General features: G+C 44.9%; 4 protein-coding genes across 8 annotated transcripts in view; 1 reads left to right on the plus strand and 3 right to left on the minus strand.

Annotated features, from left to right (window-relative positions):
- Nucleotides 1-2006: 2006 nt before the first annotated feature.
- On the minus strand, nucleotides 2007-19014 carry Rtcb (RNA 2',3'-cyclic phosphate and 5'-OH ligase). Its single transcript, XM_090328581.1, has 12 exons — nucleotides 18828-19014; nucleotides 16455-16533; nucleotides 15379-15446; nucleotides 13581-13680; nucleotides 11185-11341; nucleotides 8299-8455; nucleotides 7045-7204; nucleotides 6180-6355; nucleotides 5191-5379; nucleotides 4462-4572; nucleotides 4065-4184; nucleotides 2007-2382 (listed from the first exon to the last, which is right to left on the minus strand). The coding sequence occupies exons 1-12, from the start codon at nucleotides 18918-18920 to the stop codon at nucleotides 2275-2277; spliced, it is 1518 nt and encodes a 505-aa protein (XP_090184707.1). The 5' UTR covers nucleotides 18921-19014; the 3' UTR covers nucleotides 2007-2274.
- Nucleotides 19015-22264: 3250 nt separating this feature from the next.
- Nucleotides 22265-57197, minus strand: Bpifc (BPI fold containing family C). Its single transcript, XM_090357847.1, has 16 exons — nucleotides 56976-57197; nucleotides 46688-46811; nucleotides 43675-43795; nucleotides 41932-42060; nucleotides 40476-40631; nucleotides 40289-40352; nucleotides 37921-37981; nucleotides 36296-36387; nucleotides 35310-35486; nucleotides 32395-32448; nucleotides 31916-32086; nucleotides 31052-31119; nucleotides 27154-27196; nucleotides 25268-25331; nucleotides 23571-23647; nucleotides 22265-22534 (listed from the first exon to the last, which is right to left on the minus strand). The coding sequence occupies exons 2-16, from the start codon at nucleotides 46809-46811 to the stop codon at nucleotides 22412-22414; spliced, it is 1524 nt and encodes a 507-aa protein (XP_090213973.1). The 5' UTR covers nucleotides 56976-57197; the 3' UTR covers nucleotides 22265-22411.
- A 562-nt stretch (nucleotides 57198-57759) lies between these two features.
- Nucleotides 57760-78992, plus strand: Fbxo7 (F-box protein 7). 4 transcript variants are annotated; one of them, XM_090328582.1, is made up of 9 exons: nucleotides 57760-58099; nucleotides 61298-61592; nucleotides 65938-66165; nucleotides 67958-68099; nucleotides 70767-70850; nucleotides 72068-72163; nucleotides 74580-74756; nucleotides 77024-77061; nucleotides 78310-78992. In XM_090328582.1, exons 1-9 carry the CDS (start codon nucleotides 57978-57980, stop codon nucleotides 78697-78699), a joined length of 1572 nt encoding a protein of 523 aa, XP_090184708.1. In that variant the 5' UTR covers nucleotides 57760-57977; the 3' UTR covers nucleotides 78700-78992. The 4 variants fall into 4 exon arrangements, with proteins under 4 accessions (XP_090184708.1, XP_090184710.1, XP_090184709.1 ...); XM_090328584.1 differs by lacking the exon at nucleotides 57760-58099 and adding an exon at nucleotides 58227-58329; XM_090328583.1 differs by lacking the exon at nucleotides 57760-58099 and adding an exon at nucleotides 58232-58329 and having other exon boundaries at nucleotides 61450-61592.
- Nucleotides 78993-85070: 6078 nt separating this feature from the next.
- The window catches only part of Syn3 (synapsin III), a 358286-nt gene continuing 300637 nt past the window's right edge, over nucleotides 85071-142719 (minus strand). For both annotated transcript variants that reach the window (XM_090328587.1, XM_090328588.1), the window contains exons 7-14: nucleotides 133412-133474; nucleotides 100852-100994; nucleotides 97266-97340; nucleotides 94550-94652; nucleotides 90686-90820; nucleotides 90300-90387; nucleotides 86579-86870; nucleotides 85071-85255 (exon numbers count right to left, since the gene is read on the minus strand). In XM_090328587.1, coding sequence (XP_090184713.1) covers nucleotides 85123-85255; nucleotides 86579-86870; nucleotides 90300-90387; nucleotides 90686-90820; nucleotides 94550-94652; nucleotides 97266-97340; nucleotides 100852-100994; nucleotides 133412-133474 — 1032 coding nt within the window. In that variant the 3' untranslated portion in view covers nucleotides 85071-85122. The remainder of the gene's footprint in view (nucleotides 85256-86578; nucleotides 86871-90299; nucleotides 90388-90685; nucleotides 90821-94549; nucleotides 94653-97265; nucleotides 97341-100851; nucleotides 100995-133411; nucleotides 133475-142719) is intronic.

The raw sequence follows: 142719 nt of genomic DNA on the forward strand, positions 1-142719 counted from the left end.
GTTGATTCTGTTTATATCCCAGTATTTTCTCAACCATATTCTGATAACAAGAGCAAAAGCGACAATTGCCAGTGTGTAAATGTCAGTGAGTTGGGAAATATTACCTGTGTAAGTTGACTGACTGTAGAGGTCTTTTAAGAAGGATCAGAGCTGGAGTTATGGCCAGTATTAGGTTTGCCTAGCATTTATAAAGCTGAGTTTCAGCCCCAGCTGAAAAAAAAAAAGAAAATGAAGCAAAGGACCAAGATGTGCAGGGCAATGAGACTCAGCCTTCCAGGTGGGAGGAGTCAGACACAGTGCCCTCACAGGACATGCGAGCCGTGCCTGCCTGAGCAGCTCTGAGGATTTTCATCCCTCAGGGCAGTAACAACCGCTGATTACATCAGTCATCTGAAGACTTTTTTTTTTTTTTTTAAAAAGTGGTTTTTATTTTTTCAAACAGGAAAAGATCTTTAGTATAAGAAACACATCTTTTTCACCTCAAAGTATCTGCCATTATTCTAGATGGCCGTGAGTAGGCTGTTCACTAGGGAGGGCCACGCAGAGGCAAGGTTTATGAACAGAAATCCCTGGCAGAAACCCTTCTTTCCCTTCCTGTACTCAACAAGAGACGTTTTCAGAGCATCTAATAAAACTCAACTGACGTATTTAGGGTGATGTACAGCACTTATGGCACTGACATCAGTTCGTGTTGGGTGGAGACGTGGCTTTGAATGAGTTTCAAATGCCATGTCATCGGGCAAGCCTAGTAACTGTACACCTGCACAGACACCCCAATGTTGCCTCATCTTTGGAGAAGCTCCACCCTGCTCGGACGCCTGGCTCTCATCTCTAAGTGCCCTCAGGTGTATTCTGGTAAATGTACACCCTTGAGTCATGTGTTCAACAGCAGCCATTCCAGTCCTATGGCTTGAATGAGTAAGCCATACTGATTACACTGAAGGCTCTTAACTTTTAGTCTTTGAAAGTCTATCATCACAAAGACTGAAGTTCCTGAGTTTTCAGATTGAGGAAGGGCCATTACTGGTCTGCATCTCACACTTTTCAGAAAAAGTCTACTCCAGCCTTTGGAGAAATAGGATAAGGAAAATGCTTCCGTGGGGGAATCACTCACTCTACATGGAGGTCTCCAAAGGCCACCTGGAAGGAAATCAGGAAATGGCAGTGCTGTCCAAAGTCAATCAGTACAAATGCTGAATTTCTGAAGTGATGATACCAAGCACAGACATACACAACAGATTGTGCAGCTTTGATTTTTATATGCTACTCATGGTCTGGATTGAGTCAAGGCCTGAGTAACAAGGCTCTTTTCACTTGAGGCTATACAAAATATGAAGTCTGACCAAGTGGCCCAAGACTAAGATGTCTCCTCTAAGAAAGTCTCAGGATTAGGAAAGTAGAGAGCACACTGAGGAACTGTTACTCCTGCAGTGGTCAATGCCTGACTAACCGCACAACTGACACGAAAACATACCCAGTTTCAAGCAAGGGTGCTTTGCTGCTGCTGTGGAAAGCATTACAAAAAACAAAACAGGGCTGGGAGTTTGGCCTAGTGGTAGAGTGCTTGCCTAGCATGCACGAAGACCCGGGTTCAATTTCTTGGTACCACATACATAGAAAAAAGCCAGAAGTGGTGCTGAGGCTCAAGTGGTAGAGCTCTGCCCTTGAGAAAGTCCAAGGACAGTGCTTAGGCCCTGAGCTCAAGTCCAGGACTGGCAAAAACAAAACAAAACAAACAAAAATAAACAGAAAAATAAAAGCTTGCCAAGGCAGGCTGAATTAATGACAGACACTAGCATGGTCCACGCTGCAGTGATGTGTATTAGAATGAGAAAGGCAGCAAGGCGAAGGGACATTACTTTCCTCTGTCCTATCCCTCTCCCAGTGTGCCATCTTTAACATACTCTACCCCTACTCAATCTGTGTCCTCCACATCACTGGCTCTCTAGCTCAGAAAGAGGACTAAAGATTCTGAGGGGATAAAATCAGCAACATGACAAAGGGAGGAAGAAAGGCCATAGTCCCAAGCCTTCATGTTTAATAGTATGATTGTTTTTGACACCTATGGCAGGTAAGACCAGGTGTGGTATGAAGGAAGCAGTCCATTCCTGTCTCGGGGAGCAGTGTGGTCCCTGGGTCTGGCAGCCTCCTGGAAGCCATTGTGGCATGGCAGCAGAGCCTCACTGGAATCTGTCAGCTCTCCTGTCTGAAGAGGGTCTCAGTCTACTTCACCTTACTAAGGTTAGTGATGCCAGAAAGCTCCAGGGAAGTAGTCTATCCTTTGATCACAGCAATGGGTCTCAGTTTAATGGCCTTCTTACTGATTCCAGCGTCATGGCAGGTATTTACCACATCCGTGACATTCTTATAGGACTCAGGAGCCTACAGGGGAGGGAGGGAGGAAGCACTGTGAGTCTATCACAAAAGATTTTCAAACCCCTAAAGCTGTGAGAAACATACATTGAGGAAATATTGAGGGTTTCTCTTGTTTATCATACTAGCAAAAATTAAAAAGCTCAGTGTTATAAGGAGATAAGCCCCCACACACCGTTACACATTTTCTTCCCTGTATTTCTAAAAACTCCAACTACAAGCTTGAAAACCTATAAAAAGTAATGAATAAAATCAAATAAACAAACACACCGAAACCTTCTTAAAAGGAACTGTCTCACACCTGTGTTGGTGATATTATTTCTGAACAGGAAAATTGGCAACTTTAATTTTTCAATGTATTGGAATGAGCATGTATTCGTAACTTTCTTACTGAAGCTGAATACTAAACTCTTAAACATAAAACAAAAGCTATGTGTGGATGTATGTATGAGTTCCAGCTAGACCCGCCCATCCCTCCTGCCCGGGTGTGCTTTCTTGCTGCTATCAGGACCCATCTCCCTGCTTCTACCCCACAGGTCCTAATCCAGGCAGCTGATCTGTAGGGCTCTGTCCACTGTGCTCAACGGCACCTATGTGGTTATGAACCTCCTACACATTTTACTCTAAGTTTCATCAGGAAGGTAATTATGTAGTTTTGCTTATTATACTATCTCTAGCACCTACAACATATCTGAAAGTATGAACTGAGTATGTTAAAAAAACAAAACAAAAAAACAAAAAACATGTGATCTAAATGGACCACCACCAAACATCAACAGTGGCTAATTCCAGATGGCTACATTTGAAATGCTCGTTTTGTATTTTCCATATCTTTAGAATTAAAAATGTATTATCCTAAAAACAGGAAAAATAGTTATTAAGAAGGCACTGTTACAATCTAATTCAGAAATTCTACTTTTAAGACTACATTCGAATTTGAATGTAAAAGATCTGAAAAAGAGCTATAAGGATGAAGATACTGATTACAACTTAATCTACAGCAGCAAAAACCTGAAAAATACATGATGTCTATTATGGGCACAGACAAAAGCACTCAGATGGTAGAGTTTTCAGCAATGACTTAAAAGTAACACATTTTATAATGTGTTAAATGTAAGTTCTAGGATACTTTGTTTCTGGATGACTAGTTTCCTTTTCTCTCTCTCTCTTTTTTTTTTGTCAGTCATGGGGCTTGAACTCTGGGCCCTGGCACTGTCCTGGGCTCTTCAGCTCAAGGCTACTACCTTACCCCTGTGATTAATTGGATGTAAGAGTCTCAGATTCTTTAGTGCCTGGGCTGGCTTTGAACCGTGATCCTCAGATCTCAGCCTCCTGAGTAGCTAGGATTACAGATGTGAGCCACTGCACCCGGCTCTTTTCTCTTAAAAATTTAAGAAGGAAGTATGTACTTTTAACTTATATGTGTAAGTATAGATCATTTAAACAAAAGTTTTTCTCTAGGTGAATCAAACAGAACTTTCTAAACATTGGATACTTTTCCAAACTTGCTTCTCAACTGAAACTCAGGTATGCAAGTGTACAAAGCAAGGTGAAAAGGTTCAGATTAAATGATCACAAATCTTATACATATACAAGAATTATGCAGGAATAATACAGACCATATTAGAACTGTCAAAGTCAAGTTTATATGTACTTGGCTTATGGTAAATGCTTATCAAAATTTCACTCACCTCTTCCATAACCAGTTTGGGTGAAGCAACACGGATTGCAATTCCCATATCTGCCAATTTGTCTAAGACATCCTGGAAATCTAAATTACGTCGAGACTTTGCTCGTGATAATGCACGGCCCTAGAAGGGGGATATATAGGAATGAACTTCACTTTATACATTCAAAGCTAAATTTAATGTACCAGCAGGCATCTAAACTGATTTGCAAATGAGCAGGTTTTAATGAAGCACTACAGGGCACTAGGTGGCTAAACAATATATATTATAAGGAATTATTTCCAAGAAGTGGTCACAATAGATGTAAACCTTAACTCTATTGATGCTCAACCAGGACCACTTCTACAGAACAATAGCTAAACAGGAGAGAGCACTTCTAAGAGGCTCCTGTGTTCCTTACCGCTCCATGACAGGTTGTCCCAAAGGTCTCGGTCATGCCCTGTTCGGTTCCCGTAAGAACGTAACTGCAGGTTCCCATGGTGCCACCAATGAGCACCGGCTGTCCAGTGAGCTGAGGACACACAAAACCAACACAAGCTGCCACTGAGAACAACACTGCTTCCCATGCCTGAAACCTAACTTTGCTCTTGTTCTGTGAAACTGTGGGAGAAACCTGGGCCTCCAGACCTATCATCCTTAAAACAACATTGACAGTAGTACTCTGGATTCTTTGGTAACTGGGAGAATAGGGAAAAGGAATGGAATGGGGATGTGAGGATCAGAAAGAGCAGACTGCAATGTAAGAGCCAAGAAAAATCCAAGGAAGTGGAAGGCAGTGTTCTTAGAACAACCATCTTGACTAAGGCCCTGACTTTGCTGGCTGAAGTTTTCTTATTAGTGAAGAGAGTAGCCAAGGGATCTTTCCCATTCTACCACAGCCAGACACCAAAAGGTTAAGAGCAATGAAACAGACTGTGCTTATCTTTATCTTGACTTCCCTAATTTTGTTAGTAGAGTAAGCTATAGCCAATGCAGCATGTTTTAGATGGCACATGATGCTGAGGAAGCATTGCTCTCCTGGGTGACAGAATCTCTTCTGTACGCAAGTGCTGCATAAATGCATGCATGGCATTTAGAATGACCTAAGTTATAATCCCATCGCTTAAAATGCAGACACAGGGCGACGTACTTGGTAGTCAACAGCAATGAGCGGGTGGTGGGGAGGGAAAGCACGGGTGGAGCCCTTCCTGTGCACCAACAGTGTCCGCTCCTTTCCGTCCACCACATGCTGTTCCACTTTGGCAATGTTGTGAGAAACGTCATAGATCACATGCAGGTCCAGGTCATCAGGCGTTGTGTTGAAGACCTTGGCAAATGCCTGGGAGAAAAGCTTGAGTTAAAAGCTGCCAGTGCCAAGTGCTGGCCGCTCAGGTCTGCAATCCGAGCTACTCAGGAGGCTGAGATCTGAGGATCAAGTTTCCGGGTCAGCTGGAGCAGAAAAGTCCCTGAGACTCTTATCTCTAATTAGCCACCAGAAAACCAGATATGGCACTGTGGTTCAAAGTGGTAGACCATTAGTTTTGAGTGAAAAAAGCTCAGGGACAGGACTGAGGCCCTGAGTTCAAGTATCACAACTGGGGGGGTAAAAAAAGTCCCTAGAACCAGCTCTTCAGCACTTACCTCACTGGCTTCATCTAGTCTGTCCTACAAGGTGTGAGGGAATTCAGAGTTGGACATTGGTGGCATCACTAATCTCCATATGAAGGAGAGATGGCAGCCTTTTGGTCCATACTCCCATCCCTCCACTATGGCTCTGGATGCAAGGCTGCCTGGCAGCCCGCAACCTTCCCCCGCACTTCCCAACCTCAGCAAATTTGAGAATCACGTTGCTTCTTTCACTCATTTCTCAGGCAGTCTGATACTTTCCTGATTCAGTTGACCTTCAAACCCCACATATCTGTACAATCCTTTTGTATGTGTGTGGTACTGAGGTTTGAACTCAAACCTGTGCCTAAGTTACATGGTAGACAAATGCACTATCACTTGAGCTACACCTCTAGCCTTAGCATTCTGAATATCCTATCAATTTGTAAAAACAAACCCCACACTTTCACTGACTACTGTTTGAATGCACGTGACTTCATGATTAACTTGGAAGAGGAGAGCAAATGCCTGTACCTGACGGGTTAAGAAGGTCATGGAAGAGCGGTTGACCCAGGCATAGTTCCCAGCCGCTGCCATTCCCTTCAGGTAGTCCTGTCCTTCAGGGGAAGAGATGCGAGCACAAGCCAGTTGGCGGTCATTGACTATGATCTTGTCTCGCTTCATGGCCTTTTCCATGGCTACCAGTGCATCTGGAACCAGAGAGCAACAAGTCCGAACCAGTTAGTTGAAGGTTTCCCTTCAATCATTCAGATTTACTGCAGAAAGGCAGGCTAAGGGCAAATGCATCCTACAAAGAGAAAACAAAGGAGAAATACAACTTCCCCTTTAATATGTCTGAGTTCATCTATTTGTTTGGTCAAGAGGTTAAGACATAAAGCCTCAGACTTTCCTGCCAGGGTTGGCTTCAAACCACGATCCTCACATCTCCAATTTCCATCTTTTGAGCAGCTAAACACCACTCCTCCTTCACGAGACAATGATTCCATCACAGCCCTAATCTTGCAGAGCAGGAATCTGAAACTTCCTGAACGAATGCCTACTTTATCAGTTCCAGTTTGAAGGTTTTCTTGGCAAGACAGTTAACAGTAACCCCTAAGTAATTGTAAAGGTAAATAGAGCAGAAGCTCACTGAATGCTTCTTAAGTACTGGGCACTACTGGTGCTTCACATGTATTCATTCACTAGCCTTCCATGACAGTACCATGTGAAATGATGGATACACTTGTTTCAGTTGACAAAGACCCAATGACGTTACTTAGGTTGTCACAAGTTGGAAGAACAGTATAAAAACCCACGAGATATAATTTGAGCCTTCTTAGCTGGTTCCTCATAAAAAGCACATTTTAGCATCAAGTAAAAGATTAGTTGTAGAATGTACCTGTGGCTACCTGGTGGCCCAAGCCTCTGCTTCCGCTGTGTATCATCACACACACTTGCCCTTTATGGTCAATGCCCATTTTCTTAGCAGCATACTCATTGAAAATCTCATCCACAACCTGAATTTCTGCGTAGTGGTTGCCTGCTCCCAGGGTCCCCAGCTGCAAATGTAAGAATGTCTGATTAAGTAACTTCCATCTGGTTTAAAGAAGACCCAATTAAAAACGAAGTAAAAGCAAACCATTACCAATCACTAAAATAACCATACAAAACATGTTTTATGTCACGGCAAAAGTCTAACCTGACAAATGCTTTTAATTATTGGAATAATATTCCCCACTAGCTTCTGAGGTTTACTATTATGTTTGAAGTATACACATGTATATAGCTTCATAAACCAAAAGGCCTTGTCATTAAATGATACATGGGACATTATAAGCATCTTTAAGAGAAGGGTCATGTTCTAGGCAAAATGCTTGGTTCTGCAGCTCCTTAGATAAAGACCAGGTTCAAATGCACTGACTGCCAAAATGAACATGCTCTTAGCTAAGCTGACAACTGATCTAAAGAACCAGAGAAGAGTGCTGGAAGAATCTTCAGAGATTGCCAAGTTTTAACTAGTCAATCCCCCACTCCCTATCCTGGGGCTTTAACTCAGGCCTTGGGCAGGCTTTAAATAGTGATCCTCGAATCTTAGCCTCCTGGGTAGCTAGGATTAGGGTGTGAGGCACCTAGCTGGCACAAACTTTTTTCCATAAAGACAAACCCCAGAGTTTTGCCCAATGCCATAGTGAAGTGGCAGCAAAGCTTCATGATGAGCTGAGAATTTTGTACCTGGGGAACTCTTAATCTCTAGGACACTATGAACTGATGAAGTAAGCTACTTTTTTTTTTTTTTTTTTTTAAATTTTGCCAGTCCTGGGGTTTGAACTCAAGGCCTGGGCACTATCCCTGAGCTTCTTTTGTTCAAGGTTAGCACTCTACCACCTAAGCCACAGTGCCACTTCAGGCCCTTTCTGTTTATATGGTACTGAGGAACTGAACCCAGGGCTTCATGCATGTTAGGCAACACTACCTCTAAGCCACCTTCTCAGCCCATTTAGAAGATTGGTACATAAACAGATTTGCAGTCTTTTGATAAAAAGAGAAAATCCCTGAGGACATATGTTTCTTTTGCTAAATGGAAGATACAGATTTTTCCCTTAATTAAAAAAATAAATATAGGAATGGCATATATCCCCGCAAGATGAGTTACCTGAGGAAGGCCTCTTTTCTTGGCCCTAGCGGAGACCTTATTGGGGTCAGCCTGTAGCATCCTTCCATACTCCTCACAGTGCTCCTTGTCTTCAGCCCAGGCATAGCCTTCCCGTAGGGACCAATCCACACCCATCTCTAAGGCCTCCTCCAAGTCTCTGGGTGGACAATAAAAAAGGCCGGTCATTTCAAAGCAATGGGAACAAAGCCCAAGAAAGACATCTCAAAGAGCAGATGAACACATTACAATTACTACCTCCTATGTACCAGACTTTGTGCTAGTTAGCAGATGCTACAGAAACTCTACACGTTTTTTTTGGCCAGTCCCAGGGCTCGAACACTGTCCCTGGGCTTTCTCAAGGCTAGAGCTCTACCACTTGAGCCATAGCACCACTTCCAGCTTTTTCTATGTATGTGGTACCAAGCAATCGAACCTGGGTATTCATACATGCTAGGCAAGCACTCTTATCACTAGGCCAAACTCCCGGCTCATCTATAGGGTTTTTTTTTTTTTTGAGGAAAGCAGTCATATAAATTATTACAATATTCGCAAGGTGCTCTTGGCTCACACCTATAATCCTATCTACTGACAAGGCTAAGATTTGAGGATTGCAGTTCGAAACCAACTCAGACAGTTCTTGAGATTCTTCTCTCCAATTAACCATCAAAAAAGCAGGAAATAGAGCTGTGGCTCCAGTGGTACAGTATTAGCTTTGCACACAAAAGCCCAGGGGCAGTGACCAATGATAAGCTTCTTTCAACCAAAAATAAATAAATTATACTATAAACCAGTGATAATCACATCTGAAATGATGGTTCTACTTGACATTTATATCGTTCATTGTACTTTGGAATTTTTTAATACATTATATTTCCCTATAATCCTGAATTCTATATGACTATAACAGCCACAATGATCAGATATCACTATCTACTAATTAGAAAACCTTCAAAAATCATAAATAATAAAGATATCTAAACTTCTTTAGAAAATACATATTCTTTTCTTTTTTTTTTTTTTGTGCCAGTACTGGGGCTTAACTCAGGGTCTGGGGACTGTCCCTTAGCTTTTATTGCTCAAGGATAGTGCTATACCACTTAAGCCATAGCTCCACTTTGGCTGGTTAATTGTAGAGCAGAGTTTCTCATTTATCAGACTGGCTTCACGCAAATAAGATCCTCAGATCACAGCCTCGTGTAACTAGGATTATACATGAACCAATGGCACTGAACTTGCAATACAGGTTCAATTTTGAGGTATATTCTCACCTTCACCAAAGTATTATGTGGCTTCATGGCAGCTGTAACATTAGGCTGAGAGACCCACACATTAAATGCTTAGAATGGAAAAGCTTTATTTTTACCCATGGTTCAACCTCTTCTAAAGCATGATTGGAGAGACTATAGCTTTCATTATTCCCTTCCTCATGACCCTAGTGATAGCCTAGGATAAAATTCCTGTCTAAAACATTTGTCAAGATACTTAAGATTTACATTTATACTTTAAATGCTTTAAAGTAGAACTGTATGAGGATCATGTGAAATCAGAAAAATCATCAGAAGAATCATCTTCCAAATACATCTTTATAACAAATGTTATTCTACTTTGGTGAGTTTATTTATTTATTTATTTATTTCGGGTCCGTTGTGGGGCATGGACTCTGGGCCTGGGTGTTGTCCCTGAGCTCTTCAGCTCAAGGCTATTGCCCTAACCCTTGAGCCACAGTGGAAAGGCACTTTTGGTTTTTTCGTGGTTAATTGGAGGTAAGAATCTCACAGTCTTTAGTGTCCAGGCTGGCTTTGAACTGAGATCCTCAGATCTCAGCCTCCTGAGTAGCCAGGATTACAAGTGTGAGCCACTGCACCCGGCTTGGTGGAAGTTTTGTAACACATAAAAGCTTCAATATTTCTTTGTTTTTTTAAATTGCTTTTTGTGCTCTTTTCTTTTTTGGTAATGGGGACTAAATCCAGGACATTGCATTTGCTAGACAAACACTTTGCCAGAGCTACAACCCAGTCCACAATATTGTTCTGCAGAATTTAAGGAGCACTGTTTCATACAAGCACAACAGTAAAGTCAGAACCTCTGAGAAGCAGTCATACTAGAGTCTGGCATTTAACTTACTAGATAGCTAAAGTACATCTTTGCTGTCGTCATTCAAAAGGAAGGTTGTGGAAAACTAAGTTCAAAGAACTTTTGAAACTGAACATCACTTACCAAGTTATTTAGAAAACCTTTGTTAACTCCAATTCTCCTATAAATCAGATATAATGGGGCTACTCTCTAAATTAAATGACATGATACCCAGTACACAGTGCCTTACATTAGGGAAGTGCTAAATAGAATAGTGTGGGCTAATATTTATCATAAATACTACTCTATGGCAAGGACTTTTCTCTTTTTTTCCCCATATATTTTTTATTGTAATTAATAGAAGAGTTACATTATATTCAGCAGATAGAAGATGCATTACTTCACATACATTGATACCATTTCTCATGTCATGGTCCCCATTCCTCCCCCCCCCCACCGCCGCTCATGTTGTTTTTCCCCCTTCCCTATCCAATTTACATAACCAATAAAGCACATATACAATATATCAGATAACCAGGTGAAATACTGTTTTCTGGCTTAGTTTGTTTGGTTTGTGGCACTAGGGAATGCACATACCCTGTTGTTTCATCTTCAAATTTTAGTATATTGCTCAGGCTGACCATTGCTGTACATCACCACACTCTGCTCAAGGGCTGATCTAATGAAGACTTGGTGACTGTCACCTAGACCTCCTGTTTATCAAAGAAGTGACTGGGAAACCCAATCCCTGAGGTGTCTACATTAGAAAGGAAGGTGAGGGTCATGTGGTTTTCTTCTCCCATTTGCTCTTACTTGGCATTCATCGGGATGACTCCTTTTGATCCCACCCCAACAGGAATGTGGTCAAACATAGCCTGGGCAAGTTGCTCCTTCACAGGTTGGACGTCACTTTCATCTAAATTGGTTCTTAGCAAGCGGACACCACAGTTGATGTCAAACCCCACACCACCTACAAAATGCAGAAGAGTCAGTTGAGTGTTAGCACAACCAGGTGGCCAGCTGTTACCTGAAGTTTCTGACTGTCAATACCAGGGTTAAAAATAAAGTCATTTTCAGTTGGGCGTGGTGGCTCATCCTGGAATCCCAGCTACTCAGGAAGCTGAGATCTGAGGATTGCAGTTCAAAGCCAGCCCAGGCACTGAGGTACATGAAACTCTTTATCTCTAATTAACCACTAGAAAACTGGAAGTAGTGCTGTGCCTCAAGGGTAGGGTAGTAGCATTGCGCTGAAGAGCTCAGGGATAATACCCAGGTCCAGAGTTCAAGCCCCACAACTGACCAAAAAAAAGAAGCCATTTTTGGCAGTTCTGGGATTCTGAACTCATCACGGTGTGGTTGCTAGGCAGGGTATCTACCCTGACACATCTCCAATCCAGGAAACCAGTCTCTTAGAAAATAACTATGTCATAAGACAGCCATAAAAGATTCTCTGGTAATGTAATCTGGTATTATTGAAATAATCCACAGTAACTCACACAATAAAGGTCCAGCAGGGCAATAATGAACAAAGAATAACATGTAGTTATATGAGTAATGTTCTTTTTGATCAGCTGTCATATTTTCATGAGTTATTTCCAAATAACTAACTTTTAGCTGTTACACATCTTTTCATTTTATTACTATTTGCTCTTAACTTTCGATCTGTCTACTTTTGGAGATCTAACTTTTTCTTCTAACTTGAGATAGTACAGTTCTTCTTTCTTAATTTGTACAGTATATAATGACACCCAGGAATGGCAATTACCAAAACTATTTTTTTTTTTTTTTGCCAGTCCTGGGCTTGAGCTGAGGGCCTGAGCACTGCCCTTGGACTTTCTCAAGGCTAGAGCTCTACCACTTGAGATTCAACACCACTTCTGGCTTTTTTTTTCTACGTATGTGGTGCTGAGGAATCGAACCCGGGTCTTCGTGCATGCTAGGCAAGCACTCTACTACTAGGCCAAACTCCCGGCCCCCAAAACTAAAATTTTTTGAGACCTAAATATTTTGTTTGTTTTGTTTTGAGACAGGACCTCATGTCACCCAGACCAGTCTCAAACTCTGGGGCATAAGTGATCCTCTCATTCCAGCCTCCTGAGTAGCTGGGGTTTCAGGAATATATCACTGCACCTAGTTTGAAGACTTAATTTTATTTATTTTTATTTATTTAGTGGGTCAGGGGCTTGTGCTTGGCCTGGACGCTGTCCCTGAGCTCTTCAGCTACCACTCTACTCCTGGGCCTGGGCACTGTCCCTGAGCTCTTCAGTTCAAGGCTATCACCTACCCTTGAGCCAAGCCCTACTTCCCAGTTTTCTAGAGGTTAATTGGAGATAAAAGTCTCAGGTCCTTTTGTGCCCAGCCTGGCTTTGAACCTTGATTGTCAGATTTCAGCCTCCTAAGTAGCTACGATTACAGGTGTGAGCCACTGCTCTCGGGCTTTCTTTTTGTTCTTTTAAAGCAGGTTCTAAGAGAATCAGACATGATTTGGTATAGCTGTGACTTTGAAAAGATTCCTTCAAGATCCCTTTGGTTCTTCCTCCTAGCGAGGCAGTCAGGCAGCCGGCTAGTCACAGTCAGCGTCTCTAGGATGAATGGGAAATATCATGCATGACTGGCACAAAAGTCCTTGGCTGCTATCTACCTCCACTAGGGGATGGGGCTAGGCTATAGATAGATCAGACCAGGAAAGGATGCCCTGGGATCTGGCTCGCTGTTCTCCCCTCCCCTCAAGGATGGGGTCGGGATTGTGGACAGAATCAGTGCAGGGAAAGGAGAATCTAGGAACGGGCCTGGGACTCTCCACTATAGGCTCTTCAGCAACATAGCCATCAGCAACCAACCTCAGCATTATATGTATGTATACTGGTCTTGGGGCTTGAACTCAGTCTGGATGCTGTCCTTGTGCTCAAGACTAGTACTCTACTACTTGAGCAACATCATGAAAGCCTGTGCAGGCACCTAGGAGGTCTTAGGATCTGCTTCCTTCCACTTATGAACTCCATTTCCACGAGTGAACTCATTTAATCCTCACAATAATGTTATGCAACACATAACATTATTAGAACTATGAGGTAACTGTCACAGAGACACAGATGTTTGTTTCTATAAAGCCAGTGTCAGGACAATGCTTGGCACTGATGGAACATGGTGAAAAGGAAAGACAGAGAAAGAAGCAACATGTATAATAGCAGATGTATACAGGGCCTTACCCGGGGAAACCACAGCTTCCGGATCATCCATGTCAAAGGCTGCCATGTTCCCAATGGCAAACCCATAGCCCGAATGGACATCAGGAAGACCAATGGACCTCTGGAAAAGAACCCCAGAATGAAGCAGGCTGCCCGACTCTCAAATAAGGCTAAGCTGTTTCAAGAATAAGATTATCGTAATTATCCCCACAGTCTTCCCAAATGAGAAAAAAATATTTTCATGAAGGGTAACTTTTTTTTTGTTTTTTTTGCCAGTCCTGGGCTTGAGCTCAGGGCCTGAGCACTGTTCTTGGACTTTCTGAAGGCTAGAACTCTACCACTTGAGCCTCAGCACCACTTTCAGCTTTATTCTATGTATGTAGTACTGAGGAATTGAACCTGGGTCTTCGTGCATGCTAGGCAAGCACTCTACCACTAGGGCAAACTCCTGGCCCCATGAAGGGTAACTTTTAACCAAGGAACCCCCAAACAGAAAAGCCTCCAGAAGGCAAGATGTGTGTGTGTGTGTGTGTGTGTGTGTGTGTGTGTGTGTGTGTGTCCGTCCCTCTCTCTTTCTTTCTCCATATATGTATGTGTATGTGTGTGTGTCCCTCTCTCTCTTCCTCTATATATATGTATGTGTGTGCCTGTGTGTGTATTTCTTTTTTGGTGGGTCATGGGGCTTGAACCCGGCCTGGGCACTGTCCCTGAGCTCTTCAGTTCAAGGCTACTGCCCTACCCTTGGACCAAGCCCCACTTTCCATTTTCTAGAGGTTAATTGGAGTAAGAGTCTCGGGTCCTTTTATGCCCAGGCTGGCTTTGAACCTTGATCCTCAGATATCAGGCCTCCAGAGTAGCTAGGATTATAGGCGTGAGCCACTATGCTCAGCAAAAAAGCAAGATTTTTGAGGAGACTACATACTAACTTTAAGGGACTGTTATCTTTCAAACGTAAGTAAACTCATTGGCAATAAGAATACTGTTTCTAGAAACAGTATTCTGTCCCACAAAGAAAGAGGGTCAATACATGGGTGGGGGGGAGGGAAATGGGGACCAAGACATGTGAAAGAGTATCAATGTATGGGAATTAATGCACCATCTATCTGGCAAATATCATGTAATCCTTCTATTAATTACAATAAAAAATATATGAAAAAAAAGAAACTGACAAAAAAAGGGGTCAATACAATAAGAAACCAGACATGTAAAAATTCTTAAATGCCAAGTCTTTTTACTCCTCATCTCTCCTGTCCAGCACACAGCAGAAAAGCACATTAAAGGTAGCTATAAAAATGTCTTGTCCAGTGGGTCTATTTTCTTGTCAGTTGTGAGGCTTGAATTCTGGGCCTGGGCACTGTCCCTAAGCTCTTCAGCTCAAGGCTACTGCTCTACTACTTGAACCACAGCCAGTTCCTTGCCTATAACAAACTTCCTTTTCCAACCATGTCTGTAAGAGCTGTGTTGTCTTTCCTTCCTCTACACAATCCCGACCCCTAACACTTCTTTCTTCCCATTTCTTCTTCAACTCTATTTGTGAACAGAGCTGCACTGAAGCCTATAGAAGTGGTGCACGGACTGAGGAATCATGATGTTATTATGACAATGAAGTGGGAACCAGAAAAACCACCCCAAAGTTCTTTGGTGCTTATAGATTCTTGCAAAGGCAACCCCAAGTAGAGAAGCTATCCAGATTTCATCACTGCCCAGGTCTCAGATTATTGCTAAATGTTCAAAAGCCACTATCTGTTACGCATAGTCATCCATTTCTTTACCAAAGCTCAGACAACAAATACAAATGATTAAAAGTTCTGTGACTCACGTGAATAATCCCAGGCAGGGCTGCCACATTGCCTATCTGTTTCATGGCTGGTAGGAAGCCACCAACACCTGAAGACAAAAACTCAGCCTTAGAAAGAAGGTCACATTTGATTTCCATCATTAATTATACTCATGTTTCTAGACTACAATACACAATGGGATAGTGGTTAGAGCTATTAAAACAACAAGGAAGATTCGAAATTAAGTGGGAAGGTAACTTACGTTGATAGGAAACTAGACTAAATACCAAAACGTGCTGCCACTGTTCTGTACATACTATGAGAAGTTTGCTTGCAATTATTATTCAAGAAATATAAAGCCTCACTATTAACCTTTAGGTTGTCAGTATAAAAATGTTTTCTGGGGCTGGGAGCATAGCCTAGTGGTAGAGTGCTTGCCAAGCATACATGAAGCCCTAGGTTCGATTCCCCAGTACCACATACACAGAAAAAGCCAGAAGTGGCGCTATGGCTCAAGTGGCAGAATGCCAGCCTTGAGCAAAATATGTCCAAGGATGGTGCCCAGGCCCTCAGGTCAAACCCAGGAAAGGAAAAAATAAAATAAAAAATAAAAATGTATTCTATCAATAGATAAAGAAATCAATGAAGAAGGGCAATGGAAAGAATTCAGAAAGTTCTTCAGAGTTGGGGGATGGGTATGCCAGTCCAACCCTGCTGCCTTCTACAAGACAAAGTGGTCAAGTGCTTTGGTTCACTTCAAGACTTGGTCATTCTTTTTTTTGTTTTGTGGGTCATGGGTCTTGAACTCTGTCCCTGAGCTCTTCAGCTCCAGACTACAGCCTTACCCCTGAGCCCAAGCACCACTTCTGGTTTTCTAGTCGTTAATTGGAGATAAGAGTCTCAGGGTCTTTAGTGCCCAGGCTGGCTTTGAACCTCAATCCTCAGATCTCAGCCTCCTAAGTAGCTAGGATTCCAAGCGTGAGCCACAGGCACCGGGCAAGTCTTGGTCATTCTTCAACAACATTTTAAACTATAATAACTCAAGATACTATTTAGTCACACCATAGTGGGGAGAGGGGTAGACACCTTTAACAAAGTACAGTTCTAATATACTCACCACCACCGCGACAGGCATTCCTTAATTCCTCGAACATCAATTTCTCCAGAGCATCATTTACATAGAAAACTCCTTCAACCTGGTACCAAAGTAAAGGACAGACATCTGGGCATATGGTTGTGAAATACAGGTACCTGCATATAGTGTATGCAGCATTTGTGTTGCTTTACTTGGTATCAAACTTTTAAATCACCTTAAGCAAGAAGAAAACTTCCTAACAAAGACTAAATATGGTTTTGGAGCAGTTAGAATTTGGCATTGGAAGAGAAACGCGACTAGTAATATCTATGCAAATACTTCAGAACCAGAAAAACTCAGAAATTTCGAATCCTTCTCATCCCAAGAATTCTGAAAAAGGATACTTGTGTTTTGCAATGTTCACCAACTTGAAGATGCTTAAGATGCATTACTTATATATCAATAAGAAATAATAATAATAAATAAATCACACTGCTACAAAACCAAAGGGAAATGAGAACACACTGTTTCATCACTGTGGGCCTTTGTTCTTAGTGGTGACCAAGATGATATGCTGATAGGCGACCCTGAATATTAAGTGAAGTGGAATGGGTTTTCCTCCTTTCCTTTCTTTTCTCCTTCCTTTCCTTTCCTCTTCCTTTTTCCTTCCTTTTCTTCTCCCTCCCTTGTTGTTGATACTGAGGCTTGAACTCAGACCCCTCAGGCATCTTGGTTTTATGCTTAGTCTGGTGCTCCACTTTTAGCCTTTTGTTGGTTAGAGTAAAATGTCTCTTGGTTTTCTCTGCTCAGGCTGACTTCAAACCATGATCCTCAAATCTCAGCCTCCTGAGTAGCTAGGATTGTAGGCATGGGTCATTGGAACTCCCTTCCTCCCCCTTTAAAAAAAAAAAGAGAGCGAGACTAATCCCTGTTGGTCCCTGATGCGATTGGGAAGATTTTTTTCTTTCATACAGAGACATAGGACTGCAAAACTTTAGTGTACTTTTGGGTCACCTTAAGTCATCTCAAGAGCTTCATAACACAGGGACACCCAAATTTCACAGGGACAAGCCTGAGAGACATAGTAAGCTCAGTTTTCCAGTCAGTGGTCTTGGCTTTCCCAGTCTCTATCTGAGATGCAACATCAGAGCAGAGAAGAAAGAAGTGAGCTGAACGCAAAGGCCTGGCTTAGCATCCCCAGAGTTCTTCCTTGAAAAACACATTAAAAAAAAAAAAAAAACAATAACAAAACCCAACAAGGGCACTAGAGGCTCACATCTGAAATCCTAGCTACTGCAGGCTGAGATAAGAGGTTCATAGCCAACCCAGGCAGAAAAGTCCATGTTACTCAGCAAAAAGCCAGAATTGGAGTTGTGGCTCCATCTTGAACAAAAGAGCTTAAGGGACAGAGCTAACTCACGTCACAGTAAGGACTGACACCAACTCTCTCTCTCACACTCACATACCCCTGTAATTAAGAATGAAACTTTTGGAAGTGGAGCTGTGGTTCAAAGTGGTAGAGCACCAGTCTTGAGCAAAAGAGCTAGGAAACAGCGCTCAGGCCCTGATTTCAAACCCCAGGACTGACAAAAAAAAAAAAAGAACGAAACTTAAAAAACAACAACAACAAAAAAAACCCAACTAAGAACAAGGAGTGCTACAAACACGTTGTGGCTGGGTACCAGGTAGCTCATAACTGTAAATCCATGTAACTTGGGAAGTGGAGACCTGAGATTGCAATTCAAAGAAAGACCGGGTAAGTTAAGTCGGTGAGAGACTCGGATGCCCAATGAACCAATATAAAAGCCCACAAGTGGAGCGGTGGCTCAAGCGGCAGAGAGCTAGCCTTGAGTCCCGCCCCCCCCCCCAAAAAAAAGATCAGGGACAACGCCCAGGCCTAGAGTTCAAATTCTAGGACTAGAACTTTAAAATACATACACACATACACACACATATATATGTACATATATATACACACACACATATACAGATACATATACTATATATAATATATAATTATATTTATTATATTATATTACAATATATAATATTATATTATATATATGGTCCGGGCTGAACACCGGTGTGCAAGCATATATACGGTCTTCCGTACAGTAAAACCCACGGAGACTCAGAGGAGCGAAGCTCGGTCCCACCGAGACTGAGCCCGGGGGACCGCGCACGCCTCGTGGGGTGCGCGCCGTGCGGACTCCAGCCCCGCCTCTCCTCGTGTTGGGGAGTCGCAGAGGCGAACCCGGCGGGGGGCCGAGGGCGGAGGGGACGGCGGGGCGGGGGGGTGGGGGGGAACGGGACCCGAGGGCGGCCCAGGCCCGGAAGCGCCGCCCTGTCCCGTCCCGGCTCGCCCCGCCCCGGGCCGCGAGGCCCCGCCACCCGCGGCCGGTTCCCCTTCCTCACCTGCATGTTGGGCACAAAGCCCTTTTTGATCCTCCAGCAGTTTTTATTGATCTTGTCCAGGAACTGCAGCTCATCGTTGTAGCTGCGACTCATGGTGGCGACAAGCGTGGCGGGAACCCCGGAGACTCTACGGAGGAAAAAGCTGCAGCCGGCCCGGACGCGTGGAGCCCCGCCCTCTCCTCCTCACGCAGGCGCAATGCGCTCCGTGGGCGGGTGCGCTACGGCGACTGCCGAGGCTCAAAAGTCTCGTCAATCGGTCGCTTTTCTCTCCTTAGCCTGTCCTGTAGCGTGCCTTGCCTTGGTCCTCCATTAGTTGTTGTGGTTGGGTCGTGATATGGTATGGAACTTGTTTATTATTTACTCAAGATCTGGGCATAGTCTCTGAGCTTTTGTTAAAATTCCCCTCCACTCAAGGCTAGTGCTTTACCACACCTGAGCCCCAACTCCACCTTCAGCTTTTTAGGAGTTTATTGGAGTAAACAGTCTCCTGGATTTTCCTGCCTGGGCTGGATTGAACCTTGATCTTCACATTTCCATCAGTAGACTAGCTGGGATTACAGGAGTGAGCCATGGGTGCCAGGCTGGAGTCTTATTTTTTTTTTCTGAGACAGGATCTCACTGTGAAGTTCAATCTACTCTCAAACTTTCCATCCTCATGCCTCCATCTCTCAAGGGTTGGGATTATAGGTGTGCCCCACCACGAGCGCTCCAGTGGGGTTTAGTATGATCTATTGGCTTTCTCTTTGGAAAGAGCTACTCTGAGTAGCTCAAGAAAATACCTGGAATCTGGGTCATGTCCAACCGCTCTAGAGAATACATGATTTGGAGGTTACATTTCCAGCAGCGAGGGGAAAACTACATGCTTGCAGCTGAAAAAAATTTTTCTTGAATTATTTCCATATGTGAAATTTGTAATGTTTTGGAATGATTCTGTGAATATACATCAAGTAAGCCCTGGGTTCGATTCCTGGGTACCACATACACAGAAAAAGCCAGAAGTGGTGCTGTGGTTCAAGTGGCAGAGTGCTAACCTACAGCAAAAAGTGTCCAAGGACAGTGCCCAGGCCTTAAGTTCAAATCCCAGGAATGACAAAAAAAAGAAAAAAGAAAACTAGGGCTGGGATGTAGCTCAGTTGCCTAGGAAGTGCAACGCCCTGGGTTCGATCCCCAGTGCCAAAAAAGAAAAGACAAAAAAAATACAGTTAAAAAAAACCAACAAAAAGAAAAGCATCCCAAAGAATAATAAAACACAACAATGCTATTTATTTCTAGAAATACTTGGGCAGTGCCTGTGGTGGCCAGAAGTGAACTGCAAAGATGAGTAAATCACAGTCCTATTAGATCACCAATCAGGGTCCAGATCCTTGAGCACTCTATCTGTGACCATGCTTATTTATTTTTGTATTACTAGGGGGATGATATTTGAATTCAGGGCCTAGAGTTTGCTAGGCAGGTGCTCTACCATTTGAACCACACCTTCAGTCCCCTTTTATGTCAGCTATTTTCAAGGTAGGGTCTTGCTTTATGCATGCTGTTGTCTATTTCCATTGTATAGACAGAATCCTAGGCTGGACTTGTTTCCATTCTCTCATCTCTGCCTCCCAAGTAGCTAAGATTACAGGCCTTAGCCACTATGCACTGACTATTGTTATATGGGAACTTGATTGGTGACAAGCCACATTGAGAGTCGAATTGGGAGTCTTTATTGGTGACTGCAGGTAGACACCTGTCTTAAAGACCTGCAGCCCAGTACCCAGCTTGCATAAAGCTTTAAGACAGAAACCACATGTTTGGGGTGGAGATCCAAACCCAACACAAACAGAGCACATAGAGAAATGCTCAGGTACTAGCAGAACTTTCCATCTAGGGGAGCAGCATATTTGGTGTGGGGGGGCACACTTCAAATTTTCCATATAGGGAAATACTCAGAGGCAAGCAAATCAAACCATTTAGGGAGATGATCAAGGACAATCATTCTGCTTCGCAAAAGCTCTCTTAAGGCTCAACAGCATAATATCTGCAATTCAGTGAATGGCCTCTGTCACCTCTGGGCTTTTCAGAGCTGGTTGGAAAGCCCCTCCACCCAGCAAGGCACCAGGATGGCTGTGAGAACCAAGTGATGTTGCTTAAACCCAGTCTCCTAATTTCACATGACCTCTTGTGCATTGTGATGTTTTAGGCAGTCCGTTTCTAGGGCCTACTTTATGTTTATTTCTATTACCTATCTCACGTAAGAACTGTGACTTTGGAATCAGGAATACTTGGATTCAGTCTATACCGGTATCATGTACTAGTTCTGTGTGATGAGTCCCTTGTAACTTCTATGTCCTCCTCTGTGAAATGGGATCATTCTTCACAGAGTTGTAGCAAAATGCAGTGAGCAGGGAGGAGTAGCTAGCCTAGCACTTGGCCCAGAATAAGCACTCTGTAAATTACTGTCTCCATCCCACACCAGCCTAGAAGTAGAGTAGCTCAGTGGATGATTTCTCTTCATTCCCTACATATTTGCACAAGTGCCCCTACTCTGCCCCACTTTCATACTATTGTTTAATATTAATTGATATTAATATCATTATCAACTATGAGTGGTCTAGGTTTAGAACTCTGCATTGCTAATTCATTGAATCATGGGGAAAGATATTTTAAAAGCTAAATAAATGATATAGTGTGGCTGCAGGAAAGATCCTCCCACCTCTCTCCATCCCTCCCTCCCTCCCCTCTCCTTCTCTCCCTCCCCCTTCATCCCCTCCCCTCCAGAATTGGTGATTGAACCCAGAGCTCAATGCTCAGATGCTGTACCACTTGAGCCAGCACTGCAGGAAAGATTTAAGAGACATGGAATTATCTTTTCTTTAATTAAGTTAGTTTTTTCAGGGCCTCAAGCTTGCTTGGCTGGCACTCTACCACTTCAGCCATGACTCTAAGCCCCAGAATTTCCATTTTAGATCAAGCGAAGCTTCACATCAGTACCACCTTTGCGGTCATGAAGGATAAAGAGGTAAAATCTTCTTTTCTTTCTTATTTTGTTAACATAAACTCAGGACAGGAAATTGCTTTGAAAAAAGTAAACAACTGTCATTGATAGAAAACAATTTTAATGAAACATGGGACGGTAACAGTGAATATAAAACATGCAATCCAATACACAGGCGGGGGGGGGGGGGGAACTCCCTCTACAGAAAACGACCCACACAAATACAAACTCAAAACGCTTCTTACTCCCCTGGTCAATAGTATTCACCTTCTTTTTGTCCCAGAATCTGAAAAACACAGGCACTCAGCATATGTATCTCCCCACCCCCCCCCACATTTACATTCACCCGTTTTCTCCCTATTCCCCTATGCAGCCTTTTAACCCAGTGGTCTGCCTTACTCCAGGCCTCTGAAGGCCATTGAAAGAAAGCTTCCTGTCTAAGCAAGTCACAGGGTCTTAAAGCTTCCAGTGTGCATGGTCTTCTCCATCTCATCGTCACTGCTGTGGGATGAAGGACCATTTATTTACTCCCTGAGATGGATTAAAAACTGGTGATCCAGGGATCCAGCCTCTCCCTCTCTCCCTGACCCATTTAATTGTGAGCAGGCAATCAAGGGGTTGGCGTCCCCCTCCAGGGTCCATTTGCGAGGTTCAGACCTCCCCAGTTATGGAAACTTGGCTGTTGCTTTGAGGATGTTTCCTGTCTCAGGTCGGTGGAAATCAAAAGGAAATCCTGCAAAGGATTCAATGATGAAGAGAGATAACATTCAATTAGGAACATGTCTCGGTTTGCCTGAGGGAGAGAGGTTTTTGTCTTTACCAAACACTAACGCAGCATGTTTTCCCCAACTCTTTCCCTGCTTGTGAGGGCCCAGACATAGGAAGAGGCCATTTTGAATTACATCACCAGGTGTAGCTTAGGCAGTGGGGGCCTAAGAAGAAAGAGGCAGGGGCATGAGAGGAAACATGGTATATCATGTAGATGGGAGATGTTATTTCCTTTGTACTAGCACTAGGGCTTGAACTCAAGATACTTTCAATCAAGGCGGGCTCTCTACCACTTGAGCCACACCTTCATTTTTTGGCTGGTGAATTGGGGATAAGAGTCTCAGAATTTCCTGCCCTGGATAGCTTCAAACTGTGATCTCAAATCTCAGCTTTCTGAGTGTCTAGGTTTACAGGTGTGAGCCACCAGGACTTGATGGGAGATGTCTGAAACTTTACACCACTGGAGACAAAACAAAACAATACTAAAAGAGAAGAGGGGAACGACATTATAAAAAGTGTTAATAATGATTAGTTATGACACAGTTTTCAGTGGATCCTCGATCCTAGAGGAGGGTCAGCATTTTGGGAAAGTCCACTGACAGAGGACTCAACAAACAGAGCCAACCTGGTCCCAACTGGTCCCTTTGTGAGCTACTTAAGCCACTTCATCCCTCAATATCTTTTATTCCCCTCATCTATAAAATGAGATTAAGAATTCCAGCCTTATGGCTTGTCTTGTGGAGTAAATAAACCACATTAAAATCTTGTACAGTGGAATGTATACATTTGGCTGCTAAATGAAATTAGACTTAGTCTGACTTTTTCTGCTTTTCATTGTTAATTATAAGCTTTAAGAGCTATGCAATTTGTTTATAAAATTCCTGGACTAGGAAGGCAAAGCAAGAGAGAGAGGGAAGGAGAGGGTGGGAGAGAGAAGAACAAAAGAGCAGAAGTCTTACAAAAAGGAATGAACCAGCTATAAGGATACTCAAAAATCTTACCTTAAGAACTTTAATATCTGAATTGACGAACGAGATATTGTAAGGGTTGGGAAGAGGAAAACCTTGCTGTAGCCTTGCTAAAATACAGAAAAAGGTGTAAGAAAAGTGGACATGGACACAATATGTAGACAGACTCTTTAGAAACAGACTTTCAGTCATTTATCTTTTTCATTCTGCTTGCATTCGGTTTGCATTCTCTGACACGAAAATATCCCTCACATTTTCCTAGAAGAGTTAATTAGCCAGCATTCAGTAAAAGAGTATTTGCAATTATGTGCATTTGGAAACCAGAAAACCCCTGTCCATTTTGCTGTTTGCTAGCATTTTGGTGTCTTTTCTGAGTGTGTGTGTGTGTGTGTGTGTGTGAGTGTGTGTGTGTGTGTGCGTGTGTGAGTGTGTGTGTGTGAGTGTGTGTGTGTGAGTGTGTGTGTGTGTGCGTGTGTGAGTGTGCGTGTGTGAGTGTGTGTGTGTGAATGTGTGTGTGTGAGTGTGTGTGTGTGTGCGTGTGTGAGTGTGCGTGTGTGAGTGTGTGTGTGTGTGAGAGTGTGTGTGTGTGAGTGTGTGTGTGTGTGAGTGTGTGTGTGTGTGTGTGCGTGTGTGTGCTGGTACTCGTTTGGCTGGCCAAGCTCGTTTGGCTTTTTCCACTCAGGGATGATGTTCTACTTGAGTCATGCCTCTAGTCTTGGCCTTTTTGCTGGTGAATTGGAAATAAGAGTGTCTCAGATTTGACCTCTTCAGCTAGTTCTAAACTGTGATCCTTATATCTAAACCTCCCGAGTAGATAGGATTATAAGTGTGAGTCACCAGCTCCTGGCCCTGAAACTTTGTTTAGATTTCATACGGGGAATTTTAAGGTGGTGAGAATTTGCTTGTGTTGTTTTGGATACTTGATGTCATAAAGCTGAAGATTTCATTAAAAATTGATACAAATCTTTCTGCCTGGGCTGGCTTCAAATTGTGATCCCCAGATCTCAGCCTCTTGAGGAGCCAGGTGTGAGCTACTAGCACTCAGCTCTAAAAAGTGTTTGAACTGAACAAGATGCTGCAGAATAACAGTGGTACAGGGAGAGACAGAGGATTGTCATTCAGTAAAGTATGAGGTGTAGACTCTTGTCTTTGCGTACGAGCTAGCAAGGCACTTCCTAGGAGGGGGCATCTCCTGTCAGGTTGACCTTGAGACTGCTCTGTTGAACTGCATCTCTAACACAGTCAGCATTATCTGTTTGTTTTTTTTTGCGGGGGTGGGGGGCGTCTATGGGACTTGAACTCGGCCTGGGCATTGTCCCTGAGCTCTTCAGCTCAAGGCTACCACCCTACCCTTGAGCCAAGCCCCACTTCCCGTGTTTTCTAGGAGGTAATTGGAGATAAGAGTCTCAGGTCCTTTTGTGCCTGGACTGCCTTTGAACCTCGATCCTCACATCTCAGCCTCCTGAGTAGCTAGGATTACAGGCATGAGCCACCACACCCAGCTAGCATTACCTGATTTTGCTGACTTCACAAATAGGATGGCCCACACCACTTCTATTCAGAAGTACTAAGTTTGCAAACCTAGCCTTGATAGGACACACTGTACATTTCTGGTTCTGGCCTGATTTCATAAGAACACTCTAGAGGTACAGTTTTTTGTGGAGACATGGAGTTAGGGGTGTCTCAAGAAATTCCTACATGTAGCCAATGGTTTCCTAAGGATCCCTTACTGTTGGCCAGTGGGAGAACTCCAAAGTGAAGGATGGAGGACAGGACATTCTCGAACCTCAAGACCTAAAAGGAAAGAAGAAGGGTTCAGTTGCTAAATCAGGGCAATTTCTGGACACTAACAAACCTGGATAGAGAAAGTAGGAACTGGAGTTTCCTTAGAGGGGTTTGGGAAACCAAATTTGCTATTTCCCCCCTTGATCACTGTCACTTCACATTGCTCTGTGGATTGTACTGGATTTGGGTGGCTGACAGAAGTGCAGGGACTGCCTGGTGACATGGTGGCTGCAAATGGATTTGCCCATTTACAGCCTTCTCTTTATCTATTAGGTACCTCAACCAGAGGTGTTCCTTTGCATTACACTCTGAAGTGAACTGCATTGGCACAGTACTTCATTCATTCATTCAACTTTTGTCTGATACTGGAGCTTGAACACAGGGCTTCATATGCCCTGAGCTTTTTTGTTGAAGGCTGGCACTCTACCACTTAAGCCACAGCTCCACTGCCAGCATTTTGCTGGCTAATTGGAGATAGAGTCTCATGGACTTTCTTGCCTGGGCTGGCTTCACATCACAATCCTCAGATCTCAGCCTCCTGAGTAGCTAGGATTACAGGTATGAGTCACCAGCTCTTGGTTCCAACTTATCTTTATTAACAGTGGTAGTTGGATAGCCTAAGCAAGCCAATACTCAGTATTCAGTGACTGCTCACATTAAAAAAATTGGTGACACTGGGATTTGAACTCAAGACTTTGTGCTTGGTAAGCGGGTGCTCTACCACTTGAGCTATGCTCTTAGCCCTCAGTGAATGCTTTCTGGTCATCTGTTATGCTTAGCAATATGAACTTTGTAGTTTAGCAAGTATGGTTTTGAAAACAGATTTTCTAAGTCTATCTTGTTTTTACTGCTTAGTATGTGGTGATAGAAAAGTTTCTTAAGCTCTCTGTGCTTCAGTTTCCATGGGTGTAAAATGAAGGTAACAGTAGGATATACATTAACACAGTCATCATCACCACCATCATCATCATCATCATTCCATGAGATGGTTCTCAAGATTAAATGAAGTATTATTATGTAAACATCCTGGAATAAAAGTGCCAGTCCCCTCCCCACAAATGCCATGGTTAGCATATTGTATTGTTGATACTAAGCAGTTTACTGGGATTATACACCTCACTTCAATACTAAGACTTTAGACCTCCACACATGGTATGAAAGATACAATTTAGTTTTCAGCTTATGCAAAAGTATTGCTCCTGATTCAGTCTTCCCAAATTAAAAATCAAGGCTCTCTTCTAAAATTAAACAATAAACCAAACAATTATCTAGTTCCTTTTAGCTAAACTCTGAGTTGTTGGCTCATCTCCTCTGTAAGTGTAACCCGATGTTATTCCCAGGTCTTTCTTGAGCATAGTAAAGATGCATGAATGCCTATTTTTCCAGTGTCACACAATGTCCTATATGTCTTTTTGAGTTCTTTTAAAAAGCCTTGCTGTATAAAAGACACTGGAGAGTTAATGAACTCCAGAGAAAGAATTTCAACATTAAAACCGAGAGTCAGGACTGGGAGCATGACCTAGTGGTAGAGTGCTTGCCTAGCATGCACGAAGCCCTGGGTTCAATTCCCTGGAACCACATACACAGAAAAAGCTGGGAATGGCATTGTGGCTCAAGTAGCAGAGTGTTAGCCTTGAGAAAAAGTGTCCAAGGACAGTGCCCAGGCCTTGAGTTCAAGCCCCAGGACTGGCAAACAAAAACAAAAACAAAAAACAACCTAGAGTCATGGAGAAATCAAGGGCTCAGACATAGAATCGATGAGCACATCCTGCCATGAGGGCCAGTTCTCATTCTTGCCATGCCAGAGAACCCCAGAACCTCTGACTAGTACCTTAATATCACTGCGATTGGACTCTGGCAAAGAGAGGCGGAATCTAAAAGGAAATAGGAAAAGGTTAAAGAGGAGTAGATTTAACAACAGTTCAAAATGCAAATGAAGATTCTCTTTGTTTAAAAAGTCACTATTAAAAAACATACAAACTCAAAAGTCATTGAATATAGTGTCTTCATTAGTAGACTTTTCTGTTTAAGAATCATAACAGACCAGGTGATGGTGATTCACATTTCTAATCTTAGCTACTCAGAAGGCTAAGCTTTGAGGATCTTGGTTTGAAGCCAGCCTAGGCAGGAAAGTCTGTGAAACTCTTATTTCCAATTAACTACCAAAAGGCTGGAAGTGGCACTGTGGCTCAAAGTAGTAGACATCTAGTCTTGAGCAAAAATGGTCAAAGATTGCAACCAGGCCCTGAGTTCAAACCCCATGTGACATGCACACATACACATACATGCGTGCGAGCGCCTTTGCACACACACACACACACACACACAAGAGTAGGGCTGGCACAAGGCTTGGTTTTGTCTCCAGGTGGCTTTTTCACATGCTTCTATCTATGAGACTTCTTGTTGGCAAACTGGAATGTCTAGAACAATGTTTTCAGGATTCTGCCTCTGAATTCAACTTTACAGCTTCCTAAATCCCTTATTATAACCCTGGTCTACTTGTCTGTAAAATCTATGTTCAGTCAAGGGGACAACTCTCTGAGGGCTGTGTTAGCCATGTCACTTTTTTAGTGGCACCAGGAACTGAACTCAAGACCTTGTGCTTGTTACAAAAGTTTTCTACCATTTGGGTCATGCCTCCAGCCCTTGATGGGTACATTTAGAGTAGGTTTTAACAGAAGATGTATATTTTCTTATTATCTGCCAGAATCATATTAGCATGAATTGGGCTTTTGGGATAACTTCACACTAATAACTAATAATAAAACCAATTAATAATAAAACCAGTTAAGTCTGGTGAGGATCAAAGATGATATCACTGCACTGAGATTCAAACTGATCCCCATGAGAAGTGAGGACTAGGGCCGGGAGTTTGGCCTAGTGGTTAAAGTGCTTGCCTAGCATGCATGAAGACCCGGGTTCGATTCCTCGGTACCACATACATAGAAAAAAGCCAGAAGTGGTGCTGAGGCTCAAGTGGTAGAGCTCTAGCCTTGAGAAAGTTCAAGGACAGTGCTCAGGCCCTGAGCTCAAGCCCAGGACTGGCAAAAAAAAAAAAAAAAAAGAAGTGAGGACTAGATCTGTAGGTCATCACAGAAAGTTCTGAGGAAATGTGAGGAGTCCCTTCTTCTGGCCACACTATCTCTTTTTTTTCTTTTTCTTTTTTGCCAGTTCTGGGGCTCGAACTCAGGGCCTGGGCATTGTCCTTGGACACTTTTTGCTCAAGGCTAGAGCTTTGTCACTTGAACCACAGTACTACTTCTGGCGTTTTCTGTTTATATGGTATGCAGGAGGAATCCATCCCAGGGCTTCATGCATGCTAGGCAAGCATTCTACCACTAGGTTACGCTCCCAGCCTCACACACTGCCTTTTAGAGTAGGCAAACCTAGCTCCAAAATCCAGCCTGGAGAATGGCAGAATACTTGTGAGTTTCACCTCTCTTCTCTTATTTCAAGCCCAAGCCATGCCTGGACACCTCATGACCCGCTGCTATGAGTGAACTTGCCTGGGCTTTCCCATGAGCAGACTTTTTCCTCTTGGTCTTTTATTACTCGGTTCTTACTGGTTTGGCACAATTACAGGCTGACTTCCTATGGGACTCTTGTCACTGAGTGAAGGAAGAGTCAGAAAGTCTTTGCTCTTGGGTCTGAAAATCTGATAAGCTGGACTCTGACCACCAGGTGGCGCTTGACTGGTCCTCTGCCTTCCTCTTCTATCAGGGCTAACTCAACCCTTGCTTAAAGCCCTGCTACTAAGAATCCATTCTTTCTGCGGAACCAGAGTGCCTGGGGAAGAAGAAAGTTTAAGTAGTCCTACTTTTCAGACATTTAACAGCCTCTCTCATTTTGGTGTGTGTAAGCTTAGTGATAGAGTGAGTGTGGCTATCTCTGTGTAGTTTCCTCTGTCTTGGCTTTGCTGGTATCTCAGCAGAAGGAAGCAGATAGATATTTGCAAGGTGTCCAGTCCTGACTTTACTGAAATGTCCTTAACATCATTCTAATAGCCAGAATACTTTTGGAATTTGGGGTAAGTTTATTGGAGATAAGCATCTCATAACTTTCTTGCCTGGGCTAGCTTCGAAATGTCTCAGCTTCCTGAGTAGCTGGAGTTACAGGCATGGATCACAGAAGCCCAGCTATAGTAGTGCTTTGTAGAGGAGGAAAATGAGATCAGAGAGGTCAGGCAACTTGCTTGAGAGCGTACAGCCATCAGAGGGGAGAGCTGGGATCTGAACAGTGCTACAGAGACTCTGAAGCCTGGGGTCTCACTGCCTGTCTAAACACCTGTTTCTCCTTCCTCTGTATTTATCTCTGAGTTCTGCACCTCCCCATCCATGCAGCCAGTAGGGGTTGGTTAGAAAGACCCGTGGTATGATGGGAGTTTAAGGACTCTGTGCTGCCTGGTTCTGCTCAGGGTTGTCCTTCAGATCCCCACCCACATCCTCCTCTGACATCAACCAAGACCAAACCAGCTCATCCTGAAAGGCAGCACTGGGAGGCCGAGAGTGGAGAAGCAGGCTGGGGTAGTGTGTGGGAAGTAGGGCTGCCACTCCTACTGCCCAAGGCCCAGACTGCCTTTCAGCATAGCCTCAGCCACTTTGGAGTCTTGCTTTTTGGGTGTCTTCCCAGCCCATCTACCTTACCTCTAGTCTTTTCACTACTGGAGCCAGCCACAACCACTCCCGAAGAAGCCAGCCTCACACTCAATGTAAATGGAGCAGGCTTATCCAGGAGGGCCCAACACTTGGTCAACTGCCTTGTCCTCTCCATCTGGAAATTTTGCATCAGGTTTAGAAGCAGGGGCCTGTATTCTTATTTTGTAATGGTTCCTCCCCCAAAGATATGGCCAGTCCTATTCAGACCCCCTAAGGCACCGGGTACTGGCAGACTCTAGTGTCCTGGATCTCAAGAAGACCCCAGGGAAATGGACAGCAGAGCACGTGCCTTAATTTCAGAATTTACATTCATGAGGACTGTAGGAAGCTAGAGGATGACCCTAACCATTTCTGAAGATGATATGAACTTAGTAGACCAGAGCCAGCTCCTTCAAATCACGCTTCTGTAAATAATCCTAACACCCATTGATTGCTCTATTGATTCTAGCTAGCAGAACAGATCATCCCAGCAAGACGCGTGCCTGGTCTCCCTGCTCCTGTCATCTTTCTCACCTGCTAGCTGGCATCCATTGTGTGACATTCTTCCTTCAGATCCTGCCAATAACACAGACACCTGCCACATGCCTTGTTTTTATTATTATTATTATTATCATTTTTACCATTTCCTTGTTTTTACCATTATTTGCTGTTGAGTTAGCAGCCTCATGCCTACTTCCCACCTCCTGCCACTTTACTGCTTCCCTTTCTCTTCCTTCCACAGCCTAAAGTCTCACCTGTGTTCACAGTCCAGAGCTCCCATGATGGAACCATTTATGTCCTCTCCCTCCCTCCTGTCTGGCCCAATTCCAGTGTTGCCAAAACAAAAACAACAATAAAATAAAAATCAACTAAAAATCCAAAAACAAAACCCAACAATGCAATTTCACAACTATTTTTTCAAACTACGGCAATATCTTAGAGTTTTTAGCTAATCCAAACTTTGAAATAATCTGGTCCATTACAGGCAAAACTGGTTGAACCTCATAGTAACCTAACAGTTAACTTACCTTGTTTTCCTAATGTTTTGGGAATCTGTTAACTCACTGTTATCAAGGTTAAAGCAATTGACCTTACCTGTTCAGAGACAAGGAGCAGATCAGTTTTTGTCCCAAGATAGCCAAGCCCACACTGGTACTAGCAACCTGGGGACAATATAATGAAGAAAATCTTCCATTACTGAGGTGAGTGACAAAGAACGACTATCCATTTGGGCCACAGATACAATTTAGGCCATGAGCCCAATGCCCCCTTGTATCCGAAGGAAGATGGCGAGACGTCTGCTCTTGGAAAACGGGCAAATTAACTGTGAGGCCTTACTGTCAGGAGTCCCTTGAGACTGTTTGCCCTTTCTCATCTCTCCTGCCGGTGTACGCATGCGCGGGTGCAAGCGCATGCCGCGCATGTGCGCATGCGTGCTGTTTTGCCTCACTTCTCCGTCTCAGCTCTCTTAATACCAGATGGCGTTGGGACGGTCAAGTACACTTGAGATCTACCTCTATTGCTTTTATTTGCAGGGAAATTAAAAAAAAAAAAGGAACTCAGCGATGCTTGTGACTTGTGGGAAGTAGAGATATTGCATGGCTCATTGCATGGCTCTTCGATGGCGTGAGAGGCGTGATGGCAACAATGTCATCTGTCCAATCACCTTTTCTATACCCCAGCCCAGACCCAGTCCTACAAGAAGACCTGAGATTTACCCTCTTCCCCCTCCCCTTCCTCTCTCCCCCTCCCCCCTCCTCCCTCTTGACCCCAGGGGTGTCTTTTGCAAAGCTCAGGATTTCAGCCATTGGCAAAGCTTCCAGGAGGGAGAAATGGGCGTGGCTCCCTCACACGCTGCCCCCCCTCCCTCTTAATCGAGGTGTCCCTCCACTCCAGAACACAGGGGCTCCATCTGCCCAGCAGACTCGGACTCCGCCTCTACAGGCCCCCCAGACTCACAAAGTCCATGGAGACAATGGGTTCCACGGTGGAGTTCTCGGTCTGGGTGAGCATGAGGATGGAGGCGGGGATGTCCAGGTTGAAGTTGTCCGGCTCTAGGTAGATGGCGGGCGGCTCGGTGGCCATGAACTCCAGCATGAAGGGCTGGGACAAGATGTAGATCTCTGCAATCTGCCCGGGTCAGAGAAAAGAGGTGATTAGGGAGAGTGGTGAGTGGATGAGGGGCGGTCGGGCCAGGCCGTCCTGGTGCCGTGGAGAGCAGGGTCGCAGCGACAGCGACCACGCCCAGATCCAAACCCGGGTAGAACCTATGTGTGTATTTGTGACTGAGACAAAATGACAGAGGAAACCCCCACCTGCTAAGGCTGGAAAGACAGACTTAAGCTCAGATCAAAGGAATCCCCCCTCCCTCCCAGTGTCCTGGAAGTAGCACCATTGCAAATAACCACAGATCCAGGAGGCAGACACAGAGCACTCACCCGGGAGAGGAGGTTGCCAAACCCTCGGGAGTTTTGAACGAAATGATGGGAAATCTGGAATGTAAACGTCACTGTCAAGTCTGCACCGAGGTATCTTTTCAGGGAAATGTGGTATCCCCTTACAACTTGATGAAACCTTCATGCTGTGGCACCATAAAATGTTCAAGAAGCCGGGCACGGTGGCTCACGCCTGTAATCCTAGTTACTCAGGAGCCTGAGATCTGAGGATCAAGGTTCAAAAGCCAGCCCCGGACACAAAAGAGTGAGAGACTTTTTTCTCAAATTAACCCCTGGAAAATGGAAAGTGGTATTGTGGCTCAAGGGGTAGGGCGGTAGCCTTGAGCTGAAGTGACAACACCCAGGAAGCATGACTGACACCCCCCCCCAAAAAAAAAAGTGTTCAAGAGACCTATTCTCAGGGAATGTGAGGCCAAGGGAAACAAAATAACTTACACTAACATGTCTTATGGTATTTTTGTTCTCATTACTAGAGATCACTGACACCTAGAATGCTTAACTATTTTACTTGGGGTTGGGGGGGGGGAGACAGTCTTCACCTCTAAAGCTAGAAGTATTTTTAAGTTATAATTTTATTATGATTAAGGTGTTTGTAAAGAGGGATTACCATTTCATAAGTCAGGTAATAAATACATTTCTTTTTCTTTTTTTATCTTTCTTTTCTTTTTTGTCAGTTTGAGGCCTGGGTGCTGTCCTTGAGCTCTTTTGCTCAAGATTAGTGCTCTATCAGTTTGAGCCATAGCACCCCGTCTGGTGGTTAATTGGAGATAAGAGTCTCACAGATTTTTCTGCCTGGGCTGGCTTTGAACTGCAATTCTCGAATCTTAGCTTCCTGAGTTGCGTGAGCCACAGGCATCTGGCTGAGCACATTGCTTTTCCAACAATGACTCCCATTTCTTCACTTTCCCCCAATTTCCCCCCTCCTTTCCCTGTATATTCATTTTCCACATAGAAGTAAGATGAACAAATGCAGGCACAGTACTATCTGTTTCCATTTCCCCATACTGGTCCCCCCAAAAGATGGAAAAAGAGAACAAACAAAACAACTAAAAGAAAACAAAACAAAACAACCCCCTCCCCAAACCCACTACACACACACACACACACACACACACACACACACACATACACAGACAAAACCCTATGTTCCCACTTCCTGGAAATTATTCTGATAAATAGTATTTTCAGTATGTTCCTCCCCTAAGAGTATCTTCCTTTAGTCTCACTATGTGTGAATGCCTAGAGTCCTGTTTATCATGCTCTAGCATATTTTAGATCCAGTAAAGCTAGAAGTATTTTAACACTTGGCCTTGTAAGCTGGATGGTACAGACATCCTTTTGATCTTGCATGTAAGATTTGTAGCAGCTGGTATCATTAAAAGGCATATTCAAGCAGATTTCAAAGGGATACTGATGAATAATAGTTTTTGGTTGGCTGATTGGAGGGAGTTGTCTTTTTCTCAAAAGGGCAGAGAGAATCATCATTGAATATCTTCACTGTTACTGATTGCTGTAGATGATAAACCAGTTGTAATTCCCATTAGAAGAAATCCTGAGGTGTTTGCATAACACAAAGAATGGTGATGATAAGCAACAGTTCTATAGTACTGATTTTGTGCTGGTCTGATGCTTTAATGTGTATTTTAGTCTTATTTGGCTGGTACTCTATTACATGAGCCATGTCTCCAGCCTGGAAGGTTTTGCTAATTTTTTTTTTTTGGAAATAGGGAATTGTGGACTTGATTTCCTGGGCTGGTTTTGAATTCCTATTCTCCAGATCATAGTCTCTTGAATAGACAGCATTACAGGTAAGCCACAAGCCTACTTAATTTTTTAGTTTTTGCTGGTCTTGGGGCTTGAACTCTGGACCTTCTGTGCCTGATCACTGTCCCTGAGCTTTTTTTCATTGGTCTTAGGGCTTGAACTCTGCTTGAATTCTGGGCCTGGGTGCTGTCCCTGAGCTTTTCAGCTGAAGGCTAGTGCTCTACCACTTGAGCTACCATTCCACTTCAGTTTTCTGGTGGTTAATTGGAGATAAGAGTCTCAAGGACTTTCATGCCCTGGCTGGTTTTGAACTTAGATCTCAGCCTCCTGAGCTGCTAGGATTACAGGCATGAGCTACCAGTGCCTGGCTGTCCCTGAGCTTTTATTTTTTTTCCCTCCAGTCCTGGGATTGAGCTCAGGGCTTGAGCACTGTCCTTGGACTTTCTCAGAAAAAAGCCAGAAGTGGTGCTGAGGCTCAAGTGGTAGAGCTCTATGAATGTGGTACTGAGGACTTGAACCCCAGTCTTTGGCCTAGTGGTAAAGTGCTTACCTAGCATGCACAAACTCCTGGCCTGTCCCTAAGCTTTTGAACCACAGTTCCATTTCTGGCTCATGGTGACTAATTGGAGATAAGACTCCCACATAGTGGATTTTCCTGTGGAGGCTGGCTTTGGACCTTCATCCTCAGATCGCAGCCTCCTGAATAGCTAGGATTACAGGTATATGCCACTGGTGCCTGGCAGAATTTATAATGCTTATAAGAACTTGGGGAATATTGACAGGTCCACATTTGCATTTTCCAATAGAGGAAACGATGGCACAAAGAGGGTGAATAAGTTGAAATGGCTAAAGGTCAGGTGATACATGCTAGAGGGAGGTCTTGTTATTAATGACTAATAATATGAGAGAGTGGGCACATGCTATGAAAAAAGCAAACAAATCCTGAAATTAACAGAACTAGAAATCCAATGGCTTCCCCAAGTAACGACATATCCGTTCATTGTCCTGCATTAGGAGTGCTAGCCTAAAACAGCCCAGGAATCAAAGTCATGATATCATCTCCCAACGAATGAATGAATTATTGAAAGGTTACTGGATGGTATCACTTGTCACCATTTGGAGACTCTGCTCACCTCCTTGGTAGAAAGTGTGACACCAAAAGCTCCAGCTACAAAATGAGCAAAAGATGCTGATCGAAAAAAATACTCAGAGATTCCGATGTAGAGCATGGAATCCATTTGATCCGGGAGCACAAAAGGAACAGGTGAGAAAGTAGGGTCGGCCAGATTTTCCAGTGGGTAGAACACACCCTGGGAAGAGAGAAAGGCCAGTTACTGGAAGAAAATGGGAATGTGGGAAACAAGGTAGGCCTCTCAAGTTAGAATAAGAAAAATCCCACAAACTCAGTAGGGATAAGAGGATGTCAAAGCCTATTGACTCCTTAGCTAGTGACCTTTCATAGCTCTGGTGAGTTTTTTTGTTATTGTTGTTTGTTTTGTGGGTCACGGGGCTTGAACTGTGGGCCTGAGCTCTTCAGTTCAAGACTACTGCTCTACCCCTGGAGCCACAGCCCCACTTCCCATTTTCTAGTGGTTAATTGGTGGAAAGAGTCACTCGGTCTTTAGTGCCCAGTCTGTGTTTGAACCACGATCCTCAAATCTCAGCCTCCTGCGTAGCTAGGATTATAGGTGTGTGTCACCACGCCCAGCTTCTGATGAGTTCAAAATTTTTTTAAATTTATTTTTGCCAATCGGGAGGCTTGAACTCAAAGCCATGGGTGCTGACTCTGAGTTATTTTGGGGCAAGGCTAGCACTCTACGAGGTTGAGCCACAATGCCCCTTCTGTTTTTCTGGTGGTTAACTGGAGATAAGAGTCTTATGGGCTTTCCTGTCCAGGCTGGTTTTGAACTGCTATCTTCAGATCTCAGCCTTCTAGGTAGGTAGGATTATAGGTGTGGGCCGCCAGTGCCTGTCTCTTTGAGCCTTTTTAAAGGGTGTAGGCATGCAGGAGTTGCTTGAAAGAAAATTATGTGGATGGAAGAGTATGCCTGTCTATCCTTTGTTCTCTAGATATTAGCTGTTGACAATCAGATGAGGCTTCTGAGAATGATAAAGTTACCTTCAAATTGAGGTCCAAGTAATGCTCGGTAACTTCTGGGGGACTGACTAGGGAGCAATCCAGCAGGGTATAGTTGTCAATCTTGATAAAAACTAAATTACCAACAAAGAAAAAGAATATTCACATACATTAAAAGCATATATGTATATATATATATATCATACCAATACAATATATAACACATCACAATAACAATATATAACATATTAATGGTTTATCTGGAAAATATTTTTAATCTTCTGCTTAAAATATCAATTCCCTCTTTGCATTAGTGGGACATGGTTACTTTTGGAAACTGAGGAAAAGGAGACCAGTCAAAAGAAGAAGGTTAAGGACTGGGAGCTGTGGCTTAGTGGTAGAGTACTTGCCTAGCATGCATGAAGCCCTGGGTTCGATTCCTCAAGTGCCACATACCCAGACAAAGCCAGAAGTGGGGTTGTGGTTCAAGCGATGGGGTGCTAGCCTTGAGTAAAAGTAGCTCAGGGACAGTGCCCAGGCCCTGAGTTCAAGCCGCAGGACTGGCAGAACAAACAAAACTAAGCAAAAGAATTAGGTTACAAAAACCAACATCCTCTGACAATGTAACCTAAGAAATATCAGTGCAATTTTGGTTTTGTACATTTTTTTAGGCATATGTCTAGGAGAGTTTACACACAGAATGTGTACTATTTTGCCAGTCTTAGGGCTTGAACTCAGGGCCTGAGCACTGTCCTTGGGCTTTCTCAAGGCTAGCACTCTACCACTTGAGCCACAGCACCACTTCTGGCTTTTTCTATGAATGTGGTACCTAGGAATCAAACCTGAGTCTTCGCATGCTAGGCAACCACTCTACCATTAGGCTAAACTCCTGGTCCCCCAGAATGCATATATTTATGTATATATTTGAATATGTGTACACTAGTTATGGGGCTTGAACTCACACAGTCTTGAGCTTTCCTACTCTAGGTTAGTGCTCTACTATTTGAGCCACAGCTCCACTTCTGGCTTTTATTTGGAAGTTCACTAGAGATAGGAATGTCAAGGACTTTCCTGCCCAGGCTGGCTTTGAACTATGGTCCTTAGATCTCAGGCTCCTGAGTAGCTAGGATTACTGCTACTCAGCCACATCCACCCAGCTTACATATTCTCTTCTTGCAGATTATATATGGTCTATTCCATAGATAGAGATGAGAAGCAAGAAAACATGAAGGCCTGCTAAGGTAGGGGCACATTATTCTACGTCATTGTAGCTTTTCAAATGCATTCAGTAGATCCCCATCACCACTCTTGTGAGAGGAGCAAGGAAGGAATCCTTTCCCAGGTAAGGACTCTTGCCCAAGACACACTAGGATGTGAGGAACTTGGACAAGTTCTTTCCTCCCTGTATCTTTCTTTTTCCCTCCCTCTTCCATCATTCCCTATCTTCCGTCCATTTGTATTTACTGTTTCCTTTTATCCTGTCACCAGTCCAGTGATTTTGATTTGGTGTGGTGTGAGGTCAGCGGCCAAGAAGCACCTGTCCTATGCACAAAGACATATCCTTCTATACTAGCCCCAGGACTATGTGGGGTGAAAGTCTGGAAGACCAAACTTATGAAGCAGCAGCTTTGAAGGTGGGAACAGAACCACCCTACAGTAAGACTCACCATCCAGGGCACTGAGGTTGACATTGAAAGCCTCCACCTCATTGGTAATCATGGGGCAGAGCTGGCCACAAAAAGAAAGAAAACAAGTATGTTATCACATTACAAACAAGTCTTCTGGCTAGGAGATATTATCTCTTTGGTCATGAGGACTTTCCCTTACATGACTTGATGACCACAGTCCTCAGGCCCTGGGTATGTATGGACAGTGTGTTATTGAACATTGGTTAAGCTCCATAGCGCTGGGACCATGCAGCCCTATAAAAGAGCAAGCACTTGGCATGTTAGCACAGGTGCTACCCAAGCAACTCTGTCTTTCCTGACTCTACCACCCGTGCTCTGCCCAGAGCGGGAGCATCTATAGCCTCTACTTTCCCCTGGGCTACTTAGCAAGCACAGAACATCAGAGATTTATTTAGGAATTGAATGGTTCCCCTTGCTTTTGAATCTCTCTCTCTCCTCTCCCCCTCTCCATCTGTCTGTTGTCTGTCTCTGTCTCTGTATGTGTATGTGTGCACACGTGCACATTGCTATTGGAGCTTGAACTCGGGGCTTGGGGACTGTCCTTCAGCTTTCTGTTCAAGACCAGCACTTTATCAGTTGAGCCACAGTTCCACTTCCAGCATTCTGCTGATTAACTGGAGATATGTCTCTCAGTTTCCTGTATCAAGTCTTTTGGACTTTTTCTGCCTAAACTAGCTCTGAACAGAGATTCTCAGCTCTCAGCCTCTTCGGTAGCTAGGATTGCAGGCATGAGCCACCAGTGCCTTGTTATGTATTCTTATTGTACTACTTGGAAAGATCTTGCCTGTTTTCATTCATTTTTTTGTTTGTTTGGTGTTTTTGTTGTTGTTGTTTGTTTTTGTTGTTGTTTGTGGGGATTCAACTCAGATCCTGAGGCCTTGCTTAAGGCTATTGCTCTACTATGTTTAGCTACACTTCCAGTTTGCGGCTAATTGGGCATAAGAGTCTCATCTACTTTCCTGCCCCAGTCTGGCTTTGAATTGTGATCTTCATATCTCAGCCTCCTGAATCTTTGCAGTACCAGTTCAACTCCTGCATTCTCTAAAATATATCTCCCAGGACATTTCAAGGCATTATTATTATTATTATTATTATTACTATTATCCCCTTCAGCTTAACCTAATCATGACACAACCATGGGTTACATTCAAGTCCTCATCCAGTTATTTTATAAATCTGAGTTTAGTTTTTCTACATAGACAAGCTATTTCCTCTCTTGTGTTCCCAACAGACCCCAATGCAATAGGTAGCTAGTAAACAAACTTTTGTTGATTGTTGTGCCAAGTCTACAGTGAGAAACCTGAGGAAGGAGGGGTAGTTTAATTCATCCCTGTATCCTGAGCACCTTGCCACAATATGGACACACAGTAGGACTTGAGAAACGTTTACAAAGTTGTGAAGAATCATCTATACAAAAGTCCTTTGTGGGGGAAGCAAGATGGCGCTGAAACAATAGGAGCCAGCTTAGATTTCTCTTACAAAAGTCCTTTGGATGGTACCTAGCATACAGGAGATGCTCAATAAATGTTTATAAAGAATGATTACAGCATGGGGCTAGGAGCCTGGCCTAGTGGCAGAGTGTTGGCCTAGCATGCATGAAGCCCTGAATTTGATTCCTCAGTACCACATACACAGAAAAAGCTGGAAGTGGTGCTAGTGCTATGGGTCAAGTGGTAGAGCACTACCCTTGAGAAAGCCCAAGGACAGTGCTCAGACTCTGAATTCAAGCCCCAGGACTGGAAAAAAAAATGATTATAGGGTGAACCGAACACAGTGGTTTGTACCTACAATCCTAGCTAGTTGGGAGGCAGAGTTTGAGAAGATTATAGTTCAAGCCTCGCCTGGGGAAAAATTAGTAAGACCCCCATCTTAACCAATAACTGTGTGTATGGTACACACCTGTTAGCTCAACTGTGTGGAAGTAAAAGTAGAGGAGGCTCAGGATCCAGGCTGGCCTGAACATAAACACTATCCAAAAAGTAACTAAAGCAAATGTGCTGGGAATATGGCTCAAGTGGTAGAACACCTGCTTTGCAAGCATGACATCCTGAGTTCAACCCCCAGTATCCCCAAAAAGTATAATGAAAGAATGATAGGGCCGGGAGTTTGGCATAGTGATAGAGTGCTTGCCTAGCATTCATGAAGACCAGGGTTCAATTCCTCCATACCACATACATAGAAAAAGCTGGAAGTGGTGCTGTGGCTCATGTGGTAGAGTGCCAGCATTGAGAAAGTCCAAGGACAGTGCTCAGGACCTGAGTTCAAAGCCTAAGACTGGAAAACAAAAGAATGATAGCTCTATAGCTGATGCCATTTTTATCATGTTGTCTATTGTCTAAAGACTCACCAATTCATTTAAGTTCCTTAAAATGGGTTTCTCCATGGGTTCAGCAAAGGAATTATATAGGACACTAGAAAGAGCAGAAACGCAGAGTTAAGGACCACAGTCTACCATGGATAAGCCTTCTCCAGGCAGAACCTGAGCGTCCATCCTCAGGCCTACCTGTACTGCTACCTACAGTCCTTGCACTTACCTGAGCCCTCCCACAAATGAGACGTGGGCATGGTTCACTTGGGCATAGCAGTCTTGGAGCTTCAGGACTGGGTGACCATAGGCATTTCGAGTTAGAAGAATGATGCCAGTAAAATAGACTCCAGAGAGATACAGATCAGCCTCCCCTTTATCGTGACTGTGCAGAAAGAAAGCACCAGGTTATCCAACTTTGTGTCAGACATGGAGATGGGTCATCTTTCTCACACTAGCCAGAGACTCTAAGCTCCTGGAGGGTAGGTTCTAGATTCCTGATATCTGTGACAGGGAGAAGTAGGAGCTGAAGGAATATTTACTGAATAAATGAAATAATGACTGAACGCTCTTGGATACTGTACTTATTTCACCTTGAGTGGTAGTGGGTGAGCATCTATTTAGCATGGTGGGTATACTCCACTATACAAACATCTCATTCCAGAGGGCCACAGATTGGGGTGTGACAGAGCTGGGGAACCCCTCGAGGCAGTGGACTGCGTGTCCCTAGCACAGAGTAAAGGTTCATACACAGTGACAAGTCATGAGAGACGTGGAAGAACCTAGGAATCTCCATTGTTATGGGGGAGGGGCATGGTATTTCTCTGCAGTCTGCAGGACTGGAGATTTTTTTTTTGGATGGGAGTGGGGAATGGCACCCAACAGGCACTCAATAAGTGGTTGTAGAATGACTAAGTGAATTAAGGAATGTGTTATTCTGGGGTACCAACCCGGCCACCTACCCAATATACCCAGTATGGTAACTTGCACAAAGCAGGTGGAATGTAAGGATACTTTGATCTTGACTCCTTCTATATGGGTGTGGCAAGGCCTTGGTTTGGGGGAAGAGCTGGGCTCAAGCTGACTACCATTCTTCAGCCTCTGGATGCTGCAGGAGGCTCCATTTTCCATGAGTTACCCATGTAGATAGGGAAGTGCCTAGAACATCTGGTTTGAAATCACGCAACCATGTGTTGGTAGGCCTACAACATCAAGAGCTTGTCTGTCTCTCGCAGAGATGTCTCAGCCTTGGGAAATGACATTGTATCATCTGTTCTGCTTTTGTACTTACTTATTTTGTGCTGGAACTCAAGTGCTCTACCACTTGAACCTTAGCTCTGCCTAGTTGGCTAGTTGGACTTAAGAGGCTCACAGACTCTCCTGACCTGTCTGACTTCACACTGAGGTTCTTAGATCTCTGTCTCCTGAGAAGCCAGGATGACAGGCATGAGCCCCCATCACCAGCAGTTGCTGTACTTTTAAGAGAAAGATGAATTTCACCCACCCACTCCCAAACGGGAACATCCTTAATTAACATACCATCTGGAAATAATGCTCTTGAGAAAGATGATTAATAACAGAGAGAGAGGTCTAACATTGACAACAAAAATGGTGAATTTGTGCATGGCCTAGTATTTGTTCCATTTTGTCTCAGAATGGTGGCAGCCAGACAATGAAATACTCACAAAAGAGGAGACTTGACTTCCCAGTGGTTGCTGATGTTGGCTGTGCCGTGGTTGGTGAGCACTTTGAGTCCCACCTCTGGCACAAAAGCCAATGATGTATTAGGAAATGACAACGCATTGACTTTTATGCTGCAAGACAGGAAACAGGAGTGTTAGAGCAACTCTTCTGCACATGTCTAAGTACAGAAAAAGTGAAAACACTGGTGGAATTCCTACAGAGGAAGGAGCCTCCAGGATGTGCTGTGGTCTCCACACTGCCTCCTCAAGAAGCTCTGCTGTCTTCTTAGGAGAGAGAGCAAGATTAGAAACTACTTCTTTCATTTCCTTTCCCTCTTCCTCTTCCTCCCCTCCTCACTCCCTTCCTCTTCTTCCTTTTCCATTTCCCCTTCTTACTTTCCCCTTCTCCCTTCCTCCCTAAATTCCCCCACCCCTGTCTGTCTCTGCCCCTCTTTCTTCTTTCTTGTCTTTCTATATCCATTGGAGCTTGAACTGAGGGCCTGGGCACTGTCTCTTAGCTTTTTGACTAGTTTGATGTTCTACCACTGAGGCTATATCTCCACTTCTGGCTTTTTGGTGATTAATTGGAGATAACAGCTTCAGACTTTCTTGCCCAGGCTGGAACCTCAACTCTCAGATCTCAGCCTCTTGAGTCATCAGGACTACCAGTATAAGCCACTGGCTCCTGGCCTAGCCAGTTGGATTTTTAAAAAAATAACTGCTGCAGGAAATGCTAAGAGAGCAGTAAATCATCATTTTTCCCAGGCATCTACCCAGAATGTCACAAGGGAGGATACAGTAAAGACACTTGTGCATCCATGGTCATTGGTGCACAATAGCCAAGGAATGGAAATCACCCAGATGCCCTACAAATAGATGAGTGGATCAAAAATGTGAAATTAAAAAGATTTATTGTTGGGGTGATGTATAGAGGGGTTACAGGTAGTGGATACATTACTTCTTGAACATTGATACCCCTTCCCATGAAAGATGTGGAATTTTACAGAGCTGTTAGCATTTTTCTAATAGCTGTGTAAAATTCTATGTAATTTTCAGGGAAATGGATGGACCTAGAACAAACCATGTTAAGCTCATATTTTTCTCTCCTATGCAGAAGGCAGATCTAAAATACAACTGGACATGATAAATTGTATAGGACTCTAGGCATTCACATACAGTGAGACCAAAGATGGATACTCTTAGGGGAGGAACACAAGAAACAATACTAATGTACATCTGATCATACAAAATAATATTTATCGAAATGACCTCCAAAGTAAACATCATTCTACTATTTATCAATTAAAATACAGTCAAAATATCTTCCTTAAAGCCAATATGCATTACATATTAGAATATCAAAATACAGCTAACATAAAAATTATTCAGTGGTTTTGCTTTTTTATTCTGAATTTTAGGCCCCACATTTTTTAGGCAGAGGCTTTACACCTGAGCCATGCCTCAGTCCTGTTTTATTTTTGAGTTAGGATCTCACTTCCTTCGATGAGTGGACTGTGATATACATATTTTAGGCTTCCCAGTGAAGCTGGGGTGACAGGTGCACAACACCACACATCTATGGGTTGAGAAGTAGGGGACCTCTCATGAACTTTTGTATCTAGGCTGGCCTCTAATCATGATCCTCCCATTCTCTGCCTTCCAGGTAGTTAACATTACAGGTGTGAACCACTTTCACAGAGCCCGAGTTTGTTGCGTGAGACAGAAAAGCTCTTTTCTTTTACTTACTTTGAAAAATTGTAATTCACATAATCAATCTTTAGAAATTCAAGTGACTCAGAACCTGTGATATCTGGAATGTTCTTTTCCTTAATCATTTGCTCAAGCACCTTCATCCCAACTTCAACACCTGTAAAGGAGACAAGGTTGTGTCTGTGGCTAATAACAAAGACGATGAGACGGAATCATTTAATCCTACAAATACAAATGGTTGAGACTGACAGACTCTTAGGCAAGAATACAGTGTCCCTACAACGGAGAAATGACTGTCCCTGCTTTGCCTGTAGAAATATTGGTCCTCAGGGTGGCTAAAATCGTGAGAAATGTTCATTGTGTACCCAGGCCCACAGCCTGTGATCACTGTAGGGATGCCACTGTGCTCTTTGCGAATATTGTCTGTATGAGGGCTGTCTGCCCACAGGGGTTAAGGCTCAGCCAAACCAAAGAGCTAATGTGCTAATGTGACTCCAGAATCTTTGTCTTACTGCCATGTCTGGGAAGTTCCCCTGTCTTCATCTTGCCAAATTTCTTTAACTTGTCTTTTTTTTAAAATATTTTTTATTGTAATCAATAGAAGGGTTACATTATATTTGCCAGATAAAAGGTACATTAATTCACGTACTAACTTGTCTTTTTGACCTTAGGTCTGTGGACCTTATAAAGAATGTTGAACCGCCTGAACTCGCAATGGAAAACTGAGTGGCTCATGTGGGGACTCGTGCCTTCTTTTTCAATGGTCAGGGTGTGAATCCACATTTCCAACTAGATTCTCCAAGACTGCTATTAAAAGGTAGGTATTCAGCCAGGCACCAGTGGTAGTTCATGCTTGTTATCCTAGCTACTCAGGAGGTTGAGGTTCAGGGTTCAAAGTCAGCCTGGCCAGGAAACTCTGTGAGACACCTATATATTTAATCAACTACTTAAAAAAGCCAGAAGTGGTGCTCTGGCTCAAGTGATAGAGTGCTAGCCTTGAACAAAAGAAATTCAGGGACAGCACCCAGACTCAGAGTTCAAGACCCAGGACCTCCCTCTCCCCAACACAAAAAAGGTTGATATTCATTGTGGGAATAACCCATCACATCAGCCCATCAGCTTCTTTCTTCTCTCTCTTTCCCCTGCCCTCTCTCTATCTCTTTTTGTGGGTCATGGGGCTTAAACTCGGCCTGGGCGCTGTCCCTGAGCTCTTCAGCTCAAGGCTACTGCCTCACCCTTGAGGCAAGCCCCTCTTGCAGTTTTTTCTAGAGGTTAATTGGAGATAAGAGTCTCCAGTCCTTTTGTGCCTGGGCTGGCTTTGAACCTTGATCCTCAGATCTCAGCCTCCTGAGTAACTAGGATTATAGGCGTGAGCCACTGTAACCAGCTCTCTCTTTTCTTTTTCTTCATTTCCCTTTTTCTTTTCTTTTCCTTGATTTTTCTTTCTTCTCCTTTCTTTTTTCTTTTTCTCTCTTTTTTCTTTCCTTTCCCTCCTCCTCCTCCTCCTCTTCCTCCTCTTCCTCCTCTTCTTCCTCCTCCTCCCTGGATTATAGGCATGAGCTACTGGCATGGGCATGAGGTACCATATTTGTCATTACTTTTTCAAGGTGAAATGCTACTTTCCAAAGGACCTATACTAAGGATAAGGACAGAACTGACATCCACACTCATGGACTTCAGATTGTCCTTTTAAGTGCTTTGCTCTAGAGGGCTAGGGGAAAAATCCCCCACACTTAAAATAGTATAAGACATACCCCCTCCCCTCCCAAGGTACTGTGTATTGAACTAAGGCTTAGTACTTGCTAGGCAAGTGTTCTACTATTTAAGCTATGCTCCTAGACTAAGACTAAGGTTAATACTGTTAGAATGTATCTATCTCTGACATATATTACAACCCACATAAGCATGTCAGCATAGTGACAAGTGACATATGTGGATACACACATATGTGATCTCATTACTTCACACATGATCGTACAAGATGGGTCAGTTGACAATTTCCTACCCCCCATGAGCTACTGAGGAAAAGCAAGAAGCCATCCCACAAACTCAGGGCTTTGCACATTCTAGGCAAGTGCTCTATCCCCTGAGACATGTCCCCAAGCCCTTTCGTTTGTATTTTGTTTTTTGCTGTTAGCCTTGTTACAGCTGGCCTTGAACTCAAAATCCTCCTGCTAGTGTCTTCCAAATGGCTTGGATTACAAGCATGAAAACCCACATTTAGATGTTTTCCCTTGTGTTGGTCCTGAGGTTAGGTGGCTGAGATCTGAGGATCTTATTTCAAGCTAGGAAAGTCTGTGAGAATCTTATCTCTAATGAACTACTCAGAAAAAGCCAGAAGCACTGTGGCTCATGGCATAGCACTACCCTCGAGAAGAATCTCAGGGGAGTCTAGGCCTAGATAGCTAGACCACCAGCACCTGGTCATGCTCAGTTTTGATTTAGGCTCTCCCTGGCTTTTTATTTTTGCGTAAGTTGATCTTTCACTGTGTCCTCCTGTCTCTACCACTTCAGTAGCTGGGATTACAGAAAGACAGCACCATTCTTGGTTTGTAGTGGTTCTCAGTCTTCCGGAGTCTCAGACACATTTGTACATCTCATAAGCAGCATGAAGCTTCCCTTAAGAAAAATTCACCATCTATATAAAATCAAACCACTATCCACACTAAAATTTGCAAGTAATTGTTAGAGGATTTCACATTCTTTTGAACTTGGGAGCTTTAAAGTGCTTTTACTCTAAATTCCTTTCCTCCGGTACATTGTCATTTAGCACTCTGTAATGTTTATTGTTTATGTGCGTGGAAAAAGAGAGAGATAGCGTATGTGAGAGACAGATATAGACAGAGATTCTGTGGCTGTGTTTAGATATGCTTACTACTAAGTTAACTCTGGTAGAAATTTTATTGGGCAACTCTCATTTTCAGTCATTGTAGTCACTTCTGTATAAGGGACTAACCATGAAGAGTTTATTGCATTCATGAGAAAGTCCAAGTCACAAGTTTCTAGTTTGCATCATAAACTACTTGGACGCTGAAAGCCTCCAACTCACCATAGTTCAGTGCCTGCTGGGTAATTCTTGCCTTGATTCCTGGGTAAATGGCATGAGAGGATAAGATGTAGAGATTCCACAGGAGGAAACAGCCCCAGAACACTGGAATCTTCTTTATTCTCATCTGCAATAGACCAACACAGATGGCTCCTTTGTTAATCTTGTCTTATTCATTAGATAACTCCATCCTTGATTTCTAGTCTTTCTCATTTTCATTGCTTACTTCCAGGGCCACCTTCATCCATTCATGTATCCATTTACCCACTGACCCATTGCTTCTTCTGCTTAGTGACTCTGTATTAGATACGTGTAATATGGGGTTGCTGAGGCTGTGATGTACATGTTGGTCCCTGACCTCTTGTTTCCCACAGGTTAGGAAATGAGTATGTGAATACACAACCCACAGCTATAATATACAACACAACATAGTATAACACAAGGACCTTTTCTCCATGTCTCTGAAGATCTCCACGTTCTTTTTCTTATTTTTTTCAAAAGATCTCCATTTTTCTCTCCTTGACTTACTTTTTTCAAAGCACTTATCTTCTAGCATGATATATAGTTAATAATTTGTTTCCCCTATTGTGATTTTCTGTTTTTGTACGGAAAGACTTCAGGGCCTTGAACAGTGACCACACACACACACACAAACTTGTCATATATAAATAATCAATGTGTTCTTGTTAAATTAATGTTACCCCATGAAGAAACACCACCCCCTTTTCTTCTTGGATGAATCAAAGATGCCCATAGAAACAGGGATGGAGGCCAGGAGTTTGGCCTAGTGGTAGAGTGCTTGCCTAGCATGCACGAAGACCTAGGTTCGATTCCTCGGCACCACATACATAGAAAGAAAAGCTGGAAGTGGTGCTGAGGCTCAAGTGGTAGAGCTCTAGCCTTGAGAAAGTCCAAGGACAGTGCTCAGGCCCTGAGCTCAAGCCCAGGACTGGCAAAAAAAAAACACAAAAAAACCCCCCAAAAAGCAGGGATGAAGATTTCTTTTAATGACAGTCAAGTGAGTAATACATTGTCATGACTTCTTCCTGCTTTGGGAAGTTGACAACCTGGGTGAGCAATCACCAGTACATTCACTCATGTGAAAGACCCATTGTTGAGAAATACCACTGATTCAGCACACAAGGTCACATCAAGGTGACCTTGTGGAGGTTGTCTAGGAAGCGGAAGTTGTAAGATACAGGTGTTTCTGCGGGAGGAGGGCTGTGGTGAGGTCATCGGGCAAGGACGAGAAGAGAGAGTGGGGAATAGGATCAACCTGGACGAAGGAAGAGAGGACACAGAAGAGTAGGTGATAGGATGAAATCATAGGCATGGGGTTGATCAGGATGATTTGGGGCTTCAAAGCAAGGTGGGAAGATGGAGATGGAATACAGGTAAAGGGGCGTCCATAGGATCTGGAAGGAAAGGACAGAGTGGTCTGATTAGGGAATGAAGTATCTGGCAAGGCTGTTGTTCATCTTTTGTGGGCCTTGCTATAGTGAAATGGAAAAGGGTTCCTTCTGGACAGATGCCAGCCTATTTGTATAAAGTAGACCTAGAGAAAGAATTGTAGGAATCCAGCACACTACTGTAGGAGGCTTGGGTATCAAAGGCATTTTGCTTAGTGTACAAACTACCAATAGAAGGCCTGTGCTCACATTAATGAGCGTGCTTGTGGTATTTTCCCTGTGCATTAGAATTTGGGTCTTGACAGTAGTCTATCTTTGAATCTAGGTAAGCTTTCTCACTTGTCAATCCACTTGCACCATTCACCTAATCTCCCAGGAGCCATCTCTGTGCATTTGCCATTCCTGATCCCTAAATACATCCAAGTGTTCCATCCGAAGACATTGCTTTTGCTGCTTCCCTCTCTCCAGGGAACAAAAATAGACCAAAGGTTTATTTTAACCATAATGTTCTTTCTGAATCAGTTTCTCTCTTCCCTGAGCTAATATCACTTATCTTTGATCAAAACCTCATTTGTTCACAAATGTACACCACACACACACACACACACACACACACACACACACACACACACACACATACACATTTCCTTGTAGACCATCTGCCTCCCCTACCAGAGTGTACACAAGAAAGCAGAGACCTCATCTGGTTTGAAGACTCTGGACCTGGGATACAGTGGGTAACCGGTAAGTTTACTTAGTGGCATGAGCTGATAAATTAATAAAACAAGGAATTGATCTTATCTTACTCTACATGATGTGTTAGTTCCTCGCAATCGACACATCACTCACACACTAATAGAGCACAGGCCCCCATCACTACACGTGTTGGCTGTAGTCCTGGAGCAGAGTCCAGGAGGGTGGGTCAGAGGAGAAGAGAGCAAGTCTCTCAGGAGTGGTCAGAGTAATGGGACACTAGTGGAAGGGGTATGAAGAGCAGAGGCTCTTTACTATTAGATATTGAGGCATTTCAGTGTTCTACTTTGGCTTGGCTGTGTGCATCCAGTGTGATGGCTCCTCACTGTAGGATTGGTTTGGATTCTACAGAGCAATCTAAGAAGAGTCCTGGCCAGCAATGATGAGGATGGAGGCCAGAAGATGGTCAGAGTGTAATAAACACCACAGGAAATGCTGTGGCTGTGAGAGCCAGTGAGGAAGATTTGGTAGCATAGGAAGTTCTCTGGCCATGCAATGAAGAGTGATCTGAACTGGAAGAGATGTGAAGAATGGGGCCAGGAAGTGTGAAATCCTTAACATTCTGGGAGTCAGGGAGATACTAACAGCATCCTATTCTCTGGATGGAGGCAGGTCTGATGGCTTCTGCTGTGCTAGGCTTTCCTTGAGTCAAGGGATTCTGGAAAGGTTGGGCCCAAATGGATGGGATACAGAAGCAGGGATACCAGGGCTTGGATTTAGTAGCTGTTTAATCAACCAGTATATTGTGTGTCCACATTAGAATAGTGAGGCTGTTCTGGTGCATGGTTACATTAATATGGAGGCAATGAATTGTAAGTTTAGGAGGGCGTTTTGTCAGAGAACAAACCATTTTCATGGCAGTGGGAAAAAAAGGGTAAGAATGTTTGACTGAAAAGTCTATGCTCACTGGCCTTTATGAAAATTAAGGAAGAGAACTTGGGTAAATGTTGAGTGGCTTACAAAACTCTGGTTAAATAAGAAAGGTTCTAGAAAAAGCTGGGATAGCTGGGCACTGGTAGCTAATACCTATAATCTGAGGATCCTGGCTTAAAGACAGTGGGGACAGAAAAATCTGCGAGACTCCTCTTTCCAACTGACCAGCAAAAATTTGGTAGTAGAGTGGCTCAAGTGGTAGAATACCAGATTTAAGTGATAAAGTTAAAAAGGGCATTAGGGTACACATACAAACACAAGAAGGTTGGGACAAAAATGAAAACTCATGGAAGAGAAAGATGGAAGGCATAGCACTGACCAAGATGCATGGTCTTCATCTGACTTGGAATTTAACGTTTTTTGTACAACTATTTAAAATAATAACAAAAATAAATTAAAAAATGAATAAATCAAACCATCAACTCAGTACATCATCATCTATTTATCCAAGTTCACAGTGGAAAACAATACTTTTCTTTTTTTTAAGTTACACAATTTTCAAGGTAGATGTTACTATTACCTCATCCCTATTTTAGACACATAGACAGACTTATAAAGTCTGAATGACTCATTCAAGATTCCACAGGCAGCTGGGAATACAATCTCGTCTTCTGCTTCCCTAATTCTAGAGTTAATGCATTTTATTTCCATCAAATGACTTAGTAAAGACTAGTTTTCTTCATTTTCATCTGGAAATTTGAAACAAAAATCTTCTATATGGACACACACACACACACAACAGGTATCTGTAAGTTTTCAAGAATCCAAGTGTCTTTTCTTGGGCACCAATAAAGTTTAAATTCCCTTCCAGTAGTAAAACCTGTTCTCCACTCCTTGGTTATAGAAGTTTCTGAACTGGTATACTTTGATGGTAACCCAGGGCCCCTAAATCACAGAGAGAAAAACATGGTTTTCCTCTAGACATTTTATGAGTGAATGAAAGTGCTGGGATAGAAAGAGATGGATTGTGCATAACTTTTAGTTGAATTGTTTGGTGAGGATGAAAATTTATGGGCAGGGGAGGAGAAGCTTGTCAAGCAAGGAGGTGACTCTTTTAAAAGGTTAAGTAATTTGGCTGACAAGTAGGGCAGGGAGAGTTGCCTATTAAAACAAGGGATCAAAAGTGACTTAAAAGCCTCCTAGCAAGTTCTCTGTTTTCTGGCTTCTTAGCAATTGCTTTTAAGAGGAAAAGCATCACATTCATTGTATTTCCTTGTCAACTCAGAATACTATTCAGAGAATAATGGCCACTGAGCCATTCACCATCCACCTGCTGAGAATAAGAAGCCAGAAGTATAATTCTGGAATTTCCTGAGCCTCACAACTGGGCCTGTCATTGCTGCCCACTGGCATGGGCTTGATAGGCCTGGGGACATGGATGAGGGAGGGATGGGTGGTCACTGTAGTTTTCAACACAGACACACATTGAAAAATTTGACTTCAACAGGTTTAAAGAATTCTACAATGATAAGCCCATCCAAACATATTGGTTAAGACAAAACAACTATATAGACACATGTAAGATTGACAGGAATAGAGACCATTTCAAGGGATTGAACCCAGCCCCGATATCTGATTTTATCTTTTGTGCTGATACTGGGGCTTGAACTCAGGGCCTGACCATGAGATTTCTTTTCTTCTTTTTTACTTAAAGCTAGCACTATCATTGGAACCACAGCTCCACTTCTATCTTTCTGATGGACAATTGGAGATAAGAGTCTTACAAACTTTCCTGTCCCCACTGACTTCAAATCACGAACCTCAGATCTCAGACTCACGAGTAGGTAGGATTACAGGTGTAAACCACTGGTGCCAGGCTCTATCTTATTTTATAGCAAGATCTCCAAAAGACTCTGAAAATTTCTAAAAAGGCTAACATTGAAAATTCCTGTCAAGGTTAACACTGACAAGTTCAACCATTCAGGCAAGTGGGAGGGTAGTTTTGGTCTGGTAGGTTTCTAGGTCACTGATACTAGTTAAGACCTGACTCTAAAGTACAGATCAGAATAGCTCCTCAGTCCTAACCATGCCAACTGAGACACAAGATAAAATTTCCTGCCACATGCTAGATTCCTATTTCTTTTCTGATTATGGTGATTGGCATAAGTATTTTTGTTACAGTGCTGGAAAGGCAAAAATAAATACAGACCCTTAAACTACCCTCTTACTGCTCCATGATGCAAAATTGAATCCATATACCCAACTGGCTTTTTTCTCTTTCTTAAAGCTGTTAAGTCTTACTAAACCTCTTGTTTAGGAAGGTTCCAGACAGTCAAGAAGGACACAAATGATCGAGGCAGATGCAGTAACAACTCAGAGTACTTGACAGTTGATAATTTAAGGTGTCCTACCAAATCTGCAATGTCTCTAGTCAGAGATTTCTGAAGTCCGTGTGTGGTAGAGACCTAAAGTTTGTTCATAATTCTTACCTCAAGCACAGGAACTGTCTAAAGCTCCGGAGCTCCTTCTCTGCCCTCCGCCTTTGAAGCCCGTGCGTTCTCCACCCTGCGCCTTGAACTCAGCTGCTAAAGCACCAAGGTAATTAAGTCTTGAGTCATCCCAGTGGATGTATTTTTTTATGACTGTTTCAAAATGTGATGTATAATTGCTTCACTGCAATTACCCAATGGCATGAATGAACACTTCATCTCTACCCAGATGAACAGACAATACCACCTGTGCAATACACCTCTTTGCAAAACACACACACACACACACACACACACACACACACACACACACACACACGACTTCTGATGCACTCAATTGGCTGGGGGGAGGATGTCATTAAGGTGTAGAGACTGTGTCTAGCATGCATGGGCTGGATTATTAGCCCAAAAGGCTACTACACACACAAAAAAGTATAGCCTTGGAAGAGGTGGAGAATGGTCCTTTCTGGGATCTAAAGCCAGTTTCTCTCCAGGTCACAGCTCCACTATTGCATGGTTTGAAAATCTTTTGGATTTTCTGATGAATATCAGATTTCCTCTAAAAGCATAAAATTGAGAAACAACTAGGGTAATGTAGCTAGCATTTTTATCATCAAGAAGAGGACCACAGGTAGCATCTTGGAGTGTTCTCTCCTTTTCAGGTTACTAATGACTTTTGGTTCTTACATTTCTTCCACATAAGTTGTATGCATTCATCTACTATTATGTCACTTAATAGCTTTAGATTTTTCAAGACTATATGCATACCAATTTGGTTTTAGCCAAGGTTCCCTTTTCCCTTCCCTTCCTCCTTTTTTCTCCCCCTCCCTCCCTCTGTTCCTTCATATTTCTCCTTCCTCCCTCCCTCCTTCCCTCTCTTCCCCCCCCCTCTGTCTTTTGAAAGTATCTCTTGAACTCTTGATCCCCTACCTCCTGAGTGGTTGGTTTACAAGAATGTGCCTACAATGAGCATATCCAGCTAGTCAACCAGATGCCCAGGATCTGATGGCATAAACTTATTATTTTTCGTAATCTACAATTTCCTGGTAAGATAGTGTGACAATTTTGGTTTTCTCAAGGTGTAGGACTTTCAGTACTAAAACTAGGTTGGTTTGGAGCCAATCTGGAAGTTCAGTCCTCCTGGTAAGAATGTCATGTTCACTCGACATTGCCTACAGTTCTGACTGTCTCAATATAAAGCCATCTATCTGCATATCAGACTTTCTCTTTTGAACTTGGAAGTCGGATTGTGCTATTTTTAGGGGAGGCAAAATAAGAGGAGACAGGATTATGTGGATATGGGATAGGGTGAGAAGCACATGGGACAGTGTAAGGCACACTCAACTCTGGTCCCCTCACTGCCTCCCAACATGTGTGTGGATGAAATTTGGTTAAGAGAACCCTGCAAAGTGGCAGAGATAAAAAGGGGAGCTAACATTCATTAAGCATTTATCCTGCTTTGGGCCCCAATGCTGTTAACTTTGAAATCTCTGCTGAGACCCCGTGGAGGATGGATATAATCCCCCTTCCACCAGGTGAACACACTTGCCTCAGCTTAGGCCTGACAGCTAGCATTCAGGACATGGGTGTTACACTTTCAGGAGTTCTCCCTCTTAACCGTTACGCTATGCTGACGTTTTAGGAAAGTTACCAAAGGACAACCCACAGTTCAGCATATACAGACAGTCACGGAGAGAAAAGGATGCTGTTGCACAGTTACCTATATGGCTGCAGTGAACTAAATCTATGTGAGGAACACTGGTTTACATTTTCAAGTTACTAGTTTAATTCCAGGAGGCCTTCTCTGGTTAGGAATGGTGTATTTTTCTTTACATGAGTAATCCTACCTTCTGGAAGAATCACCCTGTCACCTGGCTCTATCCCAGGTTACAAATGTTTGAAACAACTCAACTGTAGGATATAGGGGACTACGGTCCCAAACTGAGTAAATATGAGAATGAATGGAGGTTGAAGGACTAAAGGCCAGAGGAACTATACATAAGCAGTGTGCCCTACTTGATAGTGTTGTTTCTCATAGGGCTATGGACTAGTAATTCTAAAGTCACTATACATATGCACTGGAATGACTTAAGTAAATGGATGGCGGGTAATTGGAACTAGGATTCTCATTGCTGTATTGGGAGGTTACAGATAAGCAAGGGAGGAGTCTATGACTCACACAGTAATGGATTTGTGTTGGACTGCTAAGCATAGGGCATGCTGAGCTTAGTATGTGGATTATTATTTATACAGATATCCCAATTCAGAAACAGTATACATCTTTGCTCTGTCACCTGGGAAGTCTAAAAAACAAAAATGTCCCAGCATGTATCTAGTGCCCAGAAAATAGTTCCAGAAAGAAAAAGCTAAAAAAAAAAATTTACAGCAAAACAAATGAGCCAAAATCCTCAGCATTGTCAAATGGATATAGGAGCCAATGAAAAGATTGTCCAATGGCTAGAGTTGAACAAGAACAAAAATCAGCATTGGATTATATTGTAAAAATATAATCAATACCTGTAAGTTGATACTATTGGATATAGATATGTTAGATCTCTGTTAGAGCAACAGAAGCAGTATCCAAAGTGAGCTTCCAAATAGTCATTTCTTGTGGTCTCCTCTGTATCTCTCTCCTGTCCAATGCAGTGCCCCATTTCCTGTCATTCCATGTAGCACTACTTTGGCTTTTCTATGTATGTGGTTCTGAGGTATTGAACCCTGGTCTTCGTGCATGCTAGGCAAGCTCTCTACCAGTAGGCCAAACCCCTGGCCCTGACTCACCATACTCTTACCAGAGATATATTCATATTTTCAGTCTTAGCATGGGTCCAGTATCTGTTTGATTCATAACTTCCTATCATATTTTAAATAGTCTTCTATGATTGGGAAAAATTCATAAGTCCTGTCTGTCTCAAAGGAAGGAGTTCAGCTTAGACTGGTTCTTACACCTGGAGTCTTGGCTATAAAAGAGACTAGAAATCTCTTAGTCTAATGCTCTCCTATAAGCCTTTGAATACAAAACAGATTGTTAAGGAAAACTGTAGCATTTTGGAGGAAGCTGGGGAAAAAAAACCCAAAAGAAAACATGGCACTTGAGAGTAGCTGATGTAGTGGCAGCCATTCCTCAGTGGTAGTGGTTAGAGCAATTTCCTTTAGCAGAAATTCTGTTCATGGTAGTTTCCTGATGAGGCTAGGGTTTCATCATGGTTTAGAGCTTTATTCTTGAAGACCCAGCCTCCGTGGAAGAGAAAAACTCGTGACAGTAGACAACTCTGTTTACAAGTTAATAGTGGTGGGCTGGGAGTTTGGCCTAGCATACACGAAGACCCAGGTTCGATTCTTCCGTACCACATACATAGAAATGGAAGTAGTATTGTAGCTCAAGTGGTAGAGCTTTAGCCTTGAGAAAGCCCAAGGACAGTGCTCAGGTCCTGAGTTCAAGCCCAGGACTGGCAAAACAAAACAAAAACCAAAAGCAACTTAGTAGTGGCTTCTCTTATGCATGTTCCTAATCATTTCCTTATCCCAAGGCTCTTTATCTTGGACTTACCCACACTGCCTTTCTTTCTGGATGCATGGACTCACTGTGGTCCTGCCACCCTTCTTCCACCCTGAATTTCTCACTAGATGAGGATCCACTTGGCACAGTTCCCCAGTTGCCAGAGCTAGCCTTACCTCAGTCATCAATGACATGCTTTTGACTTCTACAACGACAAGAGTTGATTTATTCAACTATAAACTATGCACAAGTAGGAACATGCCTTTTTGGTCTTTAAGTCTCCAGCATTCAATCACAAAGTAGGCAATATGTTTGAGGAATAAAGGCCAAGACATGGGTAAATGCTGCCATCTACTGGAAGAAACTTTACTCATCTCTTAGCAATAACATTCTTCAGGGATGACCCTTGGGTTAATAATTTGTCTCTTAAGTGGACTCTATGGTGCTCAGTCTCCAGGATAGTCCCCACTGCTGTTATTAGTATTTATGTTTTTTAATAGCTGATCTCTCCACACTAAAAGGATGTGGCCTTAGAAGCCACCATACATTGTTTCTGCCATGTTTGATTGGTGCCAGATCAACCTTTTAGTATGGCGAGATCAGCTATAAAAACATAATACTAATAACAGTGGCGGGACTGTCCTGGAGACTGATCATTGCTCTGAGGGAAGATAGCTGCTTGCCATATTATGGAGATACCACAACACAGTGAAAACCAGTGGCTTCTTGGTATTAATTATATGAATATGCCACCTTGGAAGCCAATCTTCTGGTAGTCTTCAGAGGACTGAGGTCCTGGCTATATATGAAACTGCAGAAGACCCCTGAGATCCAGCCCAGCATCCCAAATCCTTACCTACAGAACAGATCTGTGACACAACAGATGCTTTTTGCTTTAATAAAGAGCCAACAAACCTATTAAGAAACAATATAACAGGCCCTTGAAAAAACAGCCTTTACCTAAAAGCACAGTCTCCTTGGTTGGGCCCACAGATTAACTAAAAACAAGAGAAAAGCTTGTCAGCTCTCTGCCCATTCTGTACCTGTCTTTGTCCAGGATTCCCGGGTGGCTAAGGTGAGGGCCTCGGAGCAGACAGAATTGATCCAATCACACATCTTTGTTACAGAAACCCCCCTCCCCACCCACCCTTCTGAAAAGGATGGCGGATGGGAATCTGCATTGGTCTCATAATCCACTCTTGTCCTCCTGGCCCAGTGACACCCATTCTCTCGAAAAACCTACCCCCTTTTCTAAAAGTGCACATTACCTCTGGTGAGACCGTCTGCAGTACTGCCTGATTTTACAACTGAAACTTGCTCATGTGGCTTTACTTTAGGCCCCGGACCGCCCCTTCCCTGTGAGCTCCTCTGCTCCGGGCCCCTCGATGGCGATGGTTAAAGTCTGATCTGTTGGGGTGGGGGGGGGGGTCTCTGTCTCCTCTCTCCCCTTTATTCCGCTTGATCTTTCCTCACAAAGACCATCAGGGCCTCTGCAGCCAGGACGAGCTGGCAAAGACCTAAGCTGACCCACCTCGTGACACCTGGCCCCCCACCAGTCTCGTGGTTACGCGTGTTTTCCCCAGTGCGCCCAGCAAATTCTTCCTCTGCTTAAACCTAAAAGCAAACGTCTGGGTGGTGAAGATGAGCTGAGCTTGGATCTTGTCTATTATCCCCTCCCCCGGTGCCCTCTTCCCGGTGAACTTCATCCTCGTCGTCTGGCCTCCACCATTCTCATCCCTTTGCTTGGGAGGCTGGGGCGCGCGGCGGGACCCGGCCCACAGCAACAGATGGCGGGACGCACGGTTACAAGTCAGTGACTGTCGCCCCAGAGCTGGACTCGATCTAAGGCTCCTCAGTGCGGCATCGTGGAAGACAGCGGGTGGCGGGGGGGTCTGGTCCGAGGGCAGCAGCCCTCGCTCAGCCCGGACGCCCGTGGAAGGGCCGAGCTCAGCCAGGGAGGCGGCGGCCACTGGCGCCCCGGCGTCCGGCGCCGGCTCCGCGCTTGCGCAGGGCGCGTGTCGCGCTCAGGCACGGCCGCCGCACGCCGAGCCATCGATCGGAAGCTGGCTGCCTCGGCGCCCGGGTCGCCCGCCTTGCGAGGGGTCGGCTCCAGGGGGCGTCCTGAGCGCCGAGGGGCTCCTGAGGCGACCTCCCGGGCGCGGCTTGTTCTCCGGTGACTTCCCAGCGCCCCCTTCACCCCGTCCGCTCCGGTAGACGCTGTGGGCCGACACCCCTCACCCCACCCCCGTGGCGCTCCCACCGCCGCCGCCATGAGGCTGCGGGTGAGGCTTCAGAGGCGGACCGGGCCGCTGGAGATCCCGGAGGCCGAGCCGACGCTGGGCCAGCTGCGTGCGCACCTGAGCCGGGCCCTGCTGCCCACTTGGGGGTACAGGTAGGCGGGGCGCTTCCGGGAGGAGCGGAGGGCGGCGGGGGGGGGGGGGGGGAGGAAGGGATGGGGGTGTCACGCGCGGGCGGGGCGGGGGAGGAGGAGGAGGAGCGGGGCGACGCGAGTCACGTGACGGCCGCTGTCCCGCAGCGGTGCGGGTGGCGCGCGGGCCAGCGGCGTAGTCCTGCGCGGGACGACCATGGCCCGGCCTCCCGGGGGCGCCGCTCCCCTCCGGGGTGAGTGACGGGGCGGGTGTGTGTGGGGGGGGGGAACCCCGGGAATCCGGCTTTAAACTCTGCCGGAGTGAGTGAGGGCATCTTGATGGAAAAGTGACAAAGCCGGGCGAGTAGTGTACCCGAACCCCGAAAGTTGTCCCCCCCCCCCCCCCGCGTCCCCATCCCGGCCGCCGTTCCTCCGCGCCGCCCGGATCGCTGGTTTAAGGCTGGGTCGGACGGGCGCGCGTGCCCCGGTCCCGTCCCGGTCCCCGTCCCGATCCCCAGGGCTGCGGGCCGGGCCGGTTTCCATCCCAGGCCGGGGCCGGGCCCCCATGTGTCGCCCTCCCCATCTCAGAGAAACAGAACAAAACCGATCTGCGGGAGTGCAGGGGTTTGAGGCCGAGAAAGGGAGCAGGGACCCTGCTCGGGTGTTAATTCGTGGGGGCTGCAGGTGTCGTCCCTTGGCCTGGAGCGAAGGGACACTTGTAAGGGTGACCTCTTCAGCTAGCCAACCCCGAGCTACTGAACAGAGGAGGAATGAGCTAGGCCCTAAGGGTCGTCTTTGCGTTAATTGAGGGTGGTGGGTTGTTTTTTTTAATTGTAGGGATAAGGTATAGAGCCGTTACAGTTCCATTCGTCAGGTAATAGAACCTTGATGCCCCTTCTCATGGTTTTGTCCCCCTTTAGTTGAGGTGTTTCATAAGACTTTTTTTTTTTTCTCTTTTAATAAGCTTTGACTTTTTAAAGGGAATTTAGTGAAAGGAAGCCATACTGGGACTGCCCATACTTTCCATTTTGGGGTTAAGACTTTGAAAGAGGGCAGACTCACTTCTGATCTTTAACAGATTAGACATAAAATAAAAAGTGAAGTATTGTGAACTCCTTCTAAGCCGTGGAGTGATGACATGGCCTGTTGATTTGTGGTATGAAAGCCTGTGCCTTCCATGATAATATTACTCCATCACACATTTTTAAGTTTCTCTTTTTAGATATGCATGCGTATATTAATTTTGTAAAAGCGGGACAGGATGTGAAACAAGATGACCGTGTTGATTTTTCTTTCAACTTTTTTTTTTCTTCCAGGTTTTTAAAATTTTTTCTTTCAGGTTTTCATAAGCTAGAAAGCTTGTGAAAGTGACTGCATTCCTCTTTTAAAAATATATTTTTTATTGTTTATATAAAGTGATATACAGAGGTGTTACAGTTTCATAAGTCAGATAATGAGTACAGTAACTCATTCTTAAAGCATACTTATTTGATAATAAATGGGGAGTTGTTCATTGTGTTTGTATGATGTTACTTTTAAATGTTCTTTGCTGAGCAAGTAGATCAAAAATTGCTGTAAATATGTAGGAGTTTCAAAGACTTGAATTTTCTAGTGAAGTGCAGCGTTCCTCACCCTCCTCCCTGCCCTTAATTTCGGAAAATAGAATCGTGGAAAAAAACTAGCCCTTTTTCTTAAAGTGAGAAGGAAGGCTGATATTTTTTATTAAACAGAATGTACCTTATCTTTTCTGCAAACAGAACATGCATTGTCCTAGAAACTTTTTTTTTTTTAAAGAATCAGCCTTTTGCTATGACAAATGGTGTACAAATATATTGTTCAAAGTGCCCTCTGCCATTTTGTTGAAGTCTGGATGTTGTTTTCATGGGCAAGTTGGCAGGTTTTCAACTTTAGGTTTATCAAAACATTTTGAAAACAAGCAGGCTACTTGTTTCCTAATGAGCAAGAGCAACTCCTTCTCTATCAAATTTACTTTTTTCTATCAAATTATTTCTTAGTGAAAAATGTATGTATGTGAAAGAAAATATTTTGAGTGTTTTTCAACATGTATCATGTGAGAAAAGTAAACCTGTATGCAGAGGAACTTATCCTTTTAAGTCAAACCACCTGTTAGGCTGAATGGATGAAAGTTCTTGCTGAGGGCTGTTGAACTCTTAGTTAGCACAAACTCTACAGCTCTCGACTAAGCTATGTATGTTGCTACAGGGATGCATTTTCACTTATCTTTAGGAGGATGGGTGCATTTGTATTATCATCTACATACACTCATCTTGGTTTGTTTGAGGCTATGATCTGATAAATTAGCCATGCAAGCAAACTGACTTCAGCTCAGTTTTCCCATCTAATGGTTTGGAAGCTTGCCATTGTCTCACAAAATATTTGCCAAGCACTGGAGGCATAGTTTAAAATGGACCCTCAATACTTGATCTTTTCAAACTTTTCTTAGGTCTGGGGAAGACAAGTCACTAGATAAGTGCTATGTTTTAAAACAGTGGTGTTAGAGAAAAGCTTGAATGTGGACTAGAAAACTCTGTAGGTCTCGGAGAAGGCTTCTCCCAAGGGGTAAGGTTTGAGCTGAGACCTAAATGATGAGGAGGAGTCAGTTATTTGAAGATCTGGAGGAGCAGTTACTGAGGCCTACAGGCTGCAGTGGGGTTGGGTGATGGAGCACAGTAAGTGAAAGGAAGGATGGCAGATGCCATGGGAGAAGAGAGAAGGAGACAAATGTCAGGCTTCAGGTATCAGGCTTCAGATGCCTTGTTAAGAGTTTTGCTCCAAGTTCATTAGCAGCCAATGGTGGGTTTTCAGAAAGGAAAAATGTAGTCTAATTATATTGTAGAAAGTGTTTCACTGAATTTTGTTATTATAAAACAATTTTATGTAACAAAGGAAATGTGTAAATTAAACCGACATAAGTTTAAGAATCATCCTCACTATAAAGATGTCAGTGTTAACAAGTATGTATTTTGGAATGGATCTTGATAAAGGCATGGATAATAATAGAGAAGTCTATTTATCCCCCCCAGGCTAATCTTTTAGCCATCAGAAAATTCAACCCTAGGCATCTGATGATATGGGCAAGTGATTTTGTCATTACTTAGCTCTTGTAGGGTCATACCATGTGCCTTCTATATGTTCCAAATGTATTATTTAGAGGAGTGGTAGTAGGTAGCTCTTACTATCCTTATCCATCTTTCTTGGCAGTTCTGATACCCGATTTGCAATTACATTGAACAACAAGGATGCCCTCACTGGAGATGAAGAGACCTTGGCCTCGTATGGGATTGTTTCTGGGGACTTGATATGTTTGATTCTTGAAGATGCCATGCCAGCCCCTAATTTACCTTCATCCACAGATTCAGAGCATTCCTCACTCCAGAATAATGACCAATCCTCTTTGGCCACTGCCACCAATCAGGCCAGCATTGTAGCTGAACAACGGAGTGATTCATTCCAAGGACTGGCGGCCCAATCTGATGTCTGGAAGAATGACAGTTTGGTGGGTACCAGAGGGAAAGTTAAGAAATATAGTAGGCAGTGAGTCAGATTGGCACCTCAGCTGAATTTATGCTCTAGTTGGGATTGATTATCTGCCTTAGTTGACTACATATTATGTTCTTATAAAACACTTCTGGACCAGAATTGAGATGGCATTCTAAAGTAATGTGCCTAGCTTTTACTTATTTTTATTCAGATACTCCTTCAGAGCTATTCCCGGTGTCTTCAAGCTTATAATTTTTAGCTTTTCTTCCCTGGCCTGCTGCATTCATTAAGGCTGTTCAGTTATTTCCAAATCATTTCCAGGACATTTATGGCTAGAATTTTAAATTAAATTTAATAATGTGTGCTGATGTTTTATTTTTCTGGAACCAGCTCCTCTCCTTTGTCCTTCAGTATCACTACAGCTTGCTTTTAAAAAAAAAAATTGTATTTTATTGTCAGGATAATGTGTAGAGGGGTTACAGTTGCATTCATCATTGCTTCTTGAACCTTGAACCTTGATACTCCTGTTTTTGTCCCTCTTTTCTCTCCCCTCTTCCCCGTCCCAGTCATCTTGTTTTCCCCCTTCCCTATTTCAGATAAACAAATAAGTGTATATACAGTATACCTGTATACAAATTCAGATACAGAAACTTCATGAGATTAACTATATGTGGGGAAAAAAGAGAAAAGAAATAACGTCACTTAGTACATCAAGAACAGCAATCACAAAGATAAACCTTTTGTTTCATTAATCTACAGTTCATTTTGTTTAGACTCATCCTGTATGACTTTATGTTCACAGCTTTTGAGCTACTGTGGTCTTCTGCTAGGAGAATCCTAGTTGTGTACTACTTATTACAAATGAGGAGAAGTGGGGCTGTGGCTCCAGAGGTAGGGCGGTAGCCTTGAGCTGAAGAGCTCAGGGACAATGCCCAGACCCAGAGTTCAAGCCCCATGACTGACAAAAAAAAAAAAAAAAAAAAAGCTACATATGAGGGAAACCATGGAGCCTATGCTCTTTTGGGTCTAGCTTACTTCACTTAATATGATTTTTCCAAGTCTTTCCATTTCCTTACCAATGGGACGATGTCATTCTTTTTGATGCAGCATAGAATTCCATTGTGTGTAAGTACCACATCTTCATCCATTCATCTGCTGAGGGGCATCTGGGTTGATTCCATATCTTAGCTATGGTGAATAATGCTGCAGTGAACATCGTTGTGCTAGTAGTTTTAGTATGCTCTTGTTTCTGGACATTTGGGTAAATGCCAAGAAGTGGGATTGCTGGGTCATAGGGGAGCTCTATGTTTAGTCTTTTGAGTAATTGCCATACTGCTTTCCAGAGTGGTTGAACAAGTTTACACTCTCACCAGCAGTGTAGTAGTGCTCCCTCCTGGCCACATCCCTGCCAACATCTGTTATTAGATTTCTTGATCATGACCATTCTTACTGGGGTGAGGTGAAGTCTCAAAATTGTTTTGATTTGCATTTCTTTTATGATTTGCATTTCTTTTATGGCCAGAGATGGCGAGCATTTCTTCATATGTCTATAGGCCATTTTTTTTTTTTTTTTGGTGGAGCATGGGGCTTGAACTCAGCCCTGAGCTCTTCAGCTCAAGGCTACCTCCCTACCCTTGAGCCAAGCCCTACTTCCCCTTTTTTCTAGAGGTTAATTAGAGATAAGAGTCTCAGGTCCTTTTGTACCCGTGCTGGCTTTGAACCTTGACCCTCAGATCTCAGCCTCCTGTGTAGCTAGGATTACAGGCATGAGCCACAGTGTCCAGTTCTATAGGCCATTTTTATTTCCTCTTCAGAGAAGTCTCTCTTTAAGTCTTTAGCCCACCTTTTAATGGGATGGTTGTTTCTTTGAGGATTTATTTTGAGAGATTCAGTTTTTTGAGCTGTAGGTATATTTTAGATATGAGGATTACTACAGCTTTGGTGGGCTTTCTGACTCACTCTCTAGGCCTTTAGCAAGCCCTGTCAGCTGTCCTTTTTCAGGCGTCCAGCTTTACTGTTCAGCTTCCCCAACTTTGCATTATTCTGTTCCCTTGCTCTGAGTCACTATATCAGAGATGCTCATAATTTTGATGTTAAAAACAGGCCAGTTATCGCTAGTCCTTCCCTGCTGTTTCACGGAAGATAACGTTATTTATTGGCCTTTCTGTTCTCTCCTACATACTCATCTCCAGCCAGACCTGACTCCCCACCATTCCTCTTCCTTTATTCACATACTCTTATGTGAAAGTACATAAGTAATGCTCAAGTAATGCTCAAGTCCTTAAGGCAGTAAGATCTGCTGCTAAGCCAGAAACCAGTAGAGGTGAATTTTATTCTTATATTTAATTATAAGTTTCTCTTTTACTGTATTTGGGAATTCATCCAGGACTTGCTGCCTTTAATGAAAAACAGGGAGACAGGTACCAGGCCTGAATATTTGCCCTAATGCATTCAAGTCATTTGTTGCAGTCTGTTGTAAATGGCTGGTGGCAAACAGTTTGGAATAGTGTCTTCCATTTCCACACATGGAGACTGTGATGGACAGTCCTATCAGAGTGGCTCAGCAAAGGCCGTGGTTCCTAGGGAGGCAGAAGAAGGTTCGACAAACCTACAAGGGCACTAGGATCTCTCTCTCACACAGGTGATTAGCCCAGGATAACCTTGTTCAAATCTCCCTACGTATATTCCACCCCACAGACTTGTCAGTAAGTAGTCAAAGCTCAAAACTTAGGCATAGCGGGAAAAGAAGCAAAGATACAGTATTTCATAATTTAGTACGGTGTTTTCATAATTTAGTACAGTGTTAAAAATAGTTTTTAACATAGTTAAACATAGTTTTGCTAAACAATTATGGAAATGGTTTTATGCCTTCCGCCCTTTCAAGGTGTGGGTGAATCATCACTGGCCTTCCAATTTTCACAAGTGAATTTTTTTTTTTCATAGCCATTAAGACTTAGGTCCTCAGAGATTTTGAAGGCACAGTTGACAGTTCTGACTCTTTCTCATTTCTCCAGCCCTTAACTTTTACAATGTAATTTTAATTTCCTCTGTCCCTTGTTTAATGAAAATGCAAACTTAAAGAAACATCTGCTTTGTATTAAGAATTGAGCACAAGTCCAGAAGTGCTTTCTGAACAAAATCAGTATAATGACTTAGCCAAATTTTTATAAGCTGGCAACTATGATTAGTGATTTGACCTTTCGGAGTAACAATTGCCGAATCTCTAAGAAGATCATGGTGAGAAAACATGTTGGAAACAAAAACATTATGATGTCATCTATCATCATTTGTTTGACAGGCATTGATTGAACATCTGTGTACTGTGTGCTAGGTTCTTTGAGTGACTTGCATGTAGTCTGGTCCTTGATAAGCCTGTAGACATGGAGGGATGCAGTGCTCCTGATGCAGTGCACCTGAAGTTGAGTACCATGTAATGAGAAGGCCTTGGCAAGCTTTGCTGGTGTGGGAATGCTTCGTGTACAGGACTGGCAGAAAGGGAGCAAAAGGAGTTGGGGACCAGCTTAGGAGCTGAGACAGACAATTTTGTAGGCTGTGTTTCTTAGAGCATTCTCTGAATAACTTGTTTCATGAATTTGTCATTAAGTATTAGGAGTTTCCTAAGAATTGGTGATGAAGGATAATGTGTCCTGGTTAAATGTTAGGCACACATTACCATCATTATTCCCATCATTATTCCCAGATTTCTCAGAACTTTTGTAATGCTAATGCTGTCTTTTGTGATTATTGAGGCTGTGGTTAGGTGGCAATAGTGTGGGTCATTTTCCCACCTACTCCCAGAATATCTAGGGCACCCAGAATATCTTGGGCTGCCATCAAAGGCACACTTGTCAGAAATTCTGCTGCCCGTCTGGGGAAAATTCTGCTGGGTTTAAACCGGGACATAGACATGATAGGGTTCTTACCTGCCATGACACCGGCTTCGAAGGTGGAGTGTGTTGGAAGATGAGGAGGATGGGCAGGCCACTTGCAGGAATGTTGTGTGGGAAGCCTGGAGGCTTCCCAGTGGGGCAGGAAGGGCAGCTTTAGCAGTATCAGGAATAGGTCTCGATGGATCTCTGTCTTCAAATTCCAGACTGGCTTTGGTTAGGTAGAGGGCGGACTTGAGGCTGACTTCCAGGTTTGGAGAATGTTCACTACAATCCCAGTATGTAGAGGATTCAGGACAGAGGAACAGTTGGTTGCAGTCTCATTGTTTATGAGCACTCCCTTGAACTATCTCTGGTTTCTGAGCCCAGTGATGTGCTTTGGCTTTTAGCATTAATCTCATTTCACTTAGGATACAAATTGTACTACGTAAAAGTATTTTTAATGAATTCATGTGTTTTTGTTATTTTTTTCAGTCAGGGCCTAGTCAAAATTTGGGAGCTGAGTCAATTCAAGAGGCCGTGGATATGGATGAGGGCTCAGGCTTCTGTCCCTCAGAGCCAATGCTGTGCAGTGAAGCAGGGGATGGGCAAGTGCCACATTCCTTAGAGACCCTGTATCAGTCAGCTGACTGCCACAGTGCCAGTGATGCCTTGATAGTGCTGGTCCATCTCCTCATGCTGGAGTCAGGTTACATACCTCAGGTAAGTCCATCAGCAAACCCAGGTACCTTGTGAGAGTGGAAGTTTTCCACTGGGACAGGATATGTCAGGAAATTTCCACGAAGGCGAGGGGCATTCCAGGTTCCTTGATCACATACCTTGGGTAGTGAATGTAAAATGTTGAATGCAGTAGGTATTCAGTATGCCCTTTTCTGTTCTCTTCGTTAGTCTCCTTCTCCTTAGTTTTTAGTATTACACAGGCAATGGTGACTGTGGTAGAAACAAAGAAAAGCTACTTGAGTGTTATACAGCAGCGCATGAGTGAGAATGTGTTGGTGCCTGTGGACTGGGTGTGGTGAAAGACTGGGTGTGGTGAACAGCTAGTGCACTAAATATTGTTTTTAAGTTAGTGATTGAAATGTTAGAAATTTGTAAGATTCAGTTAGGAAGAGAGATGTTTATCAGTGAATGAATCAACTACAGTCTAAGAGTAACATCTGTCTACGAATGTCTGCTGCCAGGCATTGTGCCTTACCTATGGTCAGGTTGCTTATACATGTGTGTGAGCAAGTAATATGAGACTGTAGCAGTGATGAAGAATCTACAGCATGACACTACTGTACTGCCAGTTTCTAGTAGAGATATCTACATCTACAGAGTGCCAGGGATTCAAGTTCTCCCAAACTTGAATGTGCTAATACCTGGAATATTATTAGATTGCAGATTCCGACTTCATGATCCTAGGCTTCTGCACACTACCGCAGAATACCAGTGCTGATGGCCTGTGGCCATGTGAAGGATGACAAGATGTAGAGGAATTCATAAGTGGGCAAATGAGAGACAAACTGAAGATAATTATAAATAACAAACATAAGCTAACAATAAAATTACACAATCGACTCTGACCAGAAAGATGAAAAGGGGCTATATTTGAGCTGGGGTTTCAGATAATGGCATGATTTTGCTAAGTGATCTTTGGAGAGAAATTGAGCTTTATTTCTACTTTATATATTAAAATAATCTTTTGTCCATTCTGGGACTTGAACTTAGGGCCTGGGCTTTTTTGTGCTCAAAACTAGTGCTGTTGACATTTGAGCCAAAGCTCCATGTCTCGATTTTTGGTGGTTAATCGGGGACAAGAGTCTCATAGATATTCCTGGGCAGGCTAGCTTTGAGCTACAATCCTCAGATCTCAGCCTGCTGAGTAGCTAGGATTATAGGCATGAGCCACCGATGCCCTGTGCAAACAATTTTTGATAGATGTCAAAATATGTTATCTCCTATTAACAGCAGTTTTAATGAAAGATAGCATATAATAGAAGATAGCATATTTTGACATCTTCTATTAACAGCAGTATTAGTGGCAACACACTCTTATTGGTGAGGCTTTCTTTCTAAACATGTTAGGAACTTTTTGGATTTTGGGCCTGGGTGAAGGGAGTCCTGGAGTTCTTGAATTCAGGGTCTCACACTTGCTAGGCCAGCTCTCCACTACTCACTTGAATCAAGCCCTCTGTCCTTTTACCTTGTACTTTTGGAATAGGGTTTTGGATTAGTACCCAGGCTGGTCTGGACTTTGATCTTCTGATTTGGGTTTTCTGCATAGCTGGAATAACAGACGTGCCACCATGTCCAATTATTGATTGAGGTGGGGTCTTGCAAACATTTTGGTCAGAGTTGTCTGAACTGTGTGATCTTTCTGGTCTCTGTCTCCTAGGACTGTAGATGTGATCATCCCTCCTGGTCTAGACATTTAGTTGTTTCTTGTTTCTTTTTTCTTTTTTTCTTTTGAGTGTAATATCTCTTCATTCTTTGTTTTCATGGTATTCTTCAGGGGACAGAAGCCAAAGCAGTGTCCATGCCAGAGAAGTGGAAGTCCAGTGGCGTGTACAAGCTCCAGTATACACACCCTCTCTGTGAGGGGGGCTCTGCTGTGCTCACCTGTGTGCCTCTGGGAAACCTTGTCGTCGTAAATGGTAACTGGACTGTGGGTTACCACTGAAGTGCATGGTGCTGTGTAGTCACTTTAGTGATTGGCTGTCATGGCAGAGATCTGAGTGCCATTTTCTTTAATTCCTGCACCACTGATGACCAAAGGATGGACTGAGGTTGATATGTGGGTTGGGGGCCTTCACTCTTTTTCTTTAATTCCTTTTTTCTTTTGCTGGTCTTGGGGCTTGAACTCAGGGCCTGGGCTCCATCCCTGAGCCTCTCTGTGCTCAGGCTAGCGCTCTACCAGTTGAGCCACAGTGCCACTTCCAGCTTTTTCTGTTTATGTGATACTGAGGAATTGAACCTAGGGCTTCATACATGCCAGGCAAGTACACTCTACTGCTATACCACATCCCCAGCCCCGCCATATTCTTTTGATGTAATATTTTGCTCTGAGGGGTTGTGAGTCTTACTGCATATGAACTCTTTGGAAATTACATTTTCTGTTTTCATACCTGTCTGTGGATGCCTTTATTTAAAAATGTTTATGTTTTTGGTTATACTTTTGTTGATTGGGTAAGTGCTCTACCATTTGAGTCACACTCCTAAGCCATTTTTATTTTTCTGAGTCTTATGCTTTTTCCTGGTCTGGTTTCAGACTACAGTCATCCTGCCTTTTCCTGGTCTAGTTTCAGACTACAGTCATCCTGCCTTTGCCTTCTACATTCATAGGATTGCAGATGTATGTAACCATATCCAACTTATTTGTTGAGAAAGGGGTCTCACTAATTTTTTTTTTGTGAAGGATGGCTTTGAACCATCATCCCTTGATCATCTCATTCTCTGCCTCCTGAGTAGCTGGGATAATGGATGCACCATTATATCTGGATTTGTTGTTTATTATTATTATTGTTACTGCCAATCCTGGGGCTTGAACTGTGGGCCTGATCTCTGTCCTGGGGCTTTCTCTGTCACTTAAGCCACAATACTACTTCTGGCTTTTTCTATGTATGTGGTACCGAAGAATTGAACCCCAGTCTTAGTGCATGCTAGGCAAGCACTCTACCACTAGGCCAAACTCCTGACCCTGTTTGTTTTTCTTATGAATGTTTTGAGCCAAGACTAGGAAATTGAACTGGGGTCCTCTTAGCATTTAGGCATCTGACAAGCAATTCCCAGAAACCGGCTAAGGTTCTGAAACTTCAGTTTGTATGGGTTTCATTTGCCCTTCCCCCATAGAAGTCACAGAATAAAGAATTCCTTTAATTTTCCCCTCTTGGGAAGTTTGGCTGGGACAGCAGTGCTTCTTGTCTGGGGATGGTGCCTATCGCAGCTGCAGTAGTCTCTGGGACAGCCTGTGTCACACACACTGGGGATGTGAGCGGTGTGAGCATCATCAGGAGCTTTGTGTTTGTGTCTCAAGGTTTATCCTTTCTAGCCGGTTAAGAGGGTGGAGTAAAAGTAGAATTACTGTGTTGTTTTGTTCATGCAGCTCATCTTTCATGCATAGCAAAAGCTGTTGATTTGTTACCTTAGGCCAGGGACTTCCAGCATATTCTGCAGCTGCTTATTTTCTGCTGAGATGAGGCAGCCCCCTCACCACCAAAACTGGCAGCCATGCATTTGCCCCTCATTTATCCAGGTCCTGTGTTGGAAAGAAATCTTTTTCTCTGTGAGACATTTTGTGACTTACGGTATCTTAATCTTTGAAGCAGAAGATAGTTCTAGGTCCCCCTTTATATAATTTTTGCTGTTTCAATCACCAAATTCTTGTCCACGTTCTTTGAAAGTCTGCAGAGTTTAGCTGACCACTTTTGCGTTGCTCTGCCCCTGTCAGGCTGTGAGTGTGGGCTGCCTTTGGGACCTGCAGTGCCTCTCTAGTAATTCTTCACAAGTAGCAGATGGAGCTTTTAGTCTGACAGTTGTGTTCCTGGAGCATCAGCAATTTTTCCTCCTAAACTAATCATCATCTACCAAATAGTTAGAAGTAGGGTATACTTTTTGCCTCAGTTCTTAGAAAAACAATGACATGAATATAATACCTACTAAATGTCCTGATAATATCTGAATGTTTGGCTTTTTGTTCCCTTTCTTTTGTTGGCAAATCCATTTCCTGCAAATTTGTACCATAGCCAGTGACTCCCAGGCTGGAGTCTGAGAAAGAACAGTGTGTCCTGGAACCTTCCCTTCAGCGGGGCTTGGGGTGCACATGTGCAGAAGCACCTCACTGCTGCTTGCATGGGCCAGGATGAAGTGCGCCTTTTACGCATGACTAAATTCAGCCTAGGGATGTCAAGAATATTGGTCCTTTGGGTCCAGAGAGGGATGACAGTGTGAAAACAAGCGGGATTGTTTTAATGAACAAGGGCAGACCCATTGCCAAGGGTTAAATTTTTTTTAAAAAATGTGTTTTTAGTGACTTCATTAGCAATAATGGGTTCATTGTGCTTTGTTGCTTGCTATTAACCTTGCAGTATCTCTCAACTACTAATAAGCTGCTGGTGATGCTTGGTAGGTTGCATAGAAAGATGTATATTGTAGCTTGTAACAGTAGTATTTGAGAATGATTTTCCTTGATGACAGGATTACACTTTTGACCTTGCTGTGAGGAAAGAATTAGGCCAGAGCTTTTTTTTTTTTTCCAGGACAGTGTATCCTTAGTATGTGGGAGACAAGGAACACAAACCCACCATCTTTGTTCTTATTTACAGCTACATTGAAAATCAGCGGTGAGATTAAAAGTGTGAAAAGGTTGCAGCTTCTGCCCGAATCCTTTGTCTGCACAGAGGAGCCAGGTGGGTAGTGATGTTCAGTTTGGAGTGAAGTTTTGAGAGGCTTGCTTTTCAGACCAAGAAGACAAGTGGGTTTTTTTTTTTTTGGTCATGGGGCTTGAACTCTGGGCCTGGGCACTGTCCCTGACCTCTTTAGCTCAAGGCTACCGCCCTCCCCCTTGAACCACAGTGCCACTTCTGGTTTTCTAGTGGTTAATTGAAGATAGAGTCTCATAGACTTTAGTTCCCACAATCTTCAGATCATAGCCTTCTGAGTAGCTACTATTGCAGGTGTGAGCCACCGCACCCAGCTTAAGAGAAAGTTTTCTTTTAAAACTACTCTTCAGTTAAACTCAAATGGAGGCAGACAGGTGGTCAGAGGAGAAACTTGGGGGGAGGGGAATGACTCCTCTCAGTTCCTACTCTGTGCTGGTTCATGGCCAGTACAAAGTAGCACAAAGGAGTGCCCTTCCCTTTGGTCTTCACAGTAAGCTGAGAAGGTAGGGAGAGATGGGAGTGTTGGGTCCTGTGCAACCACAGCAGCACCTACTAGGGGAAGGCCTGCTAGACCTTCCCTAAAAAGTCTTCCCCACAGCCTAGGGGGTTGCTTGGAAGGCCTTGAGACCTGTTCTTGTTAATCCTAGGGCTGCAGAAAAATATTCTGGCCAGTGCCCCCAGTATGGCAGTTTTGGGGGTGGGGGTGGGGACAGGCACATGTGTAGCAAGTGGCTAAAATTGACTATTCAGAGTCAGACACGTGTAGCTTTGTCCCTTCTCTTGACACTGGTTATGGACAGTACTTTGTCCTGTCTCTTACTCCTGGGAGAACTAATGGATGAGAAGGCTGGAAAACCGCTTGACTCATTATGTAAGGACCGTTACCTTCCTGAGATGTAAGCTCCACAAGACTGTGTCCCCATTCACCAGTGCTCACAGCAGATGTGTGGACCCATAGCAGCCTTGCTGTTCATCTGATCTTGCACAAGCTTTTTCTATACTTGTAGCCTATAAGCTACATAGATTGGGCCTGACTCTGGTCTGGCTCTGTGAACTTGATACGTTTATTAGTTTTACATGGAAGATTCACTGTACTTCCTTTGCTTTGGTTTATATATATATATATATATATAATATATATATTATATATGAGTTGTTTGTGGAAATTGTTGTTGTTGCTTTTAGTTGGACTGGCAGAAGAATACAGACATTAAGATTTTTCCTGTTGAATTTTTTAAAAATAGGTGAAAATGCAGCCCAAGTGTACAAAGATCTTCAGAAGCTGTCCCGCCTCTTCAAAGACCAGCTGGTGTACCCTCTCCTAGCCTTCACCAGACAAGGTGAGAGATGACAAATTGTCACTGGTGGAATGTGGACATCAGTGTGCTTGTTGACCAATACTCGATAGCTCCCCCCCCCCCGCCCACTGAAATTCTGCTCTCCTAGCTTCAGTGTTAATTTATTAAGTGTGTAATGAACTTCCATTAAATTTTTTGTTTATTTGTTTGAAATGGGGACTTTCTATGTAGTCCAGGCTGGCTTGAACTTTGTCTGTGTGTGTGTGTTGTGTGGGAGAGGAGGTCAGGGGGCTTGAACTTGGCCTGGGCACTGTCCCTGAGCTCTTTAGCTTGAGGCTACTGCTCTACACTCGAGCCAACCCCCATTTCCCGTTTTCTAGAGGTTAATTGGCGATAAGAGTCTCAAGTTCTTTAGTGCCTGGGCTGACTTAGGAAGGTGAGATCTGAGGATCACAGTTCAGAGTCGTAATCTGAGCCTCCTGAATGGCTAGAATTACAGGCGTGAGCCACTGTGCCTGGTTGGCTTGAACTTTTGTCACCTTTTTTTTTGTCAGTTGTGGGACTTGTTCTCTGGGCTTAGGTGTTGTCCCTGAGCCCTTCAGCTCACAGCTATCGCTCTATCTCTTGAGCCACAGTACCAGTTGAGAACTGGTCTTCTTGCCTCTGCCCCAAGTGCTGGAATTATAACCCTCACTGCCATGCTGGCTTTTAGAGCCATGCTTGTATTGTAGTACTAACCAGATTTCTTCCCTTGTAAGGTTATGACTTGAAGGTAGGGGATAGAGCTTACTCATTTTTGTGTTCTCATAAATATATAAGGTATAACTTGTTAATTGGGTCTAAGGTTTTTTTCTTTAAGCCATTTACTGGACATTGTATGCCAGGCATTTTCTTGGATTTTTTTACATGTTAGTGGATGACCAATGCTAGTAACTTTGAAGTAGATTTCATTATATTCATTTTATGAACAATGAAATTGCAAATTAGTAAGGTTTATAATTTACTCAAGAACTTTGTACTAGTCAGCTTTATTTGTGTAACAGTAAAGAAATATTAACAAAATTTAGTGACCTAGAACATTTATTAAGAAATTTTAGTGACCTAGGGCAGACATTTATTTCTCAGTCATGTATATGTGATGTGTGGGTTTGCACTGACTGAAGGAGTAATCTTTATCCAGGACCACTCTTTCTGTGCTGGGTGGAGGAGCCAGTGGTCCAACCATGTATCGTTTCTCAAAGCTATGGCTCAGACATCTTCCACTCACATTTCACTGGGCAGAGCAAGTTGAAAGTGACCAAGGCTGACTGAAAGAAGGCCCAAATATAATGATGCAGTAGAAGGAGACAGAGACCCATACATAGTAGGCCACAGTCCTTTAGCTGGTTAGCAGACTTACACAATAGATCCACAGCCTTCAGTTCCATGGCAAGTCTGACTATAAAGTTATCAATACTTATGGCTTCAGGTTGCATGATGACTTGGTTATTATTACCATCATTTTCTGCTTGAGTTGCTGATGAGATAAAAAGAATGTGAATTTGCAAACTCTTAAGATGTGTGTTGGGTTTGGGTTTTCTTTGGTAATGGAGAACAGTCTCATAAATATTTTAAAAGGGCTATTTTAGGCTGAGGATCCCTGATGCACAAAATGAAATCCAAACTTGTAACTGAGCCCCATCAAGACTTTCAAAAAGTTTTGCTGGGGTTTGGATTTGGGGAACAGGGCTGCTCAATAGGTCATGTCCGAAAATACTTCAAAATCTGAAACATGTCTGGTCGCAGGCATTTCAGATGAAAGGTAATTTAAACAATTTCCATTTGACTTTGGGCCATATTTTTCTTTTTAAATTATTCAAACTTTTTATTAACACTGAGCTTTTACATCATATTTCAAATATCACGTTCTACAAACAAGTATTCAAGAAAAAAATATATGCAATCACTGTGGACCATATTCTTTCTTTTCTTTGTTTCTGAATTTTTCTATCTTTTCCTTAGCCTGTAAGATTGCAATTACTATTATTTGACAACACTCAAATGCTTGTAATATGCCAAAAATTATTCTAAGCACCTTCTGCTATATAGTAGCACATTTCTTATAGCCAAACAGTGAAGTATAAGCCATTTTACAAATGAGGTGATTGGGTTAGATAGAGATAACTTCTCAAAAGCAAGCATCCGATAAGTGTCAGGGCTGAGAACCAATGGGGTGGGGAAGAGTGAGGGAAGGGTTGATGTTTATCTGGACACATAGTATGTGTATGTGTGGGGAGGATATGTTTTAACACACACACACCCTTTTACAACTAATGTTAGCAATAAAGATAATTGATCATAGGTGGTACATAGTTGGATAGCTGGGACCACTGTTGGTTCTCACTTCAGAGGGGAATAGGCGGCAGCTTTTGTTGATCGTGTGTTCACAGGACCTGTTGCTTCTGTTTTCTCCTCTTAGCACTGAACCTTCCAGATGTGTTTGGATTGGTAGTCCTCCCATTGGAGCTGAAACTACGGATCTTCCGACTTTTGGATGTTCGGTCTGTCTTATCATTGTCTGCAGTTTGCCGTGACCTCCTGATTGCGTCCAATGACCCTCTGCTGTGGAGATGTTTGTACCTGCGGGATTTTCGAGGTGATTGCTGTAGTAACTACCTGAAAAGGGCATTTTTCTTATTGTGTGGTTGCTGAAGTCTCTGCCAGTAACTCAGCTTGCTGGAAATTTTTAGCTGTAGGTTGTGTCTTTCTTCTTTTTGACAGCACCAGTGTTTTGACAGTACCAGTGTTTTGAAATAAAGACTTTGTCCTCTACTACCCGAGCAACATTCTCATCACCCCCCCCCCTTTTTAAACTTTTGGTTATTTTTCAGATAGGATTTTTTATATTTTTTAGATTTGCACAGGGCTGGCTTTAGACCCACGATCTATCTCCCTATCTCTGCCTCTGTGTAGCTGGTATTATAGGTGTGAGCCACCATGCCTGCTTGTTTTGAGTTTTTAGAGTAAAGAAGATCTAAGTTTTGTAAATCTGCCTGTCTTCTGAAAATGTCTCCCATTGTGTTCTGAAAATGTCTCCCATTGTGTTTTTATGTGACCTCCCATTGTGTTTTTATGTGACCTGTCTACAATACAGACTACCCATTCCACATTATTTCAGGATGGTAAATCAGAACACAGGCTTATAACTCTTTAAAACATAATCCTCATTTCTGACTTAGAAACAAACTGTTTCTACCCTGCCTCCCTGGTCCAGGGCCATTGTGAGTAGGCGTGTGGACTCCTGTGGCAGGTGCCAGGGTAGCATCCTTTCTGTGCTCCTGTGTAACGTGGTCACTGTTACACAGTGAGGATGACAGACCTGTAAATTTTGGTGTGGACAATCTAACAGCAGCAACAAAAACACACTAGAAAAGAAAGTGGTATTTATTTTGTACCATAATATCCTTGCTTGGACAAAAACATTTCTATTTCTGTTATGTATGTATAGGTATTCTGTTTCTGTTATGTATGTATAGGTATACTGTGTTGTTAATAGAACCCTATATAACATTTTACATTACAAGATTGATAATCCTACATATAATGACTATAAAACCCTATATAACATTTTACATTACAAGATTGATAATCCTACATATAATGACTATAAAAAATGATGGGTAGATTCTTCCTTCCCCACTTAAAAAGAATACCAGGGCTAGGAGTTTGGCCTAGTGGTACAGTGCTTGCCTAGCATGCACGAAGACCTGAGTTCAGTTCCTTGGTATCATATACATAGAAAAAAAATGGAAGAAAAAAAATGGAAGAAAAAAAATGGAAGTGGTGCTGTGGCTTAAGTGTTAGAGCTTTAGCCTTGAGAAAGCCCAATGATAGTGCCCCAGGACTGGAAAAAAAAATAGAATACCACATTTGCTTGAATAGTTGAATTTTTTTTCCTTTAATGCTTGAACATGTATGAAGTATTTCTTTTTCCTTTAATGCTTGAAAATAAAAAGTATTTGTCATCTGTTTTCCTTTTCTTCCTTAGTTCCTAATTTTACTGTGCTTAAACCCTTGAACCAAAGTTTAAAATATTTTAGCACAATTGGCAGCAAATGTCATTAAACAAAAGACCAACATAGAATAAAGAAAAAGCAAACTGTGATATGTACATCAAGAAAACAAATACCCTTTGCATATAATATTGTAGTTCACATTATATATTATAGTGCATATATTTGCATATAATACACACACGAGGAAAAATACCATTTCTTTTGTATGTTCAAGCTGGGTAAGAAAGCTGTGATTCAATGTTTATGGGACTAGAGTTTTTATAGACTTTATTTTCATCTAAAGTAGTAACTTGTAGAGAATACATCATCAGTAGAGAATATATCACCAGCTTTTGTCTAAAGACTTCATCAGATGTCAGGTCAATTGGCTTCTTCCTTATTCCACATATTTCAAATAAATTGATTAAAAATATTTAGTTGTGATCATACTTCTGATAATTGAACCACTTAGAACATGTTTGGGAGAAAATTAACTGAAATGCAGATATGGAGTATGGTGTAGACTGAGATGCTGGAACATGAGACATGGGGTTCATACAGCTGCATGCCTAGCCGACCCTGGTGGGGAAGATGCAGTGCTGGACAGGAGTCACAAAGGGAGACCATGTTCCTCTGCCCCAGGTCCAGTGCTCAGTCATCAGCAAGCATAGACAGTGCCCACCACTGGAATATCAGGCAGGGCTTGAGCTCAGTTTAGAAAAGTACTGGTGCTCTATTAGACAAATGCCTCACCTTTCTTTTTATGTTTAATGAGTTACAGTGCAATTTCTTTAGAATCACAGTAGACCCTATGGAATGCTGGGTGAAGAGTGTTCTTAATGCTTTCCTTTTTGTTTGGCCTTTGCAGATAGCACCGTCAGAGTTCGAGACACAGACTGGAAGGAAGTAGGTGTTTTTAGATGTGAATGCTCATGTTCATGATCTAGAAGTAACTAGTGGATCATAGTTAAGAATGATATTTTTCACTTTTACTGTGGGCTTTATTTCATTAAATTGATTTCTCCATTTCAGTAGGTGGAAATATTTTTTTCCTTTTAGACTTTGTGCTTCTTATAATTATGCAGAAAAGTCTTTACAAGGATTGTTTTTCACCTTAACATAAAATTTTATTTCTCCTTTTTGTTTTTGGTTGGTCCTGGGACTTGAACCCTGGGCCTGGGAGTTGTTCCTGAGCTTTTCAGTTCACAGCTACCATTCTACCCCTTGAGCCACAGTGCCACTTCTGGTTTTCTTGTGGTTAATTGGAGATAAGAGTCTCACGGACTTTCTTGCCCAGGCTAGCTTTGAACCATGATCATCAGATCTCAGTCTTCTGAGTAGCTAAGATTACAGGAGTGAGCCACCATGCCCAGCTTCTCCTTTGTTTTTTCTTTCTTCTTTTTTTTTTTTTGCAAAACAACAACAATAACAACACATGCATTATGTTTGTACTGGAACAGTCTTAAGCTGTTAGCTAGTTAGAATAGTGCATCGTGAAAGGAATAACATGTATTTATCTGCACATGGCTGCTGCAAAAGATACTCACAGGTCTGGGACAGACACCTGGGATGCAGAACTGGAGAAGAATAAAGTCCCGTGGAAATCCACATAATTCCCTAGGCAGTGTCCCATATTCTCGAAACAGCCTTCTATTTTTTTTTAATTGAGATCCATTTTAAATTTGGGAGCTTATTGAGAAGCAAATGAATTTAAGGAGCTGCCTTTCACCCTTCTGAAACCTGGACTTTACTTGTAGGGTGACATTTTTAACAAATACATAAATTTTCAACTTAAGACAAGGCTGATCTAAATTTGCATATGAGCTTCTGAGCTCTAGTTGAGTCTTAAAAATACATATAGGGCATATATACCTGCCGTGGATTTCCTGTTCTTAAGAGTCGCAGTTGTTCAATTGCAGTGTGCTTTAGGAACAGAGCCCATGCTCACTTGACTCCTCCTGGAGCTGCTGCCCTGTTCACTCAGCTCGAAGCTGGCACTTGTGTCTACATGTCTTTTGTGCATTGCTTTCTTTGCAGTGTGGGAAAAGAGTAGTGTGGGAAAAGAAAAGTGTAGCTAGAGCTAAGCAGTAAAAAGCCAATGAGCTCTGGGGAAGCATACGAATACCTCACTGTTTCGTGTTCTTTCTTCTACAGCTCTACAGGAAGAGGCACAAGCAGAGAAAAGAAGCGCAGAGAGGGCGGCATGTGATGTTCCTGCCATCGTCGTCCCACCCCATCCCCTTCTATCCCAGCCCTCTGCATCCCATGCCCTTCCACCCGAGCTCACTCCTTCCTCCAGGAATTATTGGTGGTGAATACGATGAAAGACCCACACTTCCCTTTGGTGGGAATCCAATCAACTCCCTCATTCCAGGGCCCGGGGAGACACCCAGCCAGTTCCCGCCACTCAGACCACGCTTTGATCCAATGGGTCCACTCCCAGGACCTAACCCCATCCTGCCAGGGCGAGGGGGCCCCAGTGACAAATTTCCTTCCAGACCCAGCAGGGGTCGTTCCACTGATAGCCGGCTCCCATTCATGTGATTGAGGGGTAATGTCACTCTGGAGCTTGATCTTATGGTTTTGAAACTACCATAAACCTGCCATCTCCTGGGGGTGCTGGTCCCTGAGGTTGTTTTCTGACTGGTGGGGAGGGCCGCACTCCCAGAGCTGCCTAGTACCTGCATTTGCACCTGCAGGCTTCTCAATGCTGGAGGTTACTCCGACAGGCTTGGCTTTGGGAATTGTTTGCTACTGATTGCCCTCTTCTGACTTCCCCTGTAGAATGGAGCTTGCTGTACTGATAATGTCTTCTGACAAATTAAAAAAAATGCAAATGACAATCTGACTTTTATTACAGAAAGATATATAATACTTAGAAACAATCCACAGTGTTATTTGGACCTGTAAGAATTACCAGAGAACCTACTACTGGGCAGATTATTACTATAGGGAGTTTCTCAGCTATAACTTTTTTTTGCGGGGGGGGGGGGGGCGGGTATTGGTTGTGGGGCTTGAACTCTGGGCCTGGGCACTGTCCCTGAGCTCTTTAGCTCAAGGTTACTTTTGAACCACAGCACCACTTCCTGTTTTCTAGTGGTTAATTGGAGATAAGAGTCTCACATTCTTTAGTGCTCAGGCTGACTTTGAACTGTGATCCTCAGATCTCAGCCTCCTGAGTAGCTAGGATTACAAGCGTCAGCCTCAGCTGTAATTTTTTAAAAAGTAAAATTAGTAAAAGTAGAGCGAGTTGGGCTGAGTCTGGGTTGGATGTACCTTTTCTTTTGGGTCTCAGAGTGGAACTTTCTGGGCCCCGAGGTGGAAGACCATTGCATTACAGGGACTCCAGTTTCTAGCTGCTGGAGTCGAGGTGTCTTGACACCGTCAGCCCCGACCCCCCCCCCCCCCCCCGCCCCGTGTTCATAATCTAAGTACCATGTGTGATCCAGGTTCTTGTTCTTTAAAGAGCCTTCTTATTTGGAAGAATTTTATCAAGACTTAAAACATTCAAAATTCAACATTTATTATTTTCTACAACTAACAGACTAAACACAAATGACTTACACAAATAACTATTGAAACATGCTATCGTGACAAACTTAAAATGCAAATCACAACGCAGGAATAACATAGTATTTGCATCTGCAGAAAATACTTAGGAATATTGCCAATGTCTTCCTGCTTTTTTTTAAAAAATGTTTTGCATATAAGGAAATGGCTTGGAATGTTATGTCCTGCAAGAATATTTTGAGTCCTATTTACATGTGGATTTAATGTTTTTGCTACACATGTGAATTGTATCCATCACAGTGAAGAGATTCAGTTGGTAGGATATTCTTGAAGCCATGTTACCTGTATATTTAGGTAGAGGGTTGGTGCTATGGATATCCCTTTGTGTGGTAGCTTCTTCAGACATCCACCAGATTCCAGATGACTTTGTTTGAGTTTGGCTAAAAGGATCACCCTGGAGATTTGGTGGGTACAAGTATATTGTTTTTCCAACAGATCTCTTTGTGGTCTGGCAAATTGCACTGTGTGTGTGTGTGTGTGTGTGTGTGTGTGTGTGTGTGTGTGTGTGTGTGTGTGTGTGTAAGTTGCAGGGTGAGAGACTGATGACTGGAAGTACCAGGTCCCACATTTCCAGAACACAGTCATTTCTCGAGGGCCCTTGAGAGACCTCTGATGAGTCTGGTGTCAGGGTACAGGGATGCTTGCCGCTCTCACCAGGGACTTACTGGCCCATGTTACAAGTCTCTGTTTAGGATATTGGCAATGTGCCCTACCCTTAAATTTGGGCACCTCTCAAAATAGTATTACAAATTATTAAAACCACTCTCAAAAGCATTTCCTCTTGGCTGCTAGCAAATCCTGTAGTTTTAAGCTTGTAAAATCCTCCATTTTTGTCATCGATCAGCTTGGTGCTTTATGCATTGCTGCTGGCTAGTAAGTGAAATTTCTTCGTGCCACCTACTTGCCTGCTGTGCAATGTGTGATGTTCCCTCTGGGTACTGGAATGGAGCAGAGAGCCAGGAGTGCCAGTTCTGTCACTAACACGGATCCTTCCTTTTGTGGTCCTTCATTAATAAAAGTAATTAAGGGGGAAATGGACTCGCCTCTCTTCCCCCACCCCCTATTTATAAATGACAAATCCCAGTTACCATGACAGTAACATCTGCCATGCCTAAGTATCCCCTCTTTCCAGCTTGGGTCACTGTAATTCCCTGTATTCAAGCTGTTGAATACCCTTGATGCTGTTCACCTGCTGAGACTTTGCCTTGCATATATCTCAGTAGTTCCCCTGCTGGCCTTGCCTCTACTCTGGGCAGAGCCGCAGAATGAAGCTGGCAGGCCGGGCCCTTGGTTCACTGCTGTGTCATGCAGTGCCCTTTGGAGTGGACAAGGTTAGTGCAATATACTATGTAAGTTACATCAGGATTGATTTTAACTTAACTGCACTATCTTCTAGGACTTCCCAAGAGGCTGTAACGCTTGCTTGCAGGGATCCGCAGCAAAACAGGTGAGTGTTCATTGAGTGGGCAGGGAAGAGCCCCCTGTTTCTGCTGCAGACTCACTAAGACTGTGAAGGACAGACTTTTGACACAGTAGTGTCCAGAGGGGATATTAAAATCAGGAGGACCAATGGGTATAAAAATAAAAATCCGTAAAGTTCTAAGTACTTTATGTGCCTAATGTAGAAGGAATGCTTAGTTTTAGATGAAACCAAAGAACGGCTCGCAAATTTGAAAGCTTCCCCAGCCATTGTAGTCTTTTCTTGGTTTCTCCTCTCTTGGGGCTGTGTGTGTTGTCTGTGGAAACAAGGGAGCTTCTGTGTCCTTCTTGCCCATACGGGATAAATGGGACTGATTTGGCTGGCTTTTCATCTAACCTTCTAATAGGACTCCAAGCCAAAATTCCACCTCCTACTGGAATCTAAATATTACCCTGGGACCCTTAATTTAACCTGGGTGCCACTTAGGGTCCAGGGACAGCCATTGACACTTGCCCGTGTGGCTCTAACCAGCCATCTTGGCTCTAAGGTAAATAGGAGACAGATGTGAAGGGACTTGGCATTGCGTAGGCTAATCCTCTAAGACAAAGGTTACCACTGGTTGGGCCAGACTGCCTCTACCAGCTAGCCCGTGACTAACCGACATCCTTTCACCCATTCCAAACACAGAACGGCATGCCACCATGCTGCTGATGAAGTTGAATGAAGCACAAGAGTTGGGTGTGTTGCTGGCACTGGCTGGGCACACACTGTGTGTGCCGGTCACACACCGCGTGTGCCAGTAAGGCGGTCGGCGCCAAGGTTGTTTCCAACACTGAACCTTGGTATGGACTACAAGTAGACGGCTGCTCCCTGTCCCAAACAGCCTTCACTTCTCTAGTCCTGGATTGTTCCTGCACTTTCTCTGGCTGCCCTGACCATGACAATTCCCCCTGGCTCCCAGCCATGGCAGCCATGTGCTGCAACCACGGGGCCAGTCTCCTGGACACGCTGTGCTTGCCCCTCCATTTCCAGTTCGGCCAGGGTCTTTCCGAGGGTAAAAACATGCCATGAGCCTTTTCTCTATTGTCTCATCTTGGTTTGGTTCTGTTTCTAGGCAAGTGACTTCCTTATACTGATAGGCTTAGAAAAAAATGGTCTTTTCCTTCCATCTTTTTATTAATTTCGCAGTTCTAGGAGTGCCAGCTTAAAACATGCCATGCACACCTAGCTCGAGCCAAGCACTGTGCATTGTGTACTTGGTTCATGGGTCTTATGCTTGAGACGTCATGCCAGCTCACTTTTCCCTTCCTCCCATGAGAAACTTTCGGAAGACAGTGGCACTCAGAACATGTGTTTGCTGCTGATTTGCCATGTGAGTAAAAACCACATCTGAAACTATTTTTTGTTTTCCCTTGAGGCAGGATTCCACTTGGCTACAGAGCCAGGCTGGCTTTGAACTCACGATCCTCCTGTCTCAGCATCCTGGTATTGACTGCTTACCCCGGTGGCCTTGCTGACAGTTTGGAGAATAAAAGGAATGAAGTGCTTTCTCAGGAGGGGCTGAGGCTTGGGAGGGTGTACTTAGGAAGCGAACTAAGGGGAGAGAAAGGATGTGTATCTGCTAGTGCCCTGAATTTCACAGCATCGTTGATCTCTGGAGGCAGCTTTCTCAGACTGGCAGAGCATTCCTCACAGGCTGAAGTTTTCATTGTGCGCAAATTGAATGGGGCTTTGTTGTGTCTCAGCTTCACTAGGTCAGCTTGGAGGGAAAATCTGAGCCTTTCTTGGGGTTCAGTGTTGTGAAACAAAGCCAAAACAACAAATATAACGTTTACACATGATGTCTCCGCTCCCCTTTTGCTCTTTCTCATCTCCCAATGCCATAATCATTATTGGTTATAGTTTTGCAAGCATGTACTAGTTTATGGGAGCAAACAGTCCATTTGTCTTCATGGTATGGGCCCATGAACAATTATTTAAATATGCTTGCTAACAGCTAGCTTTCTGTGATGGATGTGGATATACCTGTATGTGGCTATAGAATCAGATTACCTGACCTTGGAGTTTGTACAAACTCTGTACAGAGTCTACGCTATCAATAGTTACGAAGATATTTGAATTCTTAGGACAAGGGAGAGAATATAGGTAGTGAGGAAACTTAGGTTTCCACAAATGACTGTGGGGCCTAAGATGGAAGGAGGAGGGGGATGTGGGCAGAATGAGGCTAGGTATTCCAGCAGGGGACTGTCAGAGACAGTGGCCTCAACAGAGCACAGACACAGAACACAGCATGTGAGTACCAGGCAGGCCCTCACCAGCTCCCCTTCCTCCTACACCACGGTCATTGCTTTGCTGCCACCCTAGCCAATGGCAACAGGCCTGAATTGGCCAGTATCCTGTTGCCTAGTTATGTCTTCTAGTGCTCCTAGTCAGGGGATCTCTGATCTTTCTTATGCCAGAGCTGCTTGTTTATTACTAATCCCAAATCAGGGATCTTGAGCAAGAGGAGAAAGGATTTCTAAACTTGGGGTCTCTTGTGCTGATGGTCATGAGAGCAGGAGGAAGGCAAGGAGGAAGAGAGACTCTCATGCCCAAGTGGGCCTTTGCCAGCTAGCACTTCTGATATTGAACCAGGATCCAGCCAGTAGCCAGTTGGAGAGCCAGATTGAAGGCGAGTTTCGCTAAAGTCTCTAGCTTTGTCCCTATCACTCTAGTCTGGATTAGGTGTGGGAACCTGGGTCCACCAGCCAGTAGCAGCGCTTGGGCTTAAGTGGAAGCTGTTTCAGGCAAAGGATGCTCCAGTTTCCCTCTCCCCACTATGTCTCAGACACATCAGGTTGCCCAGTGGCTTTGCAGGGGAGAATATGGCTAAGTTCTAACATTCTAGGTTCTTCTTGAGACCAAGAGGCTACTTTGTTTCTAGCACCAGGTGCTTCATGATGTGGGAGCACCCCTGAAATCCACTGACCCCTTCCCCTCCAAGAGGCAGCTAATGTAGGGATTAGAGCACTGAGGAAGGAGTCAGGATGACTCACCCCACCCCCCACCCCAGCTCTGCTGTTAACTTGCTTAGTCAAAGAAGTTAGGGTAAAGCAAAGAGCAGAGGCCTTGCCAGTAGAACTCTGTAAAGCCTTTGTCGTCAGTCCTGTCTTATGCAGCTCCAAATGGAAACATGGCGTTTCGAAGGCCTACCCGACCACCAGGCCCTGCAGATCACATGAAATGCCACACGAGAAGTTCCTGTCACAGGACTTCCAATCTGTCTTCTCTTCTTCCAGCAGCCTCAAGGCAGTGTCCCACATGAGGGACAGAGGACTCGACTGACCTGCCCATCTCCTTGGGGTGAGGGTCAGGATTCCCACAGGATCCCCTGGTCTGTCCTGAGCTGTACAATTACTGTTAGCACTGGAAGAACCTACTTGCACTGGAATTGGCTTCTTCTCGACGCCAAGACCCCACAGGGCCCATTGTGGCGAGGCTCCTGCTTGCTCTACCTTAGGGTGAGTCTCGGTGGGGTGGGTGGGATGGCAGATTCCCAGGATGCACTTTTCTCCTTGGATGCAGAAAAACACTTCAAAAAATATTTCCTCTTAGGTTGCTGAGGTCCAGTGGTAAATGAGTTGGGGGTGGGGAGGCCCCAAAAAGAAGGCCCTGAAAAAGAAGGCTCAAAGGCAAGCAAAACAAGAATGTGAACATCAGACATGGACATGTCACTCGGCATCGGGGTGGGAAGCAGGCATTGTGGGTAGGCAGGGCATTGATAGTTCTTTCTGAAAGGCCTGTGTGAAGGGGCCTGGATGCTCTTCAAGGCCCACACGCAAGGCAGGTAGCGTTTCAGTGCCACGGTAATGGTGAATGATCAGATCGTGGGTCCAGGGTGTTTAGGAAGCATGTTCCCAGGTCCTGTGTTGGTTCCTGCCAGGAGCAGGAGGAGAGTCCTGGCATCCTCCCTCCTGCCCTCACCAGCCTGAGCAGGGCTAGTCAGAGAATAGGCTTGCGAAGGACTTCCTCAAGTTGCGAATGGTCTCGGCCTTGGCCTCGTCTTCACTGGGAGCCCCGCGGTGGGCGGCGTCTGATGTGCCCAGGCTGTTGGTCAATGACTGGGATTTGCTGCAATAGAGAGGCAGGAGGCTGAGGCTTCCAGGAAACAACTCTGGGGCCAGGCAGCTGACCCCAGCCATCCATCAGAACCATGATAAAAAAAAAAAGTAGGGGGGCCAGGAGTTTTGCCTAGTGGTTAAAGTGCTTGCCTAGCATGCATGAAGACCCGGGTTCGATTCCTTGGTACCACATACATAGAAAAAAGCCAGAAGTGGTGCTGAGGCTCAAGTGGTAGAGCTCTAGCCTTGAGAAAGTCCAAGGACAGTGCTCAGGCCCTGAGCTCAAGCCCAGGACTGGCAAAAAAAAAAAAAAAAAAAAGTAGGCTGCAGTGCTCACAAAAAAAGGGGTGTGAGGGACCCAGGGGCATCTGCACGGGTGCTTGTTATGCTGGTCTTTTTGGGGTGAGGGCCTTGTGCTTTAAGTGGAAGAGCCCCTGCCTAGAAAGCACACCTCTCACCTTTGTTTTTTGTTTCTTTTTCTTTTGTCACCTTTCAGACATGGTTTTGCTCTTTTGCCTGGGTGGGCCTTAGATTGGGACCTTCTACTTTCTCTGGTTGGGATTACAGCTTGCTGTATACTGCCTGGACTTGGTATTTTCATTTTTCAAGGGCAAAAATTGAGCCTCAAAGTGAGTGAACAACCCCAGCTCCTATTCTTTCTGCCATCCCAGCAGCACCGGCAGCCTGATTGCTCTCCTGTTTGTCTGTACAAACCTGCTCTGTCAATTACCATGTGCTAGCGCCACACAGGTTACAGTTTCTCCCCCTGTAGCTTCCAGCACTCATGGCAGAATCAAGAGGCCCAGGGACTTTACACTTCACCATCTCAAGACTTTTCACCTCATCAGTAATTCTGTAATCCCAAAGTCATGGGGCTTGAACTCTGGGCCTTGGGGCTGTCCCTGAACTCTTCAGCTCAAGGCTAGCCCTCTTACCGTCGAGTCACAGCACCACTTCTGTTTTTCTGGAGGTTAATTGGAGATAAGAGTCTCATGGACTTTTTGTGACCGGGCTGGCTTTGAACTGAGATCCTCAGATCTCAGCCTCTTGAGTGGCTAAGATTACAGACATGAACCACTGGTGCCTGGCTTATTTATTTAGTTATTAACATGGGTGTTTTTCCTCCATTTTGGAACTGCCACAGGGTAAAACGCTGGAATGGCAGTGTGCCATTTTCTCTGAATGCTTTGCAAGAGCCAGGTGGCAGTCCCTTCGGCCAGGAGGCAGTGACCCCTCTGTGCCAGGCCTAGTGCTAGGTGACAGGTGTGGAGAGGGCAGAGTGTCTGGCCATCTCTTTCCACGGGAGGCCCTTTGCCCATTCCCAAACACTTACTTGAGATGGGGATGTGGTGGTGCCGATTTTGGGGGCTCCTCACCCTGTTGGGAGGTGCTGCGGCCCTGCACGGGGGGCCGAGGCTGTGAGCTGAGGTTGGCACCTGGCTTGGAGGCCTGGTTTGGAGAGCTGCCACCCGAGGCCCGAGATAACTGTGGAGAGCCTGGGGACCTCTGCTGCTGAGGAGATCCAGACTGGGGGCTCGCGGGCTGCTGGCCTTGTGGGGAGAGCCTCTGCTGGGAGGGGCTTCTGGATCTGGGAGGCTGAGGAGATGGAGCTTGACGAGGGCCTCCTATCCGCCAAAGAGAAAAAAACGTATGTTTGGATTTGTCCTTTGGAGACAAGCAACGGCCCGTGTAGGCCTGGAACCATGATTGTCTCTGTCTCTATCTTACACACCCATCATTTAGTTATGTGGGAGGCTATCATGGTGCCCATCCGTCGTTTTAGATGAGATGTCTGAGGAGGCCTGAACAGGCCTTGAACTGTAACCTCCCTGATCTCCACTTCCACATGGTTGGGATTATAGACTTGAATACTAGGCAACATTCCCCATTTAAAAATGGACCCGATTAAAAAAAAAAAAATGCTGGTTAGGGGCTGGGAGTTTGGCCTAGTGGTTGAATGCTTGCCTAGCATGCACGAAGACCCAGGTTCGATTCCTCAGGACCACATACATAGAAAAAAGCCGGAAGTGTTGCTGAGGCTCAAGTGGTAGAGCTCTAGCCTTGAGAAAATCCAAGGACAGTGCTCAGGTCCTGAGCTCAAGCGCAGGACTGGAAAAAAAAATGCTGGTTATAGTTTTCTTTTCTACACCCACTACAGGTCAAAGAAAACATCTAGTTTTATCTTAAGCTCCCACCTTTACCCATGGGTTCACAATATTTTAGAAAACCTGAGTAACTCATTTAACAATACATTATTTCTTTCTTGAGTCTGTATTTTACCACTTGTGATTCATTAAGAGACACTGTAGTCATTTCTTACAACTTCCTGGAAAAGAAAACAAATCTGGTATATTTTTAGGATGTTATTTGCCCAAGCACAAGATGAGTGCTGAAAAGAGGCTGAAGCTGATTGAAAGAACGTCACTTCACCGAGTGTGAAAATGAACAGTGAGCTAGCTGCTCAGGCCTGTTCATCCTAGCTACTCCAGACGCTGAGGTCTGAGGATTGTGGTTCAAAGTCAGCCCAGGCAGGAAAGGCCATCAGACTCATCTCCAGACTTACCTACCAAAGGAACAAAAGGAACAAACCAGAGTAGGGATATGGCTCAAGTGGTAAAGCACCAGCCTGGAGCAAAAAAAGGCTCAGGGACAGTACCCAGGCCCTGAATTCTCACCACAGGATAGGCACAAAAAAAGTATTATAGTTCTATAAAATATATTTATAGAACTGTTACTACAAATATCTATTTAAAATATGAATATAAATTTATACACATATAAAAATAAAGACAAACAGTGAGTTTAAAACAAATATAAGCTTGGAGAAATGGTGATAATATTGTTTTGTTCAATTAACCTTGTTTTTAATTTGAATGTTAATTACCTTAACTGGTTTTAAGTTGATTATTTTTCAGCTCACTCAATGTGTGTTTAGCCACATGTTCCTTAAAATAATATCTCTTTATCAAGCATGGTTTTACTGTGTGCCAGAGAGGAAACAGAATACAGTGGCTCTCTGTTTTAAAGGGCTTCTGTTCTGAAGTGTTTTTAAAGTCAGTCCCTGGCAGAGTGTAAGGGGAGGGGGCAGGGCAGAGACAAGCCAGGAGTCTGGTGGGGGGATGAATAAAGTACTTTGGGGCCATTTATAACTGTAGGATATCTGCCAGGCAGGAGAAGAAGCTGCTGGTTACAAAGATGATTAATAACAGGAATTAACAGTCCCCATAATAGGACAATTAGAACATCGATGAGAATTGTTAGTAAGATACACGCTATTTATTAGTATAAGAACTTACAACTCAGCACTGTCCCTCAATCACACTTCTTACTAATTGCTTCCTGTCTCCCTTCCCCCGTTCCCTGAAAGCACCCCAGCATTCAACATGGCTATTCTTTTTCCTCCCTTATCACTTCTCCTGGCCCGATTCCTCAGTGATATCACTTGCCTAAGATTGGCACGGTAGTGAGACATGAGCTGGGTTCAAATCATTGACATATAGGTACATCAGAAGAGTACTACTGTTCATGTGTACACGTTATGGTATGGTTAGGGTTTTAAAAGTTGCCCTAAAGTCCATGGATTAAAGGCCTGGTCCCAGGGCATCATGGGAGGAGGAGGAGCCTATACAGGGTGGGGCCTGGTGGAAGGAAGTTAGGTCATTGGGGACTTCCCTTCACGGGGCCATAGGGACCATGGCACCAATCCCCATGTTCTCTTCCTCTGGCTTTTATTTTCTTAATACTCTCATGTTCTATCTCTGATCTCACCCCCACTCTCCCTTTTTCTCCCTCCCCATTCCCTTGCCCTTTCCACTCCCCTCCTTCCCATGCAGACACTGACAAAGTTTTCTTCCATCTCATGCTCCCACTATGAACGTGTTGCTACCACAGGCCCCAAACACTAGGGCCAAAGGACTGTGCTAACAAAACCATGAGCCACAATAAAACTTTCCTGCTTTTAGGTGGGATTTCTTGACAGCCATGGAAAGCTGACTATGTACACTTTGTACACTATGTATACTTCTTTTTCCTGAAATACATTCTGCTTTTCCAGGAAGAGAAGCCTAGACAAGAGAGGTGGATGGGAAAGCCTGGTGAATGGTAATGACATAATGTTCATGAACCATCACTATGTTTTATTGCAAAGGGATCTGAATATTGAAATGATACGAGACTTGGCAGTATGGAGAGTTAAAACTGCAGGGATAAAAAAAAGGACTTGAGCAAGACTTTCAAACAAAGGGTGGGGGCAGTGTGGGGACAACAGACTCTGGCCTCTGGAATGAATGCAATTGTGAACAAGTTATTATATTCTGAGAAGACTGACCACCAGGATTTTGACAAATGTGATCATTTTTATTCCAGGATTGAATACGATTTTGATATTTTGGAGAGTATTAGAAGAAAACAACCTCAAGTTTACGTGAAAAGTATACTAATATAAAATAGTATCTATGTGTTAACTATTAAATATATCTATATATACACAGATAATACATCTCTAATGGGGAAAGGAAAGAGGGATAGAAAAAAAGAAGACAGGAAGACAGGGAGAAGGAATGAGGGAGGGAAGAGAGGGGTATTTTAACCTAGTCCAGTAGAAGTGGAATTCATCTGGTCCCCAAGACCTTTTTACTCCCAAGATCAACATATCTGTAGTAACAACAGCTAGAGAGGCCAGGATACCATAAAACACCATCACCACACCACGAACACCCCTTCTTCCTCTCCCTCCCTCTCCCTCTCAAATCTATAGTCAGATACCAGCAGAGGCCAGAAATAAACCCTTTCTAGAAGCTCTGAAAAGCCAGAGTTGTAAATGTGCCATCTTGCCATCTTCTCTGGGCAATACTCTATAACCTCTCCCTCAGGAGGAGGGGCATGCCAGCGTGGAGCGGCTCTATAGATGAGCAGATGGTGGGGGTGTCTCTGGCACAGTGCCTGGCACACATGGGCCCTTCCGTGTATTTCAGTCCTAGAAGTCACACAGGCTAAAAGTCACACACAGGCTAAAAGTCTTAGAAGTCACAGTGCAGGGCTGGCCTGGCTCTTACCTTGTGGCGGTGGGCGTGGCTGGGATTGCCCCAGCTGAGGTCCCAGCTGGCTTTGCCCAGGGGATTTTGCAGGTTTTGTCTGTGGAGCCTGGAGCAGGAGAGAGGAAGCCAGGGATTTTCATTTTTTAAAAAATTTGTCAGTCATGGGGCTTGAACTCAGGCCTGGGCGCTATCCCTGAGCTTTTGTGCTTAAGACTAGCATTTAATAACCACTCAAGAGCCACAGCTCCACTTCTGTTTTTTTTCTCGTGGTTAATTGCAGATAAGATCTGAGGCCCCTAGTTCAAAGCCAGCCTGAGCAAGACACTCAACTCCCTCAGTCATTAGGATTACAGGGGTGAGCTGCTAGGGTCCAGCTTGGAAGTCAGGTTTTATAAACACCTTACCCAGGGTCTCAGGGGAGAGGGCACTGTGCACCCTGGCATCAGAAACTGACTCATTTTGGAGACAACAAGGTCAGCTATCAGTTGTTTGTCCTCTTCCACGTGCTCTCCAATCAGAGGCATCGAACTGTCCATCACCTGTGGGAGAGAGAGAGCAGGGCTTTCCATGCAGGAAGGACCAGGCCCTCTGGAGTGCTGGCTCAGGACAGAAGTGACCACTAGATGGCGATGTCCTCCACACAAGCCACTCAGCTCAGCACCTCCAGTTGGCACTGGGCCTCCTGGAGACGTCCGGTTTCCTACAGTTTTGTCTACACCAACGGCCTGGATTCGGTTCAGTTCGGCCTACAGACGTGGGCTGACAGCAATGTGACCCAGGCCCAGGGTGGGGGAACATTAGCTGACCTTTTCTGTACTTTTCCTTGGGATCTAGGCTCCGCCTACTCCTTTCCCACCCAGCTCTCTTTCTCTCCTTCCTTTGGCTCAAGGTCAAGGTTTTCCATGAAGCTGGAAGCAGTCAAGGTGGGGGTTTGGGCAGGACAAAAATAAAAATAAAATGACGGGCTGGAAGTGACCCGTGGTTGAGAGCGAAGACAGAAGGGGAAGGGCTGTTCTGGGGGCCTTGGCAGAACACAGGCCTGGAAGGAAACTCCTTCCTCAGGAAGCTGGGCTGTTCACACAGGAAGAAAGTACTTACTTAGGAGGGGACCACAAAGGGCAGGTTTTTGTTTCCCATTTTGCCCCTTTTTCATAGATGGAGATAGAAGGGACATGAATCAGTGCGCCAGGTAATTCCCTAGGGACCAGAGACATGGCTGCGTTTACCCCTACTTCCTTACTGTGGAAATCTACCCACCTGAATTCACCTACCCCACCAAATCTGTCAACTTGCCTCCTCCTCTTTCAGCATGAGGCTCATTCTCCTCCTCCAGACCTACATGCTTGTTATTCCCTCTGTCCATACCTTACCTCACAAACTGCTCAACTGTCAGGTTGCCTCTTAGCTAGCCTTTCTTCCAGGAAGCCCTCTAGGACAGCACCAGCTCCTATGAGCCACCTCAGGTTTATCTTGCAGCTTGTCCTATTGGGGAGCTCATCCCAATAGCTGCTGAATGGAGCACTGAGAGGTGCTAGCAGGGAGACTGCTAAATGCTCCATTTTATTGATCATAAACTGCATGCTAGCTACCATTGGAAGCTCTGGGTTGAGTCTCAGCATCCCTACTTGCGGAAGGTATTATCCCTGTCATCATGAGGAGACACAGGGCCCAAGAAATGACAAGAGCCCCAGCACTGGGCCAATCCTTACTGAACACTGGACAGCTTTTTATGGTAAGAAATTGGAGGAGGCAACAGGGGTTCTGGGCCCATGCCCTCCTGTGGACTTGGGCAAGTCATTTTTCCTTTATGAGTGTATATATATATTTTTCGTAACTCTTAAGTTGGAACAGCTGCTCTAGCAGTACCAGCTGTTCCTTTTCCTGGGGCAGCTATAGTTCCTGGGAAGCCGAAAAGCAAGCTACCTAAAGATGGGAAAACAGATTCAAGCAGGATCTGGAAGTGGCTCTTGACAGTTTGCTCCTTGGGTCACCCCTAGGTCTGACAGCCAGGATCCCAGGGGCCTGGCGATGTACCATGGAGAGCCTGTCTCCAGCCTTCCCTGCCTTCCTACCTCTCCTCTACTTGCCCATTTGGGTTCTGGTTTCTTCCTCACATATCCAGCAGTGGAAAACAGCAAGGAACCCGAGATGGGCAATTCTAGAATCCCCAGGGTCCATGCAGCCAGCGGAAGTTGAAGTCTCCCCAGGGAAACATTTTTTCCCCCCACCAGTGAGCAATGTCACCACTGGACAGGTCAGAGGGGACAAGTTCAAGGGTCTTGTCATCCCTGGAGGATGTCACTCGCTGTCAAGATCTTCAGTAAACATTTCACACAAACTCCCTCGTTCTCACCACCGAGGTGGCTCAAAAACCCCAGTATTTTTGGATCTCTCTTGCCCCTCCCCTTTTGTCTTTCCTTATTGGGAAAAATCCTATTTCTATTTCTCAGAACACACTACCCCTCTCCTCCAGCCGTACCCTAAAATCAAAACAGAAGAGAAACAACTCTGTAAAGCTGAGGGGAAAAATATGAAAATCCATTCTTTAAGGAGTTTTTTTTTGAAGTCCAAGGCTACTTTTTACATTTTTATTTCTAATTTGTTTTTGCTTTAAAAATGGGAAACAAAGTCATAATATTTAATACATATCGTATAGAATTAGGGAAATGGGGGGAGGGGCTGGGAAGGTGGGGACAGGGATAAAAGGGGTGATATTGATCAAGATGCATTGTACTCAAACTGACATGTGCAGCTACTTAATCGAACTGGAGTCACAGCATAGGTATTTTTTTTCCTGCCAAAGACAAAAGATAGAACTCGAGGTGCTCATCCCAGAGACAAGGACGGGCCTGTGCTCACTCCTAAGGGGGTTGCTGCCCCTCTGGAATGGAGTCTCTGCAGAGCAATCCCGCCCTCCTGCCCACTGCTGGGCTCCGGTTTCCAGCTTGAGGCTGGTCACCCAGTGAGATGGCTCAGTAGTGAGCAAGGAATGAATGATTAGGAGGCAAAGCCAGGCTCCCTTCTTCCATCCTGGTAAGAGGCCACAACAGGCTTGGGGTGGGGGGAGGGACGTGAGGAGCTGGGATGGCTCAGGTAGAGGGGCCTCATCCTAGCCCTGGGCTGAAGTTCCCAGAGAAGCGCCTGGCTCTTCTAGGAAGGGCTGCTCAGGTTGGCAGTTCTGTTCTTGGCATTTCCATTGGGTCTCTCAAGCAGGGAGCTCTGTGTGTGTGTGTGTGTGTGTGTGTGTGTGGACTTCAGGTACAGTGAGGAGGCCTGGATCTCAGACATAGATGGAAGCCTCTTCCCTCTTTTGGGAGCCTCCTCCATGTGCTTTCCCCCTAACCCTTTCTTCCATGAAGCTACCGGGCGTGCTGGGCCTTGGGTCCCTGGGGAGTGCGAAGGCACGCAGGACAAGGGCCGGGAGGACTGACTGGCTCCTGTGGTCACCCCGGCCATGTGCTTCCCATTAGCCACCCACGCCAGGCAGGGCCAGCCACAGGGCTGTCCCTCACGTGTCTTGGACTGCCATCAGCCTATTCCTCCCCTGTGGCCTGAGAGGGACAGCAGGGGAGCCTGGGAAGCTGGGGACAGGAGGGACGCTGAGGCCAAAGGGGAGTTTTAGGGGAAGCAGGAGGGAGCTGTGGGGTGTGGTAGTGGCAAGAGAGGAGTATGGGGCCCTGAGAGATGGAGCATCTTGGGAGGGATAGGGACAGTGGAGACCATCCTAGAACCCATCACAGAGGGACTCAGCACCCCCGCTAGACTCTGCTATTTCCCTCATCTTTCCCTGCCATTCCTTGCCACCCTTCCTCTTCCTGCCAGCCTGCCATGTCCTGTCCACCGAGTCCTCGCTGTGTCTCCGATCCATCCTGGACCCAGCCCACAGGACCTCTGATGCCATGAACAAAGGTTGATGTGATGTGTGTGTGATGCCCGGGAGTGGATTCACTTCACCTGCTGGGATATTGAGGACAATGATGAAGCCCAGTGGGATGGAGTCTTGCTGTCACTTAGCTGGACAGTGGGGGAGAATGGTTCAATTCACACTCAGAGCTAGGGACTAGTTCAGAAATGCCAAGCATGAAGCTTGCTACTGTGGCCACAGTGGGGTAAGGTAACAGAGCTCCCCGAGGCCTGGGCTGTGTGTGTCAGGCCAGGTTTCAGAACACAGCTGACCGTGCCAGGGTCTGGTGGGGATCCTCTCCTTTTGGCCTTCCTCTCAGAGCTAGGATGGGGAAAGGAGGTATCGTCGCCCCTCACCCCCTCACCTCGATGATGTAATCTCTGCCGTCCTTGCTGTGGACAGCTTTGACAGCACAGATGTCCAGCCCACCGAACATTTCTGAGCAGCTGTCCACCCAGAGCCTGTACCTGTATGGACAGACAGTAAGCATTAAGGGAGGAAACAGAGCAGACAGGAGTCAAGACAGAGCCATAGAGATAACTAGAGATGCTCAGAGAGAGCCAGGTGGTGAGAGCAGAGATGGGGGGGGAAGGAAAAGGAAAAAGGGAAGGGAAGGAGGGGAAGGGCAGAGGGGGAAGGAAGGGAAAGCAGGAAGAAAGGAAGGTTGAAGGAGAGGGGAACTAGAGTCTAGTGATATGAGACCTCCCCCTACCAACCCCAACCCCAACCCCAGGATCTTTGCCCACACTGCAACAGAGACCCAGCCCCCTGTCACCCTGCATCTAGAGCCACCCTGGACACCCAGCAGTTCCTGCAGCTCTTTTCCCTTGGGAAAGCTTCTAAGAGGACTCCAGAAATCCTTCCCAGCTGCTCTCCCAGCCAGACAAGAGCCTCCGGGACAAAGGGTGGATTCTCCCTGAGCTGGAGTGGAGGCAGGCAGGGAGGCTGGCCAGCTGCTCCCGCCTAGCCTGGGGGCCTGGCCCTCTGGACCCACTGCTTTTGTGTCCTTTCCAGCCACTCAGACTGCAGGGCCAGTTTGCTTTGCAGAAGACAGAGTTCTGTGTTGCCCTTTAACCTTGCAACAAGGGCATTGCTGTCTCTGGAGAAATCTTCAGGGCTTGTTCCTAGCTTCCCTTGTGTGTTGGATTTGGGAGTTACAGGGGACTCTCTCTCCCTGTGCTTCAGGGTCATGTGGGGGTGTGCCTATTCTTAGGGTTATGCCTGTTCTTAGAACTGTTTGTGTCCCTGAACCACAAGGCCTGGAATAAGGAGAGGTCATGGACTGAAATGTTCTTAGCACTTTCTCATCTCATTCATCAGCATCCACTGAGGCCCAGAGAGGGAGGCAGGCGAGCCTGGGTCATGGACCAAAGCAAAAAATAGTTCTCCTGGGACCCAGACCAGTTCCCTCTTCAGTGGCAGCTAGGAGGATGCTGGGAGTGAAAAGCAGGATGAAGACTCATGCCTACTGTGCTCCTACTATGTGCCATCTTGTGCCCAGATTCTTCATTCCCGCTATTCCAAATGGAACCCATTTTACAGGGGGAACAACAGATTCAGAGACCTGCCTAAGTGACTGTGGCTTTCAGAAGACCCCATCTGGTTTTGGGTCCCCTGCTAGACACCGTTCCTCTCATTTGGAACAGGGTGCGAATGGTCTGTTCTTACTCAATACGGGGCACTAGATACTCCCTGAATTTCTCTCAATTGTTACTACAGAAACGGGTGCCTGTCTAACACACATAATCCTGTCCAATCGCAGAATTACACCTGCCTTGGCCAGAGTGATTAGTTCAGAGAGTCATGACCAACCAGTAAAGAAGGCTCAGGTCTGAATGAAATGGTTGGAGGAGATGTTTTCCTTCTGACAGACACTGAGGCTCTGGACCTGGAAGCACCATGGGCCGGCCTAAAAGAAAGCACATCCCCAAGAATCCATATAGAAAAGGAGCTCAGTGGAGGAGGATGGGTGGGGAATAAATCCTTGGAGCCAATGTATCTCCCAAAGAACAATTGGACCTGTGTTCTGGTCCAGAGTTCAAGGAAAGGATGGAGGTAAGGGTGGGATTTTTTTAAAGTTTGTGTGTGGTGGTAGGAGGGTGGTCTGGAGTTTGAACTCAGGGCTTGTGTGTTATTCTTGAGGTTTTTTTTTTCTCCTTAAGGCTACCATACTACTACTTGACCACCAAAAAGCCAAGAGTTTGGAGGGATGGTTCCATTGTAGGCTTTCCTACCTCGGCTGGCTTGGAACCATGATCCTTAGATCCTTATTGCCTTTGTATATGTGTGCACTCTGATACTAGGGCTTGAACTTAGGGTCTGGGTACTATTTTTTAGCTTGGGTACTGTTTTTCTTTTCCTTGGGCACTGTTCTTTTTTTTCCTTGCTATTTAATTGCGGATAAACAAAATTCACACTTTCCTACTTGGGTTGGCTTTCAACCTTGCTACTGAGAAAGCTGAGATCTGAGGATCTAGGATTATAGGCACGAATCACTGACCCTTGGGTAGAACAGAGCCTTGACCCCATAGTCTGTCTACTACCAGGTCTGGCTTGCCAGTTGAGATTCCTCACTGGGCATGTGGGCACACCCGTGTACTGGCTGGCTGTTCGTCAGCGAGGATTCCCCTTGGCAGTGCTTAACGTGAGAAAGACCTTCAGGACCTTCAGCCAGGGCAAGCCCTTGAAACACATGCTGGGAAGTCAGCCTGCCACTGCTTGTAGTCATGGTGTTTCCTCACAGCCCTCGGTGCCTAAGGAGGGCCTAGACAGGGCTTCCTGCCTAGTTCCTGGGGCAGTGGGACAGGGCTACAAGATCCTGGATTTGGACATCGGGGTTCTGCTCTCAGCTGTCACTAATCAGCTCTGAGATACTGGACAGGTCATTTCCTCTGAGCTTTTCCCCTCTGTAAAGAGTAGTTTCATCAATATGTGCCCCATAGATGGTTGTAGGCAGCAAGTGAACCCTGCAAAGTGCCTTGTGGTAGAGGAAGCTGGACAGAGGGAGGGTGAGGTGGAGTTCATAGCTCCATTTGTCCCCTCCCACAGCTGCCTCTCCCCACATGGTCTTTGTTTCTTACCTCTCCGTCATGGCCACCTGCTCCAACATGGCAGAGCCTGTGTTGGCTTTCCAGTTTCCAGAGATGGAGGTCCTCCTGTGTCAGAACAGACAACAGGGTGTGAGGCATCGGTTCAGTCCGTTGGGCTCAGATCAGTGGGAGTTAATTCAAATGCTCAGTGGGTCACCCTGCGTCTAGCCTATGGACTAGTCTGAGTGTAAGAGCCGTGTGTACTTGCTTCCCATCAGTGGGCAAGCCCAGTAGGGTTCGTAGTGAAGGATACACGCTCCAGAAAGCAGAATCAGCAGATGGAATCTCGGAAGGCAGCCATGTGCCCTGGAGGATGGTGGTGAGAAGGTAGGACCTGATCTCAGCCACATCTGCCTAGAAATCTGAGTTCCAACATTTTTCTAGCGATATAGCTATGGGGAAAACCTCCATGTCTGTAGTTCCTTGCTGGTGCAACAGAGTAACTGTTGACTGGGTGACCTTACAGGGGACTGTGAGAATGCAAGAAAATATTCCCATAAATCTCTTAGCACAATGGAAGCTCCTATTATTTTCAGGAAGAGGCTAGATAAGGAAGGAAGGCATTCTGAAGGCCAAAGTGGCAGGAACATAAGCCAGATTGCATTTCTCCAAGAGGAGAATGAGTGTGGAAGCACTATTTGAAGAATGTTCTCTCCATCTAGGACAGCTCTTTATAAAGATCTGACTCACTTCCGCTTCACCAAGACCTAAGTGATGGCATGGTTATTATTATTCTTGCCTAATGGTTGAAGCCCCAGGCCCACAGCTTCAAGAACTTTACATTCTCAACCCTGACTCTCCATGGCAGTTCCCGTGGCAGAGGCAGAGATGGGGACTTGAATGTAATTTCAGCCACCAGCATGTAGGGAGGAGAGTGGAGATAGCGACTAATGTATCTACCGACTAATGTATCTACCTAGGTTATACGTTGTTATAGTCTGTTTGAGCCTGTTTGAACTGCTATAGGAAAATACCCTGTTTGAGCTGCTACAGGAAAATGCCATCAACTTCGTGGTGGCTTATAAATAGAATTTCTCACGGTTCTGGAGGCTGGGATATCCCTGATCAAGGTGCTTGAAATATTTAGTGTCTGCTGAGAGCGCATGTTGTGGTTCACAGATATTGCCTTCTTGCTGCTTCCTCGTATAGAAGAGGCAAGATTCCCACCTCCACTCCCTTAACCTCTATTAGAGCACTAATCCTATCCTTCAAGCCCCTTTCCTCCACCATAGAATCCCCTTCCCAAACCTCAATCCTGATACCATCAACTTGGAGTGGGTGATATCAACAGGAAATTGTGTATGGCACAATAGCCTAAGGAACTCTGGACCTGAGTGGAGGCTACAAGACTGAAGGTGAAACCAGCTGTGCATAGCACTGTGCTGTAGTTAGTGAAAGTTGTTTTCCACAGGGCTACAGGCTGACTTGCACACATGGACCTCAGTGGATGGAGAATGGTAAAAATCAGGTTTCTCCCAGCTGGAGTCAGAGGGTACAGATAAGCTATAAGGGAGAGCTAAGATGAATGTATGGTACTGGTACAAGTTGAAGATGCCAGTGTGACTTTGAACTTAGGTACATATTCACCTATGTGTGAAATATGAAGAGGTAACTATGGATGTACATGTATGCTTGCTGGTAAGGAGGTATTAAGAGAATCTATGTATGTGGGTAAGGATGTGTTAAGAGAATCTAACAATAGGGCAGGATGTGGGCCAGAGGAGGTGAAGTGGTTCTGGGCAGAAAGGACTCTGAGGTCCAACATGTGTCTCTGCCCTTGGGTGAGGGCCAGTCCAGGGTCCAGGAAACAAATGACAAATTGGAGCTGTCAGGCCAGAGAGGCTCAGCCTGATGAATGCAGCAATGAGGTCAGCCTTAAGAAACGGGGACAAGGTGTTGTCAATGTCAAGTGGATATCTAACAATAAAGGAGGTGGGAAATGATAGGATGGTGGACAGGTGACAGAGGCCTCAGGATTACACTGAGTTGCCTCACTGAAATGGGCTGCAACTTGGAGGGGACAGAGGAAGAGTTTTCTCCCTCTGAGGACACCTGTGAGCAATGACAGCCCTGCTTCCTTCATAAGGCAGGGCAGTTCCATCCCTTTCCTGGGACCATTTCCTTCTTGATCAATCACTTGTGTTCCCTCTGGGAAGAGTGTAGAGTATAGTGGCTGCTACAGAGACCGAGTGAGCCTTAAAGACAAAAATCACCACCCAGCCCTTTATACAGAAGGTCTGCTGAGCCCTGGCTTAAGCAACCTTAAGCAGGTGGTGCAAAACCAACTGTGGGTAACACATACAACACATACACATGGCTGTAATCAACAGTTTCCTGTATATAGTGTTGGGTAGCAGCTGAGTTGGGCCTGTGAACTGTGGTTTGCTGGCCCAACTCTAGGGTATAAGTTACACAACAGAGAACCATACGAATGGAGAGACTTTCCAACCCACGATGGACCTGTGAACATCTTCAAATATGGAGCCACACAGCCAGTGCTCCCATTGTGCTTGCCAGCCAGACACCATTTTCATCTCACTGATACAAGGGAACAAGCAACTGTGTGCCAAAGTGAGAGACAGAGAGTCTGGAGACCTGACCAGACTTCTCTTAGGCCCAAGTCCCCTCCCCTAGTCCAGAACCCTGCTGAGGTTTATTCTTGGAGCCTTGTTGGGGACCATCTTGGGGGTGCAGGTAAGTTGTTTTTTATCTGCTGACATTCATTTCTTTCCCTTTAGATGAAGTACCAGTCTTTCCCCTGTGGAATGGCCCTGCCCACAGTGAATGCCTTCCTGCTGGACTCTCCATGCTGCCGTGCTGGTCAGTGGTCACTCTCTCCATGGAATCACAACAGGGAGATAAACACTGAGGGTGGTTCCTTGCCCAGTGGGGATGCCATGATGACGATGGTTTCTGGCTACTCCAGATTCCTAAAGCTATTCTGGATCTCAATGTTTTTAAAATACATAATTTAGTGTTAAAAATATCTCAGATCACCTATCATTTTCTAATAAGTTCTCTTACAAAAACAAAACACACATGCTAGCGATGGTGGCACACACACACAAAACCCCGAAACTCAAATCTGTTAGTCAGATGGCATTTCTCCAGCTGTAAGTAACAGAAACCACATCTGGCCTCTGGATTGTTTTTTACTGCAGACTACAACCTGGAGTTGGCTCTTCAGCCATATGGAGTGGCCACAATGCTTTTCTGCACACAAGAGAATGGGGGGGAAAAATCCCAAATGCTCAGCAAGGCAAGCACCTTGTGGATTTACTCTTGACTTTCAAACACAGCCCCTCTGAATTGGCCAAACCTCTTTTCTTTCTCTGGGGTTATGGCCCTTGCGTGGGGAGAGAGAGACCCACTCTGGGATCAGCTGTGCCAACACAGGAGCACTCAGCGGTACTGACCAGAGAAGGGCAGGAGTGGACATGAGGGGAGGAGAGTCACGATGTTGCAGGGGTGCCAGGGGGTGGCAGCTGCCCTGTGTGGGGCAGGCAGGGCAGCACGAGACCCCCCGACTCTCTCATCCATCTTCCTCAGCCCCCCAGGCCCTGCCGCTTGGACTCACATGTACGCCTTGTAATTGGAGCCGATTTTCTGGATGCGGATGTCATACTTGGAGTCGATGAAGGCCTCGGTGGTGGCATAGGTTTTGGCCATGGCTACCACACTGGTGATGTCCTGGTAGTCATGCTGGTTCTCAACTTTGATCTGTGTGGGAGGAAGAGGGTGTGAGTGCCAGCCACCTGCTTAGCCTCCATGGGGCACCTGCTGCCCAGGGCCCCGTGGAGAGACTGCCTGCCTGGCGGTGGGGTAGATGCAGACCAGTCCCACACTGTCCCGGTGGGCAGCTCCACTCGGGAGTAGGAACCCTTTGGAAAGGAGGTGATCTCTGAAGGACTTGGGAAGATGGTCTCTAGAGGATCCGAGGGCCAGAGAGACTGCAGGGTGTTGGGGAAGGGGCCCCCAGGTTCAGACTAGATGGGGGGAGGGGCAGGAGGATGGGGAGTGCACCATGGAGAGAGAGGAGCTAAGACAGCTCTAATCAGGAGCTCAAATTGCATCCCCAAGGCTTCGGGAAGCTGCTAGGAAGGGGAAAAGGGGAAAGTGGCTTTTTAATTTTTTTTTTTTGTTTGATGCTGAGACTAGGGCTTCCACTCAGGATCTTGCATTCTCACTTAACTTGCCACTCAAGGCTAGCATTCTACCAGTGGAGCCACAAATTCTACTTCTGGCCTTTTGGTGGTTAATTGGAGATGAAGAGTCTCGGAACCCAGCCCAAACAGAAAAGTTCACAACTGTGATTCTCCAATCTCAGCCTCCTGAGTAGCTAGGATTATAGGTGTGAGTCACCAGTGCTTGGTGTGATAAATGATCTTTTAAAACCACGTAACAGTTGTGCAGAGAATTGAAGGGTGCGCAGAGAATCTAATGTAAGTGTTGAGGGGGGATTACAGCGAGTCCAGTTAAAAAGTGTGGTGTGTGTATGGGGTGTGTGTGTGCATGCAGTTTGCATACGAATTCTGTGTATATAGGGCTTGTGGGATATGTTCTTGTGTGTGTGAAGTGTGGTGTGTATGCTAGGTCCATGTGAGCGTGATTTATGCTACATGGTGTGATGCCTTCCCTTGGGGTTAGCAATATGGTGTAGTATGTTTACTGTGAATTGTAGATGGCACCACTGTGTACATACGTGTGTGTATGTGTTCATATGTGCATAGTCAGTAGACCCACTAGCTTTGCTGGTCTAAAGGCCTGGGAGAGAAACTTAAGTCCTGGGTGGAGGCCAGGAACATGGGGTTGTATCCTGGAGTCAGGAGGGGACATGGGGCTGTGGGGGTTTCTCCCAAGGCCAAGTGCAGGGGAGAAGGCCAAGGCTACATGATAGGGATCTCAAGTCAGAGCCAAGATAGGGATCTCAAGTCAGAGCCAAGATAGACCACCAATGAAGAGTGGCCAGCTGGTGGGCTGCTCTCCACCACTGGCTGGTATGCTGGCCATGTGACCACATTACAACCAATAGGGTGTTAGCAGAGGACACGGCCTTCCAGGAAGTGGGGCGGGCTTTTTTCCCCTTCAGGAAAGCATTTTGACCACTCTTTCTGGTCCATGTCTGGGCTGGATGCTAGAGGATTATGACTCGCATTAGGAATCCGTGGAAACCTGACGGAGCCTGGGATACCAGAGGCAGGGCAGGGGGGCTGTAGGCTGGTGGGGAGAATAGGATGGGACTCCAGCCAGGGGTGGAAGGTGGGGAAGAGGTCAGTGAATTGGCCTCTGGTCCAAGCAGGGTGCTTTGGCGCTGGCTTTATTTACTGGTTGGAAGTCTCCAAGAGTTCTCAAAGACAAAGCTGAACACAGGAAGTGCTCAATGAGCTGCGGGGGACGACGGCCACATGCTGTCCAGAGTCTCGATGATGGCCACCAGAAGTCACTGTGAAGCCACAGCCTCTGCCTCCTCTCTGCCTCCTTCCTCCGTCTCCCTACTGAGTTCTCACCATTTCCTCTTCCTCCCTCCCTGTCTTTCCTCTTCTTCCAGTAGTTTTTTTTTTTTTTTTTTTTTGCCAATCGTGGGGACTGAACTTAGGGCCTGAGCACTATCCTTGGGCTTTCCTCATGGCTAGCACTCTACCACTAGGCCACACTCCCAGCCTCTCCAGTAGATTTTTTTTCAAGACTGTGAGTAATATACGACTACATATATATATATATACCTACACATGTATTCGATATGTAAATGATCTAGACACATGGGTAAAAAAAAGAAACCTGCTGAGTTCTGGTTAGCACATACCTATAAGCCTAGCTACTTAAGAGACAGATCTGAAGATCAAAGTTTGAAGCCAGTCAGGGTAGAGAAGTCTGAGATGCTTTTCTCCAATTTAATAATATATATAATTGTATATCTTTTCTCCAATTTACTACTCACATACACACACACACACACACACACACACACACATATAGGGTCATAGTGAAACTGGCTCAAGTGTAAAGTGATAGCCTTGAGCAAAAAAATGCTCAAGACTAGAACCTTACTCTTTCTTGAGCAAAAAATGCTCAAGACTGGCATGCCCCCTCCAAAAAGAAAAATGCAAGAAAACAAGTACCCAGATGTCTACCAAAATTTAAATGACTTTGAAGGGAAGGAGGCTCCTTAGGGGACAGGGATGGCGGACTGCAGAACGAGGCAGGAAATGTGTGCAATTGTGTCTTGGTAGAAAGAGGGAAAGTGGCACATAACAGTCATGAACAAACTTGAAGATCATGAACAAATGAAGTAGACATGATGAGATATTGCATATCAGAAATAGTGGCGTCAACAGATTGGAATATTACAGGTTAATTACAGGTTAACAATTTAAAGAATTGTTCCTGGAGGAGCTGAAGACATGATCTCATTCTTCTGAAGACGGCTCAAGAAAAGATGACACATGCTCTTCACTTCTGATGAATTTTAGCCCTCCATACACACAAGGGCATACAATGTCATCCACTGTCCACCCTTCCTATGTGGCAATGAACGGGAGGCATGGGTACCATCTGTGTCCAGGCCTCTAGGGAAGAGAAGGGAGTCTCTGGAGCAGGCAGACATACCTGAACTCATAGGTCAGTGCTGCCATCACCGGAGGGTGTCCTCAGATGGATCTGTGCCTGCAGAAACCATACAGCAGAACTCCATCTCCATTGCCTAGGGGCATCCTTGCCATATCTCAAGATTCTGAGCCAGATCATGTCTCAGAATCTATATACCTGTTCCCAGAAAGCCAGGTGGCAGAGGGGTACCACAGAGCCACCATCAGCAGAGCCTGGGGTCTGGGCAATTCTACAGAAATTGACCCATTTTCTCCCCAATACATTAAATGCCAAGGAAAAAACTTCCCCTCTTTCTGGAAAACTGGTGCCGTTAGCTCATCCTAGCTACTTAGGGAGCTGGGATACACAGGATCATGGTTCCAAGCCAGCACAAGCAGAAAAATGGGGTGGGGGAGTAATCCATCTCCCCTTTGAGATGAATACAGAAAATGATTCAGAACCAACCAGGAGACAGACACATGAGCATAACGGAAGTCTACTGCCCTAGAAAACATGGAAGCGCAGGTGACTGGCTGTTCCATCTGGCCACATCCACGTTCATCAATCATTGTGGGAGGCCCTTTTGCTGCACAGCCCTTCCTGGTAGGGTAGCCAAGATACACTTGCTTTCTTAAGACAATGGTAACTCCACAAAGTAGCTTACGGATCCAGCTTATTCAAAGTCAGATAAAAGTCCATGGGACGTCTTTCAAAAGATAACTACAACAGCTTTTCCCACACGCATGCTGTAGTTTTTCTGGTGTTAAGAGTTGGCAGATAGGTTAGGTGTTTAAGCCACTCCCAGTTCAGGACAGTAAAGCCCTAACCCTAGGGCACAAATGGAGACTTGTTTTTCTGTTTTTTATAACAGGAAGTCATGCATCCCTCACACTCAAAAGTGGTTATCAGCTCATTAAGGAGTGGACCATCTGGGTGAAGAAAAGTTCAACCCATCTTTCAGCTGTAGGAGTCACTGGGCAGGATTAAAGTTCTGCAGGAACAATACTAATGTCAGGCCAGTCAGACCCAGTTCCTGAGCTTAATAACAATTGCTTTACAAGAGAAGAATAGGAGTTAGAACAAAGCAAAAAGGGGGGAAAACCTCCTAACATCAGGATTCTCAAACTTTCTCAGTATATCTTGCCTCAACTCAAAACATTTTTATAGTAGCTAGTAGCTAGGCCAAATAAATTAGTGTTATTTATTAAGGCATGAGAGCTAATTTTCTTAAGTATATCTTAATGATTTGGTGATCGACAAAGATAGATCACCTCATTTGCAGGTAGCTACGGTTACTAAAGAGATGTGTGTGCTTGCTGGGCGCTGCACGAATCCCCCACACCACTGGACCCCCTCACCCTCAACTTCCTGCTCCACATCATTGCTCTCCTGGGACTTGCATTTTAGTAAAACCATCACCACAAACCCCAGGCACCAGAATGGCTCACACCTGCAAATCCTAGCTACTTTGGAGCCTAAGATCAGGAAGATCTCCAATAGACCTTATCTCAACCCATAGCGGGGCCCAGGGGTCACACATTTGTCATCTCAGCTACTATGGGAATTCTAAAATAGGAGGATCTCTGTCCAAGTGTGGGCCCAGACCAAAAAAAAAATGTGAGAAGATGTAATCTCAAAAGAAGAGGTGTATGTAGGATGGAGTGATGGAATAGTGGCTCAGTGGTAGAGTACCAGCCTGGCAAGTGTGAGGCTCTCGAGTTCAAATACCAGCACTGCCAGGTAGGGAAGAACAGCAATTTAATGTCGATGCGGACACACTAAAGTACGGTGAGTAGCCAGCGTGGTGTCCATGAAATGTGGAGACCTGTTTGTCTTGTCAAGCAGATGGATGCCTCTGGGAGGGGACTGCTCCAGACTGCCACAAAGCAGCCGGGGCACTGTGGGTCTCCTGTGACTTTTCTTGGAGTTCTCCTTGTGGGAGGGGCCTGCCTGCTCTTCCTGGAAAATGTGAGTCTGAGAAGCCCACGGTGGGGACCATCCAGTTAGCCAGGCTGCTCCTCCAAATTAGTCCACACTACGTCAAGAAAGTGAAAAGCCACTATATTAACAACATACTGTATTAACAACATTACTATTAAGATGCTGGTACTAGGATTTCAACTTAAGACCTCACATTTGCTAGGCTGGTTCTGTAACCACTTGAGCCATGCTTCCAACCTAGCTTTTGCTAGTTATTTTGGTTTACATGTATTATCTCACTTATTCTTCAAAAACAATCTTGGAGGCTTTGGGCCACTATATACCCAGGCAAATCTTGTAAACAACCATAAAACTGGAAAAAGAAATCTGAAGCCATTGTTTACAGGTGGAGAAATAGGCAAGGCTGTCGTGTTTACAATGAGGGGCTTCACAATGCCCTGGCCCCCTTTCTAAACTCCCAACATCATTGCCCTCTGCCCTCTTGAGCACACACCCTGGTTTCCTGGCACTCCCTAAGCAACCTGAGCTCTTTCCTATCCACGGGCTTGTACATCTATTGTTACTGGTTCTTGGCCTCAAAAGTTCTTGTTTCTAGCACAACGGCGTTCATTGCAGCACTATTTACCATAGCAAAGATATGGAACCAACCCAGCTGCCCCTCAGTTGATGAATGGATCAACAAGATGTAGTATTTGTACACAATGGCATTCTATGCTGCTGTCAGAAAGAATGGCATCACCCCATTTGTTAGGAAATTGAAAGACTTAGAAAAAAATCATGTTAAGTGAAGTAAGCCAGACTCAAAGGAACATAGGCTCAATGGTTCCCTCATTTGTCATAATCAGTAGAAACCTTGGGCTCTCCTAGCAGAGATTTACAATAGAACAAAATCTAGATACATAAGGCCATACAGTATAACGTTAAATGAAAGGACCTCTAGGATATAGAAACAAAAGCCATATAATGAGTGATTGTAGTCCTTAATGTACTGTTATCTCTCATCTCTTTTGCTGTCCCTTGGTTATCTCATATTGTTACAGTATTTCACCTTGTTAACTGCTATATTGTATATATGCATATTTGGTTATTTGAAGTCAGATAAGGAAGGGAGGTTGGGAGGGAAATGGGGACCAAGACATGAGAAAGGGAATCAATGTTTGTGAATTAATGCACCTTCTATCTGGTGAACATAATGTTACCCTTCTATTAATTACAATAAAAATATATGAAAAAAGTTCTTGTTTCTTGTTCCTTGTATGGCTGGCTCTTTCTCATCCTTCATTCTTGGTTTAAGTGTCACAACTTCAGAGCCTTTCTCTGGTATTGCCACATTCTTCTCTCATTTAACAACATGTCCTTCTACCCAAGTTTCTAATGGTGCATTTCTTTTTCTCCACTAGATATGCTTCCTCTCTTTCCTCCTTTTTTCTTATCCATTTATCCCCAGGGCTGTGAAGTTGGATCTCCACTGAGGGGCTAACAGTCAGGGAGGGATGGGCTGAGGGCCCCTTCCCTAGGAAGAAGGTTGGTTGATGTATTTGTAAATATGGACGAGAAAGTCTATATTACAAAGCGCAGGGGCCCTGTGGGGAAGATCTGAAGAGGTGGGTTTGGGACTTAAAGACAGCATACATGTACTCAGCATACATCCTCTCCATAGCTGAGCAAGCACTCACAGATGAAATTCAAAGGTCAGCAGCAACTGGTGGAGAATGGGTTCAGAGACTCATCTACCTTCTTGCCTCGCTTTGAAAGCAGGTGATTAAGGCATTGTTTCTTTTTCCCCTGTTCTCTTTTTCTGTCCATTTTCTTTCCTCTGGCTTTTTTTTTCTCTCAAATGGGACCCTTGGGGCAGAGTCCAAGTCTCTTCCTGGAAGGTGCAGGGCGGGTGAAATCTACCAGCCAAACCCCATAGCCAAGGCATCCCCAGTTACAGTCACGGCTCTGATGACTCAGCCCAAGGGTCCCTCGGCCAAGGCAGCCTGTGCCAGCAGACCCTGGTATGGCTGGGACTCCTGATGACTCATGGAGCCGGCAGCCACCCCTTGAATCACCCACTCCACCTCTGCCTGGAGTGGAAGGCTGAGAAGGCTGGGCTGGGACACACTGGGCTGGGACCAGGTGACTCAGCCTGTGAATAAATAATAATGATGGTAATTAAATAACAGTGATGGATGGTAACACCTGCCTTTAGTGAGTGCCTTTCAGGATCAGGTGTTTGTCTACCAGCATGTAATAACCATGTAGCTTTCCTTCATCACAATCCTGTGATATTTTCCTATTCTGTACATGAAAAACTGGGGGGGGGGGGCTGGAAAGGTTATGGAATTCTTTATAAGGCTCAGAGCTAATACCCAGAAGAGCTGGGATTCTGAAGACACTATAGTCTGACATTATAGCCCAATAATCATTCATTCTATTGTTTAATATATTTATTTAGCTGGTCCTGGGGCTTGAACTGTGAGCTGGTGTATTATCCCTGAATTTCTTTTGCCCACAGCTAGCACTCTATATACCCCTTGAGCCACAGCTCCACTTCCAGCTTTTTCTGTGATTAATTGGAGAGTAAAAAGTTTCCTGCCCACGATGGCTTCAAAGTGGGATCCTCAGATCTCAGCCTCTCGAGTAGTTAGGGTTCTAGGCTTGAGCCACCAGAGCCTAGCAACAAATATTTACTGACATCATCTCTAAGCCAGGCACTGCTGTAGGCATGGGGGCTACCGCCAAGTGGGGCTGAGTAGCAAGATAAAACACAGAAGTACACGGCGCTTAGGTGGAGATGGGCGCTGAGGGGGAGAGGAGTGAGGTGAAGGGAGCAGGGGTTTGGGGGATTCTGGGAGGGGCTCTTCATAGGAGCTTAGTGGAATCCTCCTTGGAGGCATCGTGCAGGGACCTGTGGGAAGTAGAAGGCCTGATGGTGCCAGGCTGAGATACCCAGTGCCAAGGCCTGGGGCTGGTGTTGGGGGTGGACTTGTGGTGACCACATGAGTGGGTGGACCCCAGGGCAGAGCAGAGAGATGCTCACCAGAAAGGGGAGGGCCCGGCATTGAGAGTGTTGTGTCTCAGTGCCTCACTAGATATGGGTCCTCTCTTTCCTCCTTTTATCCATTTATTCCCAGGCTTTTTTCAATGACAGGTGATCACAGTTTCTGGTCAGGGTATGATACGATGTGTCTTGTGGTGTAAAAGGCTTGCTTTGCAGCTGGGCGCCAGGGCCCAGGCCTGTAATCCCAGCTTTCCAGGAAGTAGAATTAGGAGGATTGAGGTTCCAGGCCTGCCCTGGTGGAAGTGGGGAGAACAGTGGGAGACTCTGAAATACAGGAAAGTGAGAAGGACTAAGGAGCATAGTCCAAGTGGTAGAGTGCTGGTTTAGCAAGCACCTCCTACGAGTTCAAACTCTAGGACTGTCAATAGTAATGAAACAAATGCAATGGGAAGGCTAAAGCAAGAGCTGAGGAAACACGGAGATGGCCTAGAAGGGGCTTTGCGTGCACACACTGTGTGTGACTATGGCTTGCATAGGCCGGCAAGTACCAGGATTGTTTGGAAAGTCTAGGGAAGGCACGGAGTATTTTTTTGGAGGGGGGGGGGAAGAGGAGGATTTAAGTGCTCAGTTGTGTTCCTCACAGGTCCTTGAGGATAGGTCCAGTTCAGGAGAGCCTGGATCTTCCTTCTACTTGGTTGACCATCTTTTGGTTCACTCTGAACTAGATGTTCCTTTATAGTTTCAGAACATTTGTCAGCACATTGGTTTTCTAGCATTGACTTTCTCTTCTCACCTTTCTTCCAGAACCTATATTTTCTTCCCTTCCCGCCAGCCTACCCTGTTCTTTCATTCTACTGCTCAGTGCTCATTTCAATATAGACACTCTGAGCATCTAGTCATAAAGATATTGAAGATAAGGAGTGTTTCCTCCAGCCCCAAAGCATGCAAAAGGGTACAATTAGGTGATTGCCTTGTAGAGATGTCAGGAGTGACACCAAGAAGCCTGAGGTCCTAGGGAAAAGTCCCCTAAAGAAGATACCTCCATTTCCTGTCAGAAGGACTGTGTGTTCAGGTACTGGGGCGTGAACTCAAGAGCTTTTATTTTTCTTCACTCAAGGCTGGCATTCTACCACTTGAGCCACACCCTCCACTTCTGGCTTTTTGCTAGTTTATTGGAGATAAGAACTTCATAGACTTTTCTGCCAGGGCTAACTTTGAACTATGATCCTCAGATCTCACCCCCCCCCACCCGAGTAGCTAGGATTACAGGCACGAGCCTCCCCACCACCCCCGTGACTGTTCCAGAAGGACTTCAGAAGGATTTCATTGGCACTTCCTCAGAGACACATTTGTGAGGGCGATTACTCAGTGCCCCGAACTCCCTCATGTTCTGTAAAATGCGCAGGATGAACTGGAGACAGAAGGACTGACCCCCCTGAGGGACAGACAGCCACCCTCTCACCTACCAGCTGAACAAACACATTGTCACCCTGGCGAGAAAGAGGAGAAACTATCAGTTGGTACTCCAGCTGGACTGATGCCTGATAATCCCAATGCCTTAACTTGCAAATGTTTGGGCAGAAGTAGAGATGACTAGACCTTACATTCCCCTCAGCAAGCAATGTCTGACATTCTTAGCTTGGTTTTCCTGCATGCAAAGCTAGACACTTTGGACAACAGACAAAAGATGACGATGCTGGGTGCAGGTGGCTCATGCCTGTAATCCTAGCTATACCGGAGGGTGAGATCTGAAGATGGATCTACTAGTAGAAAAACAGCTAAGGGACAACACCCAGGCCCTGAGTTCAAGTTCCAGTACTGGTGTACTCACACATGTAACCCTTCCCCAATGAAAAGGAAGCCTTGGTTTGGTCTGTTTTTTCTTCCTTCCTAGTGGAGGATCCTAAGACTTGTTTTAGCTGCAGGATAAGCCACAAGCTGTGTCCAAGTTCTCTGACAAGAGAAATGTGAATTTAGTCCCCATGCAGCCTGTTGGCTTGCATCTCTAAAATCTTCAGACATCTAGATCCTGCTGACCACTGGCTTGCTTTGTCCAACCAAGATGGCAGCAGAGGCCTCAGAATGACCCTGTGGTCCTTGCTAAGTCTCCCCTCTGGAATCAGAACTCAACCTTCAGCCATGAGCCACTTTGATATCTTGGAGGGGGCATCTCTTGCCCAGGGGAGTGACTTTCTCATTCTGGATGGGCCAGGTCTCTGACTAGCTCGCTCTCTGTCTGATCTTCTAAGGCCCGCCTGACACTGAACTTGACCTTGTCAGGCATCAACCACAGCTGCTCCACCCTTCTCTTTTCTGCTCCTTGGCTGTGCCAGGGCCTCCCTGGTGGGGTTGAGTTGTTTGTAATGAAAACAGATGCTCTGTTCAGCCTGACTTAGGATTTTAATTTCTGTGTGGACATTTCATTGCTTTGGGCCATGTCTGTAGGTGGATGCTCAAAGTACTTTGTTTTTATGGGGGGAAGAAACAGGATCAGCCTGGGCTGTGACCTTCATGGGAAGGTCAAAAAGCCCATCTCAGTGAGGGGAAGATGGCTTTCAGCTTTCCCTGGGTGACCTTGGATAAGGCATCCTCCCTCTCAGAACTGTCTTGGGGTCACAGTGAACCATCAGAGTTCAGGTTATAAGAGCAGGTTAAGGCTGGGAGTCCATCAGGGCCCAGAAGGAAGGGTGGCAGACTGGCTGGCCTTGGGTGAGTGGGGTGCAGGGGGACCACGGAGCCCTGCATTGGGAACTGTGAGAGTACAGGTGTGTGCGTGGTCCTGAAGTTCCTTTGAGTGGAGTCTGGTGCTCATAAGGCCATGGGGCTCAGGTGTGGGGTGCTTAGAGGAGGCCAAATTAGGAGGCAAACACAGAAGCATGCAGCGTGGAGTGGCCAGGTGTGTGTCAGAAGGGCTGGGTGTGAGGTGGCACACTCTGCGGGGACCCTTCCAGGGTGGTGGGTCAACGCATGGTCTCGTAGGACTTTGCTTGGGAATGACAAACAGGGAATCACAGAGGGCCGACATACCCACTTCTGAGTTGTGACTCATTCAGCAACCATGGCAGGGCAGGGGTGGGGGTGTGTGGACCAGCTCTGAGGCAGGGGTGTGTGGGGACAGCAGCGAGGAGGGATGATCCTGCAGTATGGATTGAACTCCTGTCCTGGACCTAAGAGACTAGGCTAAAAAGTGAGCTGGCGGTTGACAGCTCAGGCCTGTCATGTGCTCAAGAGACAGATCTGAGGATGGCAGCCTGCGCGGGCAAGTCTGGAAGACTTGTCTCCAAAAAGAGCTCGTGGCAGAGCTGTAGCTAAGGTGGCATAAGGTATAACTCTTACCGGCGAGCCTTCAGCAGTAGTGCCTAGGCCCCTACTTCAATTCCCCAGACTGCACACACATGCCCGCCCCTCCATGCACATCAAAATGGAGTCACTTAAGCTCAAGTGTCACATGGCCAAGCTGAAGCTGTTCATCTCACTTTTATTCCTCAAAGTTTCCCAAATGGGGGGCCGGGAGTTTGGCCTAGTGGTAGAGTGCTTGCCTGGCATGCACCAAGACCCAAGTTCGATTCGTTGGAACCACATACATAGAGCTGGAAGTGGTGCTGAGGCTCAAGTGGTAGAGCTCTAGCCTTAAAGTCCAAGGACAGTGCTCAGGCCCTGTGCTCAAGCCTAGGACTGGCAAAAAAAAAAAAAAGTTTCCCAAATGGGCCAGTTTTGATTCACATAATGAAGTTCCCTGTTCTTAACTCTCTACACAAGAAAGATAATTGGAAGCAACCCAATGTTAAATCAAACCATGACTTTTCTATTATCCCCCTTCCAGCCTCAAAAGGAAAAACTTTGAAATGACCAACGTTAACTTTTTTTTGTTCCTTTCTGTCTATGAAACCAACTACCTATGCTTGGTTCTTGGGAACAATTATTCTGTTTCGTGAAATGGAGTATTACATGAACCTAGGATTGTAAATTCAAGGCCAACAAAGACCTTTACATGGTTCTAACTTGTTTTTTTAACAGGACAGAGGCAGAGAGAACTGGAGTTCCACGAGCTAGCGACAAGGAAGCCAGCCTGCAGTGAGCCTTCTATATGCTGGGAGTCAGTCCTGCCTTGGGACAGATGAGGAAACTGAGGCCCAAGCAGGTTGAGCAACAACTTCCAGATCACAAGCTAGTAGAGAAGGAAAACAGCTGACTTCAGAGCACCCAGCATGTTTTTTTTCTGTAATCATGCAGACTTTAGCGAGTATTTTCTCCATGCCAGGCGATGTTCTAAGGCCAGGCAGCTAGCAAATGGCAGAGCTGAAGTTCAAGCCCAGACAATAAACCTGGCTACTTAGGAGGCTGAAATCTGAGGATTGTGATTTTGAAGTTAGCTCAGACAGAAAAATGAGAATTTTTTAAAACCCCTTTGGTGCTGGGAAAACAGGATCAGTCTCTTAACTCCCCTTGCCCTGAGAAGAAAATGTCTGCTAAGCCAGGGGCTGGACTTACTAGTCCCACCATTTCTATTTCTCATATCCATCCCCCATCTCTTTCCTATATCCTCCATTCCGCTTCCCTTTTTTTTTCTTCTCCTCATTTTGAGGCTCCTGTGGCTTTGCAAATTCAAAGTTTTATAGCCAAAACTTCAGGCTGAGAGGCTAGAGGGAGAGTTCTGTGAAGATTCCATTCCCCCCCGCCCAGCTTCCCCAAAAATTCGATTTCTATTTTCAGGATAGAAGGAGAGTCCTGTGAAGATCCCAATTTTTTTCTCCCAGTTTCCCTAGAAATTCTATTTTTCCTTTCAAGCATCTTAGGACAGAGAATCAGAAGTTCCTTTCTTCCACCAGCAGACAGCCTAAATTATCTTTTTCCTAACTTGACAGGTTTTCATCTATGTTACTCTGACTTTCTGAGAAGCTGAGTATTTTCACAAGGTAAAAATTGACTTTGGAAAGACTTGCAACAGATGGAAAGTCAAGAAAGATAGAGCTTTCAACAAGGCCGTACTCCCGGGTTTTATCCCTAACGCCTTACTGTTCCTTGCACCAATTGGTGGATTCACAATCACACCCTCCTCAGCTATTGGTCTTTGCCTGGTTACAGAATTTCCTAATTAAGGTAAAATTAAGGAGAAGCCAGCAACCTTACTGAAGGAGGAACAAGAAAAAAATTCTTGTTACAAATTGTGGCTTCCCCACACAGCTCCTTGTAGGATGGTGTGCAGCTCTTTACCTAGCGATACGTATGTCAAGTAACTATTTAGAAAGAAAGATTCGAATGCCTACATTTCCCCTGCTTTTAATTTATAATCTTGGCTGCAAAACTAGTCCTCATTCTAAAATAAGCAAGAAGCTAATGTTTAGCCACCAAAGCCCTTAAATAGGAAACAGGTGTTTGTTGAGAAGCATTTTGTTTAGTGTCTGAACAAGATCTCCTGTGCCAGGAGCACAGGAACCATCTGCAGTCATTTCTACAATGACCATGGCTAGAGAGGTAAGTATCCACATCAACAGAAACCCACAGAAACACTTCTCCCTCAAGAAGAGTGCTGCAGAGGTCCGTTGTGGTAGGGAAGATAGAATTTATACAGCAAGACTCTGACCTCCCATTCGCTGGCAGAATCCAAGGAGGATAAATTCCATATAATGAGACATTTATCTCTAATTAGCTAGCAAAAAGCCAGAAGTGGACATGTGGCTCAAGTGGTAGAATGCTAGCCTTGAGTAGGAAAAGCTAAATGAAAACACGAGGTCCAATTCTAGCATGAAAAAAGGAAGAAAGAAAGAAAAAGAGGAAGGGAAAGAGGAATGGAGGGAGGGAGGAAAGGAGGGAGGGAGGAGGGAAGTAAAGAGGGAAGGAAGGAAGGAAATGCCAGAGTACTGTGTGGGACTGTATTGGGTATTATCTTGATTACAGGTGGAACGCAGATGAGAACAGCTAAAGCACGGTAGTCATTAAAATTATAGTGAGAGCTAGCATTATGCCATTATTATAACTTTAAGTTGTTACTGATAAATGTCATAATCCTAAATTATAAGCTTTGAAAATACAAGGTTTCTAGTAAGCTACAGTAAAAGAACTAAGTAAAGAATATATATTTTAAGCAGCATATTTTTATTTAACCCAATAGACCCTCCCCCCAAATGTTACTTTGATAGGAGGGACAAATTTTCTGAGTGTTCTATGGTATAAGAGGGGGCTAATTCTTTATACATTTTGTGAAGAACTAGAAAAGAACTTCAAGGCTCCCCAAACAGAGAAATGATCAATGCTTAAGGAGATGGAAATGCTAATTATCATGAATGAATCGTATTCATGAGATACACAGATTAAATTATTGCATAAACAAACTTGATTTAAAAAATGATTATTTTACTATAGTTATTTTATTGGTAGTTTACCATTCCCCTACACTGTATATCATCTTTTTCCTTTTAAAAAGTTTTAATTTTTATGCATTTATTTTATTGTTATCATAAAGGTGATGTACCGAAGGCTTATAGTTACATAAACCATATATGCTTTTTATGTGTCAATTAAAAATTAAAAACACATATAAGTAACCAAGTGTTGGTGGTTCAGATGTATAATCCTAGCTACTCAGGAGGCTGAGATCTGAGAATCAAGTTCAAAGCCAGCCTGTCGATTAAAAGATGTATCACCATCCAACCTGCCAAAAGCCAGGCATGGAAATGTGGCTCAAGCGCGAAAGTATCAGCCATAAGAGAAAGAAAGCCTTAGGCTCTGAGTTGAACCAAAGCCCCAGCCCTGCCTTCCACCTGACAAGGGTGGACAGACTTGGTGACGGCTAATTTATTCTCTAAAGGGCTGAGTCTTGAACATGCGATAGGATTGAGAAGTGGGGCGTCACTTTGGGAACCGGGGCTGAGAAGGACTGGATGTGCAGACCCACCCCACAGGACAAGGTAGAAACAAGGGTAAGAGGTAAAATCACGTGTGAACGTGAGGGAGAGCCACGGTGAGGGTGGCCACAGACAGGAAGCCCAGCATCTTGGCAGGAAGAAGGATGTGGGAACGGGAGAGAGCCCTGATGTTCTGAGAGTGGCACTGCCAGGACCCGTTCTCCATCCGAGGCCTCTCATGCTGTGTTCAACAACTTTGGCTCAGGGGAAAAGGCCTGGGGTTTTATGGACTCCTAGTTGGGTGTTCTAGACCCAGCAGGATGGGAAGATGTAGGTATGCCCACCTATTTGAATTGCCTGCTCTAGGCCACGAACTATGCCATGAGTCCAAGACTCCTGCAAGAGTCAGAGGCGAGCTAGAAGTGACACATTTTCTGTCACCTCAGAGCATCTAGAAACAGAATCTTGAAATAGATCCCTGCAATCTCTCCCTGGGTTCTAAGTTAGGAAACTTAGAAGGGAAAGAGAAGAACCGAGATGTGCTGAGCCTAAGTACATTAGAGGAAGAGTGGAGATGTCCTGAAGGCCTCGGCATTGTACGGGGCACCGGGGTGGCCTCCCACAAGGCTTAGGGAGAGGGTGGAGGCTTGGGAGGTCCTGGTATGCTTCAATTTTCCCTACTTTTCTGGTCCAGGTGGCCATTTTTAGGCATGGAGGCCTCTTTCCTGGGCCATCTCAGGAAGCATTTCAAATAGGGGCTCTGGTAAAGAATGCCGGCTCTACAACAATGGCCAGACCCAGTTTTGCTCATGGAATGATCCCGAGGCCCATTAGACACCATTAGAACTGAACAGTCCCCCTTTCTTCCACACTGCCTTGGGGGGCGAGGGGAAATGTTGCTGACTTCCTCCAGAAATCTCTTGGATATACAGACAAAGACAGTGAGGAAGAAAGCTGAGCAGAGGGTCCCACTGGGGCCCACTGTCTGCCTGCTTCTCTGTGAATACTGAGATGTTAAAGGCTACTGAAACACTTAAAAAATTGGTCTGAAGTGTGTGTGTGTGTGTGTGTGTGTGTGTGTGTGTGTGTGTGTGACACTGTGCTGAGGTTAGGAAGGGTCAGAGTTTATTTTTTTCTTTGGTTTAAATTGAAAATGTTAATTTTAGAGTCTTCCTGGTCCATCCTCCTTGCAGGACAGAGAGGCCTGGGAAGGAGGGAGAGGGGACGGGGTGGTACTGGGGCAGAACAGGATGGGAGGGTGCTGCCTGCAATGCCTGTGGTGACACAAGGACAACTCAGAAGTGCCTTGGTGTGGGACTGGCCATCAGTCAACTGAATCTTCTCGCAGAGGAGGCATGGGACACAGAGGGAAACAAGGTGACTTGTTCAGCACCATCCAGGGGCCAAGACCAAGGTGGGCTTCAAGTTTGTTCAGTTCTAGTCTGGGGGAGGGGATGGGGACCAATTTGTCTCTCCCTGTGAGCTGCAGTATATACACGATAGCCACAGGATGATTCAGAGGCTTACAAACCCACACATGATAAGTTTACAGATATGTGTCTTAGTGCATATTAGGGAAATGGATATGGTCCATAAAACTCATCATCTAGCTGGGTGCATTGATACGTGCCTGGAGTCCCTGCAGTTCAGGAGGCTGGGGCAGAAGGGTTACTTGAGCCACAAGGCCAGCCTGGATAATTTAGTGAGATTGCATCTCAAAAAAAAAATCAAACCCCAGACTCATACCTATGGTATGATATAAGGTCCATTATTATTTTCTTCTGGTGGTACTGGGTTGGAACACTCTTGCATGCTAAGTAAGCACTCTGCCACCAAGCAATCTTCACTCAGATGATTGTATGTTAAAGTGGCACCATGTGAGGGCACGTCAGAGAAGATTTTACAGGAAAAAGCACGGCCTTCCACTGAGTCTGGGATGATGAGTCCCCAGTAGAGGACCTCCTGCCCCCAAGGTCTGATCTGAGTGTGGTAAAGGTGGTGTTAGAGGACAGTCTAGTGAGGTATCACCATTCCTACCCCTGGAGTCACAATCTGGGCCCTTCTGACCAAAACCAGCTCCTGACTTGAGTAACTCTGGCTCCTATTCTTCCACTGCTTTGTGGCTTCTTACCCTACTGCTGCTACCGCTGGCTCCACCAATGGTCTCAGAGCCTCCTGAGAGCATGGAGTGATGGATTCACAGGGGTGTTCTCAGTAACCAGCCACAGAAGCACTGTATACTGGTGCTGGCTCAGACCACAGGTGACCATGAAGGACTAAGACAATTTATGGGAGTTGGTCGTCACACAATTGTTAGCTCAAAACCGTCTGTGATGGAAAGTGGTGTTTCTGAGATTTAAACTCCCACTTACCAAACAGTCACTCTACTACTTGAGTCCCACCTCCAGTCCTATTTTCCACTGATTGTCTTTTTAAGATAGAGTCTTGCTTCCTGCCCAGGTACATGCCTGAGCTTTGATCTGTTTACTTTAGGCTTCCTATAGCAGCCTGGATAACAGACAAGCATCAGCTTCTCTCAGTGGAGATGGGAGCCTTGTGGACTTTCCTGCTCATCTGGCCTGGGACCACCATCCTCCCAATCTCAGTCTTGCTTGGGATAGCAAGGATGTACCACCACACTCAGCTATGAGGTAAGACAGGGTCTCATGAGCTTCATTCATGTCTGGGTTGGCCCCTAACTGGTATCTTGCCATTCTCAGACTTAGATTCTGCTAATGTACAAATAAGTCTAGCAAAGCCAGCTCTCTGTTAAGGAGCACTAGGTGGGAGGTGGATTCCTCTTTGCCTCTGAAAATGGCAATTCCAGGAATGGGACAGAGGCACAGTAGGCCTTGGTATGGAGGGGAGATAGCAGGTAAAATAGAACAATGGAAGACAGACCGCCCTAGGCCTGAGCATGCGGCTTCAGGGAGCTGTGGCTGAGTTCTCAGCCTCTTCCAGGGCCACTTGCTCCTGATTTATGGTCTAGGAATGCTGTGGCTGATACTAGTGGAACAGGTGTTTTCTGACCATGGCTTTCTAGTCACCATTCGCTCCTGGACTAGCTAGGAAAGCAGTGACCTTGCTCTCTGTAGACTCATTAAATGGGATTCTGTTTTCACAGCACTGACATTTGGAAGATTCTTACTTGTCTTCCAGCCTCTTGGAATGATAGCTTGGGAGGCTCTGCTGATAAAATGGTTCTGGGCATAAGATAGAGACGGGGAGGTGCCGACAATGAATTGCCAGCTTTGTTTATCTGGCGTTAAACCTAACAAAAGGAGTTGTATTTTTAAAGTTCCCTTTCTTTCTACAAGCCAAAAAATAAAAAATAAAAAAAAGAAAGAAAGAAAAAAGAAAACAAAAAAAATCCCATTCCAGCTGAAGGATTAACAATACAATTTCTCCCAGAGGGCAGAACAAATGTGAGTTGAACAGACTCTAATTGGAAAAGCTGAAGCCCAAAACACTCCCAAATCTGAAGCTTTCTGACTTGTGACATGTCCTTCTGATTGTATCTGATCTGTGCCAGATCTGAGGATTGCAATTCAAAGCCAGCTAGTATGGGAAGGTCTGTGAGACTCTTATCTCCAGTTAACTACCAGAAAACTATAAGTGGCACTGTGGCCCCAAGTGGTAGAGTGCTAGCCTCAAATGCAAAACCTCAGGGATAGTTTCCAGTCCCTGAGTTCAAGCCCTATGACCACCACCACCAACAATAAAAATACTGTGTAAGCCAGGTCCTGGTGGCTTACATCTGTAACTCTAGCTACTCGGGAAGCTGAGATCTGAAGATCATGGTTTGAAGCCAGACTGGACTGGCTTTACAAGGTTCACTTCACAAGTTTTTGGGAAAAAAAAAACCACTGCATTCATCTCAGCACCAGCAACCTTTTAATTTTTTTCTATGGAGTCCAGTGGCAAGCTGTAAAATCTATTCAAGTCTGACATCATGGTATAAAAATAGCCATCGATGGTTGCAATAAAGCTTTATTAACAAAGGCAGGTGTGTGTAGAGTGGGGCTGGCTCTGGCTTGGATGTTGTAGCTTTTGGGCCCTGTGGTAGAACTACTCTAAGAGTATCTTATGTGTGTGTAAATTCCCACCAGGAGCTTTGTCTTCACACCAGCCTGGGACCCACTGCTTACACATCACAAATATTCATAAAATAGTTGCCCAAATAGTCAGTGAATACTTATTGGACTCCCCATCTGAAAACAGTTGGGCGTGCGATCCATCAGCATTCACTGGAGAAGTACAAGAGTTAAGCCTTTGCCATTTGGGCTGTGCAGCTCCCAAGCAGCAGAAATTGGTTGCTCACAGTCCTTAGGATTGGGAAAATGAGCACTCAAGAGGACCAGACTCAATCTCTGGTAAGGGCTCTGCAGATGCCTTTTCCTGTGTCTTCCCACTGCAAAAGGGCAGGGCAGGGCAGAGCAGGGCAGGGCAGGGAGCTACCTCCCTTCTCTTTCCCCAGAGTTAGGCTCCCATTCATAAGCCCTCCAACATGAATGCCTTGTCAAAGACTTCATCTCCCAACCCCATCCCTTTGTCTGTGATGATCTAATTTGGGAATCTGGAGAAGGCAGCATTTTTAGACAATCACAAGCCAAAACCCTTGCCCTTCCTTCCAGCCTTCTAAAGGCAGGGCCCAGAACCCAAGGGCAGCAGCCCCCATTGCTGCTGGCTGGGAGGTGGGCAGGGGCTGGGAGGGGCAGGAGCCAGGAGAGGCAATATAGAGACGGAATGAGAAGGAAGAGGGACTATTTGAGCCACTGCCCAATTATACTGCTTATCAGTTGCTGGCTGCCTTTCCCTTATAAATCAAATTTCCTTTGCTGTTTCTGAGATCCTGGGTGGCTGACTTTTTTTGTTTTTTCTTGGTCCACATGAGGACAAAAATGAATGGAGAGGAAGGGAGGCACCAGAGAAATGTCAGCCCAGAGAGACAACACAGCCCACTGTGGGTTCCAGCTGCCCAGGCCTTGGCCTAGGCACAGAGTGGGCGGGAGTCAGTGGGTACAGCCTCTACACCTACTGAGTTTCCAGTGGAAGAGGGAGACAACGAGGCTCTGAGTTCAAGGTGGCCTTGAGGAGGTCTACAATTCAATCTATTGCCTATTTTCATACAGCTCATGAGCTAAGGATGGCTTTTGCAACTTTTTTCTTTTTTCTCTCTGGGTAGTACTGGTACTGGGGCTTCCACCCAAAGCTTCACGTTCTTATTGGCTTTATTTTCCTCCACTGAAGGTTGGTGCTCTACACTTGAGCTGTACCTCTATTTACAGCTCTGTGCTAGCTTATTAGAGATAAGCCTCTTGCACCTGTCTATCCTGGCTGGCTTTGAACCTTGATCCTCAGATCTCAGCCTCCTGAATGATGAGAATTATGAATGTGAGCCACCAGGGCTAGGCCCATTAACATTTTATTTGCTAGTCATGGGCTTGAGCTCAGAGCCTTGGCACTGTCCTTGAGATTTCTCTACTGCTTGAGCCACAATACCACTTCTGGCATTTTCTGTGTATGTGGTACCAAGGAATTGAACTCAGGTCTTCATGTACTCTACCACTAAGTCACACTCCTGGCCCCTCATTTTCATTTTAAAAATGTAAATTGAAAACAAAATTAAAAGGTGTACAATATTCCATGAGATGTAAAATATGAGGCAATTTCAGCGTCCATAGATACAGTGATGTTGGAACCTAGCCAGATTCATTCACTTAGGGTAGCCATGGTTGCTCTGCATTACAAGGCAGAAGGAGCAGCTACAACAAAGAATGCGACAAAGCTGCAACAAAGAATGATCTACTTCGTGGCTCAGGGCTGGGGAAATGACGCTGCCATTACCAGGCACTTGTTACAGTTGCGGTGTGCGGTGTTCCCACCCAGCCTAGTGCCTTGAGTTCATCTCAACAAGATTGATGTCAGTGTACACAGAAAGGCGTGGGAAGGTCTTGGGTCCCAGAGAAGGTTAATTCACAACTTGTAAGTGTCTCTAGACTTGAAAAGGTGCTGCATTGACCATCTTGGCCCTTGTAGGGGGATTTTCTAGGATCACTGACATGTGAGCAAGCAGATTCCAAGTCAAGGGCTTGCCCTAGGTTCTGTACTTAGAGAAGTGGCTTCGCTGCTGGGCTTGAACTTCTGGATCCATTATCTTTTAGGCCACAGACTTAATTATTAGGCTCTATCACTTCCCCATGAAGTGATGACCAGGCCAAGTGCAGTGTCTTTAATCTGAAATTGGAGGCATTAAACTACCTCCCCAAGATTCAGAGGCCATTTGTCTTCTTTGGCCTACTTAGTGATGCAAACTTTTTTTTTTTTTTTTGGTCGGTTGTGGGACTTGAACTCTGGGCCTGGGCGATGTCCCTGGGCTCTTCAGCTCAAGGCTACCCCTGGAGTCACAGCCCCACTTCCAGCTTTCTAGTGATTAACTGGAGGTAAGAGTCTCAAGTTTTTAATGCCTGGGCTGGCTTTGAACTGCGATCCTCAGATCTCAGCCTTCTGAGTAGCTAGGATGACAGGCATGAGCCACCGCCCCTGGCCTAAATTTTTTTTTTTGCCAGCCCTGGGGTTGGAACTCCGGGTGTGAGCACTGTCCTTGAGTTTTTCCTCAAGGCTAGAACTCTACCACTTGAGCCACAGCCCCATTTCTGTTTTTTTCTATGTATGTGGAACCAAGGAATCGAACCTGGGTCTTCGTGCATGCTAGGCAACCATTCTACCACTAGGCCAAACTCTCAGCTCCTGGCCTACCTTTTAAAATTACTTGTCCATGGCTTCTGTTGGAGGCTGGGGAATTGTATTCGGAGGGAATCGAATGATCAAGTGTCTGGGAATTGCATAGCCTTACCTAGGTTCTTAAATTCTTATTCCCTGGGCCATCTGGGTCTATACTGTCTGGTCCAAACCCATAACAGTGTAGCCTGAAGATTACCTGTGCATCTTGTTAAAATGTGGATGCTGATTGGCTACGTAGGCAAATTATGGACTGGTGGAAAATCTGTGTAGAAGAGGCTCTCAATTGTTTCTGGTCCTTCTGCAAATCCCACTTGGAGTAGCAGCAATATCTCCACGCTGCTCAGGCCCCTCTGACTCCAGGGTTAGACTCACTTGCTCCATCAGCTAGTGCATCCCTACGGGATCTTTGAGGTGCTAGGAGTCTCAGGCCTGGCCTGTCGGCAGCCAGCAGCTGCCTCCCTCCACCCACCCGCTGAATCATACGCATACCATGTTCCAGTGCCTTGGTGTGGGAAAGGATGACCGGCATTCCCCATTCCAGCCCTCTGCCTCATTCTGGTGTGTGTTGAGGGAGGGGGGAGAGGGGAAGGGGGGTCTGTTGGTGTGGAGGTTTCTTGGGGCTGAGGCCAGGAGTCAGAGCAATGCAGGTTCTGCTGGTGATAGTCCCTTTGTCGGGAGACTTTACTAGAGTCTGAGAGTGATGCTTATAATGATAGACTCCCTCTACTGCCCCTCCCCTGCCCCATACATGTACACTTTACAGAATGGAACTAACCCACTGTTTACATCTCTTGGTTTTCCTGTGTGTGCAAGCCTGCCACCATCACCTGGCAGCAGTCATGCCAGCTGTCTTCATGTCCAGCTCTTTCCAAGAAGCTGGAGAAGGAGCTGGTTTCACTTCCAGAAAGCTCTCTGAGCAGCTGTCTGTGCCAGAGACCTCAAGGAGGCAGGGGACTGCCCCGGCCGCTGTCTGCCTGGGCTGTCTTGGAAGGGCCGCAGTGCATACACAGGCTGTTTCTGCTGGGTTAGTGGAGCTCTCTGTAGGTTTAATTCTTCCGTCAAGCATGCCAGAATCCTCCCAGAGAATGCGGCTTGTGATGCAGAGCCTCATACAAGCCATTTTTCCTCCTTGATCTCAGTTTAGCTCATCTGTACAATGGGTATTGCGATGGCATTAGGACTCACGTGATTGTCTAAAGCCAGGGAAAAAGTAAGGAGCCAATGACTGGTTGTGGACCTCAGGCCCTCGATCAGCTCCTCTTTCTGAGGAGTTTAAGGGGGAGATGTTGCCCATCTCAGTTATGCCCGATGCTAAGATGAGCAAACAGATATAGCCAGGAAAGCACAGAAAAGAAAAAACAACAACAAAACAAAACCAAAACAAACTCTTTGCTCTTCAGGGTTTGCCAGTTAAAAATAATGGTGGTACCAGCGGCTTAGCTTCTATCTGGGCCTATGTCCCTCTGACCAAATGGGGTTTGGAGGTGCCAAGGTGCTGTCTTTAAAACCTGGTTTCTGTCATGGGGGTGTGTTATAAGCATAAAGATGTGAAGGTAGAACAGGGGGTAATGATGTGAAAATACTAACATAATGAATATGATGAGAAAACACTAGAATAATGAATATGATATGAAAATACTGATATGCTATGGTATGAAAATACTAATATCAAATATGATTAGAATGAAAAACAATGGGATGAAATACAGATAAAATACTTAAAGAAGTATATTGTCAATGCCAACTTGTATCTAAGGGCTTATGGCCATAAGTAATAAAACCACTAGAACAGAGCTGGGCATGGTGGCTCATACCTGCAATCCTAGCTGAGATCTGAGGATCATGGTTCAAAGCCAGCTCCAGCAGTAAAGAAAGAACATGAGACTCTTATCTCCCATCAACCATTAGAAAATGGGAAGTGGGGCTTGGCTCAAGGGATAGGGCGGTAGCCTTGAACTGAAGAGCTTAGGAACAGCGCCCAGGCCCAGAGTAGAAGCCCCACCATCAACAAAAAATAAACAAGATGATTGGGAGGGGTGGGGAGAGGGAAATGGGGACAAAAACATGGGAAGAGATGTCAATATGTGAGAAGTAATACACCTACTAACCAACGAATATAACTGTAATCCCTCAATACATTATCCTAACAACAAAATAAAATAAATGCAAAGCAAGGAAAGAAAGAAAGAAAGAAACACCTCCCCCCCCCAACACACACACACTAGAACAGGGTGTATGGCAGTAACAACGGAAAGGGCCGGCCCCCAGGCACAGGAGACAGAGTAATCATAAATGGCTGAGTTCAGACACCTGGCTGTAGGAGATAGAGTATGACATCAGCACACCCCTGGGCACAACCAATCGGAAAGAGACTTTCCTGGGCCCTAACCAATCCAAATCAAGCAAGAAGGAGTTTGGGCCAGAGAGGAACAGCCAAGGACTGATATAAGCAAAGGACCCAGAATGAAGGATGGCACTTCAGCCCTGCGTGGTGGAGGCCATTTAAATAGTGGGAAACCATTGACAGTGTGTAAACATGGCTGCAAACAGGACTCAGAAAGGCCACGGGTCCTGGCCTGAGGGCTTGAAAAAGAAGACAGGATACTTCATTGTTGGACTCACATTTTTCACATAGTGACCCTGGGGTCACAAATACATTTTGGCCAGGGAGTGGAATTTGTGAATCATGAGTCCTGATTGCATATGCTTCCTCTGTTGCAGAGATAACCTCCTCCAGGAAGCTCTGCAAAGGGGCGTGTGATGCTAAACTTTATATAAAGTTGTAAAGGACTGACAGATTGCTTGTCTGGGGTCCACTTTGGTTAAGAGAAGCAGAGGCTGTGCTCTCCTCTGGCAGAGGTACCGGAAGGTGGGGTCACAGGGAAGGAGATGACATGGCCCCTTTGTGGCTCTTGCTTGGTTTCTACTGACCACACTGCATGGCTGACACCCCTCTCAGGCAAGGACCCACTTGCCTGGGGACTTTTTTTGTTTGTTTGTTTCCTCACTGGTCCCCTAGACTCCATTCTTCCATCTGTACATGTTCTTATCCCCCGTCTCCAGTGCCACGTTCTGGGGTCATGAAGTAGATGGAGCCAGGAAAAGCTTAGGATGTGAGTCAGGGAAGAGATGAGTCCAGGTCCCTTGGACCTGAAGATGGCTGCAAATCTTGCCCAGTGGGTGTGAGCCACCAGGACTGTTAGAAGCTGGCCTGCTGCCCTAGAGCAGTGGGGGCCCAGCATTGTCACGGGAGGCTCTGTGACAAAAGAACAGAATGATCAATAATGCAGGCAGGGAAAGGTTAAGTCATCTGGGTTTTGGCTTATTGGATTTGGGATTAGGTTCACTCTTCTGAGCTCAGCCACAAGAGTGGATTCCAACTTCACCTTTAATATCTGTGCCATGGCTTCCTCATTTGTAAAATGGTGTATGTCATAGCACCTCCTCCTAGAACCAATCTATATATGCTGTCTGTACAGCACTAAGAATCATGTATATACAGAATAAACTCAACAGAACGTGTGTGTGTGTGTGTGTGTGTGTGTGTGTGTGTGTGTGTGTGTGTGTGCTGGTATGGTACTGAGTCTTGAACTCAGGGATTTCTATCTTTTTTTTTTTTTAATTTTTGCTCAAGGCCGGTCTTCTACCACTTGAGCTATACCTCGACTTCTGACTTCTTCCTAGTTAATTGGAAATAAGAATTTCATGGATTTTTCTGCCCTGGTTGGATTTGACTTGCATTCTTCAGATCTCAGCTTCCCAAGTAGTTAGGATGACAGACATGAGCTTTCAGTGCCTGACTAGAATGTCTTCTGTTGTTGTTGTGACTGGTCACAGGGCTTGAACTCACTGGCAGTCTTCCTGAACTTTTCTGCTTAAGGCTAGCACTCTACCATCTGAGTCACACCATAGTTCCATTTACAGTGTTCTGGTGGTTAATTGGAGTTAAGAGACTCACAGACTTTTCCTGTCAAGCACTTCTTTGGTTTGGTTTGGTTTGTTTTATAAAATAATCATTGTGATTACAGTGGTCTATTTTCATGGCTTTGCTTTCCATGGGTCAACTGTGGTTTGAAAACATTGAATAGAAAATTATGGAGTAAACCATTCATGTTTTTGCCACTGCAGGACATCTTGAGTGATAGGATGGGAACTTGTCCTATCTTGCTCCCCAATGCCAATCATGCTTTCTTGACAGAATGAGTATGTTCAAGAGCAGTGCTCCAAAGTGCAAGAGTACTGGTACTGGCAATTGGAGAAGCCATAGAAATAGGATTCAGTGCCACCTGTCATTTTTAAGGCATGCCCTATGGATCGTGAAGCACCTCTCTCCGTAGAGGGGCAGGCAGCTTCTGTGTTATTACAGTGCCATCATTAGTCTTCTTATCTCTGATGAATGGAACAGGGCCAGATAATGTCAAAATTCTGTTTTTCCCCGCTGGACCTGATATTGGGGATGCTCACTTGCTGTGTGGCCTTGGACAAGGTCTTACTCCTCTCTGGGCCTCAGGTTTTTACCTCCCAGAGTAAGTGCTGGAATTCAAGCCCTGTCTGCCCATCTCTATGAAGTAAGCTGAAGGCCATTCCTCAGGGTGGAGTCCGCTCTGTGGGCATTGGAATCTGTTTATCTTATTTTATAACTTTACCCCAAATTGAATTAAATGCCCCTCCCTTTATTTTTGTTTATTATGAATGTACTGCTTGTTCCAGCTGAGATAAATGGTTAATAAATCCAAGTAATAGCTGCTCTTGGTAGCAGGTTACGTCAAGTCCTCCTCCCCGCCTGTTTACCAGGTACAGGCCTAACCTGGGGGGAGGCATTCTCTCCACTTCACCATCCGGGAGGGACATGGTTGGACCCACAGGAGAGATGAGGAAACTGAGGTCCAGGGAAATTGAAAAACTTGCTCAAGAATACTCAACTAAGGAATCAAAGCAAAATCCTAACTCCACATTTAATAGCCTTTCTTCCACAGCTGGCTTTGAACTTGGCTTCTTTTCCTTTTTTTTTTTTTTTGCCAGTCATGGGCTTGAGCTCAGGGACTGAGCACTGTCCTTGGACTTTCTCAAGGCTAGAGCTCTACCACTTGAGCCTCAGCACCAATTCTGGCTTTTTTCTATGTATTTTGTACCGAGGAATCGAACCCGGGTCTTCATGCAAGCACTCTACCACTAGGCCAAACTCTCGGCCCCTTCTTTTCCTTTTTTTTCCCCCTTCCCCTTCCCCTCCTGTCTTCTCTTTACTTTTCCTCTTTTCTATTCTTTCCCTTCTATCCTCTTCTTTCCTATCTCTCTTTCCTCCCTCCCTCCCTCCCTCCCTTCCTCCCTCCCCACCTCCTTTCTTTCCTTTCTTGGTATATTGCCCAGGCTAGGCTGGTTTCCAACTCTTGGGTTCAAAGGATCTTGCTGTCTCAGCCTTCGTAGTAGCTGGAACTACAGGTGTACAGCCTCATACCTGGCTTGACCTTAACTTCAAATGTTACAATACTAACACGGCATTACACATTCCTTTCAACTGGTTACAACCACAAAACCCCACGGCTAGAAGGCAATGTAGGGTCATCATCTCCAAGGTGTCTGTCTTAGGGGGGGGTCTTGGGCCCCTGTGAGACACTGATAGAAGCCCTGGGCCCTGTCCTTCTCAGCAAAATGATCATATCACATCTATACTGATTTGTTTTAACTTTAGGGGGCTCAGACATCTCTGGCTATAGACCCCACACCCTGCTTCATGCCTTGGATCTCTCCCCAAAGTGTTCATCATGGTCTCGCTCTCCAGTTGTGACTGCCTCCTGCTGGAAGGGACTGTACACTGCATTCATGTTTGTATTCCAAGCCACAAATTCCTTCTTCCTTCCCTTAGTCCCAGCTTTGCCCATGAGACATGCTGTGGAATTAGTGATGTTTCTGCTGCTGCTGCTCATGTTAGCTCTGGTCTTTCTAGGCTACATGCCTCTTCACCCGCCAGTTTGTTAATGTCCCTCTTAGATGCTCTGTGTACAATTCACAGTAAAACTCAATCTCTGGCCATCGATGGACCAGTAGAACTACAGGATTCTTCTCCCTCTGTCCTGGATATTCTATCTCTATCCATAGATCTTCAAATTGAACACAGCTATAAAAAAAGGGCACAGGGTCGGGAGTTTAGCCTAGTGGTAGAGTGCTTGCCTAGAAAGCACCAAGACCCCGATTCAATTCCTCTGTACTACAGACATAGAAAAAAGCCAGAAATGGTGCTGTGACTCAAGTGATAGAGCTCTAGCCTTGAGAAAGCTCAAGGACAGTGACCAGGCCCTGAGTTCAAGGTCCAGGACTGGTAAAAAAGGGCACAAAATGGCAAGAACAATGCTATAGATGGTCACAAAGCACCAACACCCACAACTGCCACTGCCAAGTCAAGAGGAAGGGGATGGCTCTCTTCTGTGCCATCTTTTCGGGTACATCCTTGACCTTACAACGTATACTTTGAAGGCCTTGAGCATGCAGGGCAAGTGGTATACCACTGAGCTATACTCACAGCTCAACCTCGCATTTTCTTATTTTATCACTGAAGTATATATCCCAGTTTGCATTCCAGTTTCCCTGACTTTGGATTTTATTTAGCTGCAATGATAGAAATAAGGAGTTTTTGGGGGGTATCTGACTTATTTCATGCAACACTGTCTGAGATTCATTCATGTTGTGTATTGTTAAGTTCATTTCCATTGTGGAAAATGTTCCCTCTGCATTGAACATGCTGTGATTTGGAAATTATGAATGAGACTGTGAGAAACAAATGCTTTGGTTCACACGTGCCGTTATTTTGGTGGAGAAGACCTCAGGGGCTCTTGTGTGGCTTCAGCTTAGTCAGTAATGCCAAGCTATGTTCCAAAGAAGTTGTGCCAACGTGCACTTTCACCTGGTGTGTGAGATTCCATGTTGCCGCCAGCACTTAGCATTATAAAGATTTTTACTTTTAGTAGTTCTAGTGGCTTTTTAGTGGCATCTCGCTGTGGTTGTAGTTTGTGTTGCCCCATGACTGAATCACTGGGACCTAGTTTTCTCCCCACCCCCTTTTTTGTGTGGACAGGAGCTTTGGCATCCAGTACTCTTCTGACTCATCCTGACCTGTGGCCAAGTCCATGACTAGAGTAAGTTATTTAGTCATCTATTCCTTATTGGTTTTTAGTTGGATTTGAATTCCCAGAGCAGGTCCCAGCATTCTTAATTACAATGACAGCTAATATTCATTGAGTTCCAGGCACAGCCCTGTGTGCTTGGCATGTATACTATCTCTTAAGAGACAAAAACTAAGGTGGGAATAACTAAGTGCCTTAGCCACACTCTTACAATTCACCAGTGGTGTAATCGAAACGCAAACAAACACCCCTAACACCCATAACATACTGCCTTTGCTAACATTGGAAACTTGAAAAGAAACATTTAAATATGGTCAAAACCTAAAAAGTATAATAGGCATGTAATTGCTGAAAGAAGAAGAATGGTTGTAAAATATGACAAAAGATGAATATCCTGAATTAGAGTTTTTACAAATTAATAAATGAGTTGTAATCCTAGGAGTCTGAAGGTTAGATAAATCTGAAAGTTTTTCACACTTTCCATGCTCTTGTAGCCATATAAAATTTTGTATTAACAAACTTATAACTGCACCAAAACCCCCTACTTTAACATTTTTTTTCTTTTTTGTCCATTAGTCATGAGGCTTGAACTCAAGGCCTGGGCACACCCTAATACTTTGAGACACAGCTCCAGTCTGGTTCTCTGGTGGTTAATTGAAGATAATAGTCTTATAGACTTTCTTGCCTGGGGCTGGCTTTGAATGGCAATCCTCAGATCTTAGGCTCCTGAGTAGTTAGGATTATAGGCATGAGCCTTGGTGCTTACCTTTAACATCCTGTGTTGCATATAGCAACATATCGTGGTTAGTGGTACTGGGGATTGAACTCAGGACCCTGTGCTTGCTAGGCAAATACTCTACCACTTAAGTCATAGTCCTATGCTGTTTTGCTTTAGTTATTTTTTTTTAGATAGGGTGTTGTGCTTTTGCCTACGGCTGGCTTTGGATCACAATCTTCCTATTTTTGCTTCCTTTCTATTTGAGATTACAGATGTAAACCACCGTATCTGGCTGTTCTTTGAGATAGAACTAACTTTTTCCTGGTCTGGCCTTGAACTTCAATCTTCCTGTGTTACTGAGATAACTGTCATGAGCCACCATACCGAGCCAACACATAGTCATGTTTAAATAAAATGGCATAGAATTCGCATATAACACAGTCTTTCGTATACTTTCAATTACTTAACTTACTGAAGTTTGAGATGCCATATAAGTACACTGTTCTACAGTATGGTTTAGGGAATAGTAATGAGGAAATATCTGCACATGTTTGGAATCGGAGCAATGATCTCCCTGAGTATTTTGGACCCAGAGTTGGTTGGATTCATAGATGGGGTTCCCTGGATACAGAAGGCCAAGTATACTTAGAAGCTTGGAACTCTGTCACCTCTGTCCAAAACTTCCAAAAAAGGAAGCGATATGAATCTCATCCATCGTTTCTCAGCCTTGACATGACTGTCATTTTAGGTTATGTCATCTTTGGTGTGAGGTGCTGTCTGATACCTTTTGAGATATTTGTCTTTCAGTAAGGTGAAATCCGGGTAGACTTCTAACCCAGCCCCACCAGAAAAACTGTCATAACTCCAGTGCTTTGCAGACATTGCTTATTGCCTCTTGGGGGTGCAGATATCAGCTGCTTGTCTAACTTGACATAGGAGTCCAACTTGAAATAGGAGTGGGGCTTGAACTCAGGGTTTGGGCACTGCCCTGAGCTTTTCCTTGCCAGGCTGGTGCTCTACCACTTAAATCAAGTCTCCATGTCTTGTTTTTTTGTTGTTGGTTAATTAGAGGTAAGAGTCTTCCAGATTTGTCTGTCTGTGTTGGTTTTGAGCCGGGATTGTCAGATGTCAGCCTCCTGAGTAGCTAGGATTGCAGGCATGAGCCATAGACACCTAGTTCCAACTTGATTTCTGAAATGTTCTTGCTTCTCCCTGTGATTATACTCCAACGTCCCAATACTCACCAAGCTGTTCAGTTTTCCACTATATTTTGATTTCTGTGCCTTGAGAAACCTACTCTTTTTTTTGCCTAAATACATGGGATTATCAATACAGCTCCTGTCTTTGTCCTGCCATGTGCTGCTCCCTGCTTCCTGTTTCTTCTCATGAACGTGATTGTCTTCTTCTCCTAGTACACTCTCAGTCAGGAGAGTTGCAGCAGGATACTAACTTGTCTGGTGAAATTGAGCTTCTGGATGCCTTTCTATCTCCATATGCTAAATAAAGCTCTTTCCACAAAGCTTATCCTCTCCTTCCAGCTTCCCATGAGGCCCCAACAGCACCTTATACTTACATAATTATAGGACCATCTTCCCAGTTCCTTTGCCTTGGCACAGAGGACATACAGATCAATAGTCTCTAATAGAGGAGCCTGGTATCCTTCCGGATGGGTCAGAGACTTGATTCAAGGCTCCTGGGTGGGCTGGGGGCAGGATCCCCCTGCTACTCACAGGAGATGGTACTAGAACACAGCAGGTGTCAGTCACTCTGTTGGCATGAACATGATGTCATTGACTCAATTTATCCAGACTTGTTCCTGCAAATTTACTTACTCTTCAGCCTTAGGAAAGTCCCTTTCCCTTGAAGTCAGCATTTTCTGCAAACCTCAGTTTATTCTAGTTTACGTCATGTTTTATACTTGGAGACACGCTCCCCTTTCTGTATTTTGGGAATCCCTTTGGGCCTGAATTTCTCAGAGATACTCCCTCTCCCAAGCATTGCATCAATTTCGGTAAGCTCACCATTGTTTTTATTTCCTGTTGGGGATTATTTTAAGATTTAGCTACAGAAATCAATTCCTGGGAGCCCGCTAACTTTATCAGAAGTAGCAGTGGACAGAGAGAAAGGGATGGTTTAGAAAAACACCAGTAGAAGGCAATTGATGAGACTTGATGACCATTTAGACATATAAGATTGGGGAGATGACACATAGACACATAGGTTTCTGAGTGTTTTTTTTTTCTGGGGCTGGGGATGGAACCCAGGCCTTCCCATGCTAGGCTAGGGCTCTACCTCCGAGCCATGCCTGCGTCCTCCCTTGGCTTCTGTACATAGGAAACTGTGTATATGGTTCCAGTGGCCAGGATAGAGATCCAAGGAAGAGGAAGATGAGGAAGATGAGGAGAAGGAGGAGGAAGCAAGACCACAATGGGTACAACCTGAGGTATTTAGAGGGGTGGGCACATTTTTTTTTCTTGCCAGTCCTTGGTGTCTGAGCACTGTCCTTGAGCTTTCTCAAGGCTAGCGCTCTACTACTTGAGCCACTGCACCACTTCTGGCTTGTTCTATGTATGTGGTACCAAGGAGTCTTCATGCATGCTAAGCGAACACTCTACCACTAGGCCGAACTCCCGGCTAGAGGGGTGTTTTCATGGAGACGGGTAGGGAAGTGAAGGAGGTGACTGGGTAGGAAAGCTTGGTGGTCTGGATAGGAAATGAGACTTGAGAGGCTGTCAGCATGTGGATGGCAGTGGAATCTGACAGGACCTCATAGGTAGCATGTGCTGGTGGAGTGGCTATGGTTCAGGAGGGCACGGGAAGAGATGTCCTTGAAGGAGCAGCTGGAAACAGTGAGGAAGAAAGCCAAGAGAGCAGCTTGAACCAGAGGCCACTGGAGGAACAGTGAGCATGTCCAGCAGTGCTAAACGATACAGAGACCTCAATGCAGAACACAGAAGCGCCCAGCTGCATTAGCCCCAACCCAGATGAAGGACAGAAAGATGCTGAACGACTTGGAACCAAATAGAAACCTTGCTTTGACCACATAGCAAGGACTCAGCGGAAGGAAAGTTGGGGACCCAAGGGAGAGAGATATGGACACTCTGTTCCAGGGTACCATGCTCACGCGGGCTGGTAGGGGCGAGAAGAAGGACAGCAGGTAGTGGGTGTATCCACTGTGCCAGAAGATCTCCTTTCCATACCTTTCCCATGCCGGCGTGGGCGTGTCCCAGCTTGATCACCACGGGGAAGTGCGGGGCTGTGAGCTGGAAGAGACAAGAGTCACTTGTGAGCTACTCAGAGCATTGCCATAGGGACATCATCTGCCCGGGCTCCCCTACCCCTCTCCCCTTACAGGCCAGAGCTGTGGCTCTCAGATGAAGGTCTGGGATGATCTGAGGTCACTTGATCTATAGAGATGGTATAGTGGTACCCACCGGTTGGTTTCAAACCCTAGCATGGGCTACTCCTGAACAGTTGAAGACAAAGCAGCACATTAACTTGTGCATCTGTCTCCTCACCTGTAGTCACCTCTGCCTCATTGGATTGTTGTGAGGATCACGTGAGTTATCACTTGTGAGCATAGACTTATCACATGTAAGCACGCTTTGTCATCCCTGACACAGGTCTGCCTTTGCTATTCCCTCCAAGTAGAACAGTTCAACTACTCGGAACACACACCACCTCCTCCTAGGCCTTCTGTGAGCCCCAGTGTGAATGTAGTCATGGCCCTGTTAGCACAGACATTTATTGGCTGCACCACATGGGCAGGGTGTGAGAGGCCTTGACTGCTCCTTTCCCTGTTGTACCACCAGCTTCCTGATTCCAGGATGAAGCTGAGCGCTGGGTCTGTGCTTAGGTTTGTCCTCTCAGAAAGACCCACACGGCATGTGCACTTGGTCCCATGATAACAAAAGATCAGCATTGGGCTTGAAAGATTAGCTGCTTGCTGAGTTCACAGATGCTTGTTTTATTTATATATTTATCTATCTATATTTATTTATTGCCCTGGGTTCAGAGATGTGTGTTCATCCTATCTATCTATCTATCTATCTATCTATCTATCTATCTATCTATCTATCTATCTATCTATCTATCTTTATTGCCCTGGGGCTTGAACTTAGGGCCTGGGCACTGTCCTTGGACTTTCTCAACACTAGTTCTCTACTGCTTGGGCCACAACACCATTTTCGGATTTTTTTTCTGTATATATGTGGTACTGAGGAATTGAACCCAGGGCTTCGTGCATGCTAGGCAAGCACTCTACCACTAGGCCATGCTTCCAGGCCATGGGTGCTTTATTGAAGATCCAGGTGCCTAGGATTCACCCCTGAGCTGTTCTTTGAGTCCTTCCTGCTACCCTTTATTGTACAAGGTATGTTTGCTTGGTTCCTGTGAGTCTATTTTGGTTTGCCTGAGGGCGCAGGAGAGGCTTCCTTGTTATGGAGTCCTCACCTTGAACTTGACTCTGTTAAATTCCAAGCTCCATGTGAATGGTTTTCTTTATTTCCCTCTCTAAACTCGGGCTAAATTTTTACTATGTCCTGGTGCCCAATGTGAACACATCTATCTTAAAAATAAACGAAGCAATATTTGATCTTGATTCCACAAGCAATAAGCACTCACTGTAAAAACATGGAAGAAAACCCCACTTTCTGTTGCTTTTTTTCTGTGTTGATAAAATTGAGAAAACAGTGTATATCCCTTCTCCTCCCCCCTCACCCCGCTCTTTCCACCTAATGTTATGTGAGGAGAGAGTTTCAAGTAGTGACTGTTGGTTGAAGAGTTATTATGAAACATTTCATATCTAGAAAATAGCTTTCAAGAACAATGTTTGTGGACACTGCCTTAAGAATGACATTTCCCAAGCAGCTGGGAAGGGGATGTTGTGCTTTCTTTGGAGTAACTGCCTTTCCTCCCACTCCACAGGAAACCAGTATTTGGATTTCTGCATATTTTCCCTTGCACTTACTCATAGTTGTACTATTATATATAATTCTCAAGCAATTCTATCAAAGAATCTATCCTATGTAACTTCTGTTCTTGTCTGCGAGACTCATGTACACTGGCCTGTGCAGCTGCTTCATTTGACTGCTGCATAGTATTCCATTTCTTGTATACACTATGATTTATCCATTTCCTGCTTGGACACGCTCTTGGACACACTCTACCCTGGCTATCTGGGGGTTTTTCCAAGGGTACATACAGAGGAATGGAATTGTTAGGTCTGGAGAATTACCATCTTAGCTTTGCTAGTGGTTGAAGCATCATGTTCTGGAGAAGGGAGGGAGGGAGGATAGAGAAAGAAGTCCCAGTATTTGTAGAGTTAGGTTTTTACCAATCTGATCATTATAAGGTAGAATCGGGGTGGATCTTCACCAAGGGGCCTTTGTGACCAGTATTCTCATTATGTTCAGTCAGCTGGGCAATATGGACATACCCTTGGGTCCAAGTAGCTAGGGATTAACTGCCATTTCATTAGCAGTAGAGCTTGGAGGCAGAGGAGATGGGAATTCTTCTCCCTTGGTCTCCTTCAGTTGAATGGCATGCTGCCTTGGTAGGAACTGGAAAGAGTGCAGATGATGGAGAAGCAGTGTCTCTGCACTGGCCTCCGTTCTCTCTTGGGCTAGATAGTTAAGCTCTTGGAAGCTTACTTTTAGGATCTGCAAAATGAGTTGGATAATGCTCAACTCCAGGAGTGCTGGGAGAAGAACTCAGGAATGTAAAACTGCTTAGCATCAAGTGGTGCTGCAGAAGACAGGGTGATGATAACCTGTACCTGATGATGGGGAAGAGGATGAACTGAAGTCTCAACCCTGGAAAACCAGGAGAACATACCCAGAGGAGTGGGTTTTGAGGGATTAGAGGATGACATTTGGAATCTGCAAGATCCTGAGCAACAATCCTACAGAGCCCGTTTCCCGTTTGCTACTGAGTTGTGAGCAGTGATATTTCTAGGTGACATTGTCACAGGATGCCATACAGTGGTTGTTTTGTGTTATATGATACTGGTGACCTTAAAATAGAGAGTTTATCTGCATGGGTCTAATCTCATCCTAGGAGACTGAGGCAGGAGAGCTAAGCTGTGGTGCCAGAGAGATGAGAAAACAGGTCAGAAATTAATCCAAGTTCAGCTACTGAAATAGAATGAGGAACTAAGACAGAAAAAAAAATCACCAGAATGGACTTGCATTCCTTCCATGACCGTCTCTTTTTGCACTGACGTTAAATCAGATACAATGACCCTTGATGAGTCATCAAATCCAAGAATAGAAAGTGTCTTTTTTAATTTTATTTTTAAAAATTTAATAAATCTGTGAACGGGAAGCAAAGAAGACCATAAAGAACAGATATGCATGTCATAAGACCCTCAATCGTAAGGTCAACTCAATTCATGTTCTCTGTCTCAGTGATAATATCAAAACAGGATAATTGGGTAGTTGCTAGGTGACCAGAAATCCAGGTGACCAATTCTGATCTTGATCCTGAGTCCAGTTAGGGAACATAAATCCCCTGGGATGAAGACCACCCACTGAGCCCCCAGCTTCCACCTTCTGACTACTTGTCAAAGTAAGTCCTTTTCTTATACCCTGGTTTATCTTCCTGTACTAAATGAATCTCTGCTGGGAGTTGCTATGGACTTCTTTCATGGACTGAAAATTCATTTCAAATTTATTTTATCTTTATTCCAAGTTCTTGGGGTCTCAATGGTCCTGGGAAACTAAATAGAGAATTTCCTTTTTTGGATCCGGTTCATGTCCTCTTTTCTAAATCCCTTCACAATGACAAAACTTAAAGGCTGAATGCCTACAATTGTAACCACCCAAGAGGCTGAGATCTGAAAATCATGGTTTGAAGCCAGCCCAAGCAGGAAAGTCCATGAGACTCTTATCTCCAGTTAACTTTTTAGAACACTAGAAGTAGAGCCGGGGCTCAGAATGGTAGAGCACTAGCCTTGAGCAGAAAAGTTCAGAAACAGTGCCCATGACTGAGTTCGAGCCCCATCCCTCCCAAAAGTACTTTTTCAGGGACTGCAGAAGAGGAAGTTGAGAGATTCAAAGCCTCAGGAGCTGAAGGAAGCCTCGGACTGAAGGAAGTCAGAATGAGAATGAGGAACTCAGATGTGCATTCTGCCAATCAGTGGAATGAGCTTGGAAGAGAATGTCAGGCTGCACAAGAGACAGAGTACAGTTATCCTGAATCTGGCTTTCTAGAGGCCAGGCAAAGGACCCCTGGCAGGCACGCTAGACCTCGAAACTAGAAAACCGTGAGGCATAAGCGAGCGCTCTTACAAGTTGCTCATGTGGCAGGAGAGAGTGGTGCAATGACAGGGACATTACACTATTTTTTTAAACAAACATAAAAATGATCAGACAAGTTGGTACTACTTTTTATTGAGGGACTATTGTTAAAACAGAAATTTAAGATGAGAAATGCTCATGGCTTCATCATTGAATCAAATCAGTGTTTGTGTTGGTCATGTTATCTTACTTTTCATTTACCTACCTAATTAAAAAAAAAAAAACCTGGGTTGTTACGCAATATCAGAGAGAGATTTTGTTTTGGTTTTTGTCAGTCATAGGACTTGAACTCTGGGCCTGGGCACTATCCCTGAGCTCTTCAGCTCAAAGCTACTGCCCTACCCCTTGGCATTGGCATTGTCCCTAAGCTCTTTGGCTCAAGGCTATCACCCTACCCTGAGCCACAGCACCACTTTCAGCTTCTCTATGTATGTGGCACTGAGGAATCAAATTCAGGTCTTCCTACATGCTAGGCAAGCACTTTACCACTAGGCCAAACTCCCAGTCCCATAGAGATATTTTTTTCATATATTTTTTATTGTAATGAATAGAAGGGTTACATGATATTTGCCAGCTAGAAGGTGCATTAATTCACATACATTGATACCCTTTCATATGTCTTGGTCCCCATTTCCCTCCCCCCACCCCCACCCCTCATCTTGTTTTCCCCCCTTCCCTATCCAATTTCAAATAACCAAATACAAATATATCCAATATATCAGATAACAAAGTGAGATACTGTAACAATATGAGATAACCAAGGGACAGCAAAGGAGATGAGAGATAATGTAGTACATTAAGGACAACAATCATTCATTATATGGCTTATGTTTCTATATCCTAGAGATCCTTTCATTTAGCGTCCCACTATATGGCCTTTTGTATCAAGGTTTTACTCTATTGCAAATCAGAGAGATATTTTTTTATACCCATCTTGGTACTTAATATTTACTCCAAGAGTTTTTCTATTTTTGTCAGATATTTTCCTTCCCTTCCCTTCCTTCCTTCTTTTCCATCTCTTTCCCTCCCTCTCCTCTTTTTTTCTCCTCCCCTCCTTTTCCTAATCTCCCGCTCCTCCTTCGCTCTCCAATTCCCTTCTTTCCTTCATTTTTGTCTCTGTGGTGCTGAGAATTGAACTGAGAGCATTGTACTTACTAAGCAAGCATTCTACCACCTGAGCCACTTAACCAATTCGTTTGTGCTTTTAGTTTGTTTTTTAGGCAGGGTCTCATGATAACTTGCCTCAGGTTGGCCTTGAATCCCTGTCTACCTACTTTGACTTCCTAACTAGCCAGAACTACAGGCACACATCACAATGCTCAGCCTCAGATATTTTTCTTACATCTCCTTCCCTCCCTCCACCCCCTGGTGACTCGCTGGTGACTAACTGCATGTGGCTGGCATGTCTAGCATGAACACATGGCTAGCTGAGGTTGATGTTCATTTTTTCCCCCAAATACCTCTATCATTAAATATCACACCACACACAGCCACCCTCTATAGTAACAGACGCACTCCCAATCCAATAGCTTGGAAAGCTGCCTAGTATTCCATGGGTGCAGTCACTTCCTATCTCAGGCAGGGGGTATTTGCTTTATTTCTTCTCTCTTCTCCACATCTACAAAGAAGACTTCATTAACCCCTTGTTGTGCATGTCTTCAGGAACTAGCATGCTAATTGCTAGGGCCCAGGCCAAGAGATTTTCAATGGGAAACTAACAGAATTTGGAGATATTGTGGTAGGTTAATTGTGTGTATGTGTGTTGTGTGTATGTCAGATCTGGGGTTTGAACTCAGACCCTGGATGGTGCTCTCTACCACTTGAACCACACCTCTGCTTACGGCTTTTGGGTAGTTATTTGGAGATAAGAGTCTCACAGACTTTCCTGCCTGCCTGACTTTGAACTAGGATCCTGGATTTCAGCTTCCTGAGTAGCCAGGATTACAGGCATGCTGTCCATAGGTTTCTAAAGTCAGTGTTAGAACTCAAGACAGGAAAGTTCCATGATGCTACACCCTGGGGTTCACTCTCTTGCGACAGGAATGCCATTCCCAGCCTAATACCTGTCCCATGAGGGCCAGGAATGGGGCCAGAAACTTCAGTGTTCACACTCTCCTTCTCCCTGCCTTTTAGACAAGGAAGCAGAGAGTAGCCACTTGCCTGAGTTCTGACAGGTAAGAGCAGGAGCTGCTTTTCCATCACGTATGCCTTCTTTCTTTGTCCCCCTCCTTCCGGGCTGCTCAGACTGGTTCCCAAGAGCCATTTCCACTTCACCCCTTGTCACGTGCCAGTCCTTCCCCAAGCATGGACAGGTCACAGAGGACAAAAAACATCTTGTTGGCTATTTTCTCTCTTCCCTTCCCAACAATAGTTTTATTTAGTTCCCCTGGGGAAGTGAGCAGACTCAGACCCCGATCCCATGCCCCGGGCACTCAGAGTTCAGCACAGCCCCCATGGCCACAAGCTTGACATCCGGTTAGAGAGACAGAAAACAGAGATCCCATCCTGATAAGGACCTTATTCAAAAGTACTCAAAGAAACGAAAATTAGTGGGGTGTCCAGTGCTCCCTTAGACAGGCCCAGCCCACACCATCTCCATGCCTAGATATGACAATGAGGAGTTTAACGTGGTCCTCTGCAGCTCTCCACCCAAGCAGATGCTTCTTGCTTTACATACACAGCTTGGTTAAGTGGTTGCTGCGGTCTGATTCTGTCCCTGCAAACGTTTCTGTGGGAAGCATGCTCTTCAAAGAGCTCTGAGATGGTGGGTCTCTAAGAGGTGGGGCCTGGAGGGAGGTGGTTAGGTCAATGGAGGGGATTTCCCCTGGAAAGAATTGATGTAGAACTCCTGGAACATGCTTGGTTGCAATAGTGGTCATAGAGGAGGAGCCTGGCACCAGTTACCTGGCCCTTCCTGCTTTGCCATAGTCTTTGCTCTTGCGTGCAATTCCTTCATCATGATACCATGCACTGAGAGGCCTCACTAGAAGTCGAAGGATGGGGAGGCAGAACCCACCACATCCTATTCCCATGACCTCTCCTTCTCTGGTCTGGGGACATGTTGACAAGGGTGGATAGAGGCCATCAAGTGACTGAGTCATTCTTTGAGGGACAGAGAGAATAAGGAAGTAGAGAGGAACCTTGAGTTTCTGGTTGTGATGAAGTCTTTCCTAGAAAGAGAACAGCCCAGAGATGGAATTCACTGGAGGCATGCCAGGGTCACATGCAAGAGAAAACAGAGAAGGCCCCCATGAAAAGACTAGTATTTGTGATCTGACCCATGGTCCTTGGACTGTTAAACATTCACTGCAAAGTCTCTCCCACCAAGTGTGAGGAGACTGTGCCAGAGAACCTTGGAAAGTCCTGTTCAACCCTCTTCTGACATATCTTCAAATGGCCACCTGTGTGGGTGACTTGAGGAGTAACACAATTCATCTAGATACTGCAGCTTCCCAGCCTCTGTGTAGCAGATGGCTACAAGGGAGCAAGCCATCAGTTGTTTGGGTCAGGACAACTCTTACTTTTGGAGCTCTCTGCAGGATTTGATGCCAGAGAACCTTGGATTCCAACATTGCTTGGTATCACTTCTTTCAAGACACACATACACACACACACAAGAAAGTTTCCTAGACTCTCATATCTTAGTGGTTTTATCTACTAACACATGAGCACCAGGTGTTTCTGGGAAAATCGAAATGTACAGAGAATGTTTATGCAGCTTAGGTGTGCAGATCTTCGAGGATCATTTCAAATGACATTTGCTTCCCATCAACCAGAGAAGCCCCAAAGCATCATCACCCAAGCCCCAAGTTCAAGCCTCAATCAAAGGAGAAGAAGAAGAAGGAGAAGAAGAAGGAGGAGGAAGAGGAGGAGGAGGAGGAGGAGGGAAGAGGGAAGAGGGAAGAAGAGGAAGAGGAAGAGGAAGAAGGAGAAGGAGGAGGAGGAGGAGGAGGAGGAGGAGAAGAAGAAGAAGAAGAAGAAGAAGAAGAAGAAGAAGAAGAAGAAGAAGAAGAAGAAAAAGAAGAAGAAAGACAACTTATAAATAATAGAGTGGGATTCCTTGCTACTACCCACAGAGCAACACGGCAAACTTTCCAACTCAGGCACCATCTGGGCTGGAATGGAGAACTTCCCCACCTAGAGATGGAGCTGACACCCAGCTAAACAGGGAAACAAATCCAGGTTGGGCTCTGCTGCCTCTCTGCACTGTCATTCATAGCCATTTGACGCCTCCTCAGAATCTCAGGCTTTCTGGGGGTGGCATCTGTGGGTACCACCTGGAGGGTGCCCAGAGGTGCTGGGCTGGTAGCCCAGCAGCCTGAGCCTGCTACCTGCGGTAAACACCACTGGGTTGAGAACAGGGAAGGCCTTATCGTGGACAGGACCCACCATCCCTGCAAGCTGTTTATTTGTGACCATTCCGTTTCTCAGAGAAACAGGAAATGGAAGAGAAAGGAATGTTTGCTTTATTTGGTAGGGCAGGTTTAGTTCAATTCTTCTGAAAAAAAAAAATGCTTCCAGTATTTTTCCAAGACACTCCCAACAGGAGGAGGTGAGGCCGAGGGCTTAGAGGAAGAATTAGAAGGACGTTGCCTGCGAAGGTGGAATTGGAGGTGGCAGCGGGACCCACTGGGGCCAGGGACAGAGGCACATCTGAGGGCTCCACCCTGAACAAAAGCAGATGGGGATTGGTGGCTTCTGAGGGAGCCACCACAGAGCCACCAAGGGGCACTCAGATCAGTAAAGATGGTGGTTGTGTGAGGAGAAAGGGAAGGGGGCTGAGACCTGGGCAGGGAGGTAAAGGCCCTTCGGGCAAGTCAGATTGGAACTGCACTCTGCAACAAGGATAAGAGTTGAGAAAAGGAAGAGAGGTCATGATGGCCCTTCCAGGCAATAAAAACATCCGTGTAGCCAGGTGCTGGCAGCTCAGGCCTCTCATCCTCAATACCCAAGAGGCTGAGATCTGAGGATCAAGATTTGAAGGCAGCCTTGGGCAAAAATGTCTGAGAGACTCTGATCTCCAAAAAGCCAGACACAGAGCTGTGGATCAGGTGACAGGGCACCAGCTTTGAGTGAAAAGCCAAGCGAGAGCATGAAGCCCGAGTTCAAGCCCTGGTACCAACACACCAATGAAACAAAAGAATAGCAATGCAAGTAACTCAAATGACCCATGACCACAGAGGGCGGAGCTCATCTTAAGGTAGGCAGGA

Source organism: Megascapheus bottae, chromosome 2, assembly GCF_031878675.1.
Source record: "Megascapheus bottae isolate mThoBot1 chromosome 2, mThoBot2.hap1, whole genome shotgun sequence".
Lineage (NCBI taxonomy): Eukaryota > Metazoa > Chordata > Mammalia > Rodentia > Geomyidae > Megascapheus > Megascapheus bottae.

What these genes read in the sequence shown, in the direction of transcription:
- Fbxo7 (XM_090328582.1), top strand. Translation starts at nt 57,978, where the DNA reads ATGAGGCTGCGGGTGAGGCTTCAGAGGCGGACCGGGCCGCTGGAGATC. An exon ending in GTACCTGCGGGATTTTCGAG is followed by an intron (nt 74,757 to 77,023) that starts GTGATTGCTGTA and finishes TGGCCTTTGCAG; the next exon opens with ATAGCACCGTCAGAGTTCGA. An exon ending in GAGACACAGACTGGAAGGAA is followed by an intron (nt 77,062 to 78,309) that starts GTAGGTGTTTTT and finishes TTTCTTCTACAG; the next exon opens with CTCTACAGGAAGAGGCACAA.
- Rtcb (XM_090328581.1), bottom strand. Translation starts at nt 18,920, where the DNA reads ATGAGTCGCAGCTACAACGATGAGCTGCAGTTCCTGGACAAGATCAAT. An exon ending in GGGCCACCAGGTAGCCACAG is followed by an intron (nt 6,356 to 7,044) that starts GTACATTCTACA and finishes CTCTGGTTCCAG; the next exon opens with ATGCACTGGTAGCCATGGAA. An exon ending in TCATTGCTGTTGACTACCAA is followed by an intron (nt 4,573 to 5,190) that starts GTACGTCGCCCT and finishes GTGTGTCCTCAG; the next exon opens with CTCACTGGACAGCCGGTGCT.
- Bpifc (XM_090357847.1), bottom strand. Translation starts at nt 46,811, where the DNA reads ATGAGAATAAAGAAGATTCCAGTGTTCTGGGGCTGTTTCCTCCTGTGG. An exon ending in GTGAATTACAATTTTTCAAA is followed by an intron (nt 42,061 to 43,674) that starts GTAAGTAAAAGA and finishes CCTGTCTTGCAG; the next exon opens with CATAAAAGTCAATGCGTTGT. An exon ending in TTGGCAACCTCCTCTCCCGG is followed by an intron (nt 32,087 to 32,394) that starts GTGAGTGCTCTG and finishes TGACCCGGGCAG; the next exon opens with ATTGCAGAGATCTACATCTT.